Source organism: Phoca vitulina, unplaced genomic scaffold (genome assembly GCF_004348235.1).
Source record: "Phoca vitulina isolate PV1807 unplaced genomic scaffold, GSC_HSeal_1.0 scaffold3, whole genome shotgun sequence".
Taxonomy (NCBI): Eukaryota; Metazoa; Chordata; class Mammalia; order Carnivora; family Phocidae; genus Phoca; species Phoca vitulina.
Genome location: NW_022589706.1, coordinates 84,522,423 through 84,651,323, shown reverse-complemented (window position 1 = coordinate 84,651,323; position 128,901 = coordinate 84,522,423). Strand labels below are relative to the sequence as shown.

Genomic DNA, 128,901 nt, shown 5'->3' with positions numbered 1-128,901 from the left:
CTTTCTTTTTTTTTTTTTTAATTTTTTTATTGTTATGTTAATCCCCATACATTACATCATTAGTTTTAGATATAGTGTTCCATGATTCATTGTTTGTGCATAACACCCAGTGCTCCATGCAGAACGTGCCCTCCTCAATACCCATCACCAGGCTAACCCATCCTCCCAACCCCCTCCCCTCTAGAACCCTCAGTTTGTTTTTCAGAGTCCATCGTCTCTCATGGTTCTTCTCCCCCTCCGATTTCCCCCCCTTCATTCTTCCCCTCCTGCTACATTCTTCTTCTTCTTTTTTTCTTTCTTAACATATATTGCATTATTTGTTTCAGAGGTACAGATCTGAGATTCAACAGTCTTGCACAATTCACAGCGCTTACCTGAACACATACCCTCCCCAATCCAGAAGAACCTTTAAAACCACAGAGGCTTTCTCCTCCGTAGCATACCTTTCAATCAACACAATTTGGTGTACAGTTGAGGATGCCAGTTTTTTTGAAAACCTTAATTAAAGGTAGGCAAAAGCGGTCAGCTTCATTTGCTCCGAAACCGGACGTGGTTTCCGAAGTACCTATAAAGTGGCTTGTGTTGCTGACATGACGGTGTGTGAAATGACACATTCACAGTAAACACGAAGCACCGGGAAGAGGAGAGGAGGTAAGACAGGAAAGTGGGTTTCCTCCTCGTCTCCTAGGCGTGTCGGGGAGACCAGCACGACGTGCCCGTCATTCCTTTGGACGTGGTGGATCATCGGACGGACCAGCCGGAGGCCAACATCACCGAGGTGGACGCGGCCTCGGTGCACACCCTGCCTGCCGGAGCCGACTTCCTCATGTGTTACTCTGTTGCAGAAGGTGGGTGGGTGTTTCATACAATCAGAATTGGCTTCCCTGACTTGAGTTCCTGTACGTTTCACCTGAGCTTAAGACTGGTGTTTCTGTCGGACACCGCGATTTGATCCTGAAGTTCAGTCTTAGATTTCTTTGATCACATGGCACAGGGTGATCTCTGAAGTGTAGAGTGACTTAATAGAAAAATCATTCCTGAGAACCGTGTTAGGTTACAAGTTATATTGAATATGAGCTGCCTGTTTGTTATCAGTTGACTGTGATAGTGTCATGATAACATTCCTGGAAAGCTTTGTTGAAAATACTTCTTTGACTACTGTGTTCCTTGCTCATGCAGCAAACTACGTTTTTCTTTCCAATCTCGTGTCAGAATCACTGCCTGGTTACTGTGGTCTTGGGAATTTTTAGGAAATGGAGGAAACTACATAGAATTAACCCCATTTTTATAAAACTATATAAATTAATCCCTTTTCCCATATGAGACTAGTCAACCGAGAAAACTTCTGAAACCGTCAGGGGCACATCTTAAGAATTCAAGAATTTTTGAGCACTTATATTTCTGTAATGGTGCATTATAAACTCAAAGTAACTGAAAGCCAAAAAACCCTGCCCTTTTCCTTCCTTTTAGGTTATTTTTCTCATCGGGAAACTGTGAATGGCTCATGGTACATTCAAGATTTGTGTGAGATGCTGGGAAAATTCGGCTCCTCCTTAGAGTTCACAGAACTCCTCACCTTGGTGAACAGGAAAGTTTCTCAGCGCCGAGTGGACTTTTGCAAAGACCCTAATGCAATTGGAAAGAAGCAGGTTCCCTGCTTTGCCTCAATGCTAACTAAAAAGCTGCATTTTTTCCCGAAATCTAAATGATAGGAACTATTTTGTTTTATGAATCTATTTTCAAAACAGATTTTCCATCTTTTTATATCAGTAAATATCACTAGGTTGAAATTTATGGTACAGCAATTTAAAATGTCTTAAAGGTTTAACGAGAACTTTAAAAAATAATTCATATTTGTATTAGACATGGTGAAAGGGTTTGATATATGTGAAATGAAATCCTCAGGGAATTACTATAAAAATCCATAAGCATTTGTAATACTTGATTTTTATAGTAAATCACAAGGTTACTCAAAATACTTGGCTGGTTTAACTTGTATTTTGTTAGGGTTTTTAATAAAAGTTTTATAATGTTTTTAAAGGTTTTTGAAACCCAAGAATTAGTTGTTTTCCCTTAATAAAATATTTGAAATTCATATTTTAAGTTTTCTAATTCACATTCATTTGTATAACTCAGAGTAGATTTGTTTTACTTGGTCATACAAATTCATCTACATATGGATTTCCACTTTTTAAAAAGAGATTTTATTAGAGAGAAATCACGAGTGGGGATGGAGGGGCCACATGAGAGAGAGAAGCTGACTCCCCGCTGAGCAGAGAGCCTGATGCGGGGCTCCATCCCAGGACCCTGAGGTCATGACCTGAGCCAAAGGCAGACGCTAAACCGACTGAGCCACCCAGGCGCCCCTGGATTATCACTTTTTATACAGGACTTCAACTCTTAAAAAAAAAAAACTCTTAAAAAAAGCCTTTTTGGAAAGATATACTATGATCATGGATTAGAGGAATTAGTAATATTAAGATGTCCATACTTCTAAACAATCGACAGATTCAGTATCATCTCTATGTAAATACCAATGGCATTTTTCACAGAACTAGGAGAATCCTAAAATTTGTATGGAACCACACAAGACTCCAAATGGCCAAAACCATCTTGAGAAGAACAAAGCTGGACGTATCACGCTCCCTGATTCCAAACTATAATACAAAGCAATAATAACAATATGGTACTGGCACAAAAACAGATTAATGAAACAAAATAGGGAGCCCACAATCATATAATCTTTGACAAAGATGGCAAGAACAAAGCGGGAAAAGACAGTCTCTTAAAGGGGCACCTGGGTGGCTCAGTCGGTTCAGCGTCTGACTCTCGGTTTCAGCTCAGCTCATGAGCTCAGGGTCACAGGATCAAGCCCCAGTCGGGCTCTGTGCTTAGCGCGGAGTCTGCTTCAGATTCTCTCTCCCTCCCTCTCAGTCTCTCTCTCTCTTTCCCAAATAAATAAATAAAATCTTAAAGTCTCTTCAATAAATGGTGCTGGGAAAACTAGACAGCTACATGGAAAAGAAGAAAACTAGGCCACTTCTTACACCATATATAAAAATAAAATCAAGGGCGCCTTCGGCTCAGGTCATGATTCCAGGGTCCTGGGATCGAGCCCCGCATCGGGCTCCCTGCTCAGTGGGGAACCTGCTTCTCCCTCTCCCTCTGCCTGCTGCTCCCCCTGCTTGTGCTCTCTCTCTCTGGCAAATAAATAAATAAAATCTTTCAAAATAAATAAAAATAAAATCAAAGTGGACTGAAGACTTGAATGTGAGAACTGAAACCATAAAACTAGAAGAAAATATAGGGTAGTTAGCTCTCATACACTGGTCTGAGTACCTGCCCTCAGGCAAGGGCAACAAAAGCAAAACCGGACTATATCAGACTAAAAGCTTTTATACAACAAAGGAAACCAACAAAACAAAAAGGCAACCTACTTAAAGGGAGAAGATATTTACAAATCAGGTATCTGATAAAAAAATACTGAAATTATATAACGAACTCATTCAACAACATGAAACAAACAACCCAATCTGAATAAAAAATGGACAGAGGACCTGAATAGACATTGTTCCAAAGGAGAAATACAGATGGCCAACAGACACATGAAAAGATGCTCAACATCCCTCATCAGGGAAATGCAAATCAAAACTACAATGAGCTATCACCTTCACACCAGTCAGCATGCCTAGTATCAAAAAAACAAGAAATTCCAAGTGTTGGTCAGGATGTGGAGGAAAGGCAACCCTCGTGCACTGCTGGGGGGAATGCAAACTGGTGCAGCCACTGTGGAAAATAGCATGGAGGTCCCTCAAAAAATGGAAAATACCATATGATCTAGTAATTCCACTACTGGGGTTATCAAAGAACACAAAACCACTAATTAAAAAATATGTGCACCCCGGGGCACCTGGGTTGCTCAGTCGTTAAGCATCTGCCTTTGGCTCAGGTCATGATCCCAGGGTCCTGGGACCCAGCCCCGCATTCTCCCTCTCCCACTCCCCCTGCTTGTGTTCCCTCTCGCTGCGTCTCTGTCAAATAAATAAAATCTTAAAAAAGTGTGCATCCCTATGATCACTGCAGCATTATTTATAATTTGCTAAGATACGGAAGCAACCTAAGTATCCATCAATAGATGAATGGATAAAGAAGATGTGGTATATTTCGTGCTTTGCAGTTTTCGTTTTGTTTTAACAAACCAAAGGTCTGTGGCAACTCTGTACTGAGCAAGTCTATTGATACCATTTTCCTAACAGTATTTGCTCCTTTTGTGTCTCCTATTTTGGCAATTCTCATAGGTCAGACTTTGTCATTATTATATTTGTTACGGTGATCTGTGATCTTTGAGGTTACTATTGTAATGGTTTTGGGGTGCCGTGAATAAGTCCCATACATGACAGCAAACTTAATAAATGTGTGTGTTCTCATTGCTCCACCGACTAGGCATTTTCTCCCCTCCTCGGCCTCCCTATTTCCTGAGACACAACTCTGAAATTAGAGGCCACTGTAGGATTATTCACTGGCCTAAGTGTTCAAGTGAAGGGAAGAGTCACAGGTTTCTCACTTAACTCAAAGGGTAGAAATAACGAAGCTTGGTGAGGAAGGCAGGTTAAAAGCCAAGATGGGCCAAAAACTATGCCTGTTGTGCCACGAGCCAAGTTGTGAATGCAAGAAGTTCTTGAAGGGAAGTAATAAAACTACTACTCCAGTAAATACGGGAGTGATAACAAAGTGAAACAGCCTTATTGCTGATATGCCCAGAGTTTGAGTGATTTGGATAGAAGATTAAACCAACCACACCATTCCCTTAAGCCAGTTAAAGCTGAATCCAGAGCAAGACGCTAACTCTCTTCAATTCCATGAAGGCTGAGAGAAATGAGGAAGCTGCCAAAGAGAAGGTAGAGGTTGGTTTGTTCCTGAGGTTTAAGGAAAGAGGTTATCTCCATATGTCAAAGTGCAAGATGAAGCAGCAGGTGCTGATGGAGAAGCTGACAGTTCTCCAGAAGATCTAGCTAAGATAGTTAGTGAAGGTGGCTACACAACAGATTTTCAGTGTAGATGAAACCGCCATCAGTTTGGAAGAAGATGGAAGAAGATGCCAGCTAGGACTTCCATAGCTAGACAGGAGAAGTCACAGTGCCTGACTTCAAAGCCTCAAAGGACAGGCTGACTCTCTTGTTAGGGGCTAACACGGCTGGTGATTTTTGAGACCAATGTTCACTTACCATTCGGAAAATCCTAGGTCCCTTCAGAATTATGCTAAATCTACTCTTCCTCTGCTCTGTAAATAGAAAAACAAAGCCTGGATGACAGCACGTCTGTTTACATCACGGTTTACTGAATATTTTAAGCCACTTTTTTTTTTTTTTTTAAAGATTTTATTTATTTATCTGAGAGACAGAATGGGAGACAGAGAGCATGAGAGGGGGAGGATCAGAGGAAGCAGCAGACTCCCCGCTGAGCAGGGAGCCCGATGTGGGACTAAGCCACTTTTGAGACGTACTGCTCAAAGGAAAAAAAAAGATTCTCTTCAAAATATGACTGCTCACTGACAATGAACCTGGTCACCCAGAGCTCTGATGGAGATGTACAGTGAGATTAAGGTTTTCAATTCTGCTAACACAGCATTCATTCTGCAGGCCATGGATCAAGGAGTCATTTCAACTTTCAAGTCTTAATATTTAAGAAATACATTTTGTAAGGCTGTAGCTGCCACAGACAGTGATTCCTGATGGACCTGGGCAAAGTCAACTGAAAACCTTCTGGAAAGGATTCACCATTCTAGCTGCCATTAAGAACATGCGTGATTCATGGGAGAAACTGATTCCCACCCATATGGATGACTTTGAGGGGTTTAAGACTTCAGAGGAGAAAGTAACTATAAGAGGGTAGAAACAGCAAAAGAACTGGAATCAGAAGTGGACCCTGAAGATGGAACTGAACTGCTGCAACCCCATGACAAAACTTGAACAGGTAAGTTGCTGCTACTTAGGGATGAACAAAGCAAGTGGTTTTTTGACATGGAATCTACTCCTGGTGAAGATGCTGCGAAGACTGTTGAAATGACAACAAAGGATTTAGAATATTACACCAACTTAGTTGATAAAACAATGGCAGCGTTTGAGAGAATGGACTCCTAATTTTGAAGTAAGTTCTACTGTGGGTAAAATGCTATCAAGCAGCATCACATGCTACAGAGAAATCGTTTGTGAAAGGAAGAGTCAATCGGTGCAGCAAACTGACGTCACTTTTTTTTTTTTTTTAAGATTTTATTTATTTATTTGACAGAGAGAGACACAGCGAAAGAGGGAACACAAGCAGGGGGAGTAGGAGAGGGAGAAGCAGGCTTCCTACTGAGCAGGGAGCCCGATGCGGGGCTCGATCCCAGGACCCTGGGACCATGACCTGAGCCGAAGGCAGACGCTTAACGGCTGAGCCACCCAGGTGCTGTCATTTTCTTATTTAAAGAAATGGCCACAGCCACCCTGACCTTCAGCCACCAGCACCCTGATCAGTCAGCAGCCATCAGGCAAATCCCTCCACCAACAGAAGAGTAACAAGTCACTGAAAGCTCAGATAGTTAGTATTTTACTTATCAATGAAGCATTTTTTATTTAAAAGTCAGTACAGTTCATCCTTGAACCACATAGGTTTGAACTGCACAGGTCCACTTACATGAAGATGATTTTGATCAATACAGTACTATAAGTGTATTTTCCTTATGATTTCCTTAATGTTCTCTTTAACTTATTGTAAGAATACAGCAACATAATACATATAACATACAAAGTAGGTGTTAATTGACCATTTTATGTTATCACTAAGGCTCTGGTCAACAGTAGGCTATTAGTTAAATTTAGGGGGGAGTTGGGGCACCTGGGGCTTAGTGGGTTAAGCATCTGCCTTCGGCTTAGGTCATGATCTCAGGGTCCTGGGATCGAGCCCCCCATCAGGCTCTCTGCTCAGCGGGGAGTCTGCTTCTCCCTCTCCCCCTGCTCATGCACGCACACTCTCTCTCTCTCTCAAATAAATAAAATCTTTAAAGTTTAAGGGGAATCAAAAGTTACACAAATTTCCAACTGCACAGGGGGCGGAATCCCTAATCCCCGAGTCGTTAAGGGTCAACTGTACGTTGCTTTTTTAGACATAATGCCACAGCACTCTTAATAGACTACAGTAGAGTGCAAACACAATATACTGGGAAACCAAAAAACTCATTTGACTTATTACAATATCTGCTTCACTGCGATGGTTTGGAACCGAATCCGCAGTATCTGAGGTATGCCTGTAGAACACACACAATGGAATATTACTCAGCCATTAGAAAGAATGAAATCCTGCCATCTGCAACAACAAGGATGGACCTAGAGGGTATTATGCTAGGTGAAATGAGAGAAAAACACTGTATGATCTCATTTATATGTGAAATCAAAAAAAACTGAGCTCACAGATCCAGAGAACATCTGCTGGTTGCCCGACAGGAGGGGTGGGGGGATGGGCAAAATAGTGGAAGGGGATTGAAAGGTACAAACCTCCAGTTATAAAATAAATAAGACATGGAAACAAAATGTACAGCACAGGGAATATAGTTAATAATACGTAATACTATGTATTGTGTGGTGACAGATGGCAGCTAGATTTATCATGGAAAACACTTCACTGGGGCGCCTGGGTGGCTCAGTCGTTAAGGGTCTGCCTTCGGCTCAGGTCATGATCCCAGGGTCCTGGGATCGAGCCCCGCATCTGGCTCCCTGCTCGGCGGGAAGCCTGCTTCTCCCTCTCCCACTCCCCCCGCTGGTGTTCCCTCTCTCACTGTGTCCCTCTCTGTCAAATAAACAAATAAAATCTTTAAAAAAAAAACAAAAAAAAAACCACTTCATGATGTACAAAACTTCTGATTCACCGTGCTGTACTCCTGAAACTAATATAACATCAGTGTTGTAGATCAACTACACTTCAATAACAAATAATCCTAACATTTAAAAAATTGCCTTCAAGAACTGCTGTATGGCATTCTGAGGAAGAAATACAAAACACACTAAATTCTTAGTGTGGGCTAACCACCTGTGAATCGGAATCCATCGCTCTTCCACGCTAAGTCGCTGTACCCTGTCCGGCAGTCATCAGTCCCACTCACGGGCCTTCGTGTTAATGGAATAACAGATGTTACTTTCAAGATTCCATGCTTACTCTTTTTTTTTTTTTAATTTTTTATTGTTATGTTAATCCCCATACATTACATCATTAGTTTTTGATGTAGTGTTCCATGATTCATTGTTTGTGCATAACACCCAGTGCTCCATGCAGAACATGCCCTCCTCAATACCCATCACCAGGCTAACCCATCCTCCCACCCCAAGATTCCATGCTTACTCTTATGATCTATAAAACTGGAGTAACTTTGTTAGTAGCCTGCCAGAGGCTGAAGATGGTAAAATGTTTGCGCTTTGAGGACTGAAACTTACGACTTGCTAGTTCAAAAGCAATCATTTTGGGGGCACCTGGGGGGGCTCAGTCGTTAAGCGTCTGCCTTCGGCTCAGGTCATGATCCCAGGGTCCTGGGATCGAGCCCCTGCATGGAGGCCCCTGGTGGGGCTCCCTGCTCAGCAGGAAGTCTGCTGTTCCCTCCCCCCTCGTGCTCCCCCTCATGTTCTCTCAAATAAATAAAATCTTAAAAAAAAAAAAAAAAAAGCAGTCATTTGCATATACCCTTTCAGCTGTGGCTCGAAGAGCATGCCAACTAGATGCTCGGTGAGCGGGACGTGTGTACCCGTGTGGGTCCCGACAGGGCCTACCATGTGGCCGCCACTGTGGCTCCACCTTCCAGAGCCTACAGACTGCTGACTACGGAACTGCTCCTCAGCTCACCTCATGGACACTGGCCTGGCCCTCTAGGCAACGATGACACAATTCTGCTTACCTAAGAGAGAGGAGCCAATGTTATTAAAAAGCTCTAAAAGCAAAACAAAACCACTTTTTTCCGTGAATGTGATCAGTTGACGGGTTCATCTGAGTAACATCCTCTTATTCAGATGCAGGGAGATCGGTGGGTACCAAACCCACCAACTGCGGTGACATTATCTGGGTACCAAAATGCCATCAAATCTGAGCTATGGAAGTAATCGGGACACAACCGAATTTTAACAGTTGTCTCTAAATAAGACAATATTTTTGTAATAAAATTTAACATGTAATGTTTGGATTCCTTTAATTTTGGTTCCAATCTGTTTGGACTTACAACTTGGAACTGAGTAGAAAGAGCACACTTTGTTTATATTCCGAGTTAACTGATCCAGCAAGTTTTAACATAAACATAAATGGGACATATGTCCCCTTTAGAGAAACTACAGTTTAAATATTAAAAAGGCCGGAGTGTCCTGCCTCTTATCACTGAGTTGTCCCCTCGGGACTCAGAAATGAGGTCCACCAGTCATAAAGTACAAGGTGACTTACACACAGTCCCTTATCTGAAGAACTAAAACTCTGTTTTACTTCCAGTAGGAAGATACAAATCAAAGGAAGCTATCTTTTCTAAGAATTCGTTTTTCACATGACGAACTTTCTGAAGCCCTAAAAACATAGTATTCTTTGCTAATTATCTTTCATATTCATATTCAGGGGTCATCCAAATTTTTCTGTAAAAAGCCAGCGAGTAAATACGTGAGGCTTTGCGGCCACACTGTCTCTGCTGTAACCGGTCGGCACTGCGGCTTGTGGGGCAGAAAGAGCCGAAGGCAACACGTAAACGCGCACAGCCGACTTCCAGGAACGCTGCACTGACAAAAGCAGGCGTACACACACGAGTTTGCCCGTGTCTGCTCTGGTCTACCCCATCTTCCCAGGTTGCCCGCAGACTACCTGCAAGGATTCAGAAGCCATCCTTTCTACTCTCCCAGTCTAGACTCTGCCCAGCGCCACACCTGAAAATGCCCAGGCCTTTCACCCGTCTTCCTGGGTACCTAGCATGAGCCAGGCATTATTCCTGGCACTTGGGATGGGTCCATCAGTGAGCAAAGCAAACAACAAGCGCTGTTCTCCTGGAACTTCTGTTCAGGTGTGACATTTACAGAGCAGCTGAGATGAGGCATGTTCAAAGTATTTTATCTCACTTCACTCTCAATAAGGTCAATGGTATTTTATACTTATTTCAATGAGGAGAGGTCAGGTTTGTTGCCTTAATATCTCCAGCTGGTTAAGTGGCAGAACCTGCCTGACCCTAAAGCGCACACACTTTCTATCCCACGCTGGATCTACTCTGCTGTTTTCCATATTAAATCCAGAATCCCGATTCCATTATCTGACTCCATCCTCCCAGTCCAACCTTGTTTCAAGAAATCTGCTCCTTTTCATTGTATATCCTCTGGAGAAATACTCCACCAATACAGAGCCAAGACCCAGTTCAGGACCCCCGTCCCTCCCATGTTAGATCCCTGCCTGCAGTGCTTGCCCCTCTTTCCAAATTCCACCCAAAAGGCAAGGCCCACCCTTCCCAAGCAGTTCTCTTAACTTTGATTGTACTGATGGTCTTGTCTCTCCCTGGGAATAGAGTTCAAAGGCAGAACATGTCCTAAGGACTCGGCATAATGCTTAATCTGGTGATATTCATTATAAAAACATACTAGTGCATATTCTTAGCTTAGTAATAAGACACCAAAATGGAAGTAATTCAAAATCTCCATGTTGCAGAGACACTGAAGCAAACAGCAAGTGGTCACTGTGTGCTATTCCAGGTAAGGTGAAGGAAGTTTGAATCTGATTCGACGGAAAGATAAACTCTGAAAACACTGGGGGCTTTGGAGTGGTTTTTTTAAATAGCAAATCTCTAATATCAGGCCCTTTCTGGCCCACAGGCCGTGAAATCCTGGACAATGGACTAAATACCATTAGTTGTAAATGCACAAAGATTTATCAGCTACTATGAGCAGGTGCTGAAATCTGGCTCCGTGCACTTGGGCCAACTAGCCTCTCCATGCCTCCATTTCCTTATTATTAAACTGGGATTAAAAATAGCTACTCTCATAGCATTATAGGATTACAAATAATATATCAGTACTTGACATCATATAAACAGTATCTATCTCAGTGAGTATTAGTTAAGATGAAACATTTCAAATGACATTTTATCATAATTTTAGCTATGTTTAATGATAAAGGTCTTCTGTCATGTATTTCAAAATAAATTAATGACAAGACAACTGTAAGGGAAGCCTAAGCATGAGAGTGAATGCCACGCGCATTGACCACCCCCGCTCTGCGGGGGAATGAACACAACGTCAGCGGACGAGGACTCTTAGCTCAAGTGCCAAACCACAGCTGCTCTGACTTGGATGCACGCGTCCAAGCTCCTCCTGGCATTAATCCCGGACAAGTCGTGTGAATCCACAAACCAAAAATCTCAAGTGAGAACTTCAAAGAATACCTGTGTTTTTGCAAGCATTTTTCTTTTAATTAACAAAAGAGACTGAAACGATCAAATTCAAAGGAACTATGGGACTCGAAAAGTTCCAGTTTCTAAGGTGCAGAGTCAACACATACTGGAAAAATTCAATGACATTCAAAAAACGTAAGATTAATTCTTTCACTGAGTTCCTCTCTTTGCGTAACAGAGAGAGTGACGCACCTGTCTCAGGGATTCCGTGGCCTGTCAACGGGAAAAAGAAGAAAGCACATGATCAGAGAGAATGAGGAACAGCGTTACTGCACGAGAGGGATTCTATAAATTTAATGTATCCTTAGGTTAATAAACATATTTAAACTACTAATGGCAAATGTCTACAGTATTTCGATGAATAGGGATCCTTTTTGAAAAGAAGAGTTTAAGGCTTCTAATATATCCTTCAAGTTCTTGCTGTGTTCGCTGTCCCCTTTATAATGGTTTTTCTAGTTCTTTGTTTTTTTTTTTTTTTTTTAAAGATGTTATTTATTTATTTGATAGAGAGAGAGCCAGAGAGAGAGCACAAGCAGGGGGAGCGGCAGGGAGAGGGAGGGGGAGAAGCAGGCTCCCAACTGAGCGGGGAGCCCAATGCGGGGCTCGATCCCAGGACCCTGGGATCATGACCTGAGCCGAAGGCAGATGCTCAACCGACTGAGCCACCCAGGCGCCCCTACAGGTGCTACTTTAAATCTTCAATGCCCAGGGCTATGAACTAGTTGGAAGAACATCCATCCCTTAGCCTTCTTGGATTAGATCGTTCAAAGGTAAGAGTACCCACTAATTAAAAATAAAATCATTATATTTTCCCTAAGTAGTGATTTTATAGAAAAAATTTAAAAACTCTTAAAGGTTTTATCATCTCCAATTCTTGGATTACAAATTTAATTCTAGTAATAGCTTATTTTTTTTAATTTGAGGGATGGGCAGTTTAGAAGATACAGGCAACAAGAGATATTATGAATATTGGCTATTAAAGGAGCATGCATTAAGCAACGGAAGAGATTTTTACCAAAACGTTTTTCTTTCAAAATTACTAAGAAAAATTAAAAATCGAGTTAATGTGTTGAGAAGCTACCATCTGAACAAAGCTAATGAGTCCACTGGGAGGCCAGAGTAAAAGCCGCCTCAGACACAGATTGTGTGGAAGACCTTCAGAGCGGAGACTCCGGAGTCAGGCTGTTGGGTTCATAGCCTCGTTTCCCCACCTGGAAACAGTGTACTACCTGGGCAAGTAACTAAGCACCTCTGTTTTCTCACCGGAAAGATGGAAAAGATGAAAGGAGGAATACCATACAATGATTCTTTCATTTTTAAAGGAGAAGAAACTTATAAATGCCTTTAAAAAGCTTAAAATGTGTTATCGGTGGTCACCTTCCTAAAAGTCTACTTTCTTTTATGTTCTTTTTTTTTTTAAGATTTTATTTATTTATTTGACACAGAAAGAGAGAGATAGCTAGAGAGGGAACACAAGCAGGGGGAGTGGGAGAGGGAGAAGCAAGCTTCCCGCGGAGCAGGGAGCCCTATGCGGGCTCAATCCCAGGACCCTGAGATCATGACCTGAGCCGAAGGCAGACGCTTAACGACTGAGCCACCCAGGTGCCCCTTTCATGTTCTTAAAAGTTGAGCTTGAGGAGTGCCTGGGTGGCTTAGTCAGTTGAGCTTCCAACTCTTGATTTCTGCTCAGGTCATGACCTTAGGGTTGTGAGATCAAGCCCTGCGTCAAGTTCTGTGCTGGACATGGAGCCTGCTTAAGATTCTCTCCCTCTGCCCTGCCCCTGCTCTTAAAAAAAAAAAAAAAAAGAAAAAAAAGTTGAGCTGATATTGGACTGTTTTCTTTAAAAACACATACTCAGTGAAAAGAAATAAGACTGCTACTGAAAACTATTATTTTACTACCTCGAAGTCATTTAAGACATTTTCCCCCATAAAAAGATATCCCCATGTAGAATACGGGGATGAAAAACAAAACTGTATAATATGAAATTAGCATCACACATGTCAACTGTTTCACTGAGCAAAGCACAGTCCACAGAAGTCTATCGAGGACCAAGATTTAACTTGGGGATTTCCCCGATGCTATGTTCTGGCTCCCAGATGATCCCAAATGGGCAGTTATAAGGTGTCGTATTTTCAATACAGTACCTTAGCAAGATCTTCTTTTAACTTGTTGTACTGCACCACATCAAAATGCTGTTTCTTTGATTTCTTATGGAAGAAGTGAAGAAACTGCCTACTCTTAACAGCTGAGTAAGTATAATCCTAAGAGGAAAAAAAAAAAAAAGAACATGTTTTAAATGAACATAATGTCCCTGCAAGAAAGACACTTGCCTAGCAACACTAAAGCAAAAGCAGGCAGATGAGTAAAATATTTGCAGTGGCCAGCAGAGCAAGCAGAAGGCAAAACAAGGAAAACATTTCATCTTGCGTGAGATCAGCTGCTGCTTTCAAAAGCAAGCTGGGAAGAGAAATCACACATATTCTTGATAGAAAGGAGCAAAAGAAAACTGTTTTGGCACAATAATCATGCAATGAAGCTAAAGTTACTGAGTGCTTTTGCAATACATATTCAATTTTATTTATAAAGACACAGAACAAAATTTGATGTGTTTATCTCCATGGAGAAATTTATGAGCTGTACTATTTATTTCTCTATAGAGGTTTTAGTTTTTCTGTGCTGTATATAAATCTATATCTTCGTGAAAAACAACAGCTAAATTTATCAGCTTATCAAAACCCAGAGAGCAATTCAGTAAATAAAAAAGGCTTTATTGCTCATTACTTCAGTTGGATAAGGAATTATTTGCAAAACATGTTCCAACTTCCCATTTTCCTAACAAACTACTTACCTGTCGAGTGACGATAAAGTATGCAAAAAAGACCATGGAATTTGTAAATGTGATGAAGTATGTCACTGGTTCCATAATATCCCAGGAGTACACCCACCAAGTGAGCCAGGCCAGTGCCCCGCCCTGAACAGACAGCAGTGCTAACCCGGTCCACAGAAGTCCGCTGGTTTTGGCTTCTGAGCGAGTTTCGATGCCAGCTTTTATCTGAGGGGCAAAAACAGCCTGGTTCAGCTTACAGGCTACCAACTCATGGGGAAAGAAAAGAAAGAACAAAAGTAAAATAACACCTATCTGCATTATTTTAACGAGGTCTGATTTAGGGACAAGTTATGAAACAGACACATTCACGAGTGATCACTAATTTCCAAATCAGTTCATTAAATGAGTCATATAAATTATAAAGGTAATACCTGCTTGTGGGGGAAAAAAATTAAATAGTATAGAAAGCTATACAATGAAAAACTCAAGAGGCTGTCCTCTGAAACCTAAAATTACGTGCCTATTTTCTTTGCCCCAGCAACTGTACTTCTAGGAATGCGCCCCATAGGTATCCTTGCTCACACGCGGTTCATTGCAGATTCTCCAGAGTAAAAGACTGACACTTGTGCATGTATCTACCAAGCTCTTACGCAGGAGCAGTGAGGACACCACGTACCAACGTGGAGATCCTTCCAGGACACATGGTTGGTGAAAAAAGGGGAGAACAGTACGTAATGGTGTATGCCCTTTTTGGAAAAGGGGAACAAAATAATCTATTTGTACTTGTGTGTACACAAATGAAGAAAATCTAACGTGATTCCTGGGTGTGAGGATATGGTAGGAGGAGGAAAACTTTCCATTGACACCTTTCCAGATTTTCAAGTCTTTTTTTTTTTTTTTTTTTTAAGATTTTATTTATTTATCTGACAGAGAGAGACACAGCGAGAGAGAGGGAACACAAGCAGGGGGAGTGGGAGACGGAGAAGCAGGCTTCCCGCGGAGCAGGGAGCCCGATGCGGGGCTCGATTCCAGGACCCTGGAATCATGACCTGAGCCGAAGGCAGATGCTTAACGACTGAGCCACCCAGGCGCCCCTTCAGATTTTCAAGTCTTAATGCGAGTCGGTATATCACCAATTTTTTAAAAAGCAAAAAAAAAAAAAAAAAAATGTTGATACACAATCCAACAAATAAAATTTAAAAGTCCCTCGCTCTACCATCTCCTAAGTATCCTCAGAGGATACTATTAAAAGTTTCTTTTATTTCCAGAAACTTCCTATTCAGATACAAAGATACGTAGAAGACACCCATCCGTTTTTAAAAGTCACAAATGGGTTCAGAGGTTTAGAAGATGCCGTTTTTTCCCCTTAAATTAAAACAAACATGGGGCGCCTGGGTGGCTCAGTTGGTTAAGCGTCTGCCTTCGGCTCAGGTCATGATCCTGGAGTCCTGGGATCGAGCCCCACATCGGGCTCCCTGCTCCATGGGAAGCCTGCTTCTCCCTCTCCCACTCCCCCTGCTTGTGTTCCCTCTCTCGCTGTCTGTCAAATAAATAAGTAAAATCTTTAAGTAAATAAATAAATAAATAAAATAAACTCCGACCCTGCCTCCCCAAAAAAGTTACTATTTTTTTCCTCCATCAGTGATTAACTTCGGGTGCTAGGAAGCCATGGCCAACCTCCCAGCTGGCCATCTGGGAAGCAGAGCTGGGGCCATGGGCCTATTCTCCAAAAAGGGGGCCGGGAATCCCACAGCCGGTGCGCCCCCGCCCATCTGCTCGTTAGTCAGTGAGGCGCTGCGCCAGCGGCGGGGGCGGGGGGGGCCGCACCACACCAGTTCAAGATGGCAGCTCGGGCCGGGCCGCCCGGCGCTAGCCGCGCACCTTTGCTGTCTCTGCTTCCCCACCTGAAGGATGACAAAGGTAAGGGTGCCAAACGCACAGACTCATCGTGAGGACTGAAGGAGAAAACGAGCCTAGGTAGAGCACCCACAGAAATATCCACTTAGCAAGCGCTCAGCCAACAGTATTACTTTCAGACAGCCTCGACGGTGACGCTTCCTAACCTGTTCAAGGGGCTGCAGCTGTCCCTTCAGGTGGTCAATCCTCTCCAGCAAGTGGTGCTCTCTCTTTTTCTGAAACTCTTCTAAGTGCAAAACTGTGAACAGTCTGTGAACCAAGGATTTCACATTGTCCATCTCCGTAGCATGCTCCATACTCAGTTTCTCTGACAAAAGACACAAAGGACACGTAAGGCCGTCACCACACTTCTTCCTCCAGGCTCTCCGAGTCCCGGGAACCCCACCTGCGTGCCCGTGGCTGGCGGCCTGGGCGCTCTAAGTCCTAGGGAGGCATCTGGGATTGGCCTTTCTTCCTGTCTCGGGTGATTCGTCCCTCCCACAGCAACACAGTCTGGAATGATAAATTACTAGACAGTAGGCTTTAAATTCTTTATGTTTTTTGTCTTTTTTCTTTTGTACTAGGACTTCATTGTTTCTTTAAAAATCTTCATACAGGAAAAGGTTTCCATCTACCAGAATCCAGGTGCATGCCTCACCTTAGTTTGTAACACTTCAGTTTGTGGGTGCATTTTGTTGTTGCTTCAAGTTTTTATTTAAATTCTAGTTACTTAACATATAGTGTAATACTGGTTTCAGGAATAGAATTTAGTGATTTGTCACTTACATACAACACCCAGTGCTCATCACAGGTGCTCTCCTTATGGTCATTTTTATACTTGACTTCAACCTAAGATCCCCCCTTCCCCCCCGAGACCCCAGCCATCTATCCAAAAATTACTTTAGGACGCACGGGGGAACGGAAGCTGGTGTACACACGTGTAAACGAAAGCATAATACACATTTGAAAAGCAATTAAAGTGTAAGTTCTTCTCAACAAGATGTAGATCTGAAAGGAGGTTCACACTGATAAGAAAGGAAGTCAGTTTCTAAGTTTTTAACAAAGTTCTTTTGCTTATGGATTTCTCTTAATCCTTCCGTCTCTGTGGATCTACAAACTCCCACAAAAACTGGGCTATAATGCTTCTTTCCTGAGGAACTATTGCTCAGTACTGTAAGAGAACGGGGGGGGGGGGGGGGGCGAGGCGGGACAGACCTGCCCCCCAGCAGCGCACACCTGCAGCCACAGGAGGCTTAGGGCCCTGGAGTCAGGACTAGACCAGTGAGGCTCCAGTGCCTCCAGTGCGTGCCAGCAGGCCTCAAGTTACTTCCCTTCCATTTCCACCCACTGCCTTCAAGACTTGAGCGTGGGCTTTAATCCCTTCTATATTCTAAGCTACAGCTGCAATGAACAAGTGAGAAGTCGAAGTTCCCTTCTAGGCTTCTGAGATTTGTAGAACAGAGAGCCCTTTGGTTTTGATGAAAAATGTACTGCTATTTAAAAGGCCTAAAAAAAAAAAAAAAAAAAAAAAAAATTAAAGGTCTACATATAAAAGAAAGGTACAGATGGGGCAGGATTCTGTCCCAAGCAGTGGAGCATATCCAGGACAAACAGAGCCAGACACTAAAGTGATAAGGATAGGCTTTAATCAGTAACCACTCCAGTGTGAACTGAGCTCAACTTCTATTTGTGCAGAGGTGGCTGGGTGTTTTCAGGGACGGAGGGGAACAGGGGCCTTAAGAAGGGGAAATCTACAAAAACTGGGTGTGAAGGCTGTTGGTTAACCAGACTAGGCCATTTGTGTTGTTAATGAGCACTTAGGCGGAAGAGAAACAGACAGAGGGCAGTATGCAAGTCAGAGCAAGGCAGCCGCCCCGATGCGGGTGAGAGCAAGAATTCCCTCCCTGGACGTCTGCGGTTCTCAGGTCCTTGAGATGGCAGTTCTGGGTGGTAGAAGCAATACACTTCAAAGGCATAGAGAAAGGATTTATAATTGCAAGCTTTCCAAAGTAACTGCTAGAAGAGGGGGTTCACAGACCTATCTGCTTATCACCAGGCTTCCCCTGGACAAACAGTTCTCCTGACAGTGCTGCACTTCCCCAGGCAAGTATTTTAGGAGGGCTGTAGTCTAATCCTAGGGATAGGCCCTTGAGCTGGTAGAAGCTCTGCTGGTGTTTGTTCAAGTCTCTTAGGGGCAGGGGGTGAACAAAATCATTTGTGTGGAGAATCTGCAATATTTTTTTTTTTTAAGATTTTATTTATTTATTTGACAGAGAGACACACAGCGAGAGAGGGAACACAAGCAGGGGGAGTGGGAGAGGGAGAAGCAGGCTTCCCACGGAGCAGGGAGCCCGATGCGGGGCTCGACCCCAGGACCCCGGGATCATGATCTGAGCCGAAGGCAGACGCTTAACGACTGAGCCACCCAGGCGCCCTGAGAATCCGCAATCTTTTTATAGGCCAAGGCTGAGGTCTAGTCAAGAAGAGGGCTCAGAGGCACCTGGCTCAAGTTTGGTCAAAGAGAGAGTCTTTGTTAAGTGACACAAAATGTTTATCTGAGTTCAGTGACAAGCTATGGTCTTTCAGAAATGGCACCGCAAAATTCGTATGTTGTGTTACCAATTTAAACATTTCTCTAAATACATAAATAAACATTTGTCTGTGGTATCACGTAACAAAAACCAGAAGCTGTTTATTCCTTTTATAGGTGTCCTCAATGTGGATTTTTCATTTTCATATCCTGAATTTTCAAATCCAAATTTGCCAATGCTTTAGAAAAGAAACGGAGTTTAAATACATCTTTTAATTCCGAATTTATAATTTTACAAACTGAATTTTCTACTAATCCAGTATAATTTCTCTGTCCTCTTCCTTCCAACCATCGCTCCTGTGCCCGTTAGTTGAATTCACACTGTGAACCTGAACCAGTGGGACTTGGTGCTCAGCGAGGCACCTGGTAAGCCCGAGGACAGGGAGGCGTGGGCGCACCCGGGCAACACAATCCCAGCAAACCACCCCTCCAGGCAGGGAGAGGGCTCTCCTCCCAGGGAGCTGGCAGGAGGGAGGCTGCAATTTAGTCCACGCGGACCTAAGGCTTATGTGACATAAGGACACATAAGGACAGTAAGGTCAAGTAGAACAATGCGATGCCTTAAAAAAACATTTATTTCCACTTGTTTCCTCAAATACTGAACCCAGAGAAAGGAAGCAGAAGACCTTCCAGAGTATTGGGGACTCACTGAACATGAACTTTCTATCTTAACAGGGGTTTCCACTTCTGTATTTCTCAACTTCTACCATCCTTCTCTCTTAAATACTGCCCTGATTTTTAAGAAAAATTAACAGTAGAAGAAAGTTCACAGTTGTTGAAATGACGGATTCATTTTAATTTCTCTATACTTGTTTGTGTTGGAAAATTCCATAAAACTTTCAAACATACAATTAAAATTTTAAAATACATTTTCTTCTTCAAGGGATCTTCAGAGAAATGGCTGACACCAATGCTGGGGTACAAGATCAGACTGGATTATCTAGTTACACCAGAAAGTAAGAAAAAGCTTGAAATAAAAATGGGGGCAAGTCACAAGATATGGGAGCTATGGTGTTCAACTGGACCCGCTATCATTAGTGGGAGCCCCCTTAAGCTCCTTGGGACTTACTCCCATTTCTCTGTGTTAGCCTTTATTCTTTTTTAATCTAAATCCCCTCCCCTCCCCTATCCCCTTCTCATTGGCACCTTCTGAGACTTCTTGGCTGATGCAGAATTGGGAGAATCTGGCTGCAATATGACTTTTCGATTCCAGCAGCCCTCCCACATTTACCAGTCAGCACTTAGCATCTTAACTATAAACAAGAGCCTGCCCTTATTTATCGATCTATTTATTAAGGCACAGACTTACTAATTCCTTCTTGCTGCATCCTACAGTCACAGCTTACTGGGAACAGAAGCCTCTGGAGCCAATACTGGCAGGAACACTTACACTTAACTGGGGATTTGCTGGAGGCTCGGTGTGGACCGGTTTGAGAAATAAAACACATTCATGAGTTTTACCTCCAGGAGCCCCACAGGTTCTCACAGTGAAGGTCAGAGATCATATAACCTGGTGCTTGGAGCAGGGAGAGGGGAAAAGTAACCATTCTGCATCAGCCCTGAGCATAACTTTCTCCACAGCAAGGAAATTACTTTACCAGAGCCTTCTCTGGCTTGGAAGAAGGGCAGTGAGCACACTCCAGCCCCCTCTAGTCTTCCTCTCTCACATAAGGGAAGGAAAAATAAAAAGGCTAAGAAACTCTTCTGAAAGTTGCAGCCCAGGAATTTTGGCCCAATACAACACCCGAGATTCAATTGTAGGTTTATAGAATGCTTCTCCCCCACCCCCAAGACCTTACCACCACATCAACAGGGCCGCAGTTCTGTGCAAGACACAGACTCCAAGAAAGAATTTCTAGGGAAATTCAGAGACAACAGGCAAGACAAAAACAGAGACACTAGAAGAAACTCAAGTCTCTAATACCTGCAGCTACAGCAAACAGCCTCTTAGCTGGATACACATAAAACCTCACATTAAACACCTACTTACTTCAGTTTCTACTATCTAACACATCATGCCCAACTTTGAACAAAAAATTATGCAGCAAGGGAAAAAGCAAGAAGGCATATCATATTCAAACTGCAGAAAGTCAAAGATAAAGAAAAAACCTTGAAAGAAACCAGAAGAAAGAATGCCTCACCTACCAAAGAGCACAGATGAAAATTACACCTGACCCCTCCCGAAAACGACACCAGCAAGGAGGAGACAGAGGGAAAACTCAGCCTTGAGAGCGATAAAAGAAATTTTCAACTTCATGTCTTGGGCCCTATACTTTACCATTTACCACGGTCAAAATGACTTGGCAAAACCTCAAAGCAGGGTCTACTCCTGCCCTCACACATGCTGTACATCTGCTTTGTTAAAAAAAACAACCCCAGGGGCACCTGGGTGGCTCAGTCAGTTAAGCGTCTGCCTTGGGCTCAGGTCATGATCCCGGGGCCCTGGGATCGAGCCCTGCATCGGGCTCCCTGCTCGAGGGAAGCCTGCTTCTCCGTCTCCCTCTGCCTGCCGCTCCCCCTGCTTGTGCTCGCTCGCTGTCAAATAAATAAAATCTTAAAAAAAAAAAAAAAGAAAGGAAAGGAAAACCACCCCAAAAGACCATTCTGAACACAAAATTAAAAGGAAGAAACTTCCCTGGTTCCCAAAGGATTAAAGTCCAACAGCTCTGAATATACTAGAAACTTAAGGTCGGCAACTTTCTGAAATGTCCTTTGTCTAAGGACTTGTAACTTTTTATGCAAAAAAATGTAAATAACCTGGGCGCCTGGGTGGCTCAGTCGTTAAGCGGCTGCCTTCGGCTCAGGTCATGATCCCAAGGTCCCGGGATCCAGCCCATCGGGCTCCCTGCTCAGCGGGAAGCCTGCTTCTCCCTCTCCCACTCCCCCTGCTTTCCCTCTATCGCTGTCTCTGTCTCTGTCAAATAAATAAATAAAATCTTTAAAAAAAAAAATTTTAATAACCTGCACCAACCGTTCCTTTGACAGAGCACCCTCTGCTTTGTGAAGACTGCGTATCCTGGCAGCTGTCCTAACCTGGACTCCAATAAAATTCTCTTCCTTTTAGAAATTATAGAAGGTGCATTCATTTTATGTCAACGTGGAAAAAAAAAAAAAACCCCACAAACCTAGAATTCTGTATCCCACCAAAGTATCCTTCAAAAGTGGAGAAATGAAGACTTTCTCAAAACAAAAGTTGGAGAACTTGCTGCCAGTAGCCCTGCCTTGTGAGAAGCGTTAAAAGTGAAGGGAGGACAATGATGCAAGGTCAGAAACCTAGATCTACATAAAGGAATTCTACGTTAAAGAAGGAATAAGGGAAGACAAAATTAAAACGTATTTTTCCTTTCACTTATTAATTGATGTAACAACAGTCTGTTCAAAATAATAGCAAAAATTGTATTCAATGCTTATAGCTTATATATGAGTGAAATGAATGATAAGGGATGGGAAGAAAGAATTAGAAATACATGGTTATTTTGGGTGCCTGGGTGGCTCAGTCACTGAGCATCTGCCTTCGGCTCAGGTCATGGTCCCAGGGTCCTGGGATCGAGCCCCGCATCCGGCTCCCTGCTCCGCGGGAAGCCTGCTTCTCCCTCTCCCACTCCCCCTGCTTATGTTCCCTCTCTCGCTGTGTCTCTCTGTCAAATAAATAAATAAAATCTTAAAAAAAAAAAAAGGAAAAGAAATACATGGTTATTTCAAGGTACTTGCAATGCCTGTGAAATAGTCTGGTGTTATTTAAAAGTGGATTTGGAGGTGCCTGGCTGGCTCAGTTGGTAATGCGTGCAATTCTTGGTCTCGGGGTTGTAAGTTCGAGGCCCACAGTGGGTGTAGAGATTACTTAAAATCTTTAGGGGTGTCTACGTGGCTCAGTTGGTTCTATCGGCTCGGGTCTTGATCTCAGGGTTCTGAGTTCAAGCCCCACACTGAGTTCAAGCCACGCCCAGCATGGAGCCTACTTAGGAAGAAAAAAAAAGAAAAAGAACTTTAAAAAAAAAAGTGAATTTGGGTTAATTATAAATGTATATTGCAAAATCTAGGGCAATCACTAAAAAAAGTAAAATTTAAAAGTATCACTGATATGATACAATAGAAAATGGAATCATAAAATGCTCCATTAAAACCACAAAAGGCAGGGGCGCCTGGGTAGTCCAGGTTGTGATCTTGGGGTCTTGGGATTGAGCCCCATGTTGGGCTCCCTGCTCAGCAGGGAGTCTGCTTTTCCCTCTCCCTCTGCCCCTCCCCCTGCTCATGTGCATGCACACTCTCTCAAATAAAATCTTTAAAAAAAAAAACACAAAACGCATTGAAAGACTAGGAGACAAAATTAGAAACAAAGGGGCAAGAAATAGAAGTAACAAATATGATAGATACTAATCAGACTATAGCAACAATCACTTTAAGATATCAATGGTCTAAAAACACCAATTAAAAGACAGATTAGACTGGATTAAAAAACAAGGCCCAACTACAGGTTGTCTACAAGAAATCCTCTTTATTTTTTTTATTATGTTATGTTAATCACCATATATTACATCATTAGTTTTTGATGTAGTGTTCCATGATTCATTGTTTGCATATTATACCCAGTGCTCAATTCAGTACATGCCCTCTTTAATACCCATCACCAGGCTAACCCGTCCCTCCACCCCCTCCCCTCTAGAACTCTCAGTTTGTTTCTCAGAGTCCATAGTCTCTCATGGTTTGTCTCCCTCTCCGATTTCCCCCCCTTCATTTAAGAAATCCTCTTTAAATATAAAGACATACATAGATGAAAAGGAAAGGGAGGGAGGAAGATATACCATGCTAACACTAATCAAAAACAAGCTGGAAAAAAAATTATAACTATATATGGATGGATACTAACTAGACTTACTGTGGTGATCATTTTGCAATATATACAAATATTAAATCATTATGTTGTATATCTGAAACTAATATAGTATTATAGTTTATATATATCTAAATGAAAAAGAAAGCTGGAATAATTATATTAATTTCAGACACAGCAGACTTCAGAGTAAGGAAAGTTACCATGGATAAAGAAGGGCATTACATAATTACATAAAGGAGTCAATTCTCCAAGAAAACACAGTAACTCTTAATGTGTATGTAACTAACAACAAAGTGTCAAAATATGAGAGGCAAAACTGATAGAACTGCAAGGAGGAAGAAATAAATCCAGTAATAGGGCACCTGGGTGGCTCAGTTGGTTAAGCGACTGCCTTCAGCTCAGGTCACGATCCTGGAGTCCCAGGATCGAGTCCCGCATCGGGCTCCTTGCTCAGCGAGGAGTCTGCTTCTCCCTCTGACCCTCTCCCCCTCATGCTCACTCTCTCTCTCATTCTCTCTCTCTCAAATAAATAAATAAAATCTTTAAAAAATAAATAAATAAATAAATAAATAAATAAATAAATCCAGTAATAGCTGGAGACTTCAATACCTCTCTATCAGATATGGAGAGACCTAGCCAGCAAAAAAATCATTAAGAACATAGCTAAACTCAACAGTACCATCAATCATCTAGACAGAATTAACCTCAATAGACTATTTCATCCAACAACCGATAATACACATTCTTCTCAAGCTTACATGGAACATTCACCAAGATAAATATCACTTGGGGCCACATTCAAACAAATGCAAAATATAAATCATACAATGTATGCTCTCAGACCACAATGGAATTTAAGTAGAAATCAAAAAGAGGCTGGAAAATCGCAAAATATTTGGCAATTAAACAACACACTTCTAAATAACATATGGGTCAAATAAGCAATCAAGAAAAGTTACACAATATTCTGAACTACATGAAAATGAAAACACAACTTATCAAAACTTGTAGGATGAAACAAAGCAGTGCTCAGAGGGAAATTTATAGCATTGAATGCATACATTAGAAAAGAAGAAACATCTAAAATCAATAAGTTTCCACTGTAGGAAACTAGAAAAAGAGGAGCAAATTAAATTCAACATAAGCAGAAGAAAAGAAATAAAAGAGCAGAAACCAATGAAACTGAGGTGTGCCTAGCTGGCTCAGTCGGAAGAGCATGCAACTCTTGATCTCGGGGTTGTGTTCGAGCCCCATGTCGGGTGTAGAGATTACTTAAGAATAAAATCTTAAAACAAAACAAAAAAAAATCAGTGAAACTGAGAACAGAAAGTCAATAAAGAAAATCAACGAAACCAAAAGCTAGTTCTTTGAAGAGATCAATAAAATTGATAAACCCCTAGCCAGGACAAGAATAAAAAGAGAAGACAAATGATTAATATCAGTTTATACATATTAACATCATTATAAATCCCATGAACATTAAAAGGATAATAAAGGATGTGATGAATAACTCCATGCTTACAAATTTAATAACCCAGATTAAATGGATCAATTCTTTGAAAAGACACACTGGCGGAACACACACAAGAAAAAATAGACAATATGAATAGGCCTTATCTATTTAAAACATTGAATCAATAATTAATAACCTTCCAAAATGGAAAGCACTAGGCCCCAATGGGTTCATGGTAAATTCTACTCAATATTTAAGTAAGAAATTATACCAGTTCTCTACAATCCCTTCCAGAAGACAGATGCAGAGGGAATAATTCCTAACTCATTCTATGAGGCATTATCCTAATGCAAAAATCAGACAAAGACATTATAGAAAAAGAAAATTAAAGACCAATATCTCCCATGAACAAGGATGCAAAAATCCTCAACAAAATATTAGCAAACTGAATCCAACAATGTATAAAAACAATTACGCACCACGACCAAGTGGGATTTATTACAGATATGGAAGGTTGGTTCAACTTTCCAAAGTCAATTAATGCAATCCATTACAACAACAAGCTAAAGAAGAAAAATCATGTGATCATACCAAGAAATGCAGAAAAGCATTTGACAAGATCCAATACCTATTCATGATGACAACCCTCAGCAAAATAGGAATGGAGGGGAACTTCCTCAACCTGATAAAAACATCTACCATCATATTTAATGGTGAGAAACTTGAAGCTTTCCTGCCAAGACCAGGGCTTCATTAAAATTAAAACCTCTACTCTACAAAAGACAATGCCAAGAGAATGAGAAAACAAGCTACAGATTGGGAAAAAAAATAATTTGCAAAGGAGAGATCTGATATGAACTGTTACCTAAAATACGCAAAACAGGGGCGCCTGGGTGGCTCAGTTGGTTAAGCAACTGCCTTCAGCTCAGGTCATGATCCCTGGGTCCTGGGATCAAGTCCCTCATCAGTCTTCCTGCTCCTCAGTGGGGCCTACTTCTCCCTCCCCCACGCCCCCTGCTTGTGTTCCTGCTCTCGCTGTCTCTCTGTCAAATAAATAAATAAATAAAATCTTTAAAATAAAATAAAATATGCAAAACAATCTTAAATCAACAATTAAAAAAAAATGGACAACCTGCTTAAAAAAATGGGCCAAAGACTTGAACAGACACCTCACCAAAGAATGCAGTAAGCATCTGAAGTCATATGCCATTAAGCAAGTACAAGTTAAAAAAATAAGCTATTACACACCTATTAGAATGGCCAAAATCCCAAACACTGAGAAGGCTAAAAGCTGTCCTAAGGACGTGGAGCAGCAGGAACTCTCACTCACTGCTGATGGGCGTGCAAAATGGTACAGCCATTTTGGAAGACAGTTTGCCAGTTTCTTACAAAACTAAACATACTCTTAACATACAATCCAGCAATCATGCTCCTTGGCATTTACCCAAACGCACCAAAAACTTATGTCTACACAAAAACCTACAAATGCCTCATACTATATGATACCAACTACATAACATTCTGAACAAGGCAAAACTATGGAGACAGTAAACAGATTAGTGGTTGCCAGTGGTCAGGGGGGTGGAAGGGATCAGGCAGATCAGAGGACTTCCGGGTAGTGGAATGACTCTGCATGATACTACTATGTCATTATACATTTATCAAAACCCAAGAGTGAACTCTGAGTAATAATGAAGGGCCAGCGTAGGTTCACGGATTGTAACAAAGGTACCACTGTGGTGGCCGACAGTGGGGGAGGCTGTGGGGCGGGGGACAGAGAGGGTATGGGAACTGTATACTATCTGCTCAGTCTCACTATGAACCTACTAAAACTACTCTAAAAAAATCAAGTCTAGTTTTGAAAAAAGAGTTAAGTGCTACAGGATACACACTTGGAGTCATGATTTTCAGGCCCACTTCTTCTTAACCCAATAATGTCAGGTTAAGCATTCAAGATCCTAAAATGAAATCTTGAAAGTGTAAAAGAAGTATACGACACTAAGAAGTCCTGCTGGGCAACTGCTACTGATCATTCACACCCCTGCTAGAAAAGCTTAAACCTCGGTTCTCCAAAGCCTTCTTGGTCATTTGGTTAATTAAGAAGGTTCTTAAGCCTGTTCCCTGTAAAATCCCACAACTAAGGGGAAATGTTAAGATAGTTACATAGCTGTGTCTCTTACCTTTCTCGGGGCACTGTACATCATATGTTATTTTGTTAATGACAAGCTTAAAATCATTCATTAGCAAAACTTCCATTAAGGTCGAAGCTGGAATTTCACTGCCATCTGAGAGAAAAAACATCATGTGAAAATATGTCCTTGTTTTAGACAGTAAAAACCATTTTTCCAACAGATAGAAAAATATTTACTAACTCGGGTCTTTACAATACAGGAGTGGATACTTTCATTTTGGGGGGCTCTCCAATACCCAATACTGTTCCCACAGTGAGGAATCCTTCCTTCCTGCTCTGCCTCCCATTACACTGGACCAAACAGAGCAGGCAGGTGCTCCCTCTCCACGCTCTGTCAGCTGGGCTGGGATCTAGGCAGATGTTCCTGGCAGGACTCTTATCTACACAAGGTCACGCAAAGCTTCAGGGGACATGGGAACTCTTCACAGCAAGGCCAGAGCAGTGGAGGTGACACTTTGGGACGGGGGGGGGGGGGGGGGGGGGGGGAGGCTGCGGGGGCGGGCGGCGCGGGGGGGGGGGCGCGGGGGGGGGGGGGGTTTTGTGGGGGGTGGGGGGGGGGGGGGGTGAGGAGGGGGGGGGGTGTGGGTATCAGCAGCAGAGCCCATCAGGTAGGTCCCAGGCTAACGTGGTCTTTGCTCATGTCCTCCCTCGGTTCCTGCCTTCTGAGCCTGGCTTTCTGTCAATTCCAATCTCCAGAGCCTACTGACATACTCCATTGCTCAGGGAGAGTCCTTATCTGCTGCTGAGAGCTAAGCCCCTGACTGGTATGTGTAGGGCACACAGATAGTAACATTTAAAAGCCTTTTAATTATTAGAGGTGACTGATTTGTTCAAACTTGGTAGCCAAACAGCACCACCAACCACGACCACACAGGACTCCCTACTGTTCTAGCTGGGGAAAGGTGAAGAGAGGCGAATCTTCCAGGAGCTCAGGGCAGCAGGGACTGTAATAAACGTAATTAACGTAATTAAACCCAAGGAGTCAGTCTGCATGTGTGTGGTTTTTATGGAGGTCGTAAATAGTAGGAGAGATTCTAATAGTAATTTCAAATATCCTAGGAACAATTCAAGGAAAAAGGAAAAAAAAAAAAAACCTGGGAAATTTTAACCTCAGTGTGCTTTGCACAGTCTCTCAGATAGCCTGGTTTTTTATTTTGGAACTAAACTTTAATGGAACCCAGGTGTTGAGAAAGCAAACTATTTGAACAATAAGCAGAACACCGGCAGTGGGGGGGGGGGGGGGGGGGAGGAGTTTCTCTATCATTCTCCCTTTAGAACAGTCCACATAGAAGTGATATAAAGTCCAGGATGGTATGTTCACGCAGCCTGGCATTTGCCAGGCTACATCCAACCACAGCTACTGCAGCTACATTAATATGCATGACAGCAGTAATGCTGCCAGTAAAATCAGGAAGAACCTGGTTGTCTGCCTACTGTCTGGCTCTCTGTAGTTCTTTTGTTCCAGAAGGCAGCGAGTCAAGTCTGCACCTGGGTCTGTTCCTCGAATTTGGCTGTTTGGGTTCCTGTTCATCAGTTGGGGTGACATCATTTTCCCAGGAATTGCCAAATAATTCAACCCACACTATGGGCAAAACTGTGACAAGCTTAGAACACTCTTTTCAAGCCCAAATTAAAGGCAGGCAAATTCCACCCACAGAACCTCTCTTTTTAAAGATCGGCAACACACCAATCATTTTATATGACTTTGCAAGTGTCATTTAAAAATTTACATTTAAATGACTCCAAACCTACTCCTTAAAATAGGGCTATAAAAAGCAATCACCTGGGTACGATTTCTCAGTCGAAATACTACATTATCCTTTATACTAATACAGGAACAGCAGGAAATGGACACGAAACACTCTTTGAGGAGCTAATGATAGAGACTTGAATTCTTCACCAATTCTTGGGTAAGTACTGATTTAAACCCCAATAAAGTGTTTTCACTCAGTCTAAAGAGCCCTTTTTCTCTAAGATTTCTAGTCCTTTCCTTTGTGCTTTATGTTTTAAAGCTACTCAGATTTTTAGAAACAAACAGGGTCCATGTCAATCACCGCTTTAACCTCGTTTATTTCATTCACTTAAGGGGCACTTACTGAGTCCACACCACCAGGCAAGGACTGTGCTCAGTGCCCCCCCCCCCCCCCCCCCAGCCCAGGCACACGGGCTGGCAGCCAGTTGCCGGCTCTTAGAAGCTTAGGAAGGCAGGTGCTGGCCCAGGGCAGAAGGCCCACGGGCGTTCAGTGCTCCTGGGACTGTTCAGTCTAGTTCAGAGATGAAGTGCTAGGCCACTGTGGCCACAGGACTAATCTTCTTCTCAGATCCTGGTTTTATCAGGAAAAAAGCTCCCCTTCCAGTTAAATTCAAAGTCCTTACCACAACCTGCAATAAAGTTTTCCTGACCTGTCCCTCCCATCCTACTTCACCCAGCTGCCTCCTTTGCAGCCACAGTGACTGGGCTCCCACAGCTGGGCCTCTGCCAGGAGCGCACTCCCATCGACACAGCTCCCCTTCTCTTCCAGGTCTTCCTAGAACCTGACCTTAGTGAGCATTCCCCGGCCCCCACCAACCCTGCCTCCCCGAGAGCATCTCCTCTCACACCTCCCCCCATCACCCCCCATTCTGAAAGCACCTCCTCCCACAGCACACACACTCCCACTCTGCAAGCATCTCTCCCTACACCGTGGTCCCCCAGAGCACACTGCCAGACTCTGTGAGCATCTCCCCGCCCCCGCCACTCTCCCCAACACCACTCCCCACTCTGTGAGCACCTCCCACCACACAACACGCCCCCAACTCCAGAGCATCTCCCCCCATACCACATAAACACCCACTCCGCAGGCACCTCCCCACCACCACAGCCCCCACTCTTTTTCTCTGTAATATTTATTATCTAACATACTACATATTTTCTTCACCTTTTTCTTTCTCCTTTTAAAATATAACCTCAAAAAGAGCAGGACTTTTTTTTACCTCTATTGTTCTTTGCTCTGCCTCTGGCACCTAGAACAGTGCCTGGAATACGTTAGACGCTCAATTTGTTGAGTAATTCTTTTTTTTTAATTTAAATTCAATTAACTAATATATAGTGTATTATTAGTTTCAGAGAGAGAGTTCAGTGATTCATCAGTCTTATATAACACCCAGTGCTCATTACATCACATGCCCTCCCCAATGTCCAACACCCAATTACCCCAACCCCCACCCCCTCCCCTCCAGCAACCGTCAGTTTGTTTCCTAGAGTTAGGAGTCTCTTATGGTTTGTCTCCCTCTCTGATTGTCTTATTTTTCCGTCCCTTCCCTTATGATCCTCTGTTTTGTTTCTTAAATTCCACGTGTGAGTGAGATCGTATGATAACTATCTTTCTCTGACTTATTTCGCTCAGCATGAGACCCTCTAGTAAATAAATTTTTAATCTCTATTTTTCCAACTTCTTTATCTACCCCTTATTTGGTTCTGAACTTGGACAGGGAAGAAGGTTTATTTCCTTTTCAAAACTGAAACAGTAATCACTAATGCTTCAATAAGTTTATTCTAAGCATGTCATACTACAATAAAATAAAATTGCAAATTTGGTCATTTATCTCTTTTTGTAGCCTCTATGTTGGGCTAGGGTAAAGAATTCTTCATTCTATTGTAGGGGCAGTAGGTCCAAGAACCACTTCAGACCATGAGGACATAAAAGCTAGATCCCAAAACTTGAAATGTCTAGTGATTAACCACCTCTACTGGTATTAAAAAATATATATATTCTTCCTGAAAACAATCCATCAAAAAACATACAAGACCATGACTGCTTTATAATAAAGATTAGTGAACTATTTATGTAATTATTCACTAGCTATTTTAATCATTAAAACTGCATTTTGTTTTCTAATTATTCAAATTGTGCTGAAAATTACATGCTAATGACTGTCATTAAAATATTCTCAGAAAAAAACTGGGGGTTAAGTTTATGAAATAAGTAACTGAAATTTACATTAAACTTATTCCACTAATTCTTTATTCAATAGAGTTAATTTTTTTTATATTACTGATATACAAAAATGGAGGACACAGTAAAGGCCAACCATTTATTATATAATGAATTAAAGAATCAACTGTATAGAATAAAAACAAAAAAATGTTCAAAAAAAGACAAGTGGAAAATATATATATATACCTGCTGTGAAGATGGCTGCAGTTTTGACACCTTTATCTTCATTCTGCAGGTCCTGAAGGAAGGAGCCAACTGTTGATGACATTGGTTTGACCACAAATTGACAGCGCTCTTTTCTGGATGGCAAAGTGAGTGTTATCAAGGGAAGGCCGTGTCTATAATTAACTGTTATTTCTGTCGAGGTAAAAAAAAGTAGGAATACAGGAATAGATAAAATTTAGTTTTTAAAAGGCAACTTTAAAATACAAGATTCTATAAAGAACGCTGAAATGTGGAATTCATGACCCTCTGAACTCCTGTAACAGTGCCTTTGTTACACTACAAGTTACCTATTCTCTACCACTCTATAACATTTCATTAAGCATGCGTCACACTTTATTATATTACCTGCTTAGAGTCTTCCCAGGTGAAGAGTTAAGTTCTGGAGGGCAGAAACTGCTTCTAATTCATCTATAACTCATCTGTTGCTGGGGTGGGAGTTTGCCAAAAGACATCAGAGATATTATGGCCGCAGAAAAGGGAGGAAGTGAACTGGGGGAGGGAGGCGGGGCGGGGGGGGGAGAGTGGAGGGGCACAAGAAGAGTCCATTTTGCTCCAAACCCCTACTTCTCCTTTTATTTGGAAGAATGGAAATACATTAGCATAGGAATCTAAGAAGTGATAAGCTAGCTTACCATCAGGGGGCACCACTGTACTATAAAGATGGGATGGATAGTATTTTAGGTTTCCACACAGCTTCACACACAAAACCTGTAAGAAAAATTTCTTCTTTTAGAAAAAGTGGGAAAGTTGAAATAAGTGTCTTTACCAGAAGATTTTTTTAAACTTACAAGACAAGCATGATAAACACTTCAGCTTCCCACACATACCCAGATAAGCCCTTAGAGAAGCTCACCAAACCTTTCTGACGGCTCTCTTGTGCCATGTGGTAGGCACTAGCCACACGTGACTATTAAAATTAAAATTAACACTAATAATTCAGTTTCTCAGTCACCTTCACCACCTTTCAAGTGCTTGATAGCTCCGCGTGCCTAGTGGCTACCATGTTAGCACAGAAAGGGAACATTTCCATCATCACAGAAAGTTCATCAGAGAGCACTGCTGGGCTTAAAACATCTAAAATGGCTACTTGACTATGGGACATGTTTCAGAGTTGTGTTGGTGTTTGGTTGACAGTTGTGCTGGTGCTAAGGAAGGCCAGATGACATCATGGCGCACTAGGGCACAGAGACGCTGTGGTCCCTGAAAGAAAGGGCACCGAAAAACTGGGTCACAGGTCTTTGGTACTCAAAAGAACCTGTACCAGAGGAATCAGTACCATAGCCACAATATCCAGGGTTTTTTTCTTTTTCAGTAGGCTCTACATCCAGCATAGAGCCGGACACGGGGCTTGAACTCATGACCCTGAGATCAAGACCTCAGCTGAGATCAAGAGTTGAGATGCTTAGCTGACTGAGCCACCCAGGTGCCCCAACATCCAGTGTTTTTTAATGTATCATCTTGCAAAGGGTTATTTGCATTAACAATAAGTTTGCCAAGAATTATGCAATGAAGAATTATTTTTCTGATTTTTAAGATTTTTAAGTAATCTGGGCGCCTGGGTGGCTCAGATGGTTGAGCGTCTGCCTTCGGCTCAGGTCATGATCCCAGGGTCCTGGGATCGAGTCCCGCATCGGGCTCTCTGCTCCTTGGGAGCCTGCTTCTCCCTCTGCCTCTCTCTCTCTCTGTCTCTCATGAATAAATAAATAAAATCTTTAAAAAAAAAAAAAAAGATTTTTAAGTAATCTCCACACCCAACATGGGGCTCGAACTCACAACCCTGAGGATAAGAGTTGCACGCTCCACTGAGCCAGCCAGGTGCCCCAAGAATTCTTTTCTAAATTATATTTTTCAAGTTTTCATTTATGCAAGGGTGCACTATTAAAATAAACCAAAAGTTAAAAATGTGCTCCCTGCTATGAAAAATGAAAACAATGACAATGACTCAAATGATGTTCCATTATGCTCAAAATCAAAATAATGTTATCAATAAGTTAAAACATTCAGATACATATTTCTAGTATTAAACACAACATGGGCTATTAGTTACAATAAAATATCATGTCACGTTAATTTATTAAGGCTGTTCATTTGAGTTTTATTTCTAAAAATAACTCACTACTAAGATGAAAAGGAAGAAAACTCTGACTATTTCTTAAGATAGATGTAGCTCTCAGAGAATAAAGATATGCAGAAGTTTTCCAAGTTTGGATAATGGACAGTACAATACTGTTTTTTTTTTCCTACCACTTTTAGTTAAACTACAAGAAACTGAGAAAAATGTATCCACTGGAAAACATGTCAGAATTCTCTACCAAAATACTTCTTTAAAAATATTTAATGACATAAACGATTCTCTATGTATAAAAGTCAAATATGTAAATTTGACTTTCTTTCTCTATGTAAAAAAGTCGTAGGGTGTAAAAGTTAAAGCCCTCCCCTTCACTTCTGCACCATCCCACAACCTCCCCCAGAGATAATCACTGTTAGTGGTGACAAAGACTCTCTCCTTAACTAAACTTTACTCTGGCTCCTCGCAGCCAGACTGAGCCCCATCCTTGGGCGTGTCCTCTAAGAGCCCCTTTTAGCAAGAATCCAGTCAGTTTAGCCAGAATCTTCCACCCTCGATATCCAATCAAATTCCTCATTCTCCACAATCCCCCACATATATAGGTATTACCTAATAATCCTAGTCTGCCTTCAGCAAGAATCCCGGTACGTCAGTTTAGCAAACAATTACCCTACCCTCTTAGTAATTTTCCATCCACCACCCCCACCCCACCCTGCCCTTTGATATAAATCCCCATTTTTCCTTGTTGTATTTGGAGTTGAGCCCTATCTCTCTCCCCACTGCAAAACCCCACTGTCATAGTTCCCCTGAATAAAGTCTACCTTTATGAATGCCATGAATCATTTTTTACAGTGGTTAGGTATGTCTCCTTCCAGGCTTTTTTCTCTATATTACCACTTTTACATACTAGCTAAATTCTATGGCAGAGTCTATATAAAGCTAGGCAGCTTATGAGGCAGGTTCCTAGATGCGAATGGTAATTCCTGATCAGGAAGTATTTATCATTTAAGGTGCTGATGAAATTTCTGGTCTACTACTGAGGAATTCATTTTAGAGGCAACTACCTGACAACCAGGAAATTCTGAAAGGTAGAGTAGCCAGAGAAAACTATCCAAGCTTTCTCAAGCATTTGCATGCCTCTAAGAATCACCTGAATACTACCAATACCATCTACTGTTACGTAGATAGGGCTTGCTAAAAACACGGATTCCTGGACTCCACGCTGAGATTTTTGATCTAGTAGGTCTGAGGTAGGGTGTGAGAATCTGCATTTTTCATAAGCCCCAGGGTTATTACCGAAGTTACAGGTGTTAGGATCATACTCTGAGTAGCTGGGCTCTAGAGGACCCTCAATGACCTTCAGGGCACTATGCTAAATTTCTGCACAGAACCATTTTGATTCATGATACTCATGAAAGCCCCTTCTTTATTTACTTCTGCCTGACAAATCCTGTCATTCCCTCAAGGTCTAGCTCAAAAGCCATTTCCTCTTTAAGTCTCCCTGCAAGGTCATGATGGTCACAGTGGAAAGAACACAGGCTTTGCAAGCAGAACAAGTTGGAATCCCAGCTTCAAGATATACCAGTTCGATTGATCTTTGACAGGCAGACTGTTCAGGAAGATAGGGGTTGTGAGAACAAGGAGGAGACAGCTATATTAGAAGATGACAAAAGGGAAAATATCATTAACATAGGAGAGGTCTGTTTCAGCTTCAAAGTAAAAGGGAGGCAGGTGTTAGGAGAAAGAAGATGTGTAACAAGCATGTGTTGGGGCGAATTAACAAGACCAGACTGCTTCTAAAGTTCTGCCATATTTTCGATTAAATATCTTTCTTATTGTTAATAAAGTCAAGATGCTGTTTCTTTTTAATTTTTTTTAAAGATTTTATTTTTATTTGAGAGAGAGAGAGAGTACAAGACAAGGAAAGAGGCAGAGGGAGAGGGAGAAGCAGACTCCCCGTTGAGCAGGGAGCCAGATGTGGGGCTTGATCCCACTACCCTGAGACCATGACCTGCGCGGAAAGCAGATGCTTAATGGACTAAGCCACCCAGGCGTCCCAAGATGCAGTTTCCATTCAAAATGGTGTTATAAATTCACACTTAAGGGACCCCTCTCTGCTCCATTAAAAAACAACATATGTATCTCATTGTACCAAAAGCAAGAGAGAGACACAATGTGATAAGCAAGGCTCAAGTGGAAAGTCTGCTAGGTTCTGGGTCCTGCAGAAAAAAATGTTTCAATAGAAAAATATATATTGTCTATATAGCACACTTTTTCAAGTTAACACATTCTAGCCCTTTACACTGGTTTGGAGCCATTCTGCAACCATCTAAACTGTAGGTAATGGATAGGTATGTAAATTTTGTCCAATCTGGTAGTGATCCAACTGACTCACAGACACACCCCCAACCAGTTTTATCTCTAATTGAAATTCACCTTAAAATTCTTTTCTCCATATAAATGTGTACAATTTTCATTTCTCCTTTTGGCTGGATATAACATCTGCCTGGCTTCTTTACATTATAAGAGTAAAATAAATTCTTTAATATTAGGTGTTCATTTTTATAACTCTATGAGTCATATTTTTACCTCTTTTTCTGAAAATGATAAGAAGTAACTGAGAGTTTGACCCTTTTAGCCTTTCACTGATGTGATGACTTGATCTGTGGTATCTCCAGTATCACTGCAACATTCCAGGACAGGGACCCTAAGGTGGCAATTTAAGAACCGGGGATTCTGGGCTCTGGCCACAGGATCCCAGTTGAAAGCAACAGAAAATTACTAGCCAGAAGCTGGTGAGTACAGAATGAAAGATAAACTTGTAGAGTCTGTAATCCGAAATTCTAATATATGAGAAATTAAATACTAAGAAGGAACCAATAAATTTTGAAGATTAATTCCATTTAGGGAAAATAAAAATAAGAGTCATTCAAAACTGACTTTACTATAAATTATATTTAGGGTCTTCAAAGAGATAAAAGGGAGTATTAGTTTCTAGAAAATCAACAAAAAATTATAAGAAAACGAGTAGAAACAAAAAACTATGACCAACTAATTAGGATATCTGGAAATAGAAAAAAAAAAAAATCTATGCATGTGTAAGAAAGCCAGCTTAATGGATTAGATAAATCTAGACCGGATAAAGTCAATAGAAAAGAAAACTAATGAACTAGGCAATATTTCACCCAGGTATGACACAAAAATATACAGAAACCTTGAAGAGGAATTAATTCTCACACATTATTGGCAAGAATATAAAATGGTACAACCATTCTGGAAAACTTCTGGCAGTTTCTTATAAAGTTAAACACACACTTCCCATGTGACTCAATGATTCCACTCCTAGTTTTTCACCCTAGAGAAATGAAAGCTTTACCTTCACACAACTTGTACAAATGCTATTTCCTTTCCACCCACAAGTGTGCATGCTCCCTGGGAGCAGGGAAGGAGCTGGTCTGGTTCACTGCTGTACCCCAGCACCTGACACACAATATAGGGGCTCAATAAATATATGTTAAATAAATGTAGGAGTATCTTCGAGGTTTATGCCAGCCTTTCTTCAGAGATATATGCTCTTGTAATCCTAGTCCACTGAGAACGGATCATTAATGTTTTATAAGCATTTACCTACCTCAAAAACTTTTCATAAACACAATAATTTTAAATGCCCCATAACCACTTATCCTACAGATGTACCAGAATTTACTATTTACCTATTGTTGGACATTTCCATTTTTATACACCACTTCTATACATTTTTCCTCATCGGAAAGGAATGCATGCTCATTTTAGAAAATCTACACATCACAGACTCACAGAACGAAAAGTCATCAATAAAACCATCACCTAGAATTACCACAGTTAACACTGATGTATACCTTCCAGGTTATTTTCTATGTATTATATTCAATTTTTCACCATTACAGCTAAACTGATTCTAAACATCTTCGCACATAAATCTTTCTTTGCATTTTTTTTCTTCAGAGTAGATTGCAGGATGATTAGATCATAAAGCAGTATGATAATGTATTATCAAGCTTCTTGTTGGGCATATTTTCTTTGCTTCATATTGTTTATTCAGTACAACTCCAGATTAATAGTAGTCTGAACCCAAACAAGCAAATCTTCATAAAGCTCAGAATCAAACAGTAACAGACACATCTGGGCATCCCTGGAGGAACCAGTTTCCTGCTGGAGGCTCACCAGATGTCCTCACTGGGGCAGCCCACTGGTACCTCAACCTCAATACCTCCTGAACCGAGCTTCCTTGTTCCTCCATAGACCTGATCCTCTTATTTTAATGAACTCACACCACTAACGTTACCAGTCGTTAGAACTAGAGCCCCAAGAGCTATCCTCAACAACTAATATTCCATAAAATCAACTGGTAGACCAGTAGTTACAACTGAACTACCACTAAGGCATGCTGGTTCTAATTGACACGGAGCCCCCGAATCCAATTCTCTCCCTCCATCTCCACCCTCTGCCACCCTCATTCAGGTCCTTGTCATCTTCCTAGATCACTGCAATGGCTTCCTAACTGGCTTTTCCCACCAATCCATTCCACAGTAAGATCTATTCTAATCTTCTGAAATCATATAAAGTCAAATTATTTCTAGATTTAAAAACCTCTCTTTGCTCTCCATTGGAAAAAGAAACAATTTCAAAGAAAACTTGCCATGAGCTGATTCCTGTCTGCTTCTCTGGTCTCACCTTACCATCACTAGCACCACCCACCTCCCAACCCCGGATTGCAGACGCAGGAAGCACTGCAGTTTCTGGACTAGTGCGCACTGTTGCATGCTTCCTCGCCCTTTGCACTCCTTCCCATTCCATAAAAACTATTCCCATTGCCATAAAAACCACAGAACTCTATTCTTACTATCACTTCCTTGCCTCCCGCAATCAAGTGACCTTCTTCTTCAAAGGCCAAACCGTCCTCAGCTGCTCTCCATCTTCTACATCTCAAAATCTTAACTCCATCTCCTATCACTACTTCTCACAACACAGATTCAGTAGGCAGATATGATCTGCTATGTCTCATCTTTAACAAGGTCCAAACCCTCCATTAACCACATATCCCTCCAGCTACTGCCCCATTCATAGGCTCTCCTTAGCCAAAACTTTCAGTTTATCTATGCTGGTTCATCCTCAACTCCCATTCACTCTTTAACATACTACCATCAGGCTTCTTTCTATCCAGCCCCTCAACTCTCTAGCCGGACCTCTCCCAAGTTCCAGACTAGGACATCCAAATGCTGGACTAACATGTACCCTTACATAATCATGTACATCTGAGACTGGATTTATCCAGAACAAAACTCTTGATTTACCCCCTGAAACTTCCTTCCTCTGGTTTCATCTTCCCACTGCAGTAACTGACCACCATCTCCCTAGCTGCTCAAGTCAAACCCGGGAGTCATTCTTGATGCCATCAATTCCATCAGCCCATCCATTCTCCCTGCATAGTTCATCCACTTCTCTCCATTTTTATTGTTAATACTCTGGTCCAGGCCACCATGATCTACTGTAACAGTTTCCAAACTCGTTTACTTGCTTCCACCCTTGCTCTCCTCCATGCTACCCTTCTCAAAGCAGCAAAAGTGATGATCTTAAAATGCAAACACAATCACCCCACTCTTCTGCGTAAAATTTTTCAATGAATTCCCTTTACGCTTCAACAAAACAAAAGCTTATCATAGCCAATGAGATGCTGCTTGTCTCACCAATCTTGTCTCATTCCCTTTCTTCCTTGCTTGCGTTCCTCTGATCCTACTGGTTACCTCTCAATTCCTAGAACGTGACAAGTTTCTCAGATCTCAGGCCTATAGCACATGCTGTTCTCCATCTCGAATATTCTTCTCACCCTCTTTGTATAGCTAGATGTTTTATATGCAATCTTATTTAATCTTTCTAGCAACCGTATGAGGCTTGTACTATCACTTCCCATCCTTTTTTTCTCATTCAAATGTATTTATCACTTAATTTATCAAGAAAATAAGCTTAGTACTGATGTAATAGCACATGAGTGCTCCACCCTCACAACCTCATCAACTCCCAAAGGCCCCACCTACTAATACCATTACCATTGAGAGTTAGGATTTCAGTATATGAATATTGGGAGGACACAGACTTTCAGACCTTAGCGACACGGTTATGCACATTTAAAAGACATTTTTTCAGTATGGAGGTCCCTCAAAGTTGAAAATAGAGCTACCGTACAACCCAGCAATTGCACTACTGGGTATTTACCTCAAAGATACAAATGGAGGTATCTGAAGGGGTACGTGCACCCTGATGTTTATAGCAGCAATGTCCACAATAGCCAAACTGTGGAAAGAGCCAAGATGTCCATCAATAGATGAATGGATAAAGAAGAAGTGGTATATATATACAATGGAATATTATGCAGCCATCAAAAAAAAAACAACGAAAAACTAAATCTTGCCATTTGCAACAACGTGGATGGAACTAGAGGGTATTATGCTAAGCAAAATAAGTCAATCAGAGAAAGACAAGTATCAAATGATCTCACTGATATGAGGAATTTGAGAAACAAGGCAGAGGATCACAGGGGAAGGGAAGAAAAAATGAAACAAGATGAAACCAGAGAGGGAGACAAAGCATAAGAGACTCTTAATCTCAGGAAACAAACTGAGGGTTGCTGGAGTGGTGGGGGTGGGAGGGATGGGATGGCTGGGTGATGGACATTGGGGAGGGTATGTGCTATGGTGAGCGCTGTGAACTGTGTAAGACTGATGAATCACAGACCTGTACCTCTGAAACAAATAATACATTATATGTTAAAAAAAAAAAAAAAAAAAAGGAGGAAGGGAAAAATGAGGGGGGGGAATCAGAGGGGGAGACGAACCATGAGAGACTATGGACTCTGAAAAACAAACTGAGGGTTCTAGAGGGGATGGGGGTAGGGGGATGGGTTAGCCTGGTGATGGGTATTAAAGAGGGCACGTACTGAATGGAGCACTGGGTGTTATACGCAAACAATGAATCATGGAACACTACAGCAAAAACTAATGATGTAATGTATGGGGACTAACATAATAAAATAAAATTTAAAAAAAAAACTAGCTCTACACTAGTGAAACCCATGTTTAAAAAAAAAAGTTTCGTGGGACAAGCGGTCTGAACAAGAGGAAAAAGTATTAGGTACTTCTAGTACAAACAAATCTTAAGAAACTGCATTCAGGGGCGCCTGGGTGGCTCAGTTGGTTAAGCAACTGCCTTCGGCTCAGCTCATGATCCTGGAGTCCCGGGATCGAGTCCCGCATCGGGCTCCCTGCTCGGCAGGGAGTCTGCTTCTCCCTCTGACCCTCCTCCCTCTCATGCTCTCTGTCTCTCATTCTCTCTCTCTCAAATAAAAAAATAAAAAATCTTTTAAAAAAAAAAAAAAAAAAAAAGAAACTGCATTCATATGGTGATGGTGAAACCAATTTATTAATTGTAAATAATGTGTTCTTAAGCCAATATACTCTAATATTTCAACAGATCAATATGCTTGGTAACAAACAAATTAGTCTAGTATCAACTGTATGGGTTGTAGTCCTTTGTTATTTGCTCTCAAAAGCACTTCCTTGTTGAAGAGCGGGGAAAAAAGGAGTGAATGAGGAAAGGAAGAATAAAGATACATATACATACACACACACACATGCACACACGCACATGAATTTTAGGGATCCTGCTGAGGTCACTCCAGACAATGGCTTAAATGCCAAGTGCTCAGAAGTGATATAAACATGGTCTTGCTGAGATACTACACTCAACATGTGGAAGTTATTGCTGGTTACTAGCCAATTGCTGTATGCATTACTTCTGTTTCTGTTCTGTTTCAGTTATGTTATAAACTACTCTTCCTGGACTATCCAGATCAAGAAGAAAAATTTATTTTAACACTGATTATTCATGGAGTCCCTGAGAGAGACTGAAGCGTTAGTTAAGATAACTAACCAGTGTGTGCTACAAAGTGCAATTTTTGTTAGGCAGATTTAAAATGTAATCTAGAGACAAGTCAGAAGAGCTCATAAAAAATGAGCTACTATATAGTTGATTTTGGGGGTGGAGGAGGAATAGGTACAAAGAAGCAAAAACAAATCATGAAAGCTCTAGGGCTTAGGTGAGGTTTTACAAAAAATCATGATGAAACACTAATGGACCCAAGGACAAGCTTCAAAGCAAAACAGTTAATCTAACCAAGGAGTTTACTTGCCTGCTTCACACATTCCACACAAGAACTCCGCATTAGGTGGTACATAAAACCGGGTTTAAAATACTAAGTTTTGGGGTCCCTGGCTGGCTCAGTCAGTGGAGCATGCAACTCTTGATCTCGGGGTCATGAGTTCAAGCCCCACATTGGGTGTAGAGCTTACATTAAAAACAGAACAAAAACCAACAATAAAATACTAAGTTTTATTAATTTTTTATTCTTGTATTTTACTCATTTCCTTGTGCAGTGTTTCTTCTGCATTCTTATTCCTTCTCTGTTAAATTTTGCTCAGTACAGCTCTGAGTAATGTTTTCAGAGAGATCTTTTGTATGGGAAGTAAAATCCTCAGTCTAGGATGTTAATAAATTTGGCAATTTCTGTCCTTTTCACTGTTGAGTTTAATCTGTTTACATTTATTATCTCAGATAAATACTGACATCTGGGGGCGCCTGGGTGGCTCTGTCAGTCAAGTGTCTGCTTTCGGCTCAGATCATAATCCGGGGTCCTGGGATCAAGCCTGCGTTGGAGCCCCAGTCGGGCTCCCTGCTCGGGCTCCCTGCTCAGCAGAGTCTGCTTCTCCCTCTCCTTGCCCCTGACTTGTGCTCTCTCTCTTGCTCTCTCTCTCAAATAAATAAATAAAATCTTTTAAAAAATAAAAAAGAAATAAATAAAAGATCTTCTGTAAATTTGAGATTTTCTTTGGTCTTTCCGCTTCTGCGTTCTGCAGTTTCACCACGGTTGTGTCAGGTACAAATGTGATTTTGTTTTTCCTGCTTGGGACTCATAATGCTTCTTCAATCTAAGGATTCCTTCTGAAAAGGGCACTCATGGAGGGGGAGAGGAGTGGCGCTAATGTGGGGAGTCGGACTTCGAGTGTGGCTGGAGGGCATCCCTGCAGAGGGGCAGCCAGCATGGGGGTAAAGCAGCCTAAGCATAGTGGAAGGGGATTAGTGTGGGGTGGCAGGACCCGAATGGAATGAAGAAGGCACCTGCATGGAGGGTAGGCTCAAAACAAGCTGTTAGAGCCCAAATCAGGTGGGGAAGGCATCTATGTAGGGGAAGGAGTGGTGGCAGAGATGAGAGGCTGTCACATACAGGAAAACTGATCAAATAAGCAAATATACCAAGATTAATGGAAGTCAGATTTATCCTGTCAAAAAAAAAGGAGTCACAATATGCAAAGGAGAAAACTAGAATGAATGCTGTAGCACTGGAATGAAATTGGAAGTACTGGTAGGAGTTCATGGTTTTTAATATGTAAAACTATAAATAAAACAGATAAATATAAACATTTTAAAAGATTCAAATATTTAATATATATATGTTTATATATTTAAATTTCATATATTTATATTTTTTATACTTATATGGGTATATCTTCTCTTTCTGTAGGGGCTGTGAGCAGTAACACTCCCAATAATGAGCATATCTAACATCCAGATCTTGGCTTCGAAATACCATTCTTATCCAAAGGGAACCAGGATTCCTTAGAGAAATGGCTAATTCCAGGGCTGGGACACAGAAAGGACAAAATGAGCCGGAGGCATCTTGCTGTACTAAATAGCAAGGAGGTTCTCAACGAATAATGGGACACATATCAAAAAGATGCAGAAGTCAGCCTGAAGGGAGTTCTCAACGGTCAAATCTAGAACAATTCGAGCATTAAGATAATGATAGTAACAGATTATAATCTATTGAAGGAAACATGAGTCCATTTTGATATAATTAAGTAAATGAAAAAAACTAAAGTCTGACAACGAACAAGATACTCAAACATAGTTTTAATATGCCTCCACACAAAAGCATTAATTCCAAGGGGAAAATAGTAAGTTCAAATAGTAAGTAATTTCAATAGTAAGTCTTTCAGGCACCACCTTAATCAAGAGATCAAAGTGACCAGTATCAGTAATGGGGCCAAACTGAAATCATGCCGAGAGAGACTACACGCAACAGGTGTGAAAGTGCTAACAAAAGATGTGAATCAAATCACAAGAAACACCAGTCAAACCCAAACAGAGACATTGTACAAAATAACTGTAATCTTCAAAAGAGTCAAAATCATTGCAAGTCAAAGAAAGAATGTTAGTTTCAGATTGAAGGAGACACGACAGATTCAATTGTGATTCTGAACTTTTTGCAATAAAGGACATTAATGGGAAAATGGGCAATATTTGAATGGGGTCTACAAATTGGATGGTGGTAATGTACCAATGTTAATTTCCTGATTTGGATGGTCATTTTGTGGTTTAGTTAGAGAATGTCTTTGTATTTGAGGGGGCATGGCATCACATCAACGACTTATCCTCAGATTGTTTTGTTTCTGAACTTTCTTCCCACTGCATTTAGTTTGTTCCAAAATAACACAATACTAAAAACAACAGGTTAGACAAACACTAAAATTATCATTTCCAGAGAGAAGTAACCTATTAACAAGTGGTCAAACATCAAATAAACTTTTCTTTTTTAGTGCATGCCAGTAAAAAACTATGACTGCCTGGGGAATTGAAATTTTTTTTAAAGAAAAAAATAAGGGGGGGGGTGGGAAACAAGCACAGAAACTCATGTACCCTTTACAAGTTCTTATTTAGAAACTATAAGGATACCGGCATTCTCCTGACATGATTGTAAGGTATGAAAGAGAAACTATCATACTTAGCCTATGACAACCCTTTTTCAGGAAGCATTTTATTAAAAGATCATTCTAAAAATCTTACACAAACCCACCACACATGCAGAGCCAAAACATTTCAAGACTGCCTAACCCAAACTCACTTCTTCCAATTTACATCCCACCTGTGGCCCATCTGGAGACTTCGAGCAGTTACTACTAGTCCTGTCAGAGGGTTCATATTTTCGGGACAGGGTCAGTTTTTTATAAAATAAACTTACCTATCTAGTCTAATTCGAGTAATATTGCTTTTCTTGGATGTTAACAAATGATAAATTACTTTTGGTATTAAAATCTAGTAGAGAGTACATCAATAACCCCGTGACAAGCTATTTATTCAAAAATGACACATCGGAGGGAAAAAAATGAACACATCCAGGAGACTGAACAAAAAGTTGAATTTTCTTTTAGTTCATTGTTTTTATCCCTTTCAAGTAAGAACCGCAGTCTCTTGTGATCCAACCTTACATTCTAGCATTAAGAAAATGTCAAGTGTCAAGAAGTAGAAAGTACGGTGTAAACAGAAGTCTAGCCCAGCGGAGAAGAGAAAAGCAGCGGTAGCATAACTGCGAAAAGAACAAACTACTTGAGGTGGAGAGAAGAAGAGCTCCTGAGGTTTCATGGGCAGCAGCAGGAACTAGCATAATGGGCACAGTGAATATAAATCAGAGGGTAGCAGTTTAAATCTCTTACTTGAAAGGCAACAGTGACACACGGATATGGAAAAATAAATAAAAACAGAGTGCTTCTAAATAGAAGCCTTTTTAGGACAACTTTAATTATCCTGCTACTAAAGCGCTCCATGTGACACCAGTCCCAGTATGGGGCTTTCAGCAATAACATGGTGCTACGGTTGGCCCTTCCCACGTCCACAAGTGAGGACTCCATTATTATTGCCCTTTTCAGGGACTGCGCAGTTGTATTCCACAGATATCATTAGGTTATGTAATTGACTTTAAAAGGATTTGAGACACATACCGGAAATCAGATGAGGAAAAGCAACAGAGTTGATTCCGAACAACACCTGGCTGTCTGAAGCCATCCAATTACCACCATTAAAGACATTCAAGGGGCGCCTGGGTGGCTCAGTAGTTAAGCGTCTGCCTTCGGCTCAGGTCATGATCCCAGGGTCCTGGGATCGAGCCCCGCATCGGGCCCCCTGCTTCTCCCTCTCCCACTCCCCCTGCTTGTGTTCCCTCTCTCGCTGTCTCTCTGTCAAATAAATAAATAAATAAAATCTTAAATAAATAAATAAATAAAGACATTCAAAGTAGTATGGCCCAAGGTCTGAAAACAACTCCAAAAATGCAGTCATAACATTTTGTAAAGTCAATGCAAGTATTTTCTATTTTCCCAAACTAAAGGTAATATTTGGATACGTATGGTCTAATGTGTAAATATATACATATTAGAATATACATACTATGTATAGACACACACACACTGATTGAAGTCAGTACACACGTTTATAGTCACAACTTCTACATACTGCAGAAGCACCTGAAGATCTCTGCACGGCCTCCTTCCTCCTGGGAAACAGATGGGCACCATATAAAGGAAACACATCTGGATTTCTTTAGCAAGCAGTAATTCCAAGCTATTACACATTCTGTGGTGGTAAATGTGGAAACAAATGCTCTCCCGAGTAACATAAGCGAGGCGGCAGATCCCTTTTCACGGGAGATCTGAAAGCGCAAAAAACCTGACAGATGAGACTGCAGGATGTAATGCCTGACAGTATTAAGTCATTCAGTCAATTCAACCAATATTTACCGAGCACCTCCCAAGTGCTGACTGACGGACCCTTGCAAACTGCTACCACTCCAGCCACCCTTCCCTGCTTCCTCACTGTTGGAGTGCAAGAAGTCTTTCTGTGTCCTAAGGCCAACACACTTCCCGGAGCTTGGATCCCAGCCGTTCCCACTACCACCAGAGAGACTGCACTTGTCGGAATATTTTCTCCCGCAGATCTTTCCCATCAGCAGGTTAGCATGCTCCAGTCTCTGCTACTTTCTGATCGCCTTCCCTCAAACTCCACCCCCTTGTGTCCTCCTTTCTAAGTGACTTGAGAGGCCTGGCCACAGCTGTTATCTCCACTGCCCGCAGCTTTCACTCATCTGTACGTGTTGCACTCCACCATTACACTGAAATTCCTCTCAGAAGGCCACTGACCTCCTTATCCCTCCATCAGGTAAAAACTTTTTAGCCACCGACTTCGCAGAAGCAGTCACCACTTTTGACTGCTGTCTTTCAAGGATTCTTTCTTGGCTTACATGATACCACATTCCCTTGGCCCTCTGATCACACCTTCTCAGTCTCCTTGAGAGATTCTTCTGGTCATCCTAAAATTGCTGGTGTTTTCCAGAGTTCCACCATGAACCACCCGCTCTCATCTCACTCAGAATTCTCTTTGGGCACGCTCACCTAGTCACATGGCTTTAACTACATTACTTTGCTGATCACTCAAAGCTGTACCTCCAACTCAGAGCGTCTCTTTGTGCATCTCATTTGCAAATACTATGTTGAAACCTTTTAGGAGATCCACACAATTCACACACTCTCTCATTTTCTAGAAACTGCCTCTACTTCTGCTAGAGCCTATCAGCAGTGGGCTTTCCCAAACCATGTCTGTATTACGTGACCCCTGAACCACCCCAACCCCCCACACGGGTCCCCTCGTTGTAATTGACCAGACATCTGCTCCAAGTTGGGCCAATCAGGCTCCCATCCTAGGAATGCGATTGACTAAATGTGTGTTCAAACTGGAATTCTTGTACACTGCTGTTGATAATGTAAACTACCACTTTGAAAACTGGCAGTATTTCCAAATACCAACGTATCTAATGACCCAGCAATTCCACTCTTGGGTATAAATCAAGAGAAATAACTACATATGTGCCCAAAAGACAAAAGTACATTCATAGAAGCACTCTTTATAAGCAAAACCTGAAAACTACACAAATCATCAGTGCAACAAACAGAGGTATATTCATCAGAAGGAATATTACAACAATGTAACAAGGATAAGTCTCACAAACATATTAAGCAAAAAGTACAAAAAAGTATATGCTCTAAGATTCCATTTATATAAATTCCAACAACAGGCAAAAGTAATCTATGGCACTGGAGACAGGATGATGGTTATACTTCCAGGTTTAGGCAGAGACTAAAAGAGAGCACAAGGGGCTTCTAGGGTCTGGTAATATTCTGTTTCTCGCTCATAGGTATGTTCACGTTGTGAAAAGTCATTAAACTTATGGGACAATGTACTTCCTATACGAATATTCTTCTTTAAGTTTCTCAGCTAAATCTGAACTGGACTCTTGAACTGAGATTTCAGTTCTCCTTTGTGAGAATTCCTTCAACAGGCTTAGGACAGGAATAATCCAGTGAGAGTAAGTATAATAGTGGAGAGAACCAATGAAGTGTTAACAGAGACCCAGAGAAAAAAAAAGAAGGAAAACTTTACATGGGAAGTGCCTTTCAGATAAGAACATACCTAAGCCAATTATTTATTTATTTTTTGCTCCTAATCTAAGCCAATTATTATCAAGAATTATGTCAAAGGAGGGGCGCCTATGTGGCTCAGTGGGTTAAGCGTCTGCTTTCGGCTCAGGTCGTGATCTCAGGGTCCTGGGATGGAGTCCCACATCGGGCTCCCTGCTCAGCGGGGATCCTGCTTCTCCCTCTTCCTCTGCCCCTCCTCCGCACTGCTCTCTCCCAGATAAATAAATAAAATCTTTAAAAAAAAAAAAAAAAAGAATTATCTCAAAGGAATGGAATCGAGCCCCAGAGGTAGGGCCAGATGGTACTAACAAAGCTGTCTTCCTGGCTTTGACGCCTGGGTGTCTAAGATGATAGAGGGCTGAAAGCCACATGGGGTAGCACAGTTGGTAACTCTAATCCAGCAAACCAACACATCAAGTACTTATAAATTTATTCCTCTGCAGGCATACTTAAGGACTCATGTTTAATAAGTTTCTTTTAAAAATTCTTATAAAAAATAATATCTTATAAAATATTAGGTCCCGTTCTAATAAATGCAAAACAAAATACTTTAACTGAAAGCCAGGATGATTTAAATTTTATTTTAACAGGGTGCCTGGGTGGTTCAGTTGGTTAAGCATCTGCCTTCGGCTCAGGTCATGATCCCAGGGTCCTGGGATCGAGTCCCGCGTCAGGCTCCCTGCTCTGCGGGGAGTCTGCTTTTCCCTCTGCCTCTCTTCCCACTCGTTCTCTCAATCTCTCTCTCTCTCTCAAATAAATAAAATCTTAAAAAGTTTTATTTCAACAGATATTTATTCACTTGTTATTTCTAATGTTACAAATTTATAATATTTCATTTTAGACTCTTTCCTAAAATACAATGTATTCCTATCTCATGGGTGTCCTTATATCTCCTTCTAACCTCACACCTTTATGCCTATATTATGGTCTCATAGTCATTATTTTGGAGGATCGGCCTCAGGGCCTGACGTTCATTGAGCCACCACACCCTGACTCCTACCAAAATAGTGCTGACACAGAGATTGGAAATGACAGGACTGACAGAAGACTGAGGGTAAAATACACAAACCAACTAAAAAAAACCATCACTACTCATTCCCCTCTGAAAACAGTATTTGGCACAACACACCTTATGGCAAGATGCCCTTTTAGGTCCACTGACATCCAGTAATATTTTTTTTTTTAGAACAAAAAGAAAACAAAAAGGAAACTGCCATTAAGATCTAATTAGCATAGGGAAGATTATTTTGTTTAAAGGTGGTTCACTGAAACCATAATATGCAAACCAATGACAACGAATCTCACACATAATGGCAGCGTGAAGATGACTGAGGACCACAGGAGGGACCACCGGAGGAACAGAAGGTGGTCTGTGCCCTCAAGAAGCAAGCCCTCTGGCTGTGTAGAAAACACAACCTCAGAAGGAAAAAAGTAGGTAATTGTCGCCAAGGGGCATGGGGCAGATCCCATGTGCAAACTGCTCAGAAGAGGAAAAGAATTCATCGAATACACTGACTGCCTGCTGGACCTTGAAGACATGTGGGAGCATAAAGGAAGAAAAGCGGGGGGAAGGTGTCTGGGTAGAAGGTCAGCAGAGCCAAAAGACAGGAAGCAGGCCTTCACAATGAAGGAATGCAGAACAGAGAACTGATGGGGCTTATGCGGGCAAAGATGAAATAAAGGATTTAAGAAAGTATAACTGAGTTTAATTTTGATCTGTCATAGATCAAACAGCATAGTTTTTCATAACAGAACCTCACTATTTTCAGTGTAGTAAAAGCTCAGTAGATTTTAGATTTCTTTCATTTTCAATGTAGCAAGATTCAGTTAAAGTGTTTTTAAAATGCAATACACACTATTTTCAGTGTAGTAAAAGCTCAGTAGATTTTAGATTTCTTTCATTTTCAATGTAGCAAGATTCAGTTAAAGTGTTTTTAAAATGCAATATAAGATTAAAGGGCTTGTAAAGAAAAGAATGGCCAAAAAAATAAAACAAAAAAACACCCCGCCAGAATTCTCTCCAACTATTTAATGTATTGAGGGGAGAGAGCACAGTGAAGCAGGACAATACTGTAGGAGCATCGGCCTCATTGAGGCTTTTATCCTGGTGGTTTCTCAGGAACTGATGGACTCTAGCTACGTTCTCTCGGGCAATCCCAAAACTTCTTCCAGTGTCCGTTCAGTGGTATAAATGCGAAACCCATGAGTGTCCAAATGCATTTCTACCCAGAAGGAATGTACGAAACAGACACATGAGAAGCTGCTCTCGAAATCGCAGTCCCCCCCGAACACCCTGATAGTCTGCAACCCCATCCCAACACTTCCCCTCCCCATAAACATGTAATCCCAGAGACAGCTTACAAACCCTGGGACCCTCTGGAGCACATTCTAAATCCCTGGACTACACATTTCCAAAGGCTTCTCTACTTTAAAATTGGGAGTTCCTCATCAAATGCAATCACAACCAGGAGCTAGTTGGTCACGAGAAGACACAGACTAAGTAATACAAACATACTTAGACATTTTATTTTAAGCCAAAACGTATAAATGTTCAACTGCCAATATCTTGTTGTATGACTAAAGTCTTTTGAGAGGAAACCCCTTGAGGTATTCTGCAGCACGGTTACACATAGGGCGTCGTCGGTAATTCCCAGTTTCTTTAGAGACAGACCTTTAAGACATCTGAAAATCAGTCTGAGTACAGAATTTATCTATTTTCATGATTTTTCCTGGACTTGCACTGTTGACTCGCCCACATCTAATTCAACAAGAAATCTGAGTAGCTCGTTTATCAAATTATCCAAAGTATTTAACTTAATTTTCATAGTTCTTTGGTTTATATACTACTTAAAGTACATAATTAGAGTAACAAATACAATTACTATAACCATGCTTGGGAACAAACACTTGATTCCTGGCAAGTCAACAATTCAACTGATGAGAACAGCCTTAAGAATTCAGCATGCCTAAGTGACCATGTATATATAAGTGATCATATATATGATACATACATACATATTACATACACACAGAGCCATTAAAAAGAAGAAAATCTTGCCATTTATAACACTATGGACTGACCTTGAAGGTATTATGCTAACTGAAATAAGTCAGAAAGAGAAAAGACAAATACTGTATGATCCCATATACATGTGATATCTAAAACAAACAAAAAAACGAGCTCATGGATACAGAGAACAAATGAGTGCCTGTCAGAGGCAGGGCGTTGGGAGGTGAGGGATGGACGAAATGGGTGACGGGGGTCAAAAAGTACAAAGTTCCAGTTACAGAATAAGTAAGTCCTGGGCATGGTGAACTATAGTTTTAATAGTGTATTGTATATTTGAAAGTTGCTAAGAGAGTAGATCTTAAAATAACAAGAAAAAAATCTGTAATATGTGTAGTGATGTTACTTATTGTGATCATTTTCCAATATGTACAAATATTGACTCTATGTTGTATACCTGAAACTGTTATGTCAATTATATGTGAATTAAAAAAATTTAGCAAGATATTTTAAAAAAAGAATTCAGCACGTCTATATGTATTATAGATGGAAAAGAGAGGTTTAAGTGGAATTTGGTTAAGAGGAACTTGATTAAATGGATGGCAGAAAGCATTTTTACTGTACACAATTCTATCTGACTTAAGCTTAGAAGCTGTTTTTATGTAACTTAATTATCCATTTCATTAATTGAATTTCTAAAGCACTGGTCTTCCAAGATTCTCTACTTGTTAACACTTTATTAATGTAGTCAACATCACTGAATACACTGAGAAGCAATTACATGTACAAGTCTTGTGGTAGAACAGCTTCCAAAATGGTCCCCAATAATCCTGACCTCCCAGTAGTCACATCCTTGTGTGGTGCCCTCCCACACGAAATTATGGCTGACCCGTGCGGCCAAAATACTGTGTAGAAGTGGTGGTGCATGACTCCCGAGGCTGGTCCCTAAAAGGCACCATGGCCTCTGCTTGGGCTCACGGATCACCTTCTCTGGGGGAAGCCAGCAGTAAGGTATGAAGAGAGCAAAGAAATCCAGCACAGGGGCCCGCACAAAGAGGGGTGGAGGCCTCCAGGCCCCGGCCAGCCGCGTGAGCCTCCGGACGCCGCAGCCCCGGCCAGCAGCTGCAGCCTCGGACGGGCCTCCCAGCTACAGCCACCCAGCTGCGCTGCTTCCCAATTCCTGCCCCACAGAAATCATGAAGGTTAATAAACCAGTATGGTTTTAAGTCTCTAAGCTCGGGGGTGATTTGTTATGCAAAAATCTATCATAAGTCTAAAATTCAGATGTCTGTTTTCCTTAACACTTCTCCAGTTTTGAAAGGTGAGACCCTTCTCTACTCATCCTCTAAACCAAGGGGTCAAGAAACTACAGCCCATGAGCTAAAATATTTTTTTTTTTTTTACATTTGCAAAAGGTTGATTTAAAAAAGAAGAAGAAGAGGGACGCCTGGGTGGCTCAGTCATTAAGCGTCTGCCTTCGGCTCAGGTCAGGATCCCAGGGTCCTGGGATCGAGCCCCGCATCGGGCTCCCTGCTCACTGGGAAGCCTGCTTCTCCCTCTCCCACTCCCCCTGCTTGTGTTCCCTCTCTCGCTGTGTCTCTCTGTCAAATAAATAAATAAAATCTTTAAAAAAAGAAAAAAAAAAGAACAACAACAATATGGGAACAAGACACCGTAGGTAGCCCACAAAGTCTAAAATATTTACTATCTGGCCCTTTACCAAAAAAGTGTGCTGACCTCCCTCTACACAGATACCCAGACTGGAGGGAGGTACTGTATTCAGTTGTAGTCCATGGCTCCTAGCGGTCTGTGAAAACATGTCTAACCTGAAGAAGAGTGGAGGACTCACGAGAGGCTTCCCTCCCCCTGAGGCTGAGATCCCGCCCCCCCCCCCCCAAGAGGGAGCAGCTGCGGGCAGCTCAGACGCTTGCAGGAGAGCTGCCACCTGGGCCAGGCTGAGGAAGGGCAGCCCCTTGCTATGGGTGTAAGCTGGGCGGGAGGCCGGGTGTCCCCATGGGAAGAATGGAGCCAAAGGACACAGCTGGCGCTACCTCAGAAACAGCCAGCAGGTGGGCAGAAGGCCTGCGAGAGTTGCTGAGCTTGGTGTGGGAGGACCACAGGGTTCTGGCACGGAAGGAAGAAGAAGAACTGAGAAGGGAGTGACCCCTGTGGCCATCACCTCGCCGGGTGACGCCACTGAGCAGTCCCTCTTCCGACAGAGGCTAACGCTGCACCAGCTGCCAAAGGAGAAATGTTTCCAGGGGCCAACTCCAATATCCCGAAGCAAAGAAGGGTGCAGTGGGAGCGGAGAGAGAATGGATTAATCACTAGCACTATATTCCTTTTTTGCCCCTCCACTTTGTCCTGCATTTTTTTTTTTAAAGGAAAGACCTATAAGCCTGCGTTGTGTCTCAAGTGTATAATGATACTCAATATTTATCACTATATTTAGTAAACATGCCACAGGCACTCGGTTTCATTCTATTATGTAACTTGTGTTCTGAGGAAAAAAGACCTACAGTGAGCTGAAAGAGTCTCACATGCCCTTTTTCTTTTATTTTTTAAAGATTTACTTATTTTAAAGAGAGAACACAAGCAGGAGGGGCAGAGGGAGAGGGAGAGAGAATCTCAGACTCCCCACGAGCACAGAGCCCAACACGGGGCTCCACCTCACGACCCTGAGATCACGACCTGAGCCGAAACCAAGAGTCGGACACTTAACCAGCTGCGCCACCCAGGCGCCCCACATTCCTACCTCATTATCCAGTGTTGGGGGAGAAAAGTCAACAAGGGAAGTATGAGTGTTGAAAAACAAAGCCTTAAGATCCAAAGCAGAAGAGCCTGGGTAATGCTCACAGACCAGAAATGTGTCACACATCATCAAAAGCCACAAATCAAGTGCCACGCTGTGTGGAGTGCGGTGTTCAACTCCACACCACACAGAACCATGCGGACTGGCGTGTGCCCAGTGACTGAGCAGCAATCTCACGACTGGCTTCCTCTCGAAGACCGTCCTCTGCCACCAATCATCCCAGCGTGGTCCCATCTGTGAGGCCACTGGCCTGCACCCGGAGATGGACTATTTCGGCAGAAAAGACGAAGAGGAGAGCAAAGTATTACATAATGCAAAGGAGCTCGATATGCCCTGAACCCCGTGCAGTGGGGAAGTGCGGGAGCTCTTCCAGTAAGTCCGACGGTGTGACGAGAGAGTCCAGGGAGCACAGTTTATACAATACAGGGGAAACAGGGGACCTCTGTGTAGCTGAAAATTATATCCTCTGCCTGAAAATAACCTTTAAGAAAATCTTGAAAGGATTCTTTTTTAATCTGGCAAAAGACAAAAGCAGCTATGTTCCCCAAATCTGATTTCTAGTAAACAAGACGTCTAGCCTAGAGAAAAAGCTCCAACTTAAGCTCTTAAAGGTTCTCAAGACCACAGACTGAATTTTAATTTGGGAGCTCAAGAAGGAAACCGGATTTAGTTTTCCCTGGGACCCCACCAACCAGAACCCACAAATAATTGTTCTTCAGCAACCAGTCCCAAACGGCTGCTCCGAGGATTTCAGCCTTTGCCGGCCCTATGGCCCTGGCCTGCATGCCAGTTCTCCTAAACTCTACCCCGAAAGTTGTAGCCAAGAAGCCAACCAAGGGTGCAAAGGTCAGAGACAGAGTGCCAGAGTTCAAGTCCTGATTCTCGCGGCAGGACCCTTGCCCAGGCTCTTAACCTTTCTGCAAGCTCACTTTCTTCTCCTCCTCTCTCAAGAAAACTCCAGTTTAGCAGAAAGGCAGAAATTCTTTTCTCTGCCCTATCAGTTTCCCCATCAGTAAAGAGTCACCACCCACTCAGCTGCTCCAGGCAAAACCAAGGAACCCTTCATTCCCCGTTCCTTTCAGAAACACAATCCCTCACCAAGTGTCTTCAGCTCTACTTCCAAAACGAACCCCAAGTCAATCAAATTCTATTTCCACTGTGGCCACCCTCCTGCAAGCCACCAGCATCCCTCCCTACGTACTTCTGCTACCCCCTAACTTGTTTCCTGGCTTCCACTCCTGCCTTCTCCCACCTATTCTCCCAACAATAACCTCAGTGATCCTCTAAAAGCATAAATCAGGTCCTGTTACTCCCTCGCTCAAACCCCAGGAGCCCACCATTGCGCTTGGAATGAAATTTAAGTTCCGTCCTGGTCCAGCCTCTGCCCATGTCCTGACTTCACTCTCTTTCTCTTCTCTTCACTCTGTCCTCTCTAGGCGCACTGGCCTCCTCTCTGTTTCGGAAACACATCCATTCCATTCCTGCTCGGGGACTTGGCACTTGCCACTTCCTCCCCCTGGAATACCCTTCTGTCGAGTCTGTGCACCGCTGACTCCCGGCCACTCAGCTCTTGCTCCAATGTTGCCTCCTCAAACAGGCCTTCCCCATCAGCCCGGCCAGTACTGTTCCTGCCCCATGACTTCCGACCCTTACCCCTGCTTTAACTTCCTCTTCCTTCTTAGCTCGGTCTGCAGTTAAATCAGGCTCACTTCTTCGCTGCCCTCTCCCCACTAAAGTCACAAGACAGCAGGGATCTTGATGCGTATGTTCTGTTGTCAAGGTGCCAGAGTTTGGGGTAATGTGTTCCAAACCCCAACAAAAGCTATTCATTTCCTAAATTACTTAATGGATTCAAGGAGGCAAAGCTTAGACTCTTTAATTCCCCCCAAATCAGGCATATCACCTTGTACCCAATCACGGAGGTGAATTTAATTCTTCAATACCTTTACGCTTTGTTAGCTATCCTAAATATTTCAATGAAAAATGAAACTTCTTTTGTCATTTCTTTCAAAATGCTTCCAGATACATGCCAGTAAACATTGGTCATCTAGTGGTCTCAGAAAATGAAGAATTATGATGTATTTGAGGATAAACTTGTTACCTTTTGAGGAAATTTTTTTAAATCTCAAAAAACTAAATTTAGAGAGAATGGTCAGGAAAGCTGTGGTACATCTTGAGCTATGTTAATTTTATTAGAAATTAAAAAACAAAACTAACTTCCCTGGCAAAAGCGCATAATGGAATCATTCAACCATTACCTTTTTTTTTTTAAGATTTTATTTATTTATTTGAGAGCGAGATTGAGCACAAGTTGGGGGGGGAGGGAAAAGCAGACTCTCCACCGAGCAGGGAGCCTGACCCAGGGCTCGATCCCAGGACCCTGGATCACGACCCAAGCTGAAGGCAGATGCTTAACCGACTGAGCCACCCAGGCGCCCCACATCCATTACTTTAACATGTGAAATTAGCATTATTTTTCACATATTAATTAATCCTCACAGTCCTTCCTTCTTTTCTCATCTTTATCCTCCAATCTTTAACAAGCATCTCCAAATAAAAAATCTGTTTTGTGGTAGAGGAAAAAAAAAATCAGCCTGTTTTAACCACAATATAATAAAACACAGCAAATGCACCTCAACTTGTTCGGTATAATCTCACAAGTGTGAATGTTACCCAGGCCTCCTCAAAATAGAATTCTTCTTAGAAACACAAATAATTAACAGTAAGTTCTTAACACTTCTGCCAGCTTCCATTTAACTTTATATTAAAACCCAGCTTTGGGGCGCCTGGGTGGCTCAGTCGTTAAGCGTCTGCCTTCGGCTCAGGTCATGATCTCAGGGTCCTGGGATCGAGCCCCGCATCGGGCTCCCTGCTTGACGGGAAGCCTGCTTCTCACTCTCCCACTCCCCCTGCTTGTGTTCCCTCTCTCGCTGTGTCTCTCTCTGTCAAATAAATAAATAAAATCTTTAAAAAAAAAAAAAAAAAACAACCCAGCTTTAACTTCCAATAGTTGTAGACAACCACATCCACCCTTTTCTTACTGTAGCTGTTTCTTTGAAACCTAAACTTTAGCTTACAAAATGAAAATAAATTAGGTAAAGCACTCAGACACTACCCTTGAGACCATAATTAAGTCTAAATAGCTGAGCTGGTAAACAGACATTGTTTGGCAAATAACATGTCATTTATATGACTTCCTAAAGAAAATATCAGGTATTAAGACCAAAGTTTACCTCAGTTAAAAAAAAAAAAAAAACTGAGGTGACCATTTAATGATAGTAACTATGTATAAGCATTTTCTCAGGAAAATTTAATATCTGCTATACCTTCCTATCTCGGAGGTCTTTCATTTCTACTCCACATACCCTTATCCCAACTATGTGAAAATTTTGATACACGGAGGAAAGGTTGGATTTCTGGAGAGACTGCACTGAGGTGGGTAACAGCCTGAGTACCAATTTTGATTCATGAAGCAGAACGCATGAATTGACAAGCCACCTAACTAAGCACTTTGGGCCTCAATTTTTTCATCTGAAAAAGATGGAATGGCCATTAAAATAGACACATAAATCAATGGAAGAGAATAGAGTCCAGAAATAAATCTCACATATATGGTCAGTTGATTTATGACAAAGGAGCCAAAAATATGCAATGGGGAAGGGATGGTCTCTTCAATAAATGGTGCTGGGAAAACTGGACAGCTACATGCAAAAGAATGAAATTGGACCACTATCTTACACCATACACAAAAATGAACTCAAAATGGATTAAAGACCTGAATGTAGGACCTAAACCACAGAACTTCTGGGAAAAAAAACACAGGGGGTAAGCTCGTTGACACAGGTCTTGGCAATGACTTTTTGAATCTGACACCAAAAGCTAAAGCAACAAAAACAAAAATAAGCAAGTGGGACTATATCAAACTCAAAAGCTTCTGCACAGCAAAAGAAACCATCAACAAAATTAAAAGGTGGGGCGCCTGGGTGGCTCAGTCAGTTGAGCATCTGACTCTTAATTCCAGCTCAGGTCATGATCTTGGGGTCGTGAGATCAAGGTCCACATTGGGCTCCACACTCAGGAGGCTCAGCGGGGAGTCTGCTGGAGACCTCCCCTGCCACACACCCCCCCACATTCACACACTCTCTCTCTCTCAAATCAATCCTTTAAAAAAATGAAAAGGCAACCTACTGAATGGGAAAAATATTTGCAAGTTTTGTTTAAGAAGAATTTTTAAGATGGTCAGAGTTGGATTCTGTTGCCTTCCACAAAATGAATTTTAAGTAACACAGGAAAGGTACAGGACAATGCAAATATACTACATTGCTTTAAATGTACTATTACGAGTTGAGAAAGGTGCTACCTATTGAAAACCTATATAGCAGCACTTCACCTGTGTTTCATGATTTAATTCTCAAGTAAACCCCAGGAGGTAGGTGTTTTTCTTCCTTTCTCACTAATGAGACTCCCAAGTGTTAAGTAACTTGCAAGGCCCAAGTCACAGGGTCCTAGTTCACACCCAGGTCAATCTGACTTCAAAATCACCAGACCACAGTGCCTTTAATAATTTTTTTTTTTAAATCCTGGCTTTCAAAGAACTTTTCATAAGTCTAAGTATTCAGAATTATAGTTACTTATCTGTGTAGTAATTGACATATCACTCATGTACTAGAGCCAGGATTTCTCAATACTGAATTTTTGTATATTAAATTTACTAAATCTCTTCTTATAAAACCTTTGCTTTCTCCTTAAAGGGAACATCACTGGAGAAGAATATTGTGATGAGAGTTTTTTTTCTTGTAAAACTTCTTTGCTGGGAAAATCTTCAAATTTTCCATCTTTTCTGTAAGAAACTTCTAGGAGGAATCTGAGATGGGTGAGAACTGTAAAATGAGGCAAGCAGCAAATAATGTAGGGGAGAACTGAGTGCTGAGCATAAACAGCCGCAGTCTCCGACATCTCCATTTCACTGGGGGGTTCCCTCAGAATGCAGGACACGGGCCAACAAGAACCCTCATCCAGAACACTCATTGTAACTGAAAGAACAATAGCAAAAGGTTGAAACTCAATCCCTTCTGAGCTTTAATAACTGAGGACCAATGCACTCTGGAAAAATCATGAAGGAAAGGACTAGGGCAGATAACCTAAATACAGATTTTTCTGACTATACTCAATGGAAATACCACATTCCATGCAGAAAGAGGAGGTGCCTTATCTCACCCTGTGTCCTCTGTCTTCCTTTTTCCCAAAACCATTTATCGAGTACTTCTTCTGTTTGCTATATAATGTACCAGACCCTGGAGGTACACTGGTAAACAAGATACAGGCCCTACTCTGTGGGACAAAGGAGTAAACAGACAATTTTAACACTGTGGGAAAAGGTCTACGATGGATTAAGTTTTAGGGCGCAGGGAGTGCATCCACAGAGGCATATATACGATTTAATCTTGAAGTAACTGGGGCATATTTTAACAAAATGTAATAACTGGTTTTCAAATGCCTCAGATGATCCTCAATTTTAAATCATATTGACATTTCTATTAAAGATGAAACATTCTTAAAGTCCCACAATTGCTTTTTGGAACCCTAATTCCTTTATGATCTTTCCTTGTAGGTTTAACTTTTTAGTTTCCATTCATCCAAAACTTTTTGCCAATAAATAATTTGGTTACTTTACCATATTTCATTCCAAATTTCAGAAACATTAACTTTTATGTTCCTTATTAAATTTTGTTGTTTAAAACAAACATGTATTATTACATGTTAGCAATGGATGTGGAAAGGGAAGGACTTTATCTCCCAATTCTTTAAGTTTTTTTTATAATAAGCACACATTCCCTCTGTAATTGAGAAATTTTTTATTTTTTATTAATAATACCATAAAATCTACATGTTGTTTCATGTTCATGTTTTCTATGGATCAACTGCAGAGGTGCAAATACATTAAAGTTATTCCACTGTGATTTATTTATTGATGGGTAACAACCCTAGTAGTGACATAATTCTGTGATTGTCATTAAGCAGAAACAAGTATAAAATGATTATGCTCTATTTTATGTACTCTGTCCCTTATTATATCATACTTACTGTAAAATCTTGAGGGGTAAAATTTGTTTTATTTCTTCTGTGTGCAGCTACTACAAAACATTATGTGCTTTTCTCTCAGGATATGAAAATTCAATACTGCCCACTTAAATTCATATACTTTTTCTTCTAAGCATTTTTCAAAGTGCTACACAACATTCATTTCATCTATCTTGCAAACATTTCTGCATGGTATAGAAGAAATATCTAAGGTAACCACCATCTTTTCTCAGATATGCAGGATAAAGATGGAGAAGAGTATATGTACTCTGTGTGCCGCCCAAACTCTAAGGGGTGCCTTCAACTGTATAGTTTAGGACAGCTGTGGAATCAAACACACTCCTAGTCTCTAAATCTTACCTCTTCATCTCATTCTTTCCAGACAATCCAGTCTATTAATAGTTATGGAAAAACAAAGACAAAAATTCAACCAAACTGGTCAGATCTGCTATGGCTTAGAGCTAGAAGAATGTGGAGGCTCTGGCCCCTCGGGCAAGTTGCTCAGTGTCTCGGAGCTCCAGCTGCAGCAGGTGTAAATGGGGATCAAGTTGCCTCTTTACCACTTGTTGTTGCTTGAAGGCACAGAGGAAGAGGGCTTGTGAATTACCAAGCGTCACAAAGACAAATGTGTTACTAATGTAATAAATGCTCTTTATTCTTAATCAACTCCCAACCTCTTCAGATCAGGAACAAAGAGAAAAACATACACTTTATTGCCATCAAATCATTTGTGCACAGAATTAGTTATGATGAAAACTGAATGTTAATCTATGCACGTGTGAGATTTACAACACCTGGCATTTGGGAGGCCCAGCAGACATTCCTTTCCTCACTATGCTCTCATGTTATATCTAGTAAGTTACTTACTTGGAGTTTCTTCATAAATAGCTCTTTAGAGCACTTTGTACAATAAATTATAGTGGTGTAGGGCAGGCCTCACTCCTGACCTGTTGCTGGGGCTGGTGAGCCAGGAGTCCCTCTGCTGGGGGGTTCCAGAATTTAAATTCACACTAGTGTTAGAGGGTATTAAGGCATCTCTCTGGCAGCACATGGTCTGTGCACAAAAAGTAAAGGAACAGAACACTTGGTAGTTGACCATGAATTCACCCAGCAGTGCCTCTAACACTGTCCTCAGGAGCATCATGTCAATCCCTAGGGGCCTGGAAACTGATGAGAGAGGAACCAGTATGAGTTTTGTTTTGTTTTTTAAGATTTTATTTGTCAGAGACAGAGAGGGAGAGAGAGAGCACACAAGCAGGGGGAGCAGCAGGCAGAGGGAGAAGCAGGCTCCCCGCTGAGCAAGGAGCCCGACGCGGGACAGGACCCTGGGATCATGACCTGAGCCGAAGGCAGACACTTAACTGACTGAGCCACCCAGGTGTCCCCGAAATATTTAAAGGCAGAGCTGAGTCAGGCAGGCAGGGATGGGCATCCAAATGGTCACTCAATAGCTATGGGATCTAGGTACCTCAAGTGTCCTCACCTATACAATGGGGATAACAGTACCTACCTCACAGAGTTGACATATGCATTAAGGATAAGCAGGTGTGTAAAGTACCTTAGCACTAAGTGCATTGACATCACTATTACTCTATTAAATAATTATTGTAATTTCTCAGACAGAATCAACATAACCTCAAAACACTATTATAGACTAACCCCACTAATGACCTAAAAGCTTTGTTAATTTCAAGAGGAACAACATAACAGAGAGAGAGATTCAATATTCAGTAATGGACTTTGAACCAACTGGGATTCCTGGTACATCAGTTTGGGAAGAGTGATAAATGTCAACTTAATAAGCTTCATAGAGGATGCAGTTTCTTTGCTGCATGGAAGTCAGTCATGAGCAAGAAAAAGCAGTGGTCTTTTTCCATAGGCTCTAAATACTTTTTAAACAATATAGCTATTTAAAGTATTAATGATATTTGGGGGCACCTGGGTGGCTCAGTTGTTTAGGCATCTGCCTTCGGCTTAGGTCATGATCCCAGGGTCCTGGGACTGAGTCCACATCGGGCTTCCTGCTCAGCGGGGAGCCTGCTTCTCCCTCTCCCTCTACCCCTGCTCACTCACTCTCTCTCGCTCTCAATAAAATCTTTTAAAAAATAAAGTATTAATGGTATTTATAAGAAAAATCACGCCTCCAGTCACATCTTATATTTTATTCTCCCTATGGTTCCTACTTAACTTTGGCCCAGTGGTTGTATATCTTTGCTAATCATCATTTGTTACCAGGCTGTCTTCTCAGTTGCCATTTAATTAGGTAAAAGTGCAACATATACATTTAATAGGAAACATAGTAATCAAAAAAGCCCATCATTACATGAGTCTTAGTTTGGGTTTCTCCGAAAATAGAGCCTAAGACCAGATCTGGGTGCAGTAATTTACGTGGGAGGTGAAGAGGGAATCAGAGAATAGAAGGCATGAGACAAGGAAAGAAGAAAAGCTAATCTGAAGAGCATTACTGAGGTCACCGCTACAGACAACAGGAGGCTGATTCTGCCAGCAGTACCCACAAGCAGCATTTAGAACATTTCCCAGAATTGTCCATCCGAAGAACAGGAGTCTGGAGTGCTCACTCAGCCTGACCGAGGGCTGTGCCCCACGGGGGAACAGACGGAACACTACCACCACTACCCTTACAGGCTGCACCTGGGACACAGGCTCAGCAAACTCCCTAGTTCCTTTGCTGCTGAGAATGTATTGGGGCAGATGCAGAAAAACTGAGTGGACATGACTTTGAGGAACACCAGCAATGGAAGGTGTTTCTGGATTTGCAAAAAACGATCCAGCACAGCTACTACTGAAACAAGAGGTGGGCAGAGTGTGTGCAAGGACCAGAGGCATATGCTGCTACACATATCAAGAAGTTACATATGAAAACAAGAGGTCCCAGGCTTTTCCAAAGAATAAAGGGAAACTACCCTTATCCTGACCTTCCCCAAATACTTTTGAGAGCATCTTAATCTAAAGTGGGTATAGGGGCACCTGGGTGGCTCAGTCGTTAAGCGTCTGCCTTCGGCTCAGGTCATGATCCCAGGCTCCTGGGATGGAGCCCCACATCAGGCTCCCTGCTCAACAGGAAGCCTGCTTCTCCCTCTCCCACTCCCCCTGATTGTGTTCCCTCTCTCGCTCTGTCTCTCTCTGTCGAATTAAAAAAAAAAAAAAAAATCTTTAAAGTGGGTATAAAAATAGATCAAAAGTAGGAAAATCAAATCTTTGCATATTCTTTATTGTGGACTTAATAAATATCTAATTAGACTTTATCTATAAAAAAGAGACTAAAAATATTATTTATAACAAAAAAATGGAAACAACCCAACTGTCCAATAATAATGGAAGGGTTAAATAAATTATGAATCTGTGAAATACATTATGCACCCATTAAAATTGTTTTCAAGAAAACACTGACACAAGGAGAGTAGCCTGATAATGATAACTTGGAAAGATGTTAGATCCAAATGATACAAAGTGTTACTGCATTTGTGTAAAAGCATAAACAAATGGTCTTCAAATTTCTTCTATTTCAAAACCAGCACTTTCACACCTATACATTTTTACTTCTAAATTTCCTTTACATCAGACTTAGCTTCCAATGCATCAGCTAACCAACTGTGTTTTGCTGCCGCCCGCCCCCCAGTACATGTGGAAATATGTGGGGAGCCTTTTTTGGTTGCCATATTGACTGGTGGGTGCTACGAACATACAGTGGACAAAGCCAGAGATGCTAAACATTCTGCAATAAACAGAACAACAACAAAATGCCCTACCAAAATGCCAACAGTAAAAGTGATGAACTATGGAACGCCTGGGTGGCTCAGTCAGTTAAGTGTCTGCCTTTGGCTCAGGTCATGATCTCAGGGGCCTAGGATCGAGCCCCACGTTGGGCTCCCTGCTCAGTGGAGAGCCTGCTTCTCCCTCTCCCTCTGCCCCTCCCCACCCCACTTGTGCTCTCTCTCCCAAATAAAATCTTTAAAAAAAAAAAAAAAAGTGATGAACTAAGGAATAAACACCATGATCCTATGCGAGATGACAGCTCAGTTTTACAAACATTTGTGCCAGAAAGTTGAGGCAAATTTGGACTATTAATTTGCCTATATCATTACTATTTTACAAAATCAGTGGAGATGGGTAAATCAAAGTGTTTATGTAAGTGTTCCAAAGCAGCGATTACAATGTGGTTGGAACAAAGGAGATTAACAGAGGTTCATAGAGGGGTGAATTTTTTTAATATGAAATTGTATATTTAGGCTTTGGCCAACTGAATATATATATTTTTAGTTATAAATCAAAAGATCAAAATTAAAGCCCATGTTCCAAACACTGGAAATTCATAATCACAAACTGTCTAAAAGATGCAGTACCATTTGCAATTTAATAACATGTTCTTGCTTTCTTAGAAAAGAAAACACAAAATATATTGTATATTTTTGTACTTTTGACTTTGGGATGTTTGTAAGAACATATTATGTGGGAACATGATTGTGTACAGAGAAAAGACTGGAAGGAAAAATATTAAAATAATAGCATGGTTATTTCTTTTTTTGTTTGTTTTATTTATTAATTGAGAGAGCGCACACTAGCACAAGCACAGGGAGTGACAGGCAGAGGGAGAGGGAGAAGCAGGCTCCCCGCTGAGCAGGGAGCTCGATGTGGGGCTCAATCCCAGGATCCTGGGATCATGACCTGAGCTGAAGGCAGACGCTTAACAGACTGAGCCACCCAGTCACCCCCAGCATGGTTAGTGGATGAATTCTCACTTTCCTCTTCACTGAAATTTTAGTGGCTTAAATGAAAGTCGTAAGTCTGCACTCAAGAAAATCCAAAAGTCGGCAAAACAGGCTAAGGCACACATGTTTAAAGTGTCAGGTCCAAATGAAAGCAAAATAAAGCTGGGCTGGATGAAAGGGAGGAGGACAAAATTTAGAACTGTATTTCCTCATAGTTGCATATTCTGTCAGGTAATAACTGGTAGAGGCAGTGGACAAAGCAGCCCCATCGCGTAGACTCTACTAGAGGTAAGGTACTACCAAAAACTTACTTGGGGGGCGCCTGGGTGGCTCAGTCGTTAAGTGTCTGCCTTCGGCTCAGGTCATGATCCCAGGGTCCTGGGATCGAGCCCACATTAGGCTCTCTGCTCCGCGGGAAGCCTGCTCCTCCCTCTCCCACTCCCCCTGCTTGTGTTCCCTCTCTCGCTGTGTCTCTCTCTGTCAAATAAATAAATAAAATCTTAAAAAAAAAAAAAAAAATCCATAGGAAGCAAAATGTACGTCAGGATAGTATACATACTATAGACCTAAAAGTACGTCCTATTGCTAAGATAGAGCAGTAAAAATAACATGTAAAATTCCCCAGCAGAAAATAGTTACAATTTAAGCAAAGCTGAGCACTGTAAAAGGAGATAAGACAGATTAGAACAGCAATTTAGAAATATGCACTAAAGGGGAAAAAAGTATCAAAATATTCATTTATTCTTTCCACAAATGTTTGTTGAGTAAGAAGTGCAAGACACTATGGATCTATCACTTACCATTTTACATCTATCCTTTTTGAACTTTAAGTTTTGGTCTACGTCCTCTCTGTAGCTATCAGTTTCGTAAGTTACTACTCATCATGTTGGAGGTATTTTTTTTTTAATTGAGATATGACTGACATAACATTATAGTTTCAAGTAAAAAATGTGATTTAATATTTGTATGTATTGAAAAATGAGCACCACAATAAGCTAGTTAACATCCATTACCACATACAGTTACAACTTTTTTCTCATGATAACTTTTAAAATCTACTCTTAGGGGGTGCCTGCCTGCCTCAAACAATAGAGCAGCCAACTCTTGATCTTGGGGTTGTGAGTTCAAGCCCCAAGTTGCACCTAGAGCTTACTTAGAAAAACAAATCCACTCTTAACAACTTTCAAATATGTAGTACAGTATTAATGATAGTTGCCATGCTGTGTATTACAACCCATTTTATAAGCTGGAAGTTTATACCTTTTACCCATCTTTGCCCATTTTATCTACCCCTATCCCCATCCCTGGCAACCACCAATCTCTGCTCTCTGTATCTCTGAATTCAGTTTTTTCTTAAGATTCCATAAGTGAGATCATACAATATTTGCTTTCTCTGACTTATTTCACTTAGCATAATGCCTTCGAGATGCACCCATGTTGACACAAATAGTAAGATTTCCTTCTTTTTATGGTTAATATTAGCACATTCCATTCCACATCTTTATGGTATATATATATATATGCACCATATACACACACACACCATCTTCTTTATGGTACACACACACACACACACCCCCATCTTCTTTATCCATCCATCAATGGACACTTAGGTTGCTTCCATGTCTTGAGTACTGTAAATAATGCTGCACCGAACAAGGTAGTGCACGTATCTTTTTAAGTTAGTGTTTTCATTTTCTCCAGATAAATATCCAGAAATGGGACTGCTGGATTATACGGTAGTTCTAATTTTTTAACGAACCTCTATACTGCTTTCCATTGTGGCTGCACCAATTTACATTCCCAAGAGTGCACAAGGAAGGGTCCCCTTTCTCTACAACCTCAACATTTGTAATTTCTTATCTTTTTGATAATAGCCATTCTAACAGAGGTGAAGTGATACCTCATTGTGGTTTTAATTTGCGTTTCCCTGATGATTAGTGATGCTGAGCACCTTTTTCATAGACCTGCTAGCCATCTATCTGTATGTCTTCTTTGGAAAAATGTCTTTCAGATTCCCTTTTTTTTTTTTTTAATCAGATAGTTTATTCGCTATTGAGCTGTATGAATTCTTTATATATTTTGGTTATTAACCCCTTTTCAGACATATGATTTGCAAATATTTCCTCCTATTTGATAGGTTGCCTTTCCCTTTTGCTGATGGTCTCCTTTGCTGTGCTGAAACTTTTAGTTTGATGTAGTACTATTTGTTTATTTTTGCTTTCACTGTCTTTGCTTTTGGTGTTAAATCCAAAAAATCATCCCCAAGACTGATGCCGAGAAGCTTATTGCCTATGTTCTCTTCTAGGAGTTTAATGGTTTCAGGTCTTCCATTCAAATCTATAATCAAGTTAGTGGTCATGTATAAAACAATAATCCACTTTCATTCTTTGGCATGTGGCTGTCCAGTTTTCCCATCACTATTTATTGAAGACTATCCCCTTTCTCTAATTTTATATTCTATGCTCCTTTGTCATAAATAATTGAGCATATATGCATGTTTTTATTTCTGGGCTCTTCATTCTATTCCACTAATTTATATGTCTATTTTTATGCCAATATCAAACTGTTTTTGATTGATTACTATAGTTCTGTAGTATATTTGAAATCAGGGAGTGCAATGCCTCCAGTTTCGTCCTTCTCAAGATTGCTTTGGCTATTTGGGGTCTTTCGTGGTTCCATACAGATTTTAGGATTATTTGTTGCACTGCTATGAAAAATGCCATTGGAGGGGCGCCTGGGTGGCTCAGTCGTTAAGCGTCTGCCTTCGGCTCAGGTCATGATCCCAGGGTCCTGGGATCGAGCCCCGCATCGGGCTCCCTGCTCAGCGGGAAGCCTGCTTCTCCCTCTCCCACTCCCCCTGCTTATGTTCCCTCTCTCGCTGTGTCTCTGTCAAACAAACAAACAAACAATCTTTAAAAAGAAAAGAAAAATGCCACTGGAATTTTTTTTTCCAGAAGTACATGAGTTTTTAAATCCTAATTAACATACAGTGTAATACTGGTCTCAGGAGTAGAATTTAGTGATTCATCACCTACATATAACACCCAGTGCTCATCACAAGAAGTGCTCTCCTTAATACCCATCACCCATTTAGCCCAAGCCCCACTCACTTCCCCTCCAGCAACCCTCAGTTTGTCCTCTATAGCATAAGAGTCTCTTACAATTTGCCTCCCTCTCTTTTTTTCCTTCCCCTATGTTCAACCGTTTTGTTGCTTAAATTCCACATGAATAAAATCATATGGTATTTGTCTTTCTGACTTATTTTGCTTAGTATAATACACTCTAGTTCCATCCACATTGTTGTAAATGGCAAGATTTCATTCTTTTTGATGGCTGGGTAATATACCATTGTATATACACCACCTCTTCTTTATCCATTCATCAGTCAATGGACATTTGGGCTCTTTCCATAATTTGGCTATCTTTGATAGTGCTGCTATAAACATCAGGGTGCATGTCTCCCTCTGAATTACTATTTTTGTATCCTTTGAGTAAATATGTAGCAGTGCAATTGCTGGGTCACAGGGTAGTTCTATTTTTAACTTTTTGAGGAACCTCTATACTGTTTTCCAGCGTGGCTATAGCCATTTGCATTCCCACCAGCAGTGTAGGAGGGTTCCCCTTTCTCCGCATCCTCATCAACTGTTGTTTCCTGAGTTGTTAATTTAAGCCATTCTGACAGGTGTGAGGTGGTATATTTCATTATGGTTTTGATTTGTATTTCCCTGATGATGAGTAATGTTGAGCATCTTTTCATGTGTCTGTTGGCCATCTGGATGTCTTCCTTGGAAAAATGTCTGTTCATGTCTTCTGCCCATTTCTTAACTGGATTGTTTCCTGAGTGCTGATTGATTAGTTCTTTATAGATCTTGGATACTAACCCTTTATCAGGTCATTTGCAAAAATCTTCTCTCATTCTGTAGGTTGCCTTTTAGTTTCATTGATTGTTTCCTTTGTTGTACAGAAGCTTTTTATCTTGATGAAACCACTGGAATTTTGTTTGTGGATTTCACTGAATCTACAGATTGCTTTGGGTAGCACGGATATTTTAACAATACTAATTCTTCCAATCCACAGGCACAGAATAGCTTTCCATTCATTTGTGTCTTGTTCAGTTTCTTTCATCAATGTCAGTTTTCAGTGTACAGGTCTTTCACCCCCTTGGTTAAATTTATTCCTAGGTATTTTATTCTTTTTGATGCAATTTTAAGTGGAACTGTTTTCTTAATTTCTCTTTCTGGTAGTTTGTTATTAGTGTACAGAAACAAATGATTTTTGTATACGGATTTTCATGTCCTGCAACTTTACTGAATCATTTATTAGTTCTGTTTTTTGGTGGACTCTTCAGGGTTTTTATATATAACAGTATGTCATCTGCAAACAATGGCAAAGTTTTCCTTCTTCCTTTTCGAGTTGGAGGCCTCTTATTTCTTTTTCTTGCCTAACTGCTCCACCTAAGACTTCCAATCCTATGTTGAATAAAAGGGGCGAGAGTGGGCATCCTTGTCTTCTTCCTGATCTTAGAGGAAAAGCTTTCAGCTTTTCACTGGTGAATATGATGTAAGCTGTGGGGGTACTTCCTTTCCTGTCCTAAGTGGACAAAAGCTGCACACAGTGATAAGGCTTGTCACTCACTGATTGCTGGAACAAATATTACCGATATGTATCACTAGTCATGAGTGTCTTCTCCCTCAGCACTCCATATAGTGACCCTTACCAGATTTGCCCATGGAAGAAAAGATGGTCTTTCACAGATAAAGGAAGATTATTATTCTTTGAGGAATATACTCAGAAGGAATATACCACCTTCTTCAAGTTTTTATTTGTTGAGACCTAGCAAATAAATCCCTACTTATGACAATCCTATTTGTTCAGGATTGTCTACAATGCCAGCATTTTCAAGTCTCTTCTTTTGGGTTGGTCAGATTTCTTATAAGAGGCTCCTCTATAATGTGCTTGGAGGATGTAATCCTAAGGGCTAGGATTACAGGGTAAAGAAAGATGGCTGCAGTCTCAACTTTGGTAAGTTAACTTTCACTCAATTGTCCTGTTTTCCAGAGTATGCCAGTTCTCATTGGTGCCTAAGGTCCCCAGTCTTAAGAAATACAACTATAAGGGGCGCCTGGGTGGCTCAGTTGGTTGGGCGACGACTGCCTTTGGCTCAGGTCATGACCCTGGAGTCCCAGGATCGAGTCCCGCATCGGGCCTCCCTGCTCGGTGGGGAGTCTGCTTCTCCCTCTGACCCTCCCCCCTCTCATGCTCTCTCTCATTCTAATAAATAAATAAATAAATAAATAATAATAATAATAAAATAAAATCTTAAAAAAAAAGAAAGAAAGAAAAATACAACTGTGGCATTCCTTCCAGGTGGGAGAGAGGGCACCTGCCCACCTATATAGAGAGTTTGGGGTCTAATAGTTTTTTTTTTAATTTTTTTATTGTTATGTTATCTAATAGCTTTTTAAACAGATCTTCAACCAATCCTCATGTTTATAACCCATAATTTACCCCATACTTCTGGAGGCACTGGTTCCATCAAATCCTATGGTTAAATGATATAAATTGGTTTGTTTCTTAGTTTTCCTTACTGCTGCCTGATGGTCAGCTTTTTGGACCGTGTAGGAGTTGGGATTCAACCAAAGAGGTAAACCACTGAGAACGTACTGCATAACTACACAAAGGTTTGTTACAGAGATCTGACCTTGGGCAACTGGGGGAACTGGTCAAGCACTTTCTAGAAAGCTGTCATCGTCATGTCTGATTCTGGAGCTGAAGTCCACAGAGCGGGTAGTCAGGAAAGGAAGATGAATCCAAAGTGCGGCAGAGAAAACAAGCTAAGAACCACAAGCACAACCTGGAGCCCATGAGGATGGGCTGAAATCGGTCAGTTCCTGCTGCCTCTGATCTTGGTGACAAGGGTATTCTGCAGAAGCTGGAGCCCTTCCTCAGAGAGGGAAAGTCACGCACATGACCCAGGAGTCAGAGAGGCTGAGGAGGATCCAGGAGAGAGTGGAGGAGTTGAAGGCCCAGCTGCTGCTTCACACTAATGAGGGATCATCAAATCAGCAACCAAGTGTGTTGGGGCGGAAAACCTATTTCCTCCCCAGGTCTGCAGTTGGAGAGGGACTATACCCAAAAGGCCTGGACCTGATTCAGATGACACCATTTTGGACTTTGATGCTGAAATGAGATGAGGCTCTGGGGGCCTTGGATAGAAGTGAATGTATTTTTTGCACCTTGGAGGTATGTAAGTCATGAGATGGTCTGTTGTATGTGGTTTGCAAACATGGAGCTCTACACAAAGGATCCATGACTGCAGGGGTGGATACACAAATCCACACATGATAAAACTGTACAAATTTGTACAGAACTGAACACACACACATACATCCAAACAAGTACAAGTAAAACTGGGAAATAAAACTAGTGGATTACATCAATGTTACTATCAATATCCTGGGTCTGATATTATACTAGTTTTGCAAAATATTGCTTTTGGGGAAAACGGGTAAGCTGCACACCAGATCTCTCTGTATTATCTTACAAACCACCTGTGAATGTGCAATTATCTCAATAAATATTTCAATTAAAAAAAAGACCCAGAGTGATCTCGTTCCTGACATTTTCACCCTTTTATGACCACTTCCCCTTGGGTGTGATCAGGACCCAGTGACTTGCTTCTAGCAAACGGTAACGGTAAAAGTGATGGGATGTTACTTCCATGCTTAGGTTCTAAGACTTTCTATCTACTAGCTAGAAGACTAGCTCTGCTGCATCTCAGCCTGCATGCTTTGATGAAGCAAGCTGCCATATCGGAGAGGCAAGGAATGGAGGTTAACCTCTGGCCCAGAGCCAACATCATGATTTCAGCCTGGGAGAGACCCTGAAGCATGCCTGGATTCCTGACCCACGGAAACTGGTAGATAAATGGGCATTGTTTTAACCACTAGGTTTTGGTGTATCTTTGTTATATGACAATAGATAAGTAATACAGGCTTGTCTGCTTTGTAGCACCAGTATTTTGTTGTGATTGCCTCTTTTCCCAATTTCTTTATCCTTGTAGGCATATATCTTTTTGATTCCTGTATTCTTTTTTTTTTTTTTTTTTTTAAAGATTTTATGTATTTATTTGACAGAGAGAGACACAGCGAGAGAGTGAACAGAAGCAGGGGGAGTGGGAGAGGGAGAAGCAGGCCTCCCGCTGAGCAGGGAGCCCGACATGGGGCTCGATCCCAGGACCCTGGGACCATGACCCGAGCCGAAGGCAGACACTTAACGACTGAGCCACCCAGGCGCCCTTATTCCTGTATTCTTGTTTTGTTAGGATTTCAGAAGGGAAACTTGTAGTTGTTGAATTTCCCATCTTTTACTGAAGTCACACTCAAATCTTCTGTTACGGACTGAATGTTCACCTCCCCACAAAATTTGTATGTTAAAGCCCTAATCACCAACGTGATACTAGGAGGCAGAGCCACTGGGAGGAAATTTGGTCCTGATGAGGTCAAGAGGATGGAGCCCTCATGATGGGATTAGTTCCCTTGTAAGAAGACCAGGACCCCAGAGCTTTCTCCCCCTGCCATGCAAGCACATGATGAGAAGGTAGGGTCTGTAGACTGAGAACAAAGTTCTCACCAGGAACCAAATCTGCCGCATCTTGACCTTGAATTTCTCAGCCTCCAAAATTGTGACCAAAAAAAATGTGGATTGTTTAAACCACTCCATCTATGATATTTTGTTATAGAAGTCTGAGCTAATATACCACAAGACCAACAAAATTAATGGGGGGAAAAAGAAAAAGAATGAGCAGTCTCTCTTAAATGACAGTTATTTTATTCTAAAATTCTCAAGTCGTCAATCTAGTAAAGGAGATCAGGAGAAATTCTAGGTTCCAAAATGTACTCTTTTCATTTTAATCACTTGATCAATGCAGCATAATCACAGGGCTTTATGTTCTTATAGTTTCAGCTAGCAGTGGAATTTAAAATGCCCCAGTTTGCCATCTGCTTCAGTTTTGCCAGCATGAGTGATATCAATAGAAGGAAATCACCTTCAAACCATCAGCCTTTTTTCCAACAGAAAAAATACATGCCTAGAATTCTATTTGAATCACAGTGAGATTTGACCCTAATTTCTCGTAATCCTCACTCATGATGTCTAAGCAACTGAATTACCCCCTTTTATTTCTCTATTAAGTCAGTACTTCAAAAAAAAATAGATATTAACAGAATTGTGAAAGCACCTTTGGTGGATTTGGAGAAATAAAACTTCCCTGGATTTCTCAGTGTTCTTATAAAAGTCCTAGCCTCCTGAGACAAGGAAAATATAAGATATAAAGATAACAAATGTTTGCTTTCACTTCTCTTAGATGCATTTTGCTTTTCATAAGCCATGAGGATTAGATCTATAGCCATTTGTCTAGTTAATTGCTCGATCCAAAAGGGATGATAAAACTTATCTCCACAGAGGGCCAAATGGTTACAGCCCAGACTAGGCACCTAGGCTAAATTCCCAACATGCCAGGAAGGCAGAAGCATTATCTTCCCAGGTATTTACAGAAGCGCAGACCCTGGAAACATCACCTGGACATAAAAATCCAGAAGACAGGGATGTTTATCTGGCCCTCAGAGAGATGCATCTGTATTCCAAAAGGTTAGGGTAGGAACCTAAGAGCCTTTCTATCTTATCTAAAAGGAGCAAAGGTTTTTCTCCCTCCTTATGAGAGAGGAGGGGAATGACTGCCTCTCTTCTGTATATAAATGGAGAAAATACACTAGCGTCATCTCCCTCTATGGGGTCAAACCTGCCACCTGCACAGAGAAATTCCATGAGCTTTCATTGCTCCATGGTACTCTAGGTGTTGATCTGGTTGTATCAATAAATAATTCTTTTTTAAATAAAGAATGATTTTCCCTGACCCAGATGTCTTATCTTTCCACAGTATTCATACACACACGTATATGTATATGTGTATATAGAGATAGCAATCATGGGGCACCTGGGTGGCTCAGTTAGTTGAGCATCTGACTCTTGGTTTCAGCTCAGGTCAGGACCTTGGGGTCGTGGGATCGAGCCCTGTGTCAGGCTCTGGGCTCCGCGCTCAGTGAGGAGTCTGCTTGAAATTCTCTGCCCTGCCACCTGCTCGCTCAAGCTCTCTCTCAAATAAATCTTTAAAAAGAGAGAGATCTCAATCACATAACTATGCAAGTAGGCTAAACCTCAAACCCTCCCTCTCTCAAATCTTTAAAAAGAGAGAAAGAGAGAGAGAGACCTCAATCACATAACTATACAAGTAGGTTAACATCTCAAACCTCAAAGATTGAGGAGCAGCAAACCTAAGAGCAATCAAGCAAGTTAGAAAGGGAGCATCCACTAGGAAGCAAATAGGACCCCCTTTATGTATTTTAGGTTAGTCTTATAGAACAAGCCTCCTCAGAGGTGAGAGATGCACATGGGGTCCAAAAATTAAATGATATGATGAAAACATGTCTCCGTACTCCCCAAGCTCCCCCCACGGAGGAGCTGTGGGCCTCTCAGTTCCAACCCATCCTATCTAGTTCTTATTCTCAAAGCTAAGCTCCGCAATTAGGGTCTTTCTCAGCTCCCTCTCAGACCTACTCCTACCACTAGCTGACAGTGACCCAGGGATGTCCAAGTACCTAAGGCAACGTCTCAGCCCCAAAGAGCTGACTGTTTTTAAGTCTGCATGGGGCTCCCACAAGCATCAAATGGATGACGGTGTTGGGCTGATCTTTAAAACAGCTTTTAATCTATGAATATACCATTTTACTATAGCAGCACAGCAAAGTACAAAGTGGAAAATGTAGGATACTCAACATCTGGATGAGAGCTGGAAATTTATTAGAGGCACTGAACACTAGTAAGGAAAGAAAAGCTACATCTGAGGTACAAAGGCCACCTAATTATTGCTTTTTTAAAAATAAGGGCACCAGGGGCGCCTGGGTGGCTCAGTCATTAAGCGTCTGCCTTCGGCTCAGGTCATGATCCCAGAGTCCTGGGATTGAGCCCTGCATCGGGCTCCCTGCTCAGCGGGAAGCCTGCTTCTCCCTCTCCCACTCCCCCTGCTTGTGTTCCCTCTCTCGCTGTGTCTCTGTCAAATAAATAAAATCTTAAAAAAAGAAAAAATAAGGGCACCGGAGCCCAAAAAGGTGAAGGAATTGCTAAGGTCACACAGGTAGTAGCAAAACTAGCACTAGAACCCGGATCTCCTGAATCACAATCAAGTACTTTTGCCATTTCACCACTAAAAATCTGCATTTCTTATTGTGGAAATGGGTTTGCTCATCACAGCCTAGACAATATATCCCTGAAGCCCCTGTCCAACGAGCAACTTCTGACTGATTTGCATCTCCAAGATATCTCAGTTCAAGGAAAACACTGCCCTGCATATGACATACATTTCTAACTATAAATTAATGTTAACATCATTTTAATAAGAGATTTAAGTTTGACCAGCATAGCTCAGGTCTCACTAGGTCTGGACTCGCACCATGAACTGACAAAAACCAAGATTCTGAATCCTCGAGACCACTCACAGGATCCAGCAAAGAACATTCTAAAGTAGAGCCATCCCCAAGGACCTTCTAGACAGTCCTCCCTCAAAACTACTGCAGTGTAAAGACCGTAGATACTCTGTAAGCACATGTTTTGGGGCTAAAGCTAAGTTTACTTAACTTCAGAAAGAAACAGTAAAGGCTGCAAAGTTGTTTCTTGTAGTTCGGGTGTTTTCCATAACTCAAGACTTTTTTTCTGTCATAGAAGACATGCAGCCAAAAGAGGTCAAAGAGGATGGAACAAAAGCTGGGAGGGATGGAATGGGGTTTTGAATGCCAACTACATAAAAAGTTTCACCTGATTTGAAATTCAATCCCAAGCAAAGCTCAGCACTTAATTAAGGCTTCGAATTCCACTGTAAGCTATGATACCCAATTCTGTTCTTGGACCACAGCACTTAATTAAATATCCATCATTAAGAATACCTTCTCTCTTCTCCCACTTTCACCTTTTTTCCTCCCAAATAAAGTGATAGCTGATTTTTTGGTCGCTTTTTTTCTCTTTTTATTTTTTTTTAAGCAGGCTCCATGCCCAGCATGGAGCCCAATGGAGGGCTTGAACTCACGACCCTGAGATCAAGACCTGAGCTGAGGATCAAGAGTAGGACACTTAACAACCTGAGCCAAACAGGCGCCCCTTGGCGTTTTCTTTTTTAAAACCTATTAAATGTCAAGGACATTCAATGCGTTTTCATTCCAAAGTTAAAATTTAAGCATTCTTCTGAGATGATAAATGCCCAGTCTATTTATTCTGACACATTTGGCTGATATAAAAGAGTTGACTGGCTGTATTCTGAACAGCTGAATATATTTATACACTGATCTATCGAAATACTTTCACGATTAATTCTTTTGCTGCCAATTCAGAGAACAAAATAAAATTAACCATTTGACTATGGAAAGAAAACCGCACATATGTATTTTAAAAGTAAAAGGAATTCAATGAGCGAAGTGTCAGCTTGAAGTTTTCAAACAAATCTCCCTTTGAATCAGGCCTCATTGGCAATATGAAAAAATCAAGCACCCAGATCAGAATTAAAAGAGAATGTGACCCAATTTTCCTGCAATTTAAACTCCCTCCAGAAGACCCGCTTTCATATTTATGCAGCTGCGGCCATCCTGCACCACCGCTGTGTGTCCCAACCTGGGACGCCTGTCCTTCTGGTCTCCTGTGTCCATCCTCACTGCAGGCTGAGCTGCTCTGTCTTCGTGAAGCATTCTCTCCAAGGGCTAGTTAGGCGCTGCCTCTCCCTCTCTCTTTTAAATGCTAGCATCTAGTAACCCAACAGTAAGCCCCACAGTACCCCTCACAGTTCTCCCGGAAAGCTTAAAAATCTCACTGAATTGGCCGCCAGGTGGACTGCTGTGACATGCCAAAGAACACATGCAAATTGGACCCCAATATAACCCTCACAACAGAACCATGCTTTTCAACAACCCACATAGAATCTAGGAAGCAATTTTTTTAGACATAGTTACCACGTGCTCCAAATACACACAGATTGTATCTCTTGGTAAATATTCAGTTTTTAGAAAATCTCAGGGCTCTGCTGAATTCTGAAGAGGTGTGGCAGGCTTCTAGGCAGCAGGGGTCATTAAACAGAAATAGAAGAAGGAAGGCTACACCTCTTCCCTCAGGCTTTTCTCCACTAGTGGGACTGAGCAACACTTGGCCAACAATCTGTCTGGGAATTAGTCAAGCTGACACAGTCCTTTTGGAGTCCTGACATTATCCTTGGACTCACTATACCATTCAGAAGACAGAGCGGCAGCACCAGGGAAATTTACACAGGCTTAAATTTGGCTTCCCTGCCTTCACATCTCTGATACAGTGCCAGGGAGCAATCCAGCTCAATGATCTAGAAAAAAATATTTACTGCATTATATTAATGAAGACGAATTAAAAAAAAAATACAGAATGGCTAAAACTTCCAACATGGCATCAACAGTTTATTACTAGATCCAAAGTTGGAGAGACACGTGTATGTTGCATTAACCATCTTAAGGAAATCAAGTTTTCTCAATTATAGTGCCAGTTTTCAAATAAGTCTTTCCATTTTTCTGAATAAGAACATTCACATTGGTGTTCCAAATAAATTCTAATAAAAGAGTCATTTACTGGGCACCTGACCTGCTGACCATTATGCAGGTAGACATAGAAAGGAATCGGACACACTCTCACAATGCCCAGAAATGACCTCAAATAATCATTCCGTCTCTCAGTCTTACATACCCTTACAAGGCAAGAGGGCAACAAACACTAAGTGAGGCTCCAAGCTCCAATAACTGCCCCCCCCCTCGCCCCACAACTCCAGAGGAAAACTGGAAACAAAGTATCTTTCCTTGAGTTTGCTTTGTAACAAAAGACTGGACAACCATGTTTTCTTATTATTCTAGTAATTCCATGCATACTGTCCCCAGTTTTTAGGGAAAACTCCTATTTTTTCTTAATTATGCAGGAAAAGATTGATATGAAATAAGATTACTGAAATACTGTTGGTATCCAAAATGGCCATTCTGAACCAACGCACACAAGAAATATGTGTGTTTATATTTGCACGTGCATGCCTAGCCAACCTGCTCTAGCCCTGAAGTGATTACTGGTACTTTCAAAGAGACATTAGTGTGGGGGCGCCTGGGTGGCTCAGTCGTTAAGCGTCTGCCTTCGGCTCAGGTCATGATCCCAGGGTCCTGGGATCGAGCCCCGCATCGGGCTCCCTGCTCAGCGGGAAGCCTGCTTCTCCCTCTCCCACTCCCCATGCTTGTGTTCCCTCTCTAGCTGTCTCTCTCTCTGTCAAATAAATAAATAAAAATCTTTAAAAAAAAAAAAAAAGAGACATTAGTGTGTTACACCTAGAAAGAATGAAGAAAATATTAGATCATGAGTGGAGTCTCTCAAGTAAATGCCTAAAAAGGACTGAATTTATAAGACAGAACATACCTTAAAAATGTTTTTTCCTGGCTCTCTCCCTGTCAATATATCCACATGTACATCACTGCTTTTTAATTATTCCCATGACTTATCAAAAAAAGCATGAGGGAACTTTCTGGTGTGATGAAAATGTTCCTATATCTTTACACTGGTAGAAGATTACACAGGTCTATGCGTGGTCAAAAGTAGAAAGGATGCACGCAAGATGTACTTCATTGTATCCAAATTTTATCTAAAAACACAAAAATTATTGGGTCTCTAGTGAGGTTTGCTTTTTGCAGTGGCACAGAAAAGAGATTCTATAATTATTATTTTCTGTATATTCTACATACTGAAATATGCAGACAGGTCCCTCACTGTTAGAGACGTAACCTTCGGTGTTGGGTTGGAATTTGCTGGAATCATATGAACTCATGGTATATACGTGTATGTTACATAAAATACAGTGTGTTATAAAATATACAAAAATAATATTTTATATATATATTTCTATATATATATAAATGTTCTTTATATTTCTATATATATATATATATATAAATGTTCTTATGTTTTCTTGGTTTTCTGAGCTAGAGCTACACTGGTACCCAGGAACACGCGCAGCCAAAACATCTTGGTTTTTAAATACCATCATCCACTAAAAGAATCTTGGGCTCTTTGGAGAAAAAGCTAATTCTTATGTTAGGGCAAGAAAAATACAAAATGAGCCTTGGAACATCTTGCTGCACCATGAAGGAAGTATTCAAAGAATGATAGGAAGACATCAAAATAATGCAAAGGTCAGACTGAACTCCCACTGGCCAAATTTGAGCATGATAATAAATAATGATAATAAGAGATTATAACCCATTTATTAAAATCAGAATCTGTGCGTTCCTACTGATATCGGCACTTTGAACTTAAGATTTTGGAACTGCAGATAAAGGGATTGTGCGTTTGTACCGAAAAGAATGTTCACCATATTAGATAAACTCCATCTAATTGCACAGTTTCCTATCAGCTATTTTAGTACCACACACCTAATATGAAAGAAGGAGCAACAACACAATCAATGTGAACAGGGACTAAGCAAGAAGAAGATAATAAAACCTCATGTTAATATCTTCAGAGATAAGACATTACATCCAGAAAGCAAGAAGAGGATGTCATTTTTTTTTTTAAGGGAGGAAATTCAGCAAATAAGAGTTCTTAGAAAGTACAGAATTCAACAGAAAAGGAAAACCTCAAAAGAACACTTAGAAGATCAAGAAAATCTCCTAGAAAGTAGAAACAAAAGACCAAGAAATGGAAACTGAAAAAAAGATTAGACAAGAGGAGGATCGATCCAATATTTAAGTGAACAGAAGTTCTGAAAAGTTCAATTACGAATGGAGGAAATCATCAATTAAACAAAACAATTTCCAGAGCTAAAGGACACAAGTCTTCAGATCAAGAGGGCCTACTAAGTAGCCAGGACAATGAGGGAAGACCTATAGCCACAGGCCCACCCTTATGAAATCTCTGAACACCAAGTTTCCTCACAGCACAAAGAAAAGGCCCTACGTAAGCTTCCAAGACAAAAAAATTGGTTTCATACTGAGGACCGAGAATCAGAATGGCACTGGGACTTAACACCAGAAGCTAAAATAGAATGGAGCAATGCCTCCAAAATTCCAAGGAAAACACTCTCCCCATATAGAGTTCAATACTCAGCCAACCCAATCAAGATGTGCTCTATACCTGATTGAGTGAGGATCCAACACCAAAGAACGGGGTGGGGGGGTTGGAGATCAAAGGTGGCAGCTGAGCAAACAGACCAGGAGGGTAGAGGCTCCAGGAAAGAGTTTCTCAAAAAGAAACCACTGAAAGGATGGCAAAGGAGTTTCGCTGCAGTGAGATTTTCACAACTGAAGGGAAGTCCCAGATTGAAATACTGAGTGGTACAAAGAAAATTAAGTGCAAATGTGTGTGCACGCGCACACTTGTACGTGGACCAACAATTCTACACTAAGGGCAAGAGTGACCTTGTACAGAAAAGAAGTAATCACAGTTTTCTACCTGGCTCCCCTGTGAAGAGCACCCACGTGGTCACAAGGTAACCCTGAACACTGAGCTAAGATTACAGCTTTAGAGAGAGAATGGGGAGACAAGAAGGTACAGGGCAGCAGTAAGGAGAGCTAAATCCTCATTCTCCTAGAGGTCAACGGAAAATGCCTAAAACAAATATCAAGTGACAGTAATAAGACCTATCTTTCAGAGCGACGAAGGGCAACAAAACCTATCAGCTAAAAGAGTCGTGAGTGCTTGCTGGTAGGTAGTGATGAAAGCCTGCTTTTCATAGCAACTTGTATAACTATCTGACTCAACGTATGCACATAGGAATCTACTAAAAAAACTAAATTTTAAAAACTGGGTTTTTTCTCTACTCTTTTTATAAGACCTTTCTAATGAAAAAGCTCAATTTTTAAAGTCCATAAAACATGGAAATTGCATTATAGTTTTCACTGTTCTAATCAAACATTATTTTAAAACTGGTGTAGAAAGGGCTTAAACTATAAAGAAACAAAAGCAATAGGAAGTCAATTATGGGCAACAATTGTAGGCACCCCGCCGTTCATAAAACACTTTCAAAGGTACCCTTACTTTTATATATCTCTAAAGTCTTTTTATAGTTAAAGAAACTGAGGATCCAAGGGTTACTTACTCTCAGAACTCAGAAAAAAGGCTTGTGGTACTACTATTCTTAGCCTAATTCTAAAAGCCTTCCAATAGAAAATCTTTTAAGACTATGCCCTTCTCACAAAATAACAAAAACAGACCAGGACGGGCGCCTGGGTGGCTCAGATGGTTGGGTGTCTGCCTTCGGCTCAGGTCATGATCCTAGGGTCCTGGGATCCAGTCCCGCATCGGGCTCCCTACTCAGGGGGGAGCCTGCTTCTCCGTCTGCCCCTCTCTCTCTTATGAATAAATAAATAAAATCTTAAAAAAAAAAAAAAAAAAAAAAACAGAACAGGAAATGGATCTGAATTTGTCTTAACTGAGGGGTACTTCTCTCTAATTAAAGAAAAAAAGAAACAGTGTAAGGAGGAGTCTACCACCAGATAAATTGGTGGGATCTGCATGAACAAGAGGGAAGAAACCCAAGACCTTCCCAACGTTCTCATCTAAGCTATGATGAGGCAGTTCTGAGTAAGGGCCATGACCATGAAGAAAGAAACGGGATTCCTGCATGGCCAGGCAGATGGACAAAATCAGGCCGGTGCCAGGAGCTATGCCAGGCCCTGGGGATACAAAAGGGACATAATCTCTCCCCTCATAAACCTTAATGATCAGCAGAACTAGAAGAAAGAAAAACACCATCAGAAGGAGCCGATTTCAGTACGCAGCCATTAAAGCTCACTCAGAAATTCATCTGAGCAGCCCCAGGGAAACAATTTAATACGACAGTCTGTGTCTATGTCTCCGTCTGCATCCCAGAACAGGAGATGGTGACGAAAATGAAGGTTTCTGTAGACTAGAACTCTGCCCCCAATACCGAAAAACTTAGGGGCTTTCTCTACATCATTAAACTAAAGCAGGTGGGGTGAGAGCAGAGGTAGCCTGCACAGGACCTGTGTCTGCAGAGAGGCAAAGCCTTCCGGAGGCTGCCAGCACGCCCTGGGTTAGTGCGAGCCGCCGCCTCTCTGCACAGACCGCCCTGCAAGTTATTTCCAGAGCGGAGGGAAGCACCAGCATGTAGACAAGGAGCAAGATGAAGGAGTCACGCGGGCCCTGCCCCACCTTCTGACAAAGACTCAGTCACACCAGGAGGATGGTAACTTGTTGGGCCAGGCAGGGCCTTCACCTTGAGGCAAAAGAAGTAACTAAAAATCTTTTGTACTTTAGGCTCCACCTTCCAAAGAAACTGATGAGGGCATCAGCAGCTGTCATTTGGAGGACTGTTAGAAGAATGCCAACATGGGGGGAGGCCCGCACCTGGGTGGTTCAGTCATTAAGTGGCTGCCTTCGGCTCAGGTCATGGTCCCAGGATCCTGGGATCGAGCCCCGCGTCCGGCTCCCTGCTCAGTGGGAAGCCTGCTTCTCCCTCTGCCAGCCGCTCCCCCTACTTGGGTTCTCTCTCTCTCTCTCTCTCTCTCCCCCCCCCCCCCCCCCACCTTGAATGAATGAATGCATGCCAACATGGCTACACAAAAATAACTTCAAAAAGCACAATGCATGGGGCGCCTGGGTGGCTCAGACCGTTAAGCGTCTGCCTTCGACTCAGGTCGTGATTCCAGGGTCCTGGGATCGAGCCCCGCATCGGGCTCCCTGCTCAGCGGGAAGCCTGCTTCTCCCTCTCCCCCTGCCTGCCGCTTCCCCTACTTGTGTTCTCTCTCAAATAAAAAATAAAAAAAACTTGGGCACCTGGGTGGCTCAGTCGTTAAGCGTCTGCCTTCGGCTCAGGTCATGATCCCAGGGTCCTGGGATCAAGTCCCACATCGGGCTCCCTGCTCGGCAGGAAGCCTGCTTCTCCCTCTCCCAACTCCCCCTGCTTGTGTTCCTGCTCTCACTATCTCTCTCTGTGTCAAATAAATAAATAAAATCTTAAAAACATAAATAAATAAATAAAAAATAAAAAAATAAAAAAATCTTTAAAAAAAAAAAAAGCACAATGCATTCCCTTTAAAGGAGACTGGCTCTTAAATCCTGGGAACCTCACTAGGGCCCTTACTCTAAACGTTTGTACACCCTTCTGCCTTTTCACCTGAACACTGCTATTATCAGTGGTTGTCAAAGCATGTTCCAAGCAATGTGCAGAGGTGCCCCACACACCTGGTGGGGATGGCCAAAGGCATACTAGACAGACCAGAGCCTGGAACGCCACACCATTTCCCTCAGGCGTGCATTATATCTGGTTCATATTTTGGGTTTCACCCAAACACAGCCCTTGAAAAGAAGATTCCACTGCCTACATGTGAAAGTCTTTTCATTCTAAGTTGTTTATACCATGCCAGATTCCTGATGGTTTAGCACAGTAGGCACAGATAAAATAGGGGAGCAAATACATTGGTAACAAGAGAATTCTAAAAGCAAACGAATTAATAGAGCAATTTTAAAATGCAACTTTAATAAGTCACTTTTTAAAAAGAACAAATGTAAAAGGGCATGTCTTAAACCAACCAGAATATCAAATGTGAAACTGCAAGAAAGAAAAGTATCTGGATCAAGAGGGTCTTCTAATTTAGTATCTTTCCTGGATTATCTGAACCCAGTTCAGAGGACCATCTTGTAGAAAACATAAATTCGCTCAAGGGTTTAAAAAAATGTAACTAAGAACGTCAAGCATACAATGCTACAGCTGCATTATGGAATATTATGCAACTATTAAAAATTATGTTTATGAAGAGTTTTACTAATATACTAATAACTACACAAATCTTTTAAAAAACTGATTACTTTGGTATATTAGCTTAACATGAAATTTACCAATATTTTCATTTATACCTCATAGTCAAGATTATATTCTCATGTATTTTCTTCTAATACTTCCAAAGTTTTTCATACTGACCCTTTCAAATCTTATGAAATTTTGTGAATATATGAAGTACAAATTTACATTTCTTTATTTTTCCAAATGGATAATCAATTACCCCAAAATCATTGACCAAGTAATCTACCATTTCCTTAGTGGTCTGAAATGCCACTTTTATAATATACTAAATTCTCATTAATAGTCTGTTTCTCTATTCATTCTTCTATTCCCTGATCCATTTAGATATTCCTGAATCAATACAACACTGTCTTAATTGTGATAGTCTTAAATGACATGTTAGGACAAGTCCCTTTCTTGTTTTTTTAAATTTTGACTATTCTTTTCCAAATGAATTTCAAAAATAGTTTATCAGATTCCATGAAAAATTAACCAAAAATGTCTGTGCAATATGATTTATCAATCATTCTTTATACTGCATTCAATTCCCCACCATCAACAATTTATAAAACAGGTGTTAGAAAAGCTAAGGGGAGCCTGGCTGGCTAAGTCGGCAGAGAATGCGACTTTTTTTTTTTTTTTAAGATTTTATTTATTTATTTGTCAGAGAGAGAGAGGGAGAGGGAGTGAGAGCACCAGCAGGGGGAGCGGCAGGCAGAGGGAGAAGCAGGCTCCCTGCTGAGCCCGAGGAACCAGATGCAGGACTTGATCCCATGACCCTGGGACCATGACCTCAGCCAAAGGCAGATGCTTAACCGACTGAGCCACTCAGGCGTCCCAGAGCATGTGACTCTTGATCTCGGGGCTGTAAGTTCAAGCCCCATGGTAGGCACAGAGATTACTTAAAAATTTTTTTAAATAAAATAAATTTTTAAAAGAATAAATAAGGGGTGCCTGGTTGGCTCCGTCGTTAGACGTCTGCCTTCAGTTCAGGTCATGATCCCAGAGTCCTGGGATCGAGCCCCGCATCAGGCTCCCTGCTCAGCGGGAAGTCTGCTTCTCCCTCTTCCACTCCCCCTGCTTGTGTTCCCTCTCTGTGTCTCTGTCAAATAAATAAAATCTTAAATAAATAAATAAATAAATAAATAAATAAATAAATAAATAAAAGCTGAGAATTGATGGGATGGGCTATGGAAAGTATCAATAGTGAGGCATAAAACACGGCCCTTGTAACTTCCGTGAGGCATGGCGAGAAAAAAAGGTCAGGCTGACTTAGCACTTACTACTAGCAGAAAGGCATCAGTTTGCCAGGAGAGGAATTTTTGTTAGTATCGAACTAAGAAATGTAACCCTTCATAAGGGATAACAAGAACAGACACAATCTTCAATAGAGGGTGGCAGGAGATAAAACAAGATCTTCTTTCACTGGCCATTTCCAATATTCAAACCCTGCTAAAAGTGGACGATTGCAGCATCGGAGTGCAAACCTCAAAAACTCAAAAGAAAACATGTCAATTTAGCTGACAGAGAAAAACACAACTGAATTCAGCCACTCAAACACCAAACTCCTCACTGCAGACACACCCAGTTTCTTGGCGGCAGCCCAAGGCAACAGAATGAGTTCCCTGGCGATTTGCAGCACCACAGCAGAATGAGAAACACATCTACCCGCTACAACATTTCACCCTCACTTTGATGTGCCATCCTTTAGCATGAATATTTTTAAAGATGAGAAATAGAGGATATATTTTAAAGATGTATTCTTGCCCATTCAGCCACAACCCTACCTTATCTTTCCATTGGGACATTTTGGTAAAGAGACCATCACAAAATTGTGATTTGCCTTCTACAACTGGAAAGGTGAAGGTTTCTGCTAAACTCAGTAGCTTTTAACAACTAACGCCTTAAATGACAAATGAACCTTTTGAGATCTGTCCCTTAGATAGTGAAGTAACTCTTTAAAGTTTCTGTGTTTTAGACCACATTATGGCCACAAAGCACATGGGATTTAGCTTCTAAGTATGTCAAATCTACCAACCAAAATAGCAAACAAGCTTTCATTTCTACTGGCTTAATTTTTTCAGTACAATAAAGGCAGCAAAATTACTATTTGTAACATTTGAGAAAAGAACTAAATACTTCTTAATTCATTTTTACAAAGCCTCCAGCATAGGCTGATATCTGATATTTTTATATGAGCTCATTTCTTAGAAAAAGTTAAGACTATGATCTCAGTAATTATGCAACACTTAGAACATAGCTTTATATATTAGTCATTTAATCACTGTTTCCTGTTAAAATCTTTTTTTTTTTAAGATTTTATTTATTTATTTGACAGAGAGACAGAGCCAGAGAGCACAAGTGGAGAGAAAAGCAGAGGGAGAGGGAGAAGCGGGCTCCCTGCTGAGCAGAGAGCCCAACATGGGGCTCGATCCCAGGACTCTGGGACCATGACCTGAGCCAAAAGCAGACGCTTAACCATCTGAGCCACCCAGGCGACCCTATAACTATCTTTTAAGAGGATACTCCCATTACCCATAAACTTTCATTTCAAGCTTGTTACAAAAGTAATTTTCAAATCTTGTTATGTTCCTTTACAGGAATTTGGTTATTTCTTCTGTCCTCTAACTGCCATTTTCAGCCAGACTTCATGTTTGACTCAATCTCTGAAGAAACTCAAAGCGGACTGTAATACAAATCTCCTCTATGTGGCAGTGGTCAGGATGTTTGCACTGACCCATAGCTGCCCTCGAGTGAATTTAAAAGTCAGCTTCCCTTCCTAGGTATACTTTTTAAAGATTTTATTTATTTATTTGACAGAGAGAGACACAGCGAGAGAGGGCACACAAGCAGGGGGAGTGGGAGGAGGAGAAGCAGGCTTCCTGCCAAGCAAGGAGCCCGATGCGGGGCTCGATCCCAGGACCCTGGGATCATGACCCGAGCCGAAGGCAGACGCTTAACGACTGAGCCACCCAGGCACCCCTAGATGCAACACCCTTAAGCAAGGACAAAGTATGCACAACTGTACATGTTGGTCCTGCTTTGCTTTAAATGTGGGGTTTAACTAGAGTCCCTACAACTAAAATATGCTAGAGGGGAAAAAAACAGAAATCAACCCCACCAGAACTATGCATTTCAAAGTACAGAGCTATCACGCAAGGTCCCAGACTTCAGAGAACACGCAGTCTAACTGAACAAGTACAAATGCTCTCTATCATCAACTTCAATAAAAACAATGGAAGCAAGGGCCAAGTGGCATCCTACCAACGAAAGTGAAGATCTGTGAAAAGGGAACAGAGCTTGTCAAGGAATGCTGGAAGCAGGACACTGAGGGGCCGGATCTGCATATGCAAATGAGGGAAACTGGGATATGAAAATCAGGGGAGCTTCAAACAATAAGCTGCTTTTTCTTGCTACTTGTCCTGTTCATTTTTACTATCCAGAAAGAGAACTCCCGCTTTAGGATTAATCTTGGGTTTGCCCAAGTCTATCTTACTATTTTTGTGCTTCAAAAGAAAGAAGAAAACTAGGGCACTGCAGGAGTTAGTTAAAAGTATGGGGTTCGGGGGGCGCCTGGGTGGCTCAGATGGTCAAGCGTCTGCCTTCGGCTCGGGTCATGATCCCGGGGTCCTGGGATCGAGCCCCGCATCGGTCTCCCTGCTCAAGTGGGGAGCCTGCTTCTCCCTCTCCCTCTGCCATTCTCTCCACTTGTGCTCTCTGGCTCTATCTCTCTGTCAAATAAATAAATAAAATCTTTAAAAAAAAAAAAAAAAAAAGTATGGGGTTCGGGGTGCCTGGGTGGCTCAGTTGGTTAAGCGTCTGCCTTCAGCTCAGGTCATGATCCCGGGGTCCTGGGGTCGTCTGGGCTCCTTGCTCAGTGGGGAGTCTGCTTCCCCCTCTGCCTCTGCTTCTGCCCCTTCCCTGAACTCATGCTCTTTAAAAAAAAAAAAAAAAGTATGGGGTTCATCATCAGAGGACCTGGATTTAAGTCCTCACTCCCCCACCAACTAATTATGTGAATAATTTACTTAACTTTTCTGGGCCTTAGTGTTCCCATTTATAAAAGAGTATTACCCACATGACAAGGCTAGAGAGAGATTACATGAGATCACATGTACAGAAAGTACTTTTTAAACTTTTAGGTAGTAAGCTATTCTTAGTGACTTTATCAAATTTTCATACATCCACCATCTTCAGATTTCAAGAACTATATTACTAAGTATTATTTTATGATTACTTAAGGGAATAACTTTAAAATTTAAGACACTGGACTATTTTTGGGGCGCCTGGGTGGTTCAGTGGGTTAAGCATTTGCCTTGGGCTCAGGTCATGATCCCAGGGTCCTGGGATCGAGCCCCACATTGGGAGTCCCAAGACTGAGCCCGGCATCGGGCTCCCTGCTCAGCAGGGAGTCTGCTTCTCCCTCTCCCGCTGCCTGTCCCCCTTGCTTGCGTGTGCTCACACCCCCCCTCTGTCAAATAAATAAAATCTTTTTTTGTTATGTTAATCCCCATACATTACATCAAATAAATAAAATCTTAAAAAAAAAAGGCACTGGACTATTTCTGGTTGCAGGGGGCGGGGGATGTGGATAGATTTTAAGTGACAGGGGACAGCTATATACAAGTTTAACTCTGATTTTTCTATAATCTTACTACAAAATAGGATGCGGACCCAAACTGTCTTTTGAAGTTCCTTGCCCAACATTCTTGGATTGTGTGAACTCACACCTGACCACTGACTGAGTCTGAACAATTAAAGTCTCTTTTAATTAATCGATGTTAAGTTCCTCTTTTGAAGGCCAACTGCTTCTTTTGGAGGGAAAAAAAAAGTTTCACTGGAGCTTTATTCAGCAGTTTACTTGGAAACCTTTTAAAAAAGGTTTTAGAAAACTACACTTATTCACCATAAACAAATTTCCATATGAAACTGGTACAACTGGGTCAACTTTGTGGTACACTGCAAAGTTTAATCTCACAGCTCTTATGAGATTCAAGTATCCATTTCAGACTACGAAACAATCACATTTCAGCAGTGCTGGAAGCTCTTCTTCAACTGAATCAGCATAATCAAACCCTGAAAAGATACTCTCATAATTTTTTTTCTTTTTCCAAAGTGAGAGAGAACTTCCCTCAACAATAAAGCAGAGCGGCTGCTGGGGGCCCGGGCCTGAGAGGCCACAGGGCAGGTCTGAGCTTCAGTGCTGAGTAAACAAGGGGGCAACGTGGGCACCCACCTCCCAGGACGCCGGCGAGGGGGCTAAATGAGATGGTGAGGAACGAGCTGGCGCCAGTAGCTAGCACAGCCTATGGATTAGCTATCATCATGCATGTTATCAACCAAACAAAAGGAGCGGGGACTCCAGTAGTAGCTGGCAAAAAAAAAAGAGAAAACATTACCTAGAGGCTGGACTTGGAAAAACGTCGGCCTCTTCATTAAAAATGATTTACTAAAGCACCTCAAGTCTTCACCTGGACCAGGAAGACAGAATTCTGCAATTCCAGTTTCAATGAATGTTAACGTTTAAAGGAACAATAAGGAAATAATCTGAGTGACTATCTGGCTGGGTCCTTCAACGAAGGGGGTCCCTACTCCCTTCGAGGTGGTCTTGGGTCCACCTTCCCCGACCCCCCCCCCACTAGCCGAGGCTTACTGCACCATCTCTGGCAGTTCCCCTGCACCCACACCCCAGTGCATAGTCCTTTGTGTACAAAGGCTCTTCTGATTATCCTGATCTGACTGAGCCATCTGTTTCCTGTTGGGATTCTGAATTATACAATCGCTTTATACTCTGACTAGTCGTCCGGAAGAGTTCTCACATCAGGACATGCTTTACACGTTGAATATTGTTTTTCTCTGCCAATTTCACAGGTTAAAAAAAAAAGAGAGAGAAAATGTATCCATTACCCCACTGTTTTCCTATTTATTTGATTATCAGTGATGCTTACTATTTTTCATGTTATTAGGCATTTTAAACTTCCTTTTCTGAAAATCACTTATGCCCTTTACCCATTTCTCTACTGAGATCTTAGTGGGTTTTTTATTATTTTTTTTTAAGATTTTATTTATTCATTTGAGAGAGACAGAGTATAAGCAAGGGGAGAGGCAGAGGGTGAAGGAGAAGCAGACTCCCCGCTAAGTGGGGAGCCAGATGTGGGGCTCTATCCCAGGACGTGGAGGTCATGACCTGAGCCGAAGGCAGACGCTTAACCATTTGAGCCACCCAGGTGCCCCTCTTAGTGGGTTTTTAAAAATAAGTTTGAATGATCTTCATGTATGTATGTGCTATATGGATGAAAAGAACAAACATCTACTTGACTTAGCTTAAGTGAGGATGGAATTTACTCTAAGGGCAAAGGGGTATCTCTCACGGACCCTCAGTGGAAGGATTTAATTACACCTTGGGAATGGACCAGGGACTGGAGTGTCATATTGAGGTTGGTGAGTCCTCTTGACCCGTATTTTATTTCTCCTTTTCTCTACATGTCAGCATCATTCTGCTTTATCACTAAAAATGATTTTCACTGTTTCCTAGTCCCCAAGGTAGAAAATGATCATTACCAACCAGCTCCAAGTGAACAACTCCACTATTGAAAAGAGCAGCCAACAGGGATGGCAACCTTAAACCCCATTCCAAATTCCTGGGTCAGGTGACCAGTTGAATGCAAGTCACGTCCTACTAAGATGGCCAACTGTGCTGTAACCTTGTATTTAAGAGCGGGGAAGACACCTGAGAAAGATAACTAGCAGAGACCACAAAGATGTTTTCTAAAGTTTCAAAACCAGTAACATTACTATGCTAAAATTGTTTTAATGCTCACTGTTGTGCCTATGAAAAACCTTTTCTAATGTCTAACGGTTTTAAATAAGCAGAATTATAAATACAGTATTAAGATATTTCATCCTAATTCAGTTCCAAAGGTACAGTCAAGTTATGTAATTTCTCTCCAAGAGGTCAGACTTGGATGATTTCATCCAATAGCAGGCATAACAACAACTGTTGATTACAATGCTTAGTCACTGGCATAAATTCAGACTTTTTAAATTCAGACTAATTAAATGTGGCACAGTCCTTACTAAATGGAATAACCTAATTAAATGAAACTGCCTGGATTCATTATAAAGTGAATTTCATATACAAAGAAAGAGCTATAACCTGTTAGCAGAAGATCTGGGCTTAAGCTCAGACTGATAACAGTTACGAGTACCACACCTGGGTGGGTGACTTCCAGGCAAGAACCCACAGCAACATACCAAACCCAAACCTCTAGAGAAAGACTACTACTATATAAAGGGCCAAAACACAGACCACCACAACTAAATAGTCATTACACGCTAACAATCCAAAGGTTTTTCTTGGTAGAGAAGGCAGACCGTAAGGAATGGACAACAAGAGATACTGACTAATTTTTAGCCAAGTTTATCAATCTCCAGACTCAAGCAGTTTCTGACTTTGGGACAGATATCAAAGACTGCAGACCTAAGGGACCCCCAGAACATTAGCAATGAAAGGAACCTTACAGGTCACCTCAGCGGACTTCCCATTTTGACCTTGACCTGAACCAGATCCCAACTAACTGTTTTCAAGCCTACTTTTTGGCTTCTCAATCATCCACCCCTTATCTTCCTACTTGCTCACTCTAACGTCCTCATGCACTTTTCTGGGGGGTGGGGGGCTGTCTTATCTGTTCCTCTGTGGGTTGGATTGTGTGTTCCTGGAACAGTCAAGTGCTGCTTCCTTGATTTCCGATCTATAAGCACAGTATCGTATCCAAAACTACCACCCGTTTAACCGGTGTCCCAGCCGTGGTCTGGCCCCTTGTCTCCCGTTGCACCTTGGCTCTGCCAGGCCGGCCGTGCCCGTGACAGCAGCTGTCCCTTCCAAGTACTGCACAGGTGCTGCCTCCTCCCACCTGGGACGGCTATCAACTTACTTCCAGTAGGCTCCAAATTCATCCTTTTTGACTTCTCTGTGAAAATGGATCTGGGCCCTTTAAAAAGTGTTCCTCCACGGGCTGGCACTAAAAGTTTTGTCCGTAGGGGGCACTAGAGAGACACTGGAGGAGGAAAAGAGGCTCTGCTTCCTAGTTCTGGTCGGTTGTGTTCCCTGAGCAGGCTCCAGAAGACCTTCTCCGGCGTCTGCCCGAGTTCTTCTAGTAACTTAAAAGTCCTGTGCTTTAAGCAGCAGTCCATACGTGGTGAACAGCCAGAACAGACACAAATAGTTTCTTAAACGGAGCTGAGCCCTGCCTACCTAGTCTGCCCAATCTCAGGTGATTTTCCTCGTTCTGAAGCAACACAGGATAACAACTTTCTTTCACAAGAAACCTTCTTAGATATTTGAAAACAAAGATTTGCTTCTTCTTTGCTTTCTTTTCACCAGATTAAGAATATCCAGCCCTTTTAATCATCTTCTCTAGAAATCCCCAACATCTTAATCCTGTTCTGGAGGTACCTCCCTCCCCACCAGCTAGTCAGTGTCCCTTCTGACGTACTGACTCAGAGACAAACCATAATGCCCTGACGCAGGATGCAGGACAGTCAGTCCTGATACAGTGCAAGGGGCTACTGCTTGCCGTGATCCGGATGCTCTGCTTTCCCTCAGTCGGTTAAGAGTCACACTCATCCCATACTTTTTTCCCCATTGAGACTTGCTTTCTTCCAGGGTTGATACATGCTTACCAAACCCAGATTAATCTGTATGGAATGAGAATAAGAAGCCTCTAGAAAAAGAATTCCACACGACCTAGGGTGATCAATCATGTTGTAACAATACCGGGCTAAGGCACAGGCACCATTAATATTATAATATGTTCAGATCAGTGATAACAGTATTATGTATTTCCAATTATATGTGTTTCTACATAATACATATTGTATACTTTAGCCCTTTGGACAACTGTTTCAGTAAAGCCTTATTAATGTTTCATGGACAATTAAATACAGTGTCCAAGTTCAAGGCATGCATAAGTATCTATGGTAATCTAGCCATTTCATGATATAAAACAATAATTATACTGAAGTACATGAAAAGCAATGGGAAGGGAAAACATTTCTTATATCGCAAAGCTAATCAAAGTAATGCATTCAAGACTGATCAACAGTGGGAGCACCGGGCTGGCTCAGTCAGAAGGCATGGGACTCTTGATCTCAGGGCCAGCTGTGAGGAGTTTGAGCCCCGTGTGGGGTGTAGAGATTACTGAAATAAATAACACTTAAAAAACAAACAAAAAACCCCAGATGATCAACAATGATATCCAAGCCTGACAAATTAAAATTAAAAAGCCAGGGTATAAGCCAAAGAAAGGCAATTAAGTAAATAATGTGGTAAGGAGACATTATACAAGGTCATATTAATAAAACTCTTTCTGAATATACCCTGAATTACAGTGGATTATTCTCAATATTATGTTATATACTAAGCTACATTTCATTCTAAAACACAGCATCTTTCAACAATCCTAAGTATCTAATTAAGATTGCCCTTTAAAAAAAAATTTCCCTTTTTTAGACCATATTTCTAACAGGCTAGCCTAAAAAATGCAATTAAATTCATATACTAGATATGCATGGTACTTTTATAATTTTTATCTATTAATCATCACAATTCCTCTAAAAGAAGTCCTTCCCTAAAACCATAGTGTCAGCACTCTGTACTTTTTTTCCCTCCTTATCAAGTGTCATTGCATAAACTTGAATTCTGGCTTCAGCTCCTAACTGAACCATCAGAACTTACTTCTCTCCCTTAGCTTAGAGCGTACAAGTGAGACTACACCCTTTCCTATTAAGCTACAGCCCGGAGGGCATATAATGAACCTAACAAGGTGTCAAATGTTCCTGTTCTAGCCCAAATTAAAAATGCTGCATTTCCATCATTTCCTTTTTAAGTTTTCCAGATAGAAATAAAGCTTCCCTGTAAATATCTATTGCTGAGTAACACATATAAACAAAGTTCAACAGAGCCTTGGAAGTTCAGTGCCCACAAAATGCAAAACTCTCCTGTTTCTGGCCAAGGGGCCTGCAGCAGAAACAGCTAGATGTCCATGGAAATCCATCTCTCTTCTTCCACACTAATCAAGTTTTAGTTGGAATGTGGCTCCCTGCCAGGACTACATCTCTCAGCCCCCTTGTAGCTAAATGTGGCCATCTGACATAGTCAATGAAATATTCAATGGAATGTGAGCATGGGTGTTATGTGATATCACCAACCTCGCCCATTAACACCTTGCAAGTACAAAAGCAAAACAAAACAACCCTACAGTCCTCAGGTTGACAAGGACAGAGGAAATGGTCAGCTTAGGGTCCCTGAATGACTGTGTGGAGCAGAGCTAGTGCCGACCCACAAAATTCACCTCAGAACCATTGCCTAGAGAGGAAAAATTTAGCTTAAAAACTGTGTTTAATTACTGTTGGGTCTTTTGTGTCAGCAAAAGCTGAACCTTGTAGCTTAATCTAACCAACAGAGATAATAGAAAATTCATTTAGAAAAAGATTTGAGAAAGGAAAAGGAAAAACAATATATACACATGGACTGTAAATTCTAACGGTGGATTCAGATTAAAGGTAAAAGGTACCCATGGTTTAATGATAATTCCAAAGAGAAATAAACCCTTTGGAATAAATGCATGTGCCAACGCACTGCTTCTCGAACATTTCTTACTCAAGTCTTCACTTCTTCACCCATCATGTTACTTCTCCCACAGAATCAGAACTCACCATAGGACTGATTGCTCCCCTGCCTTCAGACAGCAACTCATCATCTTAGTCCCAGTCTTTCCATTCTCTTCTTTCTCTTGATCCTGCCAGGCACTGTGGCCTCGTGATTAGGTAGAACCCTAATCTACTGAAATCTGCTGAAACACCTATACGTCTTCACATTCTTCCTTTTGTTCTTCCCATTGTTCTAGTTCCTGTTATTCCAGTTCCATGTACAGTAACCATAACTTCATGATTGGTCCTTAGGTATGTACTCACTTACCTCATCCCACTATACACACACTGGATTGCCAGACCCAGATTCATCTTCTAGCACAGCATCTCTATTACTACTGCCCAAAATCCTGGTATACTGTCTACAGGCCAGGAGTTGGCAAACTATGACCTATGGGCCGAATCTGACCTCTTGCCATTTTTTAAAATACAGTTTATTGGAAAACAGTCACACCTATTCATTTATATATTGTCTATAACTGCTTTCCCATTACAATGCCAGAGCTGAGTTAGTTGTGACACGGACAATAGGATGCAAAGCCTAAGATGTTCACTATCTGGACCTCAACATAAAACGTTGATCAAGGGGCGCCTGGGTGGCTCAGTCGGTTAGGCATCTGCCTTAGGCCCAGGTCATGATCCCAGGATCCTGGGATCGAGCCTGCTTCTCCGTCTCCCTCTGATGCTCCCCCTGCTTGTGCTCTCTCTCAAATAAAATCTTTAAAAAATAATAATAATAATTTTAAAAAAGATAATCAACATGTGGTATAGACCAGCATCATTTCTCATAAAGACAATGGCAACTATCTTCTTATTCCTTATTCATTTAGCACCACAAGCACTGGCAGAATAAGAAACACAAAACATACATACACCCAAAGATGTAAAATATTTGCTACCTCCCTTAATCAGCCCCTAAGCTCTGCAAGACCAATAGATGGTAATCTTACTCATGGCAACTCCATGCTCCAAAGTAGAGTATGCCCCACTTCTGGAATAGTAATAAAAAGGTGGTTACAGGAAAGGACCTGCAGGTTTCCTAACATCAAAAATTATATTCTTTTCTTTGGGGTTTATTTTCCAAAGGGTTAATCTTGTACTTTGCCCAGGAGCTACATCCACAAATAAACATTTTTATCATTGATTTTTAAATATTCTAAATTATTTAAGTTTTAATGATTGAGCTTTTAGTACTAACACTAATAATTTTGGCAATCCCAAAAACCTCACTTTATAAGTCTAAAACTAGTATGATCTAATACTTTGAGAATCCCATTTAGGAAAGCCCTTGTCTATGGAGACAAGTGCTACCTTCCCCACACGTAAACAACCATCCTAAATCAACACCACACTTTAAGAACAGCCAAGACAATTATTGAAAAAGAAATAACAAGTGTTGACGAGGAGGTAAGGAAAAGGGAACTCTTGTGCACGGTAGGCAGGAATGTAAATTGGTGCAGCCACTATGGAAAATAGTATGGAGAGTCCTCAAAAAATTAAAAACAGGACTATCACATGATTCAGATATTCCATTTCTGGGTATTTATCTGAAGAAAACAAAACCACTAACTTGAAAAGATGCATGCAACCCCATGTCCACTGCAACATTATTTACAATAGCCAAGATATGGAAACAAACAACCTAAGTGTACATTGATAGATGAATAAAGAAAATGTGGTGTACACACACAATGGAATATTATCCAGCCATAAAAAAGAATGAAATCTTGCCATCTGCAATAACATGGATGGACCTTGAGGACATTATGCTAAGTGAAATAGCGTCTGCCTTCGGAGAAAGACAAATATCAAGTGATCTCACTTATATGTGGAATCTAAAAAAGAAAAAGGAAAAAAAAAAAACCAAGCTCATAGATACAGAGAACAGATTGGTGGTTGCCAGAGATGGGGGACAAGTGAAATGGGTGAAGATGGTCAAAAGATACAGACTTCCAGTTATAAAAATACATGTCACGGGGATGTAATGCACAGGATGCAACACATAGCATGGCGACTCTGGTTAATAACACTGTAGTGCATATTTGAAAGTTGCTAAGAGACTAAATCTTAAAAGTTCTCATCACAAGAAAAAACTTCTGTAACTATGTATGACGACAGATGTTAACTAGACTTATCGTGGTGACTGTTTTACAATACATATACAAATATCAAATCATTTATGTTGTACACCTGAAATGAATATAATGTTGTAGGTCATATATCTCAATAAAAGAAAAAAAAACAGCCAAGAAAACGCACATCCTTACACACCAGACTGTACTTAATTTACGCTTCATTAGATTATGTTAATCATATCCTTTAAAACTCTTGATTTGAAAGCATATCTGAAATAAAACTAACCAAGATATGATTTAAGATTACTGCTTTCTTTGAACAGAAAATACAATACATAAAGATTATTTTGATTAACTTTTTAAAAATCTTCAATTATTCAAGGCTCATATCACAAAAAGTAGGGAAGAATGCTTCAGGTGTTCCCAACTGGATGAAATGGAGAAGAGGAAATGGAGAAAGTAAGACCTGAAGCAAGCACACCATTAAGGAACTCTATGTAATATTTAGTTCTCGATCATCCGTCCACTCACCCTCTACCCGACAAGCACGTATTATGCACCTACTATGGCAGGGCCGAGGCCATCACAGGTGAGGAGAAAGAGTTCTGACCACAGTGCTGAGAGAATCCAGGTGGGAAAACCATATGAGCACCACTAGAACACATGGTGGAACGCTCTAAGTGTCGTGGGAGAGGAAAAAAGAACGTGGTTAATTCTGCTGGCACAGACCTGTGGACCTCAGCAAAATGGGGATCCGCGCAGTGGGTGGGTGGGTACTGGAACTCAGCCCTGGAGGAAGTGCAGAATTCAGGAGAGTGAAGGAAGGGTGATTTGGGGGGGGGGGGTGTCAATGCTACCCAGGGAACATCACAGACACCAATTACGGGACACGGAAGGCATGGAGTAGAAAGTAGGACAGAAGGGATGAGGCCACTGGATTTCTGGATCAACTGTAGCTTATGTTTTTTGAGGGTTTTTGTGGGGTTTTTTTAGATTTTATTTATTTGACAGAGAGAGACACAGTGAGAGAGGAAACACAAGCAGGGGGAGTGGGAGAGGGAGAAGCAGGCTTCCCGCTGAGCAGGGAGCCTGATGTGGGGCTCGATCCCAGGACCCTGGGATCATGACCTGAGCCGAAGGCAGACGCTTAACGACTGAGCCACCCAGGCGCCCCTGTAGCTGAGGTTTTAAAGCTTTCTTACCTTGGTTTCATGAATAACCAACCCATAAAAGGATAATTTACAAAGTCAAAAGAAACCATACTTTCTCTTAAAAAGTGGAAATTGCTTTATTATATAGTATCTGAAACATTCTCAAAGCAGACTTGCAGAAATGAGTCATCAGACTGTAAAATGTCATCACAAATATCCCCTAGCAAGGGCTTAGAGAGCCAATGCTACGTTGATGTGTTTGCAGACATTTTCTAAAACAATGTTTTTTCAGGTTTATGGTCACAATACCGTCAGCCTCTCTAATAAAAATGTACACTTATATTCCAACTGCATTACCGGTGCAAAGAGCAGTTATTCATCAAACACCTTTTAAAATCCTCTCTTCAAATAACCTATTCAGCCTACTGGGGAAACTCATATCAAAAACAAACAAAATATTTAACAAGAGACAGCCACACCTGAAAACGCACACATGCACAGTCAGAAAAAGAACAAGGATTTGTCAAAAAGAATAACTTCTTCCTTCCTCCAACCAGATTCAGGACATTTATTTACTGTTATGCCTAAGAGGTTAAAAATAAGCTAATTCATCAAGTCCCAGAAATGTGATTTGAGCAATGATTCATTATAAAAGCATTCCTACAACAAAATAATTGAGAGTTCCCAGTGGAATTAAATATAATGGGATTACCACTAGTGTTCACAGCAGCTATAAACCAAACCATCTACTCCATCTAGTAAGTATCAAAAGACCCTCAGGTACAACACCTACTTGTGGGATGACCCTTGCCCATCAGGAAGACTTTTCCCTAAAGTTGCCACAATAAAGCTTTGTGCACCTATCCATTTCTTGATAGGAGGTTTAATGTTTCATGTCACTTCTTGTTTCTGCCCACAGGCTATAAACATTTCAACTCCGGCTCCATCTCATTACTCTTTTCATGGCTCCCTATTTCTTGCCCTGAAATCTACTGAGAGAAATTCTCTTCAGTAAACTTTGTTTATAGTGCAGATTTCATACATCATTTCTCACCAGTATTGTGAATCCTGAATAGAAATCTAATTATCCCCGGCATGCCTGGGTGGCTCAGTCTGTTAAGCATCTGCCTTCAGCTCAGATCGTGATCCCAGGGTCCTTGGGATCAAGCCCCACATCGGGCTCCTTGCTCAGTGGGGAGTCTGCTTCTCCCTCCCCCACTTGTGCACACACTTGCTCTCTCTCTCTCTCTCACAAATTAAAAAAAAAAAAATCTTTAAAAAAAATAAAAAAGAAATCTAATTATCCCCAAAAGAGCTGTCAAACAAAAGCCTGGACTGCAATGTCTCTATTCCCTTTATAATGAAGATGCATCTAAGATAAAAATCACATACAATCAAGTAATACCATTTATGAGTTAATGGAATAGGAAACTCTGAGAATAAAGAGATTTATAGGCATTGCTAGTTGACCCAAACTAGATTTTAAGTCAGGTGAGGACAGGGGAGGTAGCGAGGAAATAAGAATTAGGACAGGTGAGGGTAGTAAGAAGGAAAAAAGTGGCGAGTAAACAAGTTCAGCACCCCATTTAAGAGAGAACCATACATGTCAATTACATCTCAATTAAAAAGTGAGAGAACCACAGCATCAAAATTAGACTCTTACAGTAGCTGAATTCAATACAACCAATATTTATTGAGCACTTCCTATGCACAAAGCCCCTAGGAGACTGTGTGAAGACAGATGTGGGTTTGCCACACTTCCGCAATTAACTACTTAGAGCATATTTGTTCAAACACCAAGGGCTGATTTTTTAAATTTCTTAAAACCTTATTTATGGGGGGCACCTGGGTGGCTCAGTTGATTAAGCGTCTGCCTTCAGCTCAGGTTCTGATCCTGGGGGATCCTGGGATCGAGCCCCGCATCGGGCTCCCTGCTCAGTGGGGAGTCTGCTTCTCCCTCTGTGTCCCCCCCTCATTTGTGCACTCTCACTCTCGCGCGCACTCTCTCTCAGATAAATAAAATCTTAAAAAAAAGTTATTTATGCACCACATTTTCCCATTAAAAGACAATTTCAGAAAAATGAGTGAGGATGTGAATGGAGGAAAAAATGAAGGTAGAGACAATGAAACCATGAATATGTAAACACATAAAATGCTTATCATTTCACATTTGTTAGAAGGTGGGTTGAAAATCGGACTCTAGGCTTTCTGGCAGCCAGTGCACAGGGAGAACAGCCCTGGCTACACACTCATTTCACTGCTGGTACAATAAACCCAGCATCTGGGCAGGAGAAGCCAGTGACTTGAATACTAAGACTAGACAGCAATTTCTTCTGGGGGTCCTCTTAACCTTTTAACTGACTACCATGTTTCGTAGGACTGTTTTTTTAAAGGTATGCTAATGTGGGAAATTCAGTAAAAACATTTGGGTGAGGGATCCCATGCAGTCTGAACTCAGATGTATGAAGCTCAGAGAACAGAGAGTTGGTATTTATTTTTAAAAAGACAGGAAAATTCATACTGTGGTAAATTAAATGGGATTTTTTAAAAAGAAGATGCTTTGGGGCGCCTAGGTGGCTCAGTTGTTAAGCATCTGCCTTCGGCTCAGGTCATGATCCCAGGGTCCTGGGATCAAGCCCCGCATCGGGCTCCCTGCTCGGCGGGAAGCCTGATTCTCCCTCTCCCACTCCCCCTGCTTGTGTTCCCTCTCTCGCTGTGTCTCTCTCTGTCAAATAAATAAAATCTTTAAAATAAATAAAAATAAAAAGATGCTTCTAGAATATGGCTGAGGTAACACCGTTTATTATCTATTGGTTTACAGCCTACAGGTTAGCTCAAGATGTCTATTATATAATGGTTTCAGGGTTCTAACGCTAGATACTCTTGAATAAGCAACATTTCACAGATGAAAACACTGCTAATGACAGAATGAAGTATCAGAGCGAGGCTTAATTTTGACATGCTTACCCAATCAAATAAATTTCAATTCCTCTTCAAAGGGAAAACAGTTACTACAACCACAAGGTAGAGCTGCTAGTCTAGTGACTGCCTAAGATCACACAGAGGATTGTTCAACCATTCAGACACTGACAGTATTTCATTCAGTACTCTCCTTACATCCCCTGGTAAAATTACAAAATGGCAATTTTCAAGATGGAAAGGGCTTTGGGGACCAATTAGACAAGTCTCTTTGTTTTGAAAAGGGAGTACAACAGGCCCAAATAGACCGAAAGACTTGGCTAAGTTGAGGGAGCTCTGGGGTGGCTGGGCCATGAGTGCCAACCGCCTACCACCACCTCAGTTGGCTGCTCATTTCTATTCTATGGCCTAAACACATTTAGTTTATAGAGCAATCAGATCAACCAACATTTGCCTCAGGTTTTCTACCTTAGTTTCACAGGGACCTCATTCCACAAATATTTATCTGCCAAGATACAAAATTATTTTCTAGCTTAGAGTTTGCCACAAAACAGCACGAATAGTATTTGTTAAATTGCAATAAATAGTAAAATCTAAAAACAAAAAACCGAGCACTAATACTAATACCTAAGCACTGGGAAGACAGTAATGTTTAATATTTAACAAACTGGTCTAGAATGACCTTGCCCCAATGTCTTCTATAACTTAAGTACAAACTCCAACGTACAACTAAACACCCTCCTCAGGAGGGAGCTCTGAAACCAGTATTACAGAGTACAGTGCCCTAGTTACAAACACAAAAGGTAGAATGGGAGTCAAGCGTCAAATGGGACTGACCTAAATTCAAAAGGCAAAAACAATTTCTAAATTAACATCTGGTGGTGGAATGAAAACATGTATTGCTATACTGCTTTGTTTCCAGATGTTAAAAAAAAAAAAAAAAAAAAGCATACCCAAACTTCTCTGCAAAGTACACTTGATTTTTTTAAGTTTTAAACACAGCTTATGTAGAGACTCAAATGCTGTCCTGGGGGCCTGAAACCTTACCAGGGAGGTTTTCAAACTAAGCAGCAGAAAACCCAAGTTAAGAAAGGCACAATTAGGTAAGGCCTTTCTGTTTAAAGGTAATTCACCAGGTGCCATCATCACTCAAAGCTGCGTCCTGCAGAACAGAAAGGCCAGCAGGAGCCATGGATTGCCCTGACAACCGCTCAGCCTCAGCCAGCGTGCTGAGGACAAGCAGAGATGCTGACACCGGATCGTGACCATAGACACCGGGGCATGCCTTGGCTAAAGGTAACACAACATGCTCTTGCTCGCTTATGCTTCAGATTAAATGCGTTCTTTAAAAAACAATTCTGGTATACGAAGCGTATCCATGTTGACAAACTTTTTTCCACCCACAAAATACTGACAGACTTACCTACCATATGAAAGATGAGAATTGTATATTTTCCAAAATTACCAAATCCTCCTATAAATTATAGCACACTCATACTTTCAGAAAAGGTCAAATATAATTGGGAATGCTTACTTGAGCTACTATTAATGACAAGTCCTTGCAAGCTAAGATTTTATGAGCTGTGGGGTTGCAAATATCACTTTTGTTGTGTTTTTCCTGTTTTCATGGATGCTAGGGGTCTGAATGTGGCAAAAATATATAAAATACTTGTCTTTAGCCATAGGACTTTTCATATCACATGGGGAGACCACAAAACAGACTTTAAAGTGAAAAATGTCCCCACGGCCAGTTAATATGATTTGTAGAAAATGGTTTAGTAGTCCTAACTAAAACTCCTAAGTGGCCAGGATATTTGTCAGTTTCTTTATGGTATGATTTCAAAGAGGCATATAAAGAAGCAAATTCACAGGCTTGTCTTTCTTCTTTCAGGGGTCTTTTATGAAGTAAAATGATGGAAGCATTTCCACTTCTAAAGTTCAGTAAATTGACTTAATAGGATGGACAGTCAAAACTTAAAACAAATATCTGCAAATTAGAAACAAGCCAATGTAAGGCTTAAGATGATTACCTAGAGGGAAAGTACTAACCAGTGTTCCCCTATGATTAAGCCTAATAAGCCCCAGTGTATCATTTTCTTTTTTTTAAAGGGCATCCACATTCCTGCTGGGGCATGCAATGGCACCAGGTGGGAATAGCATCTGGTGGGAAATATGGAGAAAGGGGCTTAGAGATGATAATCTGAGAAAGGGCAGCCAGTCTTGGGCTCTGTAACAATTCTACTCCAGATGTTAAATGGACTTAATAGAAAACGGAATCATTTATGTTTAAATGGTGGTATACTGAAGGGGGCTCCTTGTGTTGGGCTTGTTTCACTGTTTGGTATATTTTTGACCCAGAAGTGCAACACTTTCTAATAAAGTACAATTTCATAAAGTGGAAGCCCCTCTCTCCAATTTACTGCTAAGTATCATTTTAAAGAGTTTGCCCCTTTTCCTAGGTGTTAGTAACAAAATGCCCTTCCTCATTCTCTCTCAAACACTCAGGGAGAGAATTCTAAGTATGTATTTAAATATTTCCTCCAGCATTCAAAACTGTGAAGCCCTGAAATAGCTGGAGGAAAAAAAAAAAACACAGGAAGTGAAAGTGACAAGATAATGGCATGGCTTCTTTTGTTTTTCTTGCAAACTGCACAGCTAAACGTATTTTTCTCTTTAACGATCTGAAATTAATCTAATGGGGGGAGGGAGGCTGAGAATTAAAACTCAGAAACAACGCGCTCCCCAACCACACGCACCTGGAAGGCTCTTTTTAATGGGGCTGTCTCCTCATCAGGCTCAGTTAGGGCTCCTCTCGGGCTCCATCCCAGTCCGAGTTGCACGCAGCATTTTGCCCTATCTCTGTCTTTTCTAGGGCACATCCACTGTCTTCCCTCTCCAAGCAACGGTTCTACCCAGGCCACAATACAACTGTGTCAGGCCCGCTGTTACTCACCGACACACACTCATGATTCACCCGTGTCTCAGAACAAAACGAGTTTTTCTTCCCCCTTTAGAAGGGAGGGGCTGGTGGTTTTCAGACTGGAGATTTCACTTCCCTACGACAGTGCACACTCGGGGCAGTCACTGTGCTCCCTCGTTTTCTGAGCCCCTCTCGCCACCCACGACCGAGCCGACGGCAAAGTGACTCGGAAAACTTCCTCCTGAGTGCGTTTTGGCCGCGGAGAAACTGCCTCCCGGAGAGATTTTGCTGCTCCCCGGGGCGTCGCCCCGTGGTCCCCGCACCCCAACTTGGCGGAGGTGATGCTCCTCCTCGCCGCCCCGGCCTCGCCTTCCCTCGGCCGCTGGGCGTGACTGCGCCTGCAGACCTGGGGACCCACGTCTGCGGCCCGGGCGCCCACTTGTCGGGGTCCTCCCGCGCGGAGCCGGAGGGCCAGCAAAACGCGGGGAACTTGCCGGCCGCTCGGCTTTCGCTCCCGCCCAAGTTGCCCTACGCAAACTTTTCCAGCCGCCCCCCGGCCCCCGAGCCGGGCTCTGTCTCACCTGAGGCATCGGCGTTCGCGGCCGCGGATGCGCTCGGCCCCGGGGTCCGGGGGTCGGCAGCAACCGCGGGCGCCGCGTCCAGGCACCCCTCAGAAGCAGCATCCTGCCCAAGCGCGGGCTCCCGCACGAGTCAGCCGGCCAGCGCCGGGAGGCTAGCAGCGGGCGCTCTCCGTGCACGCAGCCCGGCCCGCGCCTCCCGCCGGCCCCCGCCTCCCCACGCCGCGCCGCCGGGCGGGGGGCGGGCTAAGGGGAGGGTGTGTCCCGCTTCCCGAGGCTCTGTGTACGCGCCCGGCTTCAGGCTGTTTTCTCTCCTCCGACGGAAAAAAAGAAAAAGGGGAGGGGCGCTAGTGAACCGCCCTCCCCCGTCTTAGATTTCGACGGGCAGCGCGAATGCTTGGCAGTCACTTCTTTTTTCCCGTGGAAGCCCCTTCTGGAATGAACGAGAGTTTGCGATCACACCTTGGGGGCTGTTGATTTCAACACCCACCGTTAATTCTGGGGACTTAGCGTCTCCATTCCCGGCCACGGGGCAGTGAGGAGTGGGGGTGAGGGGAGGAGAGCCTCCGGGAGCTGGAGAGACGCAGGCGGAACCCTCTGGAAGTTAGTCTCCAGGACCGAGTGGGAAAGGGGGAGAGAAGCAGGTCCCCAAGGCTCCACACGTCAGTTGTCTCCGAGGCTTATGCTAAGGGCAGCGATGGCCAGTGAGCGTCCATCAGAGTCAGCTCCAGGCCTACTTTTGCCGGAGGTTTGCAGTTCTTTAGGCGGTGGCCTGCCTGGAGCTCTTTGGGACATCTCCGCCACAGCACAACTGGCTTCTCTTTTCAATCACGTTTTTAATGCAAAGAGCTAAGGAACCGGAACTTAGTCTTTCCAGCAACTGGAAAATGTAATGTTTTGTCTTAGAGACTTTTTGTTTATAAAAACAGATTAAGAAGGGATGGCTGGGTGGCTCAGTCGGTTAAAGGTCTGCCTTTGGCTCAGGCATGATCCCAGGGTTCTGGGAAGGAGCCCGGCATCGGGCTCCCTGCTCAGTTGGGGAGTCTGCTTTTCCCTCTGCCTGCTGCTCCCCCTGCTTGTGCTCTCTCTCTGACAAATAAATGAAGTCTTTAAAAAATAATAAAAAATAAAAACAAATTTTAAAAACACCATTTCAGAGCAACCTAATCTTTCACATAGCTTGCTTACAATAGAGTTCTTAGATAAAATACAGGATGCCCAGGTAAATTTGAATTTCAGATGAACAACAAATAATTTAAGTATGTACCAAATGTTGCATGGCAGACACTCTTTAAAGAAAAATGAGATATTTGGGATATACTTAGACTAAACTATTTGTTATTTATCTTTTAGCTATAAAATGAATAAATTCTGGGGACCTAATGTACCACACGATAACTATGGTTGATAATACCATATCGTGGGGCGCCTGGGTGGCTTAGTTGCTAAGCGTCTGCCTTCGGCTCAGGTCATGATCCCAGGGTCCTGGGATGGAGTCCCGCATCGGGCTCCCCGCTCCCCGGGAAGCCTGCTTCTCCCTCTCCCACTCCCCCTGCTTGTGTTCCTGCTCTCGCTGTGTCTCTGTCAAATAAATAAATAAAATCTTAAAAAATAATAGTAATAATAATACTATATCGTATGCTTGAAATTTGCTAAGAGAGTAGATCTTAACTGTACTTAGCACATCAAAAAAAAAAGTAACTATGCTAGGTAACAGATGTATTAATTAACTTGATTGTGATAATCATTCAAAATACATACATATATCAGGCCATCATATTGTACCCTTTAAATATATTCACTTTTTATTTGCCCATTATATCTCAATAGAGCTGGGGGGGAGAAAAAGGAACAAAAGAGTTTTATAAGGGGAAATGGAGAAGAGGAGGAGAAAATGTCTATTTTGGAGCACAGACTCTGCCCATGCACATTGTAATACTTTTTTCCCAACAGTTTTTGGCGACATTCCCTTTAATTAAATTTTTGTAGCGCAACAATTTTGCAATACTTTCTACAGAGAGACTAGGAAAGATAGCTGTCTTTTCTCTAGCAGGTTGATTTGTTATATATCATTGATAGTTGAGAAAAGTGTCTCTAAGCTTTACAACTCACCATTGGTAACATCGTGTTAATTCTTAGGATTGTTCTTAAATTGGGGAAAACTTCCTTCAGGTGTTTTTCGTGTACATAATAATTGAAAGAGTATTCCACAGACCAACTTCTGGGTCCATTCATTTCAAGCGCCACTTTTCACTAGCCACAGACTTCTGGTAAGTTGGCACTCTAGGACCCATTCATACTCTAGTACAATCTTGGCTCTGCACTTTGGGGTTACACTACAGGGTAAGTTGGCCCAGTAGGTGATCGGAGGATTCTTAGAAGCCACTTCTACATGGGTGTGGCTAGCAATAATTTAGTAAACCTGGAAATGGCCTGTAAGCTGCTTAAAAATATCCCACTAAATCCAACCTAGATGTACCTCCAATTCAACTTACTTTTTGCTGGATCTTGAAAATGGCCATAACTCCTCAACCACCTGATACAAGAAAATGTGTGACAGAGGAGTGGTTGAACAAAAAAAGAGACAGTGGTCTTGATTTCAGTAAAAATGTCTTACTTTTAGAAAAACAACAAAAACACCAACACATTGCTAGGGACCCCTCACCCCACTGCAACGGTCTTGGAAGAGGCTTGTGTAAGTGAAGAGCCCCTGAAACTTAAACCAAATTAATTTTGCTGGCACCTAAGTCCTCAATAAATGCTATTATTGTTATTACAAACCATTCCATTGCACTTAACACCTGCCTGTTTTGTAGCATTTATCACACTATTTATTTGCACTTATGTCCGGCTCTCCAGCCAGGTTATAAAGGCAGGAGCAGGTGCGTGGTTTTAGTAATCCTCGTGTCAGAGTGCCTAGCACAGTACCTGCTTTAGAGACTTAGTCAACAATGAATAAATGAAATTATGCTAATGGGAAGGAAGAGATACTGCAAGAACAACTTAAAATAGATGTGACTGAGGAAAAGTCCAGGAGCTGTGGATACAGTACTTGTGTCAAGTGCTCAAGGGCAAGGAACAAAGACCTCAAACTAAAAAGAGGGACACCTGGGTGGCTCAGTTGGTTGGGCATTCGACTGTTGATTACAGCTCAGGTCATGATCTCAAGGTCATGGGATCAAGCCCCAAATCAGGCTCTGCGCTGGGCATGGAGTCTGCTTAGGATTCTCTCTCTCTCTCTCCCTCTGCCCCCCACCTCTCTCCAAAAAAAAAAGAGAGAGAGAGAAATGCAGAATTGTAAGAAGTGTCTTAAAAACAGCCAGTGTAATTCCATTTACATAAGATGACCAGAGAAGGCAAATCTATAGAGACAGAGAGTAATCAGTAGTTGCCTGGGGCTGAGGGTGGAATTGGGAGTGGTGTAAATGAGTGTGAGGAATCTTTCTGGGGTGATGGAAATATTCTAAATTGGATTGTGGTAATTGTTGCATAAGTCTATAAATTTGCCAAATAATCATTTGTACACTTTATTTTTTAAAGATTTATTTATTTATTTATTATTTATCTTTTTTAAAGATTTTATTTATTTATTTGACAGAGAGAGACACAGCGAGAGAGGGAACACAAGCAGGGGGAGTGGGAGAGGGAGAAGCAGGCTCCCCGCCGAGCAGAGTGCCCGATGTGGGGCTCAATCCCAGGACCCTGGGATCATGACCTGAGCCAAAGGCAGACGCTTAACGACTGAGCCACCCAGGCACCCCCATTTGTACTCTTTAAATGAGTGATCTTATAGCATGTAAATAATACTTGATAAAGCTGCTTAAATTTTTTTTCTGACTAGTGAGATCAATGATTCAAATATGAAAAGGCTGTAATATCTAAGTAGCATTTATGAAGTAGCTCATATTAAGTCACTGTTCTCGCCAAGATTCCCATACATTGTGGGGAAGTCTGTTGGGCACCAAAGGGATCTATGTGTGCTGAGCCACTGTGTGGACAGAACCTCCACAGTAAGCCCTTTCCATCTGCAGTGTCCAGAGGCTTTCTCCCAGCAGTGTGCTGGCTTCCCAAGTTACCAGAAGTACGTGCTTAGTAAAAAGAAATAATGTTTGAAATCAATGGACCCAGAAGGTGGTCTATGGAATATTCTTCCAATTATTACAGCTCATATATGAAAAACACTTGATGGAAGTTTCCCCAAATTTAAGAACAGTCCTAAGAATTAACACGATATGGCCAATGGTGAGTCGTAAGGCTTAGACTATCAGTGATATAAAACAACTATCAGTGATATAAAACAAATCAACATGCTAGAGAAAAAAGTTTTCTTTTCGATTCTCTCTATAGAAAGTATAAAAAAATTGTTGTGGTATGAAAATTTAATTAAAGGGAATGTAGCCAAAATACTGTTGGAAGAAAGTATTACAGTTGATATGTAGGGGTGATGGATTTTTAAAAAATATTTTCCTTTGAGGGGTTTGTGCTTTTAAAAAAAACTATTATTTATGATTTATTTTCTCCCTCTAACTATTCATTACCATGCCAATTTTGTATTCCTAACTTCTTATTGTTTTTCATAAAAAGGGCCTTCCAAAGTATATAAGCTTCATGCTCCACAAGAGCTGATTCTGCCTCTGGGGATCAGGCATAAAGTACTTCGTGTTATCTTGTTTAGTCATTACAAAAACCTTATGGGATAAGTATTATTAGCTCCCTATTACAAATGAAGAAACGGAAGCTTGGTAGGTTATACAGTCAGAATTCGAGTATGGAATTCTATACCTATGACCCCAAGATTTTTGGACTCAAGACCCCAAGATAACCCTGCCTATCTCTTCTGACATCACCTAGCCACCTGACCTTCCCATTACCACAGCTAGGATTAGGGTGAGGTGAATTGTTGAAGTGAAGAGTCCAAATTCTGGCTTTATTTAAAATTTTGATATTCTGTTCATTATGGATTTTTTCATTAATTTTGATTTTTAAAAAATATTACATTAAAAAACCAGCACCACAGAAACACAATTATAAGAGACTATTATGAAAAACTATATGCCAAAAAACTGGACAACCTGGAAGAAACAGATAAATTCCCAAAATAGGAAGAAATAGAAATTTGAACAGACCAAAAATTAACAAAGAAATGGAATCAGTAATCAAAAAACTCCCAACAAACAAAAGTTCATGACCAGATAGCTTCATAAGAGAATTCTACCAAACATTTAAAGAAGAGTTAATATCAGGTACCTGGGTGGCTCAGTTGGTTAAGCGTCCAGCTCTTGATTTTGGCTCAGGTCATGATCTCAAGAGTAGTGAGATCAAGCCCCTTGTCATTGGGCTCTGCACTGAGCATGGAGCCTGCCTAAGATTCTCTCTCTCCATGGGGCACCTCGGTGGCTCAGTCAGTTAAACGTCCAACTCTTGATTTTGGCTCAGGTCAAGATCTCAGGGTCCTGGGATCAAGCCATGTGTTGGGATCTGTGCTCAGCATGGAGTCTACTTGAGGATACTCTCCCTCTCCCTCCGCCCCTCCCCTGCTTGTGCATGCCCTCTCTCTAAAATAAATAAATAAATCTTAAAAAAAAAAATACTCTCTCAGGTGCCTGGGTGGCTCAGTCGTTAAGCGTCTGCCTTCGGCTCAGGTCATGGTCCCAGGGTCCTGGGATTGAGCCCCTCATCGGGCTCCCTGCTCTGCGGGAAGCCTGCTTCTCCCTCTCCCACTCCCCCTGCTTGTGTTCCTGCTCTCGCTGTCTCACTCTCTGTCAAATAAATAAATAAAATCTTTTTTAAAAGTCATTAAAAAAAAAATTCTCTCCCTTTCCCTTCCCCCTCTTTCTTGCATGCACACACACACATTCTCTCTCTCTCTCTCTCTCAAAAAAAAAAGAGTTAATACCTATTCTTCTCAAACTACTCCAAAAAATAAAAAAGGAAAACTTCCAAATTCATTCCATGAAGCAAGCATGAACCCTGATACTAAAACCAGGTAAAGACACTACTAAAAAAGAGAACAGGGATGTCCCCTATCACCACTTTTATTCAACATAGTACTGGAAGTCCTAGCCACAGCAGTCAGACAACAAAAAGAAACAAAAGGCATCCAAATAGGCAACGAAGAAGTAGAAGTTTCACTATATGCAGATGACAGGATACCATATATTGAAAACCCAAAGACTCTGCCCTAAGTCTGCTAGAACTGATCAACGAAGTCAGTAAAGTCGCAGGATACAAAATCAACATAAAAAAATTTATTGCATTTCTATACACCAATAATGACACAGCAGAAAGAGAAATTAAGGAATCAATCCCATTTACAATGGTACCAAAAACAGTAAGATACTTAGGAATAAACCTAACCAAAGAGGTGAAAGACCTGTACTCTGAAAACAATAAAATACAGATGAAAGAAATTGAAGATGACACAAAGAAATGGAAAATCATTCCATGCTCATGTATTGGAAGAACAAATATTGTTAAAATGTCTATACTACCCAAAAGAATCTACACATTTAATGCAATCCCTATCGAAATACCACCAGCATTTTTCACAGAGCTAGAACAAACAATCCTAAAATGTACACAGAACCACAAGACCCTAAATAGCCAAAGCAATCTTAGAAAACGAAGCTGGAGGCATCACAATTCCGGATTTCAAGGTATATTACAAAGCTGTAATCATCAAGACAGTATGGTACTGGCACAAAAAAAGACACCTAATTCAATGGAAGAGAATAGAAAATCCAGAAATGAACCCATAATTATATGGTCAATTAATCTTTGACAAAGCAGGAAAGAATAACCAGTCTCTTCAACAAGTGGTGTTGGGAAAACTGGACTGCTACGTGCAAAAGAATGAAACTGAACCACTTTCTTATACCACACCCAAAAATAAATTCAAAATGGACTAAAGATCTACATGTGAGACTTAAAACCATAAAAATCCCAGAATACAACACAGATAGTAACTTCTTTGACATCAATCATAGCAACTTCTTTCTAGATATGTCTCCTGAGGCAAGGGAAACAAAAGCAAAAATAAACTATTGAGACGACATCACAATAAAAAAAATGTTTCCTTCTGCACAACAAAGGAAATAATCAATGAAACTAAAAGGCAGACTACAGAAGAGAGAAGATATTTGCAAATGATATATCTAATAAAGGGTTAGTATAAAAAATACATAAAGAAATTTAAAATTCAACACCCCAAAAATGAATAACCCAATTAAAAAAATGGACAGAAGACATGAATAGACATTTTTAAAGAGAAGACATCCAGATGGCTAACAGACACAGGAAAAGATGCACAACATCACTCCTCATAAGGGAAATGCAGATCAAAACTACAATGAGATATCACCTCACACCTGTCAGAATGACTAAAATCAACAACACAAGAAACAACAGGTGTTGGTCAGGATGTGGAGAAAGGGGAACCCTCTTACACTGTTGGAGGGATTGCAAACTGGTGTAGCTACTGTGGAAAACAGTATGGAGATTCCTCAGAAAGGTAAAAATAGACCTACCCTATGACCCAGCAATCACCCTACTGGATATTTACCCAAAGAATAGAAAAATACTAATTTAAAGGGATACATGCACCCTGATGTTTATAGCAGCATTATCTACAATAGCCAAGATATGGAAACAGCCCAAGTGTCCACTGACAGATGAATGGATAAAGAAGAGGTGGTATATATATATATATATATATATATATATATACACACACACACACACACACACACACACACACACACACAATGGAATATTACTCAGCCATCAAAAAGAATGAAATCTTGCCATTTGGAAGGATATGGATGGAGCTAGAGAGTATTAGGTTAAGTGAAATAGTCAGAGAAAGACAAATACCATGTGATTTCACTCATATTTAGAATTTAAGAAATAAGACAAATGAGTAAAGGGGAAAAAAAGGAAGAAAGGCAAACCAGGAAACAGACTCTTAGCTATAGAGAACAAGCTGATAGTTACCAAAAGGGAGGTGAGTGGGGGATGGGTGTCATAAGTGATGGGGATGAAGGAGCGCACTTGTGATGAGCACCGGGTGATGTCTGGAAGTGCTGAATCACTATATTGTACACCTGAAACTAATATTATACTGTATGTTAACTAAAAAAAAATTACATTAAAATATTATCTTAATGACTGAGTTTTTAGTGCCCCTTTTAAATTTTGAGCCCTTGTTTTAACCCTGTGTCATATTCTCAATTAGGACATCAATATTCATATTTGTACTTTAACTTCTAATAAAGCTAGTCCACAGATTTCATCCACTGACTCTTATACAACCTGCTCTTGCAGACACTAGTCACTTATGTCCTCAAACTACCTTCCATTTGAACTCAGTTTTTCACAGATTAGCCAACCAACAATGAAATTGGATTACCTAGTGTTAGTACTACATGCTTGCTACTGGCACAGGGCTCAGCCTCAGGGCACCCGGGCGGCTCAGTCGTTGGGCGTCTGCCTTCGGCTCAGGTCATGATCCCGGGGTCCTGGGATCGAGCCCCACATCGGGCTCCTGGCTCAGTGGGGAGCCTGCTTCTCCCTCTGCCTCTGCCCCTCCCCCTGCTTGTGCTCACTCCCTCTCTCTCTCAATCACTCTCTCTCTCAAATAAATAAATAAAATCTTAAAAAAAAGAAGAGAGACTAGCCTCAGTCAAAGTGGAAGGAAAGTCTATTTACAAAAAAAGCTTTATATTTTTTGTCACCTGGTTTTACTGGTAGAATCATCTGAATTGAACAATCTTAAATATATCCTCTGAAGATGTGAGCTGCACTGGATTGTAGGATGGCAGAATGGCTAAGGGGTCCCCTCAGGTATCTTACTTGGAGGCCCCCCTGACTGAATTCTAGAGAAGGATATTCCTTTTCCCTATTCTGCCTCCAGGCCCCAGGTCTTCATTTTTTTTTTTTTTTTAAGATTTCTTTATTTATTTCAGAGAGAGAGAGAGAGAGAGAGCACTCATGGTGGGGAGGGGCATAGGGAGAGAGAGAGAAAGAGAGAGAGAATCCTAAGCAGACTCCCCACTGAGCGTGGAGCTCAATGCATGGCTCGATCTTACAATCCTGAGATCATGACCTGAGCCAAAATTAAGAGTTGGATGCTCAACCGACTGAGCCACCCAGGCGCCCCTAGGCCTTCATTTTTTTTTTTTTTAAGATTTTATTTATTTATTTGAGAGAGAGAATGAGATAGAGAGAGCATGAGAGGGGGGAGGGTAGGCCTTCATTTTTAACAATTAAAATCATAACACCCAAATCAGAATACATATTTTCAAACACTATGGAAGATTCACAATATAATGACCGTATATCAGGCCTCAAAGGAATTCTCAAAAAAAATTTTTTTTTTTAATTTGAGAGAGAGAGAGAGAGCACGTGAACTGGGGGAGGGGGCAGCGGCAGAGGGAGAGAATCTCCAACAGACTCTGCTCTGAGCGTGGAGCCTGACATGGGGCTGGATCTCACAACCCTGAGATCATGACCTGAGCCGAAACCAAGAGTCAGACACTTAACTGACTGAGCGCTGCTCTCAAAAAATTTTTTAAACCTGATAACAAAAAGCTATGTTTATGAAATTAGAAATTAACAAAAAGACAAAGCATCACAATTAAATTTATATTTAAATAACACACAAATAGGGGATTAAATAGAAAATAAACGGAAATTGGGAACTATTTTAAAACTGAATAGGAATGAAAGCACTTAATATTAAAACTTCTCTACTCAGGAAATTGCACAGTCTTAAATGCATTTATTAGAAAACAGAAATGTCTGAAAATAAACTAAGCTTACAATCCAAGAAGCTCAAAAAACAGCAGCTAAGATAAACCCAACGGAAGAAGTGGAAAGGAACTGATAAAGGTAAAAGCAGAAAGTAAATCAAACTTCCTCTACATTTATTCTAAAGCAACCTCTCCCCAAAAGAGAGTGAGTCAATAAAACCAAAAGGTTTTTTTTGTTTTTTTTTTTTTAAGGCACCAAGACAGGCAACCCTGAAACAAGAATGATCAAGAAAAAGAAAGAAGGAATACATAAACATGACAGAAAGGATGAAAAAAGCTAACCCCCCCATGAAAAAGAAGAGAAAAAAGCTAACTGCCAATAATAATTGCTTATACCAATCAAGTTAAAACTATAAAGACCAAACTTAGCTCAACAAAGAGAACCTGAGTAGATCAATGGTCATAGATTAAAACAGTGGTTAATGATCTACCTGGAAAAGTGTCCCAGGCCCAGAGGCATAATAGGCCAGTTCAACCAAAACTTCAAGAATAGATAATACTTACCTTATATACCAAAATCTATACAAACTGTTCCAAAGCATCAAAACAGGTGGGATGCTAGCCAACTCATTTAAGACAAGCATAATGCTGATCAAAATTAAACAGGTGAATACTATAAAAGCAAACTATAGATCAATCTTATAAAAGTAAATAAAACAGGGGCGCCTGGGTGGCTCAGTCGTTAAGCTTCTTCCTTCGGCTCAGGTCATGATCCCAGGGTCCTAGGATTGGGACCCGCATTGGGCTCCGTGCTCAGAAGTCTGCTTCTCCCTTTCCCACTTCTCCTGCTTGTGTTCCCCCTCTCACTGTCTCTCTCTCTGTCAAATAAATAAATAAAAATCTTAAAAAAGAAGTAAATAAAACAGATCTTAAGTAAAATATTAGCAAATGGAACTCAGTAGCGTAATAAAAGAATGATCAAGTAAGGATTCACCCAGACTGCTAAAGTCAATTCCCAAATTTCACATTCTCTTAATGCAAACATGTCCTGTCTAAACTCTGCCCAGGGCCTGATGTATTCATCTACTGTTCACTGCGTCCACCTTACCCTCTTCAGCAGCCTCCTGGAGGCTGGCTGGACTCCTGTTAGGGTCAGGTCACATTGCTCCTCTTTTCAAAGCCCTTCAAAAACTTTGCACTGGCCACACTAACTCCTACTCCCTGCCTGTAGCCCTCACTCTGCTCTATTTTTCTTCCTGGCATTTAATCATTACCTGACATATCATCTATTTATCTTTTATCTCTCCCCCCCCCAACCGGAGTGCAAGTTCCATGGAGGCAGGGACCTTGTCTGTCTTGTTCACTGCTCTAAAACCATTACCTCACAATGCCTGTCACATAGTAGGTTCTTAAATTTTTGATGAATGAATGAATGAATGAAAGGATGAAAAATAAAACAGGACTTCAAAGTTCAAAACAGCAACCACCTTTAAGAATAACACAAACAGGGGCGCCTGGGTGGCTCAGTTGGTTAAGCGACTGCCTTTGGCTCAGGTCATGATCCTGGAGTCCTGGGATCGAGTCCCGCATCAGGCTCCCTGCTCGGCGGGGAGTCTGCTTCTCCCTCTGCCCCTCCCCCCCTCATGTGCTCTCTCTCATTCTCTCTCTCGCAAATAAATAAAATCTTAAAAAAAAAAAAAAAAAGAATAACACAAACATGGGGCGCCTGGGTGGCTCAGTCGGTTAAGCGTTGGACTCTTGGTTTCCGCTCAGGTCATGATCTCAGGGTCGTGAGATTGAGCCCCTGTCAGGATCGTGTTGGACATGGAGCCTGTTTAAGATTCTCTCTCTGCCCCTCCCTCCCCCAACCTGTTCCCGTGTGTGCCCATGTGCTCTCTCTCTCAATAATAATAATAATAATAATAATAATAAAGAATAACACAAATACACATACTTCTGGTTATGTGTGCACAGGGGTGTGCCAGATATTGTTCAAGGCTCTAAATGATAGAATGATGAATGAAAAAGCTGAGTTTCAGGGCGCCTGGGTGGCTCAGTCGGTTAAGAGTCTGTATTTGGCTCAGGTCATGATCCCAGGGCCCTGGGATCAAGTCCCACATTGGGCTCCCTGCTCGGCGGGGAACCTGCTTCTCCCTCTGCCTCTGCCTGCTCCTCCCCCTGCTTGTGCTCTCTCTCTCTCTTTCTCTGACAAATAAATAAATAAATCTTAAAAAAAAAAAAAAAAGGAAAAGATGAGTTTCTTGCCCAAACAGGACATAGTAGGAAAGCTAAACAAAACAGGTAATTAAATAAAGTGAAATAAATATTGTAATAGCAAAAGTACCAGGGCCTATGGACCCATGTAGCAGGGAGACCCCCATGTAGGCTTGGGGAAAGGTTTAAGCTGATGTCTGTACATACTAATAACTGAAGGAGGAATGGGAGCTAGCCAGATGAAGAGGTGAAGATGTGTTTCTAGCAGAGCGAATAGCATGTTCAAAGGCCCAGAGGCATAAGAGTTCATACTCTCTACTAATAAAGAGATTATCAGGCGGAAAGTTAAAACTTGATATCAAACAAAACTTAGTGTAACAATTGTGGCTCCCTGGCGAGCATCAAGTTTTGAGGTGTGATGGTATGTGATGGAATGGAGTGATCCTGCTTCTGTATCTCCACAGTGCTGGGAGGTCTGAGGCAAATAGAAGCGTGGTTAATACATTGATCATAGGAAAAAGGGAGTTATGATGGTGGGAGCCAGCACTAACAGTTTTGGTCCTAGTCTCAGTGGGGAAGAATTTCAGTGAAGGTAGAAACTGATAGGTATGAGGCACTGAAGCCGGTGATGAGGGCGAAGAGCAGGCTCAAAATAGGAGGCTCATCACTATAGTATTGCTGTGCTGCTACTTTGTCAAGTCATTCACTGCTATTTACTGAGTCTAGTTGACCCTTAAACACGGGGATCTGGGGCACCAACCCCACCCTCTATCCCCACCCCATAGTCAAAAGTCCATGTATGACTTATGACTCCTCTAAAAACTTAACCACTAATGGCCTACTGTTGACCAGAAGCCTTACCGATAACATAGCCAGTTAGATAACACATATTTTGCATGTTATATGTATTATATACAGTATTCTTAGGGTAAAGTAAGCTAGAGAAAAGAAAATGTCATTAAGAAAATTATAAGACAAAATACATTTAAGTACTATACTGTATTTATTGAAAAAAAAAATCTGCAACCAGCAAAGAAATTGAATCAATAAGCAAAAATCTCCCAAGAAACAAAAGTCTAGGGCCAGGTGGCTTCCCAGCGGAATTCTACCAAATATTTAAAGAAGAGTTAATACCTATTCTCAAACTGTTCCAAAAAATAGAAATGGAAGGAAAACTTCCAAACTCATTCTACAAGGCCAGCATTACCTTGATTCCAAAACCAGACAAAAACCCCCCTGAAAAGGAGAATTACAGACCAATATCCCTGATGAACATGGATGCAAAAATTCTCAACAATATACTAGCAAATCGAATCCAACAGTACATTAAAAAAATTATTCACCACGGTCAAGTGGGATTTATTCCTGGGCTGCAAGGGGGTTCAATATTCACAAATCAACCAACGTGATATACCACATTAATGAAAGAAAGGACAAGAACCGTATGATCTTCTCAATAGATGCAGAAAAAGCATTTGACAAAATACAGCGTCCATTCTTGATAAAAACCCTCAACAAAGTAGAGAGGGAACATACCTCAACATCATAAAGGCCATATAAAAAAGACCCACAGTTAATATCATCCTCAATGGGGAAAAACTTAGAGCTTTTCCTCTGTGTTCAGGATCAAGACAGGGATGTCCACTCTCATCACTGGTATTTAATGTAGTACTAGAAGTCTTGGCCTCAGTAATCAGACAACAAAAAGAAATAAAAGGCATCTAAATTGTCAAGGAAAGGGGCGCCTGGGTGGCCCAGTTGGTTAAGCGTCTGCCTTCAGCTCAGGTCCTGATCCCAGGGTCCTGGGATCGAGCCCCGCATCGGGCTCCTTGCTCAGTGGGAAGCCTGCTTCTCCTTCTCCCACTCCCCCTGCTTGTGTTCCTTCTCTCACTGTGTCTCTCTCTGTCAAATAAATAAATAAAATATTTAAAAAAATTTTAAATTGGCAAGGAAGAAGTCAAACTTTCACTATCACAGATGACATGATATTCTATGTAGAAAAATCCAAGACTCCAACACGAAGTCAACAAAGTCGTAGGATATAAAATGAATGAACAGAAATCTGCTGTATTTCTATATCCCAATAATGAAGAAGCAGGAAATGAAGGAATCAATAGCATTTACAAATGCACCAATGAATGAAACTGGATCACTTTCTTACACCATGCACAAAAATAAATTCAAAATGGATGAAAGGCCTAAATGTGAGACAGGAATCCATCAAAATCCTAGAGGAGAACACAGGCAGCAAACTCTTTGGCTTCAACTGCAGCAACTTCCTGCTAGACACGTCTCCAGAGGCAAGGGAAACAAAAGCGAAAATGAACTATTGGGACTTCATCAGGATAAAAAGCTTCTGCACAGCGAAAGAAACACTCAACAAAACTAAAAGGCAACCCATGGGATGGGATAAGATATTTGCAAATGACCTATCTGATAAGCGGTTAGTATCCAGAATCTATAAAGAACTTCTCAAACTCAACACCCAAAAAACCTACAAATAATCCAGTTAAGAAATGGGCAGAAGATATGAACAGACATTTTTCCAAGGAAGACGTCCAGATGGCCAACAGACACATGAAAAGATGCTCGGCATCACTCACCATCAGGGAAAAACAAATCAAAACCATGATGAGATACCAGCTCTCACCCCTGTCAGAATGGCTAAAATTAACAACACAGGGAACAACAGATGCTGGTAAGAATGTGGAGAAAGGGGACCCTCTTACACTGCTGGTGGGAATGTAAGCTGGTGCAGCCACTGTGGAAAACAGTATGGACGTTCCTCTAAAAGTTAAAAATAGAACTACCCTAGGACCTAGCAATTGTACTACTAGGTATTTACCCAAAGGATACAAAAAATACTAATTCAGAGGGATACATGCACCCTGATGTTTATAGCAGCATTATCAATAATAGCCAAATTATGGAAAGAGTCCAAATGTCCATCGACTGATGAATGGATAAAGAAGAGGTTGTGTGTACACACCCACACCCACACACACTCACACACACACAAAACCACACACACACACTGGAATATTCTGCAGCATCAAAAAGAATGAAATCTTGCCATTTGCAATGACATGGATGGAGCTAGAGTGTATTATGCTAAGTGAAATAAGTCAGTCAGAGAAAGACATATGCCATATGATTTCATTCATATGTGGAATTTAAGAAACAAAACAGATGAACACAGGGGAAGGGAAAAAAAAAAGAGAAGGAGACAAACCATAAGAGACTCTTAAATATAGCGAACAAACTGAGGGTTGCTGGAGGGAGGTGGGTGGGGGATGGGCTAAATGGATGATGGGGATTACGGAGGGCACTTGTGATGAGCACTAGGTGTTGTATGTGATGAATCACTAAATTCTACTTCTGAAACCAATATTATATTATATATTAACTAACTAGAATTTAAATAAAAATTTGAAAAAAAAAGGAACTTGAACTAAAAACTTGATTTTATAAAAGTAAAAAAAAGGAGAAAAAGAAAAAGAAAAAATATGCATATAAACGGACTCACACAGTTCAAACCCACTATTGTTCAAGGGTTAACTCTATCTACTATGTCCAGGTGTTACACAAGAAACTTTACACATTCGTACCATATAATTCTCACAAGATTCTTAGCACAGAATTATCTCTAGTAGGGATGACAAGGCTCAGAAAAGTTCAGGGACTTGCCCCATCACACAGCTACCAGAGAGACTAGAATTCAAATTTTGTTCTGCTTGGCTCTCAAACCCTATTTTTTCCACTATAGTTGTTCTAATATAATGTGACAGATCCAGGGCTAGAATTGAGTTCTTTTTCACTGTCAAGTTTGTTTGCACTATGCCTCTCAGATCATTTTCCAATTTCTATTCAGCACAGTTTAGAATGCTAGCTGGCATTCTTTACCTAGTGGGAGACAGATACCTTAACTTCTGAAGAGTTTGGGTCATCAATGACCTCCTCACCCTTTTTTTTTTTTTTAAAGATTTTATTTATTTATTTGATAGAGAGAGACACAGCGAGAGAGGGAACACAAGCAGGGGGGATGGGAGAGGGAGAAGCAGGCTTCCTGCCGAGCAGGGAGCCTGATGCAGGGCTTGATCCCAGGACCCTGGGATCATGACCTGAGCCAAAGGCAGACGCTTAACGACTGAGCCACCCAGGTGCCCCCTCACCCTTTTTTTAAACAAGTTCCTGTAATATTACATTAACTTCTAGAATTGAACATAGAAATATTAAGAGGCACTCTGGAAAATCCTAAAGGTCCCAGATATAGTCCTCCCTGCCCCATTATATAGCAGCAAATTTGTTCCTCATCACAGTCAGAATCGGTCCCCTTCTGGCTGTTGGTATAAGAAGCCAAAATGGCCAGATGGTAGTCCTAACTTTCAATTCAGTGGGGACATTATTGTGTCCCCCCCCGTATCTTGCCTTTGGGAACGAAGACCCCAAAATTCTGTGAATAGGCTAAGAGGCAATGCGCTCACTTCCAATCTCGATTCTCAGAGCTGTGTGTTCTGGCTATGAGAGAAAAATCTGGGTTGCAGACGTAAAGCATACACTACGTCTTGTGCGACAGTACACCGGCAGTCCCTGTAACTGAGTCTTTGGTAGGGCATTCCACTTTTCTATCAGGCCAACTGCTCTCTGAGGCGACAGGTCGTGGAAGACCAGTGAATTCTCGTTGCCATACTTCTTTTGCCATGGGATGGGTTATCTGATCAGAGGCAATGCTGTGGAGGTCCCATGGTAATGATGAAGGCACTCCGTAAGCCCACAGACGGTGGTGTAGACAGAAACACTGCAAGCAGGGCAGGCAAAGCCATACTCAGGGTATGTATCTATTCTATCGATGACAAATTACTCCATGACGGAAAGGTCCAGTGTCACCATCTTGCTAGTGGCTGGTGGCTTTGTTTCCCAAGAAATGATGCCACACTGAGAAATCAAAGTAGGTCTCAGCTGAAAACAGGTTAGGAATACAGTAGTGGTAGCCATTTATTTAGCCCACGCGTTGCTTCTGTTCTCACAGGTAGGGCAACTTTGCACATGGGCCACTGAGCCAAATACTGGGGTGGCTAAGGAAAAGGCTGACATTCACAGACGGGTCGCTTTGTTCACCTGATTGAGGGGGACAATTTTTGCTGCAGATGCCCTTTGGCGTACATTCATAGGGGATGGATACAAATATCCTCTCACTCTGTGTGAAGTCTATCCACATACCTGTTCTCCAAACCTATTTGTCATCAATTTCCAACCTTGTTCCTTCCAAGTCCCTTACCATTTAACTAGCCAATAGCTACTGCCTGGGAAGCTGTCTAGACCTACATCTCTTGGCCATCTCAGTGTAGACAAATGCACAGCTTGAAATCTGCCCACAAAGAGGATTTCCCTTTACCACTAGACGAGCACTATAGCTGTCCAGTTGGGGCCAGGTTCTGATTTTTTTTCTTCCTTGGTTAACCGGCCCTGCGGCCGTAGCTGGGAAGTGAGGGCCAGCCGCAATGCCGCAGGACCAGCCGCCCTGAGTCTGAGCCCCCTGCGCACGCCACCTACCAGCACCAGCGGAGCCTGCTGCCTTACACACGCTCTGCCTTTAACAGCAGACTGCAGCCGGCCACGCCAGCCTTGCTGCCCAGTTCACCCTGGTTGGCTGGGATCACAGGGGCACTGGGTCTCTGGCAGTAGACAGCCCGGCAGCAATCTAGGAGCTGTTCTCAAAAAGAAAAAAAAAATTTGTTTTGCGGAAGATACAGCTGCTCCCAAGCCCTCGAGAGGTAATTCCCCACTGAGCCTGCGCATGGCATCTGTATTCGCCGTAGACACTCCAGTGGGCTCTGCAGGTCCATCCAGCTGAAGCGGCAGAGCGGCTTGCACGGCGGCCTGCGTCGGCGTGGAGCCGTCTCCTGCTCTGACTGCGGACACTCGGCCTTACCAGTTACTTGGTAAATGGGTCAGAGCAGCGCCCTGAAGTGTAGGTTATATGTCGCTTCCAAGAGCCCCCCAACACCTCAAGTGTTGTACATGGTGTTGTGGAAGGTGACACTTGTCTTCCGTTTTGGAGGGAATCTGGCAACAAGCTCCAGCCCACTGAGGCTCCGGAAACCTCAGAGGTGGAGCCCTCCTGAATTGTCATGGGGCTTGCACCCTCCTCCTGGCACGACGCCCACTCTCTCTCGCAGACTTGCCTTCCGTTTCTACCTAGCATTGGATAGTAGGTTTCCTCTTTCTCCCAGACACTTGTTTCTTTACTTTTGTTTCCAGGTTTTCAACTCATTTCATCTCCAAGGTGGAATCATTTAACATTGATTCCATACTTACCGCATGCCTACGATGTGCCAGGCCTGGAGGGGGTGGGTGGGCGCTCAGACGACACAGCTGCCTTCGTTTAAGGGGGGACGTCGAGGACAACACGGTATGACGGGGCCTATGACAGAGACAGCAGAACGAGGGCTGGGGACTCACGGGGCGGGGATCTAAACTAGGTGGGGGAGTGATCAGGAAAGGCGGCCAGGAGGTAGCCATCTTCAGGCTGAGTTCTGACAGATGAGTGGGGCTCCGTGAGTAAAGCCAGGACGGGGTCAGGGGGTTTTCCAAGTTAGGGGAGCAGCATGTGCAAAGCCTGGACGTGAACATCAAGGGCAGCTCCTATGATGTACCATCAGTCTTCTTTCCCTTTCAGAGTTCTCCTGGTTCCCACCCATTCTCCAGTCCAATTTTGTTCCCATTCCTTCCCTGAGGATGACCCAAAAGTTGCCGTTAAGTTCTACAAAGACAATTTAGCTTCACTACATTTTGGGGAAAAACACCCTTTCAGACCCCTTATTGCTTGGGGACACAACACAGACCTCTGGATCCTAGTTATTAAAGAACGCCGCTTCAAGCTTTGACCCATCTTGCTTCACAACTTATTCCTTCATTTCTGCCTGTTATTTCTCGACTCAGCAAATAATTACTTATCAGTTTCTGATAATTAATAGGAGATAGTCTAGGGGCACAGTATCTTCAAACTACTCAACTTTCAATAGGTAACAGGCATTTCCTATTGTTCCTATGCAAGTCACAGGACGTAAGTCCCGAAGGAGCAAGAGATTTGGAAAGAAACTGGAATATAGAAAAAAAATGCCATAAAAAAACGGAAGTGGCTTTCCAAGCTGGTACGTTCTATGGCTTTCTCATGGGTCATTGTGAAATGACTCCATTGTAAGAAAGGCAAATCAGTTTTCCAGTCATTTAATTAGATAAATGTGTTCCTGTTACATAGCCTGTCCTGGGATAAGGACTCAGGGTCATGTGAGGTGGGATAAGCACTAAAAAACCAAGATACAATTGTGCCTTAAAGTAACTTTCTATGTAATAAAGAATTGAGAGGATTTCATATTATTTCTTTCTAAAGAAAAGATAAGCTTAAGCATGTGATTTAATATTATAAAGCCACAGGCTATTAATTTTAAAAGAACCTATTATATTGCGCTTACTCTCCTTCCATTTACCAATTATTTAAATTAGCACATATATACTAGCCGTATCATCAATAAAGTGTTGCAAGCTAGGTAGAGGTTATACATATTTCTGTCTTAGCAATGACAGTATAATCATTTTATGTCTATTGTGTACCAAAAATATACTTAAAAATGTAGCTATAGAAAACTAGAAAATCAGAGTGTAAAAATAAATAGACAGACATCACTACACACTCAAATTTATCAACAACCTACATGGCTACCAAACTAAAATAAAGGTATATGAAAAGCAAAAATAGCAGCAAAAACCATGAACATCTCCCAACAGTGATGATACACTCGTAAGGAAATGCCTGAGTCCTGGTTGGAGGGTGGTTTCTGATAGTTGTCAGACAGGCTCTCTGTGGCGCAGTATCTCCACTTTGGGGAGTTTTTGCAAAATTATGAACCTTGCATGGGAACCAAGTTTCTTAGGAGAGCAGTAGAGTCTCAAGTAACTCTAATAACATTGGTTTATTCACAAATGAGTGAATACAAATTTTAGCAATCTTTAACAACTTAGTGGTTACTAATAAGTAATGCTTTTTTGGCCTCCAGATGGACATGAAAATCTACGTTAACTATGCATTGTTTACTAATGGAAACTAAAGAAATGGCTTTCACTTTTGGATTAGCTCGTGACCTATCAGAAGGGAATGAATTAATAGCTTCTGTGTCCCCAAGTCACAGGATATTCCTCCCGCAAGCCGTGCACACATACCCTTCCTGCCCACTGGTTTTATGTCAAGTGCCGTGTCTCGTAGGTATTATAAGGCAGAAGTGAAGAGGAGACCCAATTTTCTGGTTGATACAGATTCGATCTCTGAATTCAGAGCTAAAAAATGAGTGAATCATAAGAATTCAGAGCTAAAAAATGAGTGAATCATAAAATACCTACCTACCACTTTTATTTTTCAGGAGGTCTCTGTCTCATATGGCAAAGCTTAAGTGCTTTTTTCCTCCCTTGAACTCTTCTTTCACTTATCAGTGATTCCATTTAGATAGTATCTGCAGTGTTGTTTTCAGCTTTGTTAGTTTTCTTTTTTTTTCTTTTTTTGGCTTTGAAAGCATTTTTAATGTCTTCAAAAGTTAATTTGAATAGAGGACTCACGGCTTTCTTAGTATTACATGTTGCTAATCAATACATACATGTCATAGCCTCATGAGTTGATCACAATAAATTCCTATCCACAAACAGCTTTCAAAGAGTTTTTTGCACACACATATACACTAATATATAAATAAAAAATAAAATCCTTTCCCACTGATTTGTGGACTACACTTGATTTGTTCAATAGAAGTACTCCATAAAAGTAGCATGTAAACAACAACTCTATAAATTAAATTGTATGTTCCTATTCAACAATGGTTTTAATCGGGGATTAGGAAATTTTTCGTATCACCTGGGATACTCTTTTAAAATACATCTCTCGGGGCGCCTGGGTGGCTCAGTCGGTTAAGCGTCTGCCTTCGGCTCAGGTCATGATCCCAGGGTCCCGGGATGGAGCCCCACATCAGGCTTCTTGCTCAGCGGGAAGCCTGCTTCTCCCTCTCCCATTCCCCCTGCTTGTGTTCCCTCTCTTGCTGTGTCTCTGTCAAATAAATGAATAAAATCTTTAAAATTAAAAAAAAAAAATACATCTCTCCAGTCAACCTCCTACCCAGGTGGTGAATATGATTTGAGGCAGAATAGATGTATATATCGAAAAAGCTCTCCCAGGAAATTCTCTTTCCATTCCCACTACAAAAGTAAGAACCTCTGACTTTAATGACAGCTTCAATCAAAAGGAGCTCACAGAACTCCTGGGAAGCACGCCCGTTCCTATCATCAGCCCCTGCTTCACAAAACAAGTGGCCAGAGACTCATCCCGTGAGGAGGTAAAGAGAACTGATTTTCCATCTCCCATGAGGATTAACCCATCATGTCTCTATTCCTGTCGATGTCACTCTCTACACTTCTAACAAACTTGGCTGGGTTCTGAGAACATGACTTCCTTACAAACCTTTCAAGAGGCGTCTGTTTCTCCAACCAGGTAGGCACCCCTCAGCTCCTCATTTGTGGACATCCAGATTATCCTTTCTCCTTGCCTACCCCAGGTCCTCTGAGCTCATGCCATTATGCCAGACAATATCCTCTGTTCCCTTATTTACAGTCCCCATCTCTCTACAACTACTCTTGTCATTTTTCTTGGAAATTTTATTTTTATTTTAAAAAATTTTATTTATTTATTTATTTGACAGAGAGAGAGACACAGCAAGAGAGGGAACACAAGGAGAGGGAGTGGGAGAGGGAGAAGCACATTCCCCACCGAGCAGGGAGCCCTATGCAGGGCTTGATCCCAGGACCCTGGGATCACGACCTGAGCCGAAGGCAGACGTGCTTAACCATTGAGCCACCCAGGCGCCCCCTGGAAATTCTAATAGTCAAATGAATGGTCCATCTAAAACCCTGGATTCAAGTTTCGACCTCCTTACCTCCTGTGATCTTTTACACCACCTCAATCACCCACTCCCACAGACAGACCCTACGTCTTGCCATTATCAAAATCTAAACTTCCTTCAAATCTCAATTTCAAGCATCCCATACACTGACACCACTTCTTATCTTTCCAGCTCATTCCTTCTGGTGTCCATATTCTAACAGCCCTTTGACCTCAACAGGACCTACAAACTACTAAGCCCACTTCCTTTTCTCTATCCATCCCCCATTTGTGTGCTTTTCCTTTAAATGAGTCCCTCCCTTGTATGCGTCCTCAATTCCCTGGTACCAACCCTGCTGAGATCCAACCATCCCCACCACGCAGTTGAACGTAGCTAGAGGAAAGAGGCACAGCTAAGCTAAATGGTTTCACTTAAAGTTCATGACTCATATCCTAAGATGGGTCCTCAGTGCTGCCTGACAATCCCACTACTTGCCACTAGTCAATTCAATCGCTCACTCCCCTGGGCAACTATTTTTGAAACCTCTTCTACTTTTCCCCTTTCTCAGCTGGTAACACTGCCGCTTTTTGTACAGAGAAAACGAGCAATCTGAAGGTAATTTCCACATTCGCCTACCACTTCGATGCCTCTTCTTCCAGATACCCATGTGGGTTTACGTCTCTGCTCAGCTGTCACCTTTCCAGAAGGGCCTTCCCTAGTTACTATAAAAAATGGCACTCCTGATTCCCTTATCCAGCTTTATTTTTCTTTGTAGCAGTCATTACTCCTGACATATACTGTCTTTTCCGCAGCCCTCCACCCCATTACTCAAAACTGTAAGCTCTATGAAAGTTTTGTGCCTAGAACAAAGTCTGACAAGTATTAAGTGCCTACAAATATTTATTGAATGAAAAAAAAAATATCCAGACAAAAGATTTTTGTCTTTCTTAAGATAGAAACATGATACTTTTTGTTATAAAAATTACAGTATTTAGTTGTCCTTAAGAGTACTGTAGTTCTTCCTAGTGTTCAGTAAGTCCGCTCTTGCTGGAGGCAGCGTGGTGTAGAGACAAGTACAGTCCTGGGGGTGAGGGTGGGATGGGAGGAGGTGGTGGGTGGGGAGAACATCTGGCTTTTACTATTAGCTCTGTCATTAATTCGTAATGTCATTTAGGGCAAGTCATTTCACCTCTCATTTCCATCAGGGAATGTGAGAGAGTACTTTTATTTTTATCTAAAGAAAAGAGAGCCACCAAACACAAAACCAGTAAAAAAAAAAATCACTCACTACACACACCAAGAACCTTTTTCCTTTCAAAGTTAATTGATGGGACTTCTGTAGGTATAAAACAGAATTCCACTCCACAATCTAACAGATCATTAATAGTTTTTATAGTAAATATGCTGTTAGCAAATAAGAGATTTTTTCATTAGAATAAAATCACTCTCAAAATTCAAGATGGTAATCTTAACAGTCAATTAAATAGAATAGTCACATATGTCATGAAAATTTTCTTGCTATGAATGTACAGAAAAAAATGCCTAATTTAACTGAGAAAGACAAATTAAGATTATACCTAGTCAATACTCATATGTATTTTAAAAGTGACACTGGTTTTTTAGAATACAAACAGAACGAGTACTTGGTAATGTCCACAAACTAATAAAAACGAATGGATTCAAATACTACTAAATTCAAGTAGTAAACTCAATATGTGAAAGTAACACCAACCCTCCCCACACAGAAAAAAACACCAAATATTGTCAAGCAAAATATTTTTAATTAGTAGGCTGATCATAAATAAATCCACATAAAAGATTTAACAGAATTACAAAGAGTTTTGTATTTCTTTTGTGGACTCAATTCATAATGCGCATTAGTCAACCTCATTCTCTAACTGTGACAAAAAGGGTTGTCATCCAACAATGCAGCACAGTTTAAGCAATTCATATTTTGTAGTTACATTTTTACATTTTCTTTACAAATGTAACATTTATGTACATTATATATATTTTTTTCTATAGTTCATGTACTGAAATGCTACTGTTTTTACAGGGAAAATATTGAATTCATGAATACAAATCATTCCTTGTTAAAAAGTAATTCATATAAACAAGTAACACGGTACCACTGCCTTTCGGCATCTCTTGTCAGAGTTCAAGTCCAGAAATGTTATATTAATTATCAGAAAAAGGGACTGATCTAATCTGACATTATGACATATCATTCCACAGAGCTACACAAATGTGCTGGCTTGCAACGGACAGAGCACTGTACTGCTGCGCTACTGGAAATGTGTAGAAACCAACTCAAAAGAGCCTCGGTGAAAGAGCATCATCACTACCGTTAATTCAGGCTGAAGAAAATCTGTCCGGTTCCTTCTTCCCCTTTACCTTCTGCCAAAGCCTCAGGGTGCTATGCTATGCATTGTGTCTTGTAACAGCAAATGCCTTCATTTCAAATATCCTATGTGCTTCTCTGACAGATGATGCTTTACCTAGGCTATGGGTCTTTTTCTTCTTATTCAAACTTTATTCTACTTCACTTACAAATCTGCTGCTGAATGTGAAGCAAAAATTCATAATAAGAGAATGCGGCTTCTGTTCGGTCTTCAATCAAATGTTGAAAAAATTCCGTTTTGGCAGGACTCTCATCTCTGAAATAGAAAAAAAGGGTATTTATCTAAAAATGCATGTTATTATAAAGAGTAATTATACATTAAAAAAACTACTAATACGTGGGGGCTTTAGGAAAATGGAACATGGGATATTAATCAATTAACAGCATTCTTCTATTAGAATACATTTTTATAATATTATTTAAAGTTTGCTCTGAAGACAAGCAATTTCACACAGACTGCACAGGATAAAACAATTTCATAATTAAGTTACAGAAGTACTTACTTTACCACGTGAAGAACTGGGCTTAATGGTCTGTTGTCTCTAAGCCAAGTTATAAAGGATCTCGCCCTTTCTGATGAAAGTGTATCTAGCTCTGGAAGATGTGTCTGGTAAAAGTAATATAATCCGGAAATTACTTCCTTTCTCACACACTGTAGCAATATTAGAACTAAATCATGATTCATTTCCGCTAAACCAACTGCCAGCACTCTATTCCCAGACCTAAAGCAGCAACCAAATGGGTGAAATTTAAATTGTTCACAAATCTGTTTATATTTTTCCGGATAAGTTAATAAAACATGTTTTATTCATTCATTCATTCATTCAATTTTAGAGAAAGAGTGTGTGTA

At 41.4% G+C, this 128,901-nt stretch overlaps 3 protein-coding genes across 11 annotated transcripts in view; 1 reads left to right on the top strand and 2 right to left on the bottom strand.

The window, feature by feature from the left end:
- CASP6 (caspase 6) overlaps window positions 1–2,095 on the top strand; it is a 13,386-nt gene extending 11,291 nt beyond the window's left edge. For all 4 annotated transcript variants that reach the window (XM_032400995.1, XM_032400993.1, XM_032400996.1 and 1 more), the window contains 2 exons: window positions 689–848; window positions 1,471–2,095. In XM_032400995.1, the coding sequence (XP_032256886.1) occupies window positions 689–848; window positions 1,471–1,709 (399 nt within the window). In that variant the 3' untranslated portion in view covers window positions 1,710–2,095. The remainder of the gene's footprint in view (window positions 1–688; window positions 849–1,470) is intronic.
- A 6,553-nt stretch (window positions 2,096–8,648) lies between these two features.
- MCUB (mitochondrial calcium uniporter dominant negative subunit beta) lies at window positions 8,649–104,037 on the bottom strand. Of its 3 annotated transcripts, none has more exons than XM_032400991.1 (8): window positions 103,771–104,037; window positions 32,058–32,133; window positions 31,387–31,557; window positions 27,213–27,317; window positions 16,323–16,483; window positions 14,281–14,484; window positions 13,577–13,693; window positions 11,425–11,641 (listed from the first exon to the last, which is right to left on the bottom strand). In XM_032400991.1, the coding sequence occupies exons 1-8, from the start codon at window positions 103,870–103,872 to the stop codon at window positions 11,579–11,581; spliced, it is 999 nt and encodes a 332-aa protein (XP_032256882.1). In that variant the 5' UTR covers window positions 103,873–104,037; the 3' UTR covers window positions 11,425–11,578. The 3 variants fall into 3 exon arrangements, with proteins under 3 accessions (XP_032256883.1, XP_032256882.1, XP_032256880.1); XM_032400989.1 differs by lacking the exon at window positions 103,771–104,037 and adding an exon at window positions 55,362–55,654; XM_032400992.1 differs by lacking the exons at window positions 27,213–27,317; window positions 103,771–104,037 and adding an exon at window positions 55,362–55,657 and having other exon boundaries at window positions 8,649–11,641.
- A 23,380-nt stretch (window positions 104,038–127,417) lies between these two features.
- The window catches only part of SEC24B (SEC24 homolog B, COPII coat complex component), an 87,701-nt gene continuing 86,217 nt past the window's right edge, over window positions 127,418–128,901 (bottom strand). For all 4 annotated transcript variants that reach the window (XM_032400985.1, XM_032400986.1, XM_032400987.1 and 1 more), the window contains 2 exons: window positions 128,555–128,658; window positions 127,418–128,307 (listed from right to left, as the gene is read on the bottom strand). In XM_032400985.1, the coding sequence (XP_032256876.1) occupies window positions 128,193–128,307; window positions 128,555–128,658 (219 nt within the window). In that variant the 3' untranslated portion in view covers window positions 127,418–128,192. The remainder of the gene's footprint in view (window positions 128,308–128,554; window positions 128,659–128,901) is intronic.

Bases quoted from the DNA above. Each gene is read 5' to 3' on its own strand.
- MCUB (XM_032400989.1), bottom strand. From the start codon at position 55,538: ATGAATAGCTTTTGTTGGGGTTTGGAACACATTACCCCAAACTCTGGC. The intron at 13,694-14,280 runs GTAAGTAGTTTG...TTTTCCTCTTAG, and splicing joins ACTTTATCGTCACTCGACAG to GATTATACTTACTCAGCTGT. The intron at 11,642-13,576 runs GTACTGTATTGA...TCCCGTTGACAG, and splicing joins TAAAAGAAGATCTTGCTAAG to GCCACGGAATCCCTGAGACA.